The 144,179-nt window shown below is 46.9% G+C and overlaps 2 long non-coding RNA genes and 2 pseudogenes across 2 annotated transcripts; 1 reads left to right on the top strand and 3 right to left on the bottom strand.

Annotated features, from left to right (window-relative positions):
* Positions 1-52,991: 52,991 nt before the first annotated feature.
* LOC139998625 (kinesin-like protein KIF27) lies at positions 52,992-74,090 on the bottom strand (annotated as a pseudogene).
* A 637-nt stretch (positions 74,091-74,727) lies between these two features.
* LOC140003075 (uncharacterized) lies at positions 74,728-91,548 on the bottom strand. Its single transcript, XR_011811037.1, has 3 exons — positions 91,174-91,548; positions 80,819-80,982; positions 74,728-75,118 (listed from the first exon to the last, which is right to left on the bottom strand). It is a non-coding gene; the product is annotated as an uncharacterized lncRNA (long non-coding RNA).
* Positions 91,549-94,266: 2,718 nt separating this feature from the next.
* Positions 94,267-106,871, bottom strand: LOC140003028 (serine/threonine-protein kinase RIO2-like; annotated as a pseudogene).
* A 442-nt stretch (positions 106,872-107,313) lies between these two features.
* LOC140003027 (uncharacterized) lies at positions 107,314-113,299 on the top strand. The gene is made up of 4 exons (XR_011810953.1): positions 107,314-107,866; positions 111,191-111,253; positions 111,799-111,916; positions 112,098-113,299. It is a non-coding gene; the product is annotated as an uncharacterized lncRNA (long non-coding RNA).
* Positions 113,300-144,179: the final 30,880 nt, after the last annotated feature.

Genomic DNA, 144,179 nt, shown 5'->3' with positions numbered 1-144,179 from the left:
TGCCCCCAAAGGAAGGCTTTGCGTACAAGTGAACTCCCCAGGGGAGCCTTTACGCAGCCCCACATGCAACTGGACCCTCTGTGTTCGCTCTTTACAGGAACCCTAAATAAATCCCTGGCCCGCATGGAAGACGACTGAAAAATCGGGCCCCAGAAAACGTGCTACAAGCCCCATTCGACCATCCAAAAGTGCCCCCAAACGAAGGCTTTGGGTACAACTGAACTCCCCAGGGGAGCCTTTATGCAGGCCCATACGCAACTGGACCCCCCGTGTTCGCTGTTTACAAGCAACCCTAAATATAACACTAGCCAGCATGGCAGAAAACTGAAAACTCGGGACACAGAAAAAGCGTTTCAAGCCCCATTCACCCATCCAGAAGTGCCCCCAAAGGAAGGCTTTGGGTACAAGTGAACTCCCCAGGGGAGCCTTTATGCAGCCCCACATGCAACTGGACCCTCCGGGTTCACTCTTTCACAGCAACCCTAAATATAACCCTGGCCCGCCTGGCAGTCGACTGAAAACTCGGGCCCCAGAAAATGCGTTAAAAGCCTAATTCGCCCATCCAAAAGTGCCCCCGGACGAAGGCATTGAGTAAAACTGAACTCCCCAAGGGAAGCCTTTACGCAGCCCCACATGCAACTGGACCCTCCTTGTTTACTGTTTACAAGCAACCCTAAATATACCCCTAGCCACCATGGCAGAAGACTGAAAACTCGGGCTCCAGAAAATGCGTTTCAAGCCCCATTCACCCATCCAGAAGTGCCGCCAAAGGAAGGCTTTGGGTACAAGTGAACTCCCCAGGGGAGCCTTTATGCAGCCCCACATGCAACTGGACCCTCCGTGTTCGCTCTTTACAGCAACCCTAAATATAACCCTTGCCAGCATGGCAGAAGACTGAAAACTCGGGCCACAGAAAAAGCGTTTCAAGCCCCTTTCGCCCATCCAGAAGTGCCCCCAAAGGAAGGCTTTGGGTACAACTGAACTCCCCAGGGGAGCCTTTATGCAGCCCCACATGCAACTGGACTTTCCGTATTCGCTCTTTCACAGCAACCCTAAATATAACCCTGGCCCGCATGGCAGACGACTGAAAAATCGGGCCCCAGAAAACGTGCTACAAGCCCCAATCCACCATCCAAAAGTGCCCCCAAAGGAAGGCTTTGGGTACAACTGAACTCCCCAGGGGAGCCTTTATGCAGGCCCATACGCAACTGGACCCCCCGTGTTCGCACTTTCACAGCAACCCTAAATATAACAGTAGCCAGCATTGCAGAAAACTGAAAACTCGGGCCACAGAAACAGCGTTTCAAGCCCCATTCACCCATCCAGAAGTGCCCCCAAAGGAAGGCTTTGGGTACAAGTGAACTCCCCAGGGGAGCATTTATGCAGCCCCACATGCAACTGGACCCTCCGGGTTCACTCTTTCACAGCAACCCTAAATATAGCCCTGGCCCGCCTAGCAGTCGACTGAAAACTCGGGTCCCAGAAAATGCGTTAAAAGCCTAATTCGCCCATCCAAAAGTGCCCCCAGAGGAAGGCTTTGGGTACAAGTGAACTCCCCAGGGGAGCCTTTATGCAGCCCCACATGCAACTGGACCCTCCTTGTTTACTGTTTACGAGCAACCCTAAATATACCCCTAGCCACCATGGCAGAAGACTGAAAATTCGGGCTCCAGAAAATGCGTTTCAAGCCCCATTCACCCATCCAGAAGTGCCCCCAAAGGAAGGCTTTGGGTACAAGTGAACTCCCCAGGGGAGCCTTTATGCAGCCCCACATGCAACTGGACCCTCCGGGTTCACTCTTTCAACGCAAGCCTAAATATAGCCCTAGCACTCCTGGCAGTCGACTGAAAGCTCGGGCCACAGAAAAAGCGTTTCAAGCCCCATTCACCCATTCAGAAGTGCCCCCAAAGGAAGGCTTTGGGTACAAGTGAACTCCCCAGGGGAGCCTTTATGCAGCCCCACATGCAACTGGAACCTCCGGGTTCACTCTTTTACAGCAACCCTAAATATAACCCTGGCCCGCCTGGCAGTCGACTGAAAACTCGGGCCCCAGAAAATGCGTTAAAAGCCTAATTCGCCCATCCAAAAGTGCCCCCAGAGGAAGGCATTGAGTAAAACTGAACTCCCCAAGGGAAGCCTTTACGCAGCCCCACATGCAACTGGACCCTCCTTGTTTACTGTTTACAAGCAACCCTAAATATACCCCTAGCCAGCATGGCAGAAGACTGAAAACTCGGGCTCCAGAAAATGCGTTTCAAGCCCCATTCACCCATCCAGAAGTGCCCCCAAAGGAAGGCTTTGGGTACAAGTGAACTCCCCAGGGGAGCCTTTACGCAGCCCCACATGCAACTGGACCCTCCGTGTTCGCTCTTTACAGCAACCCTAAATATAACCCTTGCCAGCATGGCAGAAGACTGAAAACTCGGGCCACAGAAAAAGCGTTTCAAGCCCCTTTCGCCCATCCAGAAGTGCCCACAAAGGAAGGCTTTGGGTACAACTGAACTCCCCAGGGGAGCCTTTATGCAGCCCCACATGCAACTGGACCCTCCGGGTTCACTCTTTCACCGCAAGCCTAAATATAGCCCTAGCACACCTGGCAGTCGACTGAAAGCTCGGGGCACAGAAAATGTGTTACGAGCCCCATTCGCCCATCCAAAAGTGCCCCCAAAGGAAGGCTTTGCGTACAAGTGAACTCCCCAGGGGAGCCTTTACGCAGCCCCACATGCAACTGGACCCTCTGTGTTCGCTCTTTACAGGAACCCTAAATAAATCCCTGGCCCGCATGGAAGACGACTGAAAAATCGGGCCCCAGAAAACGTGCTACAAACCCCATTCGACCATCCAAAAGTGCCCCCAAAGGAAGGCTTTGGGTACAACTGAACTCCCCAGGGGAGCCTTTATGCAGGCCCATACGCAACTGGACCCCCCGTGTTCGCTGTTTACAAGCAACCCTAAATATAACACTAGCCAGCATGGCAGAAAACTGAAAACTCGGGACACAGAAAAAGCGTTTCAAGCCCCATTCACCCATCCAGAAGTGCCCCCAAAGGAAGGCTTTGGGTACAAGTGAACTCCCCAGGGGAGCCTTTATGCAGCCCCACATGCAACTGGACCCTCCGGGTTCACTCTTTCACCGCAAGCCTAAATATAGCCCTAGCACTCCTGGCAGTCGACTGAAAGCTCGGGCCACAGAAAATGTGTTACGAGCCCCATTCGCCCATCCAGAAGTGCCCCCAAAGGAAGGCTTTGGGTACAAGTGAACTCCCCAGGGGAGCCTTTATGCAGCCCCACATGCAACTGGACCCTCCGGGTTCACTCTTTCACCGCAAGCCTAAATATAGCCCTAGCACTCCTGGCAGTCGACTGAAAACTCGGGCCACAGAAAAAGTGTTTCAAGCCCCTTTCGCCCATCCAGAAGTGCCCCCAAAGGAAGGCTTTGGGTACAAGTGAACTCCCCAGGGGAGCCTTTATGCAGCCCCACATGCAACTGGACTTTCCGTATTCGCTCTTTCACAGCAACCCTAAATAAATCCCTGGCCCGCATGGAAGACGACTGAAAAATCGGGCCCCAGAAAACGTGCTACAAACCCCATTCGACCATCCAAAAGTGCCCCCAAAGGAAGGCTTTGGGTACAACTGAACTCCCCAGGGGAGCCTTTATGCAGGCCCATACGCAACTGGACCCCCCGTGTTCGCTGTTTACAAGCAACCCTAAATATAACAGTAGCCAGCATGGCAGAAAACTGAAAACTCGGGCCACAGAAACAGCGTTTCAAGCCCCATTCACCCATCCAGAAGTGCCCCCAAAGGAAGGCTTTGGGTACAAGTGAACTCCCCAGGGGAGCCTTTATGCAGCCCCACATGCAACTGGACCCTCCGGGTTCACTCTTTCACAGCAACCCTAAATATAGCCCTGGCCCGCCTAGCAGTCGACTGAAAACTCGGGTCCCAGAAAATGCGTTAAAAGCCTAATTCGCCCATCCAAAAGTGTCCCCAGAGGAAGGCTTTGGGTACAACTGAACTCCCCAGGGGAGCCTTTACGCAGCCCCACATGCAACTGGACCCTCCTTGTTCACTGTTTACGAGCAACCCTAAATATACCCCTAGCCACCATGGCAGAAGACTGAAAACTCGGGCTCCAGAAAATGCGTTTCAAGCCCCTTTCACCCATCCAGAAGTGCCCCCAAAGGAAGGCTTTGGGTACAAGTGAACTCCCCAGGTGAGCCTTTATGCAGCCCCACATGCAACTGGACCCTCCGGGTTCACTCTTTCACTGCAAATCTATATATAGCCCTAGCACGCCTGGCAGTCGACTGAAAGCTCGGGCCACAGAAAATGTGTTACGAGCCCCATTCGCCCCTCCAAAAGTGCCCCCAGAGGAAGGCTTTGGGTACAAGTGAACTCCCCAAAGGAGCCTTTATGCAGCCCCACATGCAACTGGACCCTCCGTGTTCGCTCTTTACAGCAACCCTAAATATAACCCTGGCCACCATGGCAGAAGACTGAAAACTCGGGCTCCAGAAAATGCGTTTCAAGCCCCTTGCGCCCATCCAAAAGTGCCCCCAAAGGAAGGCTTTGGGTACAAGTGAACTCCCCAGGGGAGCCTTTATGCAGCCCCAAATGCAACTGGACTTTCCGTATTCGCTCTTTCACAGCAACCCTAAATAAAACCCTGGCCCGCATGGCAGACGACTGAAAATTCGGGCCCCAGAAAACGTGCTACAAGCCCCATTCGACCATCCAGAAGTGCCCCCAAAGGAAGGCTTTGGGTACAAGTGAACTCCCCAGGGGAGCCTTTATGCAGCCCCACATGCAACTGGACCCTCCGGGTTCACTCTTTCACCGCAAGCCTAAATATAGCCCTAGCACTCCTGGCAGTCGACTGAAAGCTCGGGCCACAGAAAAAGCGTTTCAAGCCCCATTCACCCATCCAGAAGTGCCCCCAAAGGAAGGCTTTGGGTACAAGTGAACTCCCCAGGGGAGCCTTTATGCAGCCCCACATGCAACTGGACCCTCCGGGTTCACTCTTTTACAGCAACCCTAAATATAACCCTGGCCCGCCTGGCAGTCGACTGAAAACTCGGGCCCCAGAAAATGCGTTAAAAGCCTAATTCGCCCATCCAAAAGTGCCCCCAGAGGAAGGCATTGAGTAAAACTGAACTCCCCAAGGGAAGCCTTTACGCAGCCCCACATGCAACTGGACCCTCCTTGTTTACTGTTTACAAGCAACCCTAAATATACCCCTAGCCACCATGGCAGAAGACTGAAAACTCGGGCTCCAGAAAATGCGTTTCAAGCCCCATTCACCCATCCAGAAGTGCCGCCAAAGGAAGGCTTTGGGTACAAGTGAACTCCCCAGGGGAGCCTTTACGCAGCCCCACATGCAACTGGACCCTCCGTGTTCGCTCTTTACAGCAACCCTAAATATAACCCTTGCCAGCATGGCAGAAGACTGAAAACTCGGGCCACAGAAAAAGCGTTTCAAGCCCCTTTCGCCCATCCAGAAGTGCCCACAAAGGAAGGCTTTGGGTACAACTGAACTCCCCAGGGGAGCCTTTATGCAGCCCCACATGCAACTGGACCCTCCGGGTTCACTCTTTCACCGCAAGCCTAAATATAGCCCTAGCACGCCTGGCAGTCGACTGAAAGCTCGGGGCACAGAAAATGTGTTACGAGCCCCATTCGCCCATCCAAAAGTGCCCCCAAAGGAAGGCTTTGCGTACAAGTGAACTCCCCAGGGGAGCCTTTACGCAGCCCCACATGCAACTGGACCCTCTGTGTTCGCTCTTTACAGGAACCCTAAATAAATCCCTGGCCCGCATGGAAGACGACTGAAAAATCGGGCCCCAGAAAACGTGCTACAAGCCCCATTCGACCATCCAAAAGTGCCCCCAAACGAAGGCTTTGGGTACAACTGAACTCCCCAGGGGAGCCTTTATGCAGGCCCATACGCAACTGGACCCCCCGTGTTCGCTGTTTACAAGCAACCCTAAATATAACACTAGCCAGCATGGCAGAAAACTGAAAACTCGGGACACAGAAAAAGCGTTTCAAGCCCCATTCACCCATCCAGAAGTGCCCCCAAAGGAAGGCTTTGGGTACAAGTGAACTCCCCAGGGGAGCCTTTATGCAGCCCCACATGCAACTGGACCCTCCGGGTTCACTCTTTCACAGCAACCCTAAATATAACCCTGGCCCGCCTGGCAGTCGACTGAAAACTCGGGCCCCAGAAAATGCGTTAAAAGCCTAATTCGCCCATCCAAAAGTGCCCCCGGACGAAGGCATTGAGTAAAACTGAACTCCCCAAGGGAAGCCTTTACGCAGCCCCACATGCAACTGGACCCTCCTTGTTTACTGTTTACAAGCAACCCTAAATATACCCCTAGCCACCATGGCAGAAGACTGAAAACTCGGGCTCCAGAAAATGCGTTTCAAGCCCCATTCACCCATCCAGAAGTGCCGCCAAAGGAAGGCTTTGGGTACAAGTGAACTCCCCAGGGGAGCCTTTATGCAGCCCCACATGCAACTGGACCCTCCGTGTTCGCTCTTTACAGCAACCCTAAATATAACCCTTGCCAGCATGGCAGAAGACTGAAAACTCGGGCCACAGAAAAAGCGTTTCAAGCCCCTTTCGCCCATCCAGAAGTGCCCCCAAAGGAAGGCTTTGGGTACAACTGAACTCCCCAGGGGAGCCTTTATGCAGCCCCACATGCAACTGGACTTTCCGTATTCGCTCTTTCACAGCAACCCTAAATATAACCCTGGCCCGCATGGCAGACGACTGAAAAATCGGGCCCCAGAAAACGTGCTACAAGCCCCATTCCACCATCCAAAAGTGCCCCCAAAGGAAGGCTTTGGGTACAACTGAACTCCCCAGGGGAGCCTTTATGCAGGCCCATACGCAACTGGACCCCCCGTGTTCGCACTTTCACAGCAACCCTAAATATAACAGTAGCCAGCATTGCAGAAAACTGAAAACTCGGGCCACAGAAACAGCGTTTCAAGCCCCATTCACCCATCCAGAAGTGCCCCCAAAGGAAGGCTTTGGGTACAAGTGAACTCCCCAGGGGAGCATTTATGCAGCCCCACGTGCAACTGGACCCTCCGGGTTCACTCTTTCACAGCAACCCTAAATATAGCCCTGGCCCGCCTAGCAGTCGACTGAAAACTCGGGTCCCAGAAAATGCGTTAAAAGCCTAATTCGCCCATCCAAAAGTGCCCCCAGAGGAAGGCTTTGGGTACAAGTGAACTCCCCAGGGGAGCCTTTACGCAGCCCCACATGCAACTGGACCCTCCTTGTTTACTGTTTACGAGCAACCCTAAATATACCCCTAGCCACCATGGCAGAAGACTGAAAATTCGGGCTCCAGAAAATGCGTTTCAAGCCCCATTCACCCATCCAGAAGTGCCCCCAAAGGAAGGCTTTGGGTACAAGTGAACTCCCCAGGGGAGCCTTTATGCAGCCCCACATGCAACTGGACCCTCCGGGTTCACTCTTTCAACGCAAGCCTAAATATAGCCCTAGCACTCCTGGCAGTCGACTGAAAGCTCGGGCCACAGAAAAAGCGTTTCAAGCCCCATTCACCCATCCAGAAGTGCCCCCAAAGGAAGGCTTTGGGTACAAGTGAACTCCCCAGGGGAGCCTTTATGCAGCCCCACATGCAACTGGAACCTCCGGGTTCACTCTTTTACAGCAACCCTAAATATAACCCTGGCCCGCCTGGCAGTCGACTGAAAACTCGGGCCCCAGAAAATGCGTTAAAAGCCTAATTCGCCCATCCAAAAGTGCCCCCAGAGGAAGGCATTGAGTAAAACTGAACTCCCCAAGGGAAGCCTTTACGCAGCCCCACATGCAACTGGACCCTCCTTGTTTACTGTTTACAAGCAACCCTAAATATACCCCTAGCCAGCATGGCAGAAGACTGAAAACTCGGGCTCCAGAAAATGCGTTTCAAGCCCCATTCACCCATCCAGAAGTGCCCCCAAAGGAAGGCTTTGGGTACAAGTGAACTCCCCAGGGGAGCCTTTACGCAGCCCCACATGCAACTGGACCCTCCGTGTTCGCTCTTTACAGCAACCCTAAATATAACCCTTGCCAGCATGGCAGAAGACTGAAAACTCGGGCCACAGAAAAAGCGTTTCAAGCCCCTTTCGCCCATCCAGAAGTGCCCACAAAGGAAGGCTTTGGGTACAACTGAACTCCCCAGGGGAGCCTTTATGCAGCCCCACATGCAACTGGACCCTCCGGGTTCACTCTTTCACCGCAAGCCTAAATATAGCCCTAGCACACCTGGCAGTCGACTGAAAGCTCGGGGCACAGAAAATGTGTTACGAGCCCCATTCGCCCATCCAAAAGTGCCCCCAAAGGAAGGCTTTGCGTACAAGTGAACTCCCCAGGGGAGCCTTTACGCAGCCCCACATGCAACTGGACCCTCTGTGTTCGCTCTTTACAGGAACCCTAAATAAATCCCTGGCCCGCATGGAAGACGACTGAAAAATCGGGCCCCAGAAAACGTGCTACAAACCCCATTCGACCATCCAAAAGTGCCCCCAAAGGAAGGCTTTGGGTACAACTGAACTCCCCAGGGGAGCCTTTATGCAGGCCCATACGCAACTGGACCCCCCGTGTTCGCTGTTTACAAGCAACCCTAAATATAACACTAGCCAGCATGGCAGAAAACTGAAAACTCGGGACACAGAAAAAGCGTTTCAAGCCCCATTCACCCATCCAGAAGTGCCCCCAAAGGAAGGCTTTGGGTACAAGTGAACTCCCCAGGGGAGCCTTTATGCAGCCCCACATGCAACTGGACCCTCCGGGTTCACTCTTTCACCGCAAGCCTAAATATAGCCCTAGCACTCCTGGCAGTCGACTGAAAGCTCGGGCCACAGAAAATGTGTTACGAGCCCCATTCGCCCATCCAGAAGTGCCCCCAAAGGAAGGCTTTGGGTACAAGTGAACTCCCCAGGGGAGCCTTTATGCAGCCCCACATGCAACTGGACCCTCCGGGTTCACTCTTTCACCGCAAGCCTAAATATAGCCCTAGCACTCCTGGCAGTCGACTGAAAACTCGGGCCACAGAAAAAGTGTTTCAAGCCCCTTTCGCCCATCCAGAAGTGCCCCCAAAGGAAGGCTTTGGGTACAAGTGAACTCCCCAGGGGAGCCTTTATGCAGCCCCACATGCAACTGGACTTTCCGTATTCGCTCTTTCACAGCAACCCTAAATAAATCCCTGGCCCGCATGGAAGACGACTGAAAAATCGGGCCCCAGAAAACGTGCTACAAACCCCATTCGACCATCCAAAAGTGCCCCCAAAGGAAGGCTTTGGGTACAACTGAACTCCCCAGGGGAGCCTTTATGCAGGCCCATACGCAACTGGACCCCCCGTGTTCGCTGTTTACAAGCAACCCTAAATATAACAGTAGCCAGCATGGCAGAAAACTGAAAACTCGGGCCACAGAAACAGCGTTTCAAGCCCCATTCACCCATCCAGAAGTGCCCCCAAAGGAAGGCTTTGGGTACAAGTGAACTCCCCAGGGGAGCCTTTATGCAGCCCCACATGCAACTGGACCCTCCGGGTTCACTCTTTCACAGCAACCCTAAATATAGCCCTGGCCCGCCTAGCAGTCGACTGAAAACTCGGGTCCCAGAAAATGCGTTAAAAGCCTAATTCGCCCATCCAAAAGTGTCCCCAGAGGAAGGCTTTGGGTACAACTGAACTCCCCAGGGGAGCCTTTACGCAGCCCCACATGCAACTGGACCCTCCTTGTTCACTGTTTACGAGCAACCCTAAATATACCCCTAGCCACCATGGCAGAAGACTGAAAACTCGGGCTCCAGAAAATGCGTTTCAAGCCCCTTTCACCCATCCAGAAGTGCCCCCAAAGGAAGGCTTTGGGTACAAGTGAACTCCCCAGGTGAGCCTTTATGCAGCCCCACATGCAACTGGACCCTCCGGGTTCACTCTTTCACTGCAAATCTATATATAGCCCTAGCACGCCTGGCAGTCGACTGAAAGCTCGGGCCACAGAAAATGTGTTACGAGCCCCATTCGCCCCTCCAAAAGTGCCCCCAGAGGAAGGCTTTGGGTACAAGTGAACTCCCCAAAGGAGCCTTTATGCAGCCCCACATGCAACTGGACCCTCCGTGTTCGCTCTTTACAGCAACCCTAAATATAACCCTGGCCACCATGGCAGAAGACTGAAAACTCGGGCTCCAGAAAATGCGTTTCAAGCCCCTTGCGCCCATCCAAAAGTGCCCCCAAAGGAAGGCTTTGGGTACAAGTGAACTCCCCAGGGGAGCCTTTATGCAGCCCCAAATGCAACTGGACTTTCCGTATTCGCTCTTTCACAGCAACCCTAAATAAAACCCTGGCCCGCATGGCAGACGACTGAAAAATCGGGCCCCAGAAAACGTGCTACAAGCCCCATTCGACCATCCAAAAGTGCCCCCAAACGAAGGCTTTGGGTACAACTGAACTCCCCAGGGGAGCCTTTATGCAGGCCCATACGCAACTGGACCCCCCGTGTTCGCTGTTTACAAGCAAACCTAAATATAACAGTAGCCAGCATGGCAGAAAACTGAAAAGTCGGGCTCCAGAAAATGCGTTTCAAGCCCCATTCACCCATCCAGAAGTGCCCCCAAAGGAAGGCTTTGGGTACAAGTGAACTCCCCAGGGGAGCCTTTATGCAGCCCCACATGCAACTGGACCCTCCGGGTTCACTCTTTTACAGCAACCCTAAATATAACCCTGGCCCGCCTGGCAGTCGACTGAAAACTCGGGCCACAGAAAATGCGTTAAAAGCCTAATTCGCCCATCCAAAAGTGCCCCCAGAGGAAGGCATTGAGTAAAACTGAACTCCCCAAGGGAAGCCTTTACGCAGCCCCACATGCAACTGGACCCTCCTTGTTTACTGTTTACAAGCAACCCTAAATATACCCCTAGCCACCATGGCAGAAGACTGAAAACTCGGGCTCCAGAAAATGCGTTTCAAGCCCCATTCACCCATCCAGAAGTGCCGCCAAAGGAAGGCTTTGGGTACAAGTGAACTCCCCAGGGGAGCCTTTATGCAGCCCCACATGCAACTGGACCCTCCGTGTTCGCTCTTTACAGCAACCCTAAATATAACCCTTGCCACCATGGCAGAAGACTGAAAACTCGGGCTCCAGAAAATGCGTTTCAAGCCCCATTCACCCATCCAGAAGTGCCGCCAAAGGAAGGCTTTGGGTACAAGTGAACTCCCCAGGGGAGCCTTTACGCAGCCCCACATGCAACTGGACTCTCCGTGTTCGCTCTTTACAGCAACCCTAAATATAGCCCTTGCCAGCATGGCAGAAGACTGAAAACTCGGGCCACAGAAAAAGTGTTTCAAGCCCCTTTCGCCCATCCAGAAGTGCCCCCAAAGGAAGGCTTTGGGTACAAGTGAACTCCCCAGGGGAGCCTTTATGCAGCCCCACATGCAACTGGACTTTCCGTATTCGCTCTTTCACAGCAACCCTAAATAAATCCCTGGCCCGCATGGAAGACGACTGAAAAATCGGGCCCCAGAAAACGTGCTACAAACCCCATTCGACCATCCAAAAGTGCCCCCAAAGGAAGGCTTTGGGTACAACTGAACTCCCCAGGGGAGCCTTTATGCAGGCCCATACGCAACTGGACCCCCCGTGTTCGCTGTTTACAAGCAACCCTAAATATAACAGTAGCCAGCATGGCAGAAAACTGAAAACTCGGGCCACAGAAACAGCGTTTCAAGCCCCATTCACCCATCCAGAAGTGCCCCCAAAGGAAGGCTTTGGGTACAAGTGAACTCCCCAGGGGAGCCTTTATGCAGCCCCACATGCAACTGGACCCTCCGGGTTCACTCTTTCACAGCAACCCTAAATATAGCCCTGGCCCGCCTAGCAGTCGACTGAAAACTCGGGTCCCAGAAAATGCGTTAAAAGCCTAATTCGCCCATCCAAAAGTGTCCCCAGAGGAAGGCTTTGGGTACAACTGAACTCCCCAGGGGAGCCTTTACGCAGCCCCACATGCAACTGGACCCTCCTTGTTCACTGTTTACGAGCAACCCTAAATATACCCCTAGCCACCATGGCAGAAGACTGAAAACTCGGGCTCCAGAAAATGCGTTTCAAGCCCCTTTCACCCATCCAGAAGTGCCCCCAAAGGAAGGCTTTGGGTACAAGTGAACTCCCCAGGTGAGCCTTTATGCAGCCCCACATGCAACTGGACCCTCCGGGTTCACTCTTTCACTGCAAATCTATATATAGCCCTAGCACGCCTGGCAGTCGACTGAAAGCTCGGGCCACAGAAAATGTGTTACGAGCCCCATTCGCCCCTCCAAAAGTGCCCCCAAAGGAAGGCTTTGGGTACAAGTGAACTCCCCAAAGGAGCCTTTATGCAGCCCCACATGCAACTGGACCCTCCGTGTTCGCTCTTTACAGCAACCCTAAATATAACCCTAGCCACCATGGCAGAAGACTGAAAACTCGGGCTCCAGAAAATGCGTTTCAAGCCCCTTGCGCCCATCCAAAAGTGCCCCCAAAGGAAGGCTTTGGGTACAAGTGAACTCCCCAGGGGAGCCTTTATGCAGCCCCAAATGCAACTGGACTTTCCGTATTCGCTCTTTCACAGCAACCCTAAATAAAACCCTGGCCCGCATGGCAGACGACTGAAAAATCGGGCCCCAGAAAACGTGCTACAAGCCCCATTCCACCATCCAAAAGTGCCCCCAAACGAAGGCTTTGGGTACAACTGAACTCCCCAGGGGAGCCTTTATGCAGGCCCATACGCAACTGGACCCCCCGTGTTCGCTGTTTACAAGCAAACCTAAATATAACAGTAGCCAGCATGGCAGAAAACTGAAAAGTCGGGCTCCAGAAAATGCGTTTCAAGCCCCATTCACCCATCCAGAAGTGCCCCCAAAGGAAGGCTTTGGGTACAAGTGAACTCCCCAGGGGAGCCTTTATGCAGCCCCACATGCAACTGGACCCTCCGGGTTCACTCTTTTACAGCAACCCTAAATATAACCCTGGCCCGCCTGGCAGTCGACTGAAAACTCGGGCCACAGAAAATGCGTTAAAAGCCTAATTCGCCCATCCAAAAGTGCCCCCAGAGGAAGGCATTGAGTAAAACTGAACTCCCCAAGGGAAGCCTTTACGCAGCCCCACATGCAACTGGACCCTCCTTGTTTACTGTTTACAAGCAACCCTAAATATACCCCTAGCCACCATGGCAGAAGACTGAAAACTCGGGCTCCAGAAAATGCGTTTCAAGCCCCATTCACCCATCCAGAAGTGCCGCCAAAGGAAGGCTTTGGGTACAAGTGAACTCCCCAGGGGAGCCTTTATGCAGCCCCACATGCAACTGGACCCTCCGTGTTCGCTCTTTACAGCAACCCTAAATATAACCCTTGCCAGCATGGCAGAAGACTGAAAACTTGGGCCACAGAAAAAGCGTTTCAAGCCCCTTTCGCCCATCCAGAAGTGCCCCCAAAGGAAGGCTTTGGGTACAACTGAACTCCCCAGGGGAGCCTTTATGCAGCCCCACATGCAACTGGACTTTCCGTATTCGCTCTTTCACAGCAACCCTAAATATAACCCTGGCCCGCATGGCAGACGACTGAAAAATCGGGTCCCAGAAAACGTGCTACAAGCCCCATTCGACCATCCAAAAGTGCCCCCAAAGGAAGGCTTTGGGTACAACTGAACTCCCCAGGGGAGCCTTTATGCAGGCCCATACACAACTGGACCCCCCGTGTTCGCTGTTTACAAGCAACCCTAAATATAACAGTAGCCAGCATGGCAGATAACTGAAAACTCGGGCTCCAGAAAAAGCGTTTCAAGCCCCATTCACCCATCCAGAAGTGCCCCCAAAGGAAGGCTTTGGGTACAAGTGAACTCCCCAGGGGAGCCTTTATGCAGCCCCACATGCAACTGGACCCTCCGGGTTCACTCTTTCACCGCAAGCCTAAATATAGCACTGGCCCGCCCGGCAGTCGACTTAAAGCTCGGGCCCCAGAAAATGCGTTAAAAGCCTAATTCGCCCATCCAAAAGTGCCCCCAGAGGAAGGCTTTGGGTACAAGTGAACTCCCCAGGGGAGCCTTTACACAGCCCCACATGCAACTGGACCCTCCTTGTTTACTGTTTACGAGCAACCCTAAATATACCCCTAGCCACCATGGCAGAAGACTGAAAATTCGGGCTCCAGAAAATGCGTTTCAAGCCCCATTCACCCATCCAGAAGTGCCCCCAAAGGAAGGCTTTGGGTACAAGTGAACTCCCCAGGGGAGCCTTTATGCAGCCCCACATGCAACTGGACCCTCCGGGTTCACTCTTTCACCGCAAGCCTAAATATAGCCCTAGCACTCCTGGCAGTCGACTGAAAGCTCGGGCCACAGAAAAAGCGTTTCAAGCCCCATTCACCCATCCAGAAGTGCCCCCAAAGGAAGGCTTTGGGTACAAGTGAACTCCCCAGGGGAGCCTTTACGCAGCCCCACATGCAACTGGACCCTCCGGGTTCGCTCTTTACAGCAACCCTAAATATAACACTAGCCACCATGGCAGAAGACTGAAAACTCGGGCTCCAGAAAAAGCGTTTCAAGCCCCTTTCGCCCATCCAGAAGTGCCCCCAAAGGAAGGCTTTGGGTACAAGTGAACTCCCCAGGGGAGCCTTTATGCAGCCCCAAATGCAACTGGACTTTCCGTATTCGCTCTTTCACAGCAACCCTAAATAAAACCCTGGCCCGCATGGCAGACGACTGAAAAATCAGGCCCCAGAAAACGTGCTACAAGCCCCATTCGACCATCCAAAAGTGCCCCCAAAGGAAGGCTTTGGGTACAAGTGAACTCCCCAGGGGAGCCTTTATGCAGCCCCACATGCAACTGGACCCTCCGGGTTCACTCTTTCACAGCAACACTAAATATAGCCCTGGCCCGCCTGGCAGTCGACTGAAAACTCGGGCCACAGAAAATGCGTTAAAAGCCTAATTCGCCCATCCAAAAGTGCCCCCAGAGGAAGGCTTTGGGTACAAGTGAACTCCCCAGGGTAGCCTTTACGCAGCCCCACATGCAACTGGACCCTCCTTGTTCACTGTTTACGAGCAAACCTAAATATACCCCTAGCCACCATGGCAGAAGACTGAAAACTCGGGCTCCAGAAAATGCGTTTCAAGCCCCATTCACCCATCCAAAAGTGCCCCCAAAGGAAGGCTTTGGGTACAACTGAACTCCCCAGGGGAGCCTTTATGCAGCCCCACATGCAACTGGACCCTCCGGGTTCACTCTTTCACCGCAAGCCTAAATATAGCCCTAGCACGCCTGGAAGTCGACTGCAAGCTCGGGCCACAGAAAATGTGTTACGAGCCCCATTCGCCCATCCAAAAGTGCCCCCAAAGGAAGGCTTTGTGTACATCTGAACTCCCCAGGGGAGCCTTTACGCAGCCCCACATGCAACTGGACCCTCCGTGTTCGCTCTTTACAGCAACCCTAAATATAACCCTAGCCAGCATGGCAGAAGACTGAAAACTCGGGCCACAGAAAAAGCGTTTCAAGCCCCTTTCGCCCATCCAAAAGTGCCCCCAATGGAAGGCTTTGGGTACAAGTGAACTCCCCAGGGGAGCCTTTATGCAACCCCACATGCAACTGGACCCTCCTTGTTCTCTGTTTATGAGCAACCCTAAATATACACCTAGCCACCATGGCAGAAGACTGAAAACTCGGGCTCCAGAAAATGCGCTTCAAGCCCCATTCACCCATCCAGAAGTGCCCCCAAAGGAAGGCTTTGGGTACATCTGAACTCCCCAGGGGAGCCTTTATGCAGCCCCACATGCAACTGAACCCTCCGTTTTCGCTCTTTCACAGCAACACTAAATATAACCCTGGCCCGCATGGCAGACGACTGAAAGCTCGGGCCCCAGAAAACGTGCTACAAGCCCCATTCGACCATCCAAAAGTGCCCCCAAAGGAAGGCTTTGGGTACAAGTGAACTCCCCAGGGGAGCCTTTATGCAGGCCCATACGCAACTGGACCCCGCGTGTTCGCTGTTTACAAGCAACCCTAAATATAACACTAGCCAGCATGGCAGAAAACTGAAAACTCGGGCCACAGAAAAAGCGTTTCAAGCCCCATTCACCCATCCAGAAGTGCCCCCAGAGGAAGGCTTTGGGTACAACTGAACTCCCCAGGGGAGCCTTTATGCAGCCCCACATGCAACTGGACCCTCCGGGATCACTCTTTCACAGCAACCCTAAATATAGCCCTCGGCGCAATGGGAGAAGACTGAAAACTCGGGCCCCAGAAAATGCGTTAAAAGCCTAATTCGCCCATCCAAAAGTTCCCCCAGAGGAAGGCTTTGGGTACAACTGAACTCCCCAGGGGAGCCTTTACGCAGCCCCACATGCAACTGGACCCTCCTTGTTCACTGTTTACGAGCAACCCTAAATATACCCCTAGCCACCATGGCAGAAGACTGAAAACACGGGCTCCAGAAAATGCGTTTCAAGCCCCATTCACCCATCCAGAAGTGCCCCCAAAGGAAGGCTTTGGGTACAACTGAAGTCCCCAGGGGAGCCTTTATGCAGCCCCACATGCAACTGGACCCTCCGGGTTCACTCTTTCACTGCAAGCATAAATATAGCCCTAGCACGCCTGGCAGTCGACTGAAAGCTCTGGCCACAGAAAATGTTTTACAAGCCCCATTCGCCCATCCAAAAGTGCACCCAGAGAAAGGCTTTGGGTACAAGTGAACTCCCCAGGGGAGCCTTTACGCAGCCCCACATGCAACTGGACCCTCCTTGTTCACTCTTTACGAGCAACCCTAAATATACCCCTAGCCACCATGGCAGAAGACTGAAAACTCGGGCTCCAGAAAATGCGTTTCAAGCCCCATTCACCCATCCAGAAGTGCCCCCAAAAGAAGGCTTTGGGTACAACTGAACTCCCCAGGGGAGCCTTTATGCAGCCCCACATGCAACTGGACCCTCCGGGTTCACTCTTTCACCGCAAGCCTAAATATAGCCCTCGGCGCAATGGGAGAAGACTGAAAAAATGGGCCTCAGAAAACGCATTGCGATTCCCCTTGGACCATGCAAAAGTGCCCCCAGAGGAAGGCTTTGGGTAAAACTGAACTCCCCAGGGGAGCCTTAACGCAGCCCCACATGCAACTGGACCCTCCGTATTCGCTCTTTCACAGGAACCCTAAATATAACCCTGGCCCGCCTGGCAGTCGACTGAAAACTCGGGCCACAGAAAATGTGTTACGAGCCCCATTCGCCCATCCAAAAGTGCCCCCAGAGGAAGGCTTTGGGTACAAGTGAACTCCCCAGGGGAGCCTTTATGCAGCCCCACATGCAACTGGACCCTCCGTGTTCGCTCTTTACAGCAATCCTAAATATAACCCTAGCCAGCATGGCAGACGACTGAAAACTCGGGCCACAGAAAACGTGCTACAAGCACCATTCGACCATCCAAAAGTGCCCCCAAAGGAAGGCTTTGGGTACAACTGAACTCCCCAGGGGAGCCTTTATGCAGGCCCACATGCAACTGGACCCTCCGGGTTCACTCTTTCACCGCAAGCCTAAATATAGCCCTAGCACGCCTGGCAGTCGACTGAAAGCTCGGGCCACAGAAAATGTGTTACGAGCCCCATTCGCCCATCCAAAAGTGCCTCCAAAGGAAGGCTTTGGGTACATCTGAACTCCCCAGGGGAGCCTTTAGGCAGCCCCACATGCAAGTGGACCCTCCGTGTTCGCTCTTTACAGCAACCCTAAATATAACCCTAGCCAGCATGGCAGACGACTGAAAACTCGGGCCACAGAAAACGTGCTACAAGCCCCATTCGACCATCCAAAAGTGCCCCCAAAGGAAGGCTTTGGGTACAAGTGAACTCCCCAGGGGAGCCTTTATGCAGGCCCATACGCAACTGGACCCCGCGTGTTCGCTGTTTACAAGCAACCCTAAATATAACACTAGCCAGCATGGCAGAAAACTGAAAACTCGGGCCACAGAAAAAGCGTTTCAAGCCCCATTCACCCATCCAGAAGTGCCCCCAGAGGAAGGCTTTGGGTACAACTGAACTCCCCAGGGGAGCCTTTATGCAGCCCCACATGCAACTGGACCCTCCGGGATCACTCTTTCACAGCAACCCTAAATATAGCCCTCGGCGCAATGGGAGAAGACTGAAAACTCGGGCCCCAGAAAATGCGTTAAAAGCCTAATTCGCCCATCCAAAAGTTCCCCCAGAGGAAGGCTTTGGGTACAACTGAACTCCCCAGGGGAGCCTTTACGCAGCCCCACATGCAACTGGACCCTCCTTGTTCACTGTTTACGAGCAACCCTAAATATACCCCTAGCCACCATGGCAGAAGACTGAAAACACGGGCTCCAGAAAATGCGTTTCAAGCCCCATTCACCCATCCAGAAGTGCCCCCAAAGGAAGGCTTTGGGTACAACTGAAGTCCCCAGGGGAGCCTTTATGCAGCCCCACATGCAACTGGACCCTCCGGGTTCACTCTTTCACTGCAAGCATAAATATAGCCCTAGCACGCCTGGCAGTCGACTGAAAGCTCTGGCCACAGAAAATGTTTTACAAGCCCCATTCGCCCATCCAAAAGTGCACCCAGAGAAAGGCTTTGGGTACAAGTGAACTCCCCAGGGGAGCCTTTACGCAGCCCCACATGCAACTGGACCCTCCTTGTTCACTCTTTACGAGCAACCCTAAATATACCCCTAGCCACCATGGCAGAAGACTGAAAACTCGGGCTCCAGAAAATGCGTTTCAAGCCCCATTCACCCATCCAGAAGTGCCCCCAAAAGAAGGCTTTGGGTACAACTGAACTCCCCAGGGGAGCCTTTATGCAGCCCCACATGCAACTGGACCCTCCGGGTTCACTCTTTCACCGCAAGCCTAAATATAGCCCTCGGCGCAATGGGAGAAGACTGAAAAAATGGGCCTCAGAAAACGCATTGCGATTCCCCTTGGACCATGCAAAAGTGCCCCCAGAGGAAGGCTTTGGGTAAAACTGAACTCCCCAGGGGAGCCTTAACGCAGCCCCACATGCAACTGGACCCTCCGTATTCGCTCTTTCACAGGAACCCTAAATATAACCCTGGCCCGCCTGGCAGTCGACTGAAAACTCGGGCCACAGAAAATGTGTTACGAGCCCCATTCGCCCATCCAAAAGTGCCCCCAGAGGAAGGCTTTGGGTACAAGTGAACTCCCCAGGGGAGCCTTTATGCAGCCCCACATGCAACTGGACCCTCCGTGTTCGCTCTTTACAGCAATCCTAAATATAACCCTAGCCAGCATGGCAGACGACTGAAAACTCGGGCCACAGAAAACGTGCTACAAGCACCATTCGACCATCCAAAAGTGCCCCCAAAGGAAGGCTTTGGGTACAACTGAACTCCCCAGGGGAGCCTTTATGCAGGCCCACATGCAACTGGACCCTCCGGGTTCACTCTTTCACCGCAAGCCTAAATATAGCCCTAGCACGCCTGGCAGTCGACTGAAAGCTCGGGCCACAGAAAATGTGTTACGAGCCCCATTCGCCCATCCAAAAGTGCCTCCAAAGGAAGGCTTTGGGTACATCTGAACTCCCCAGGGGAGCCTTTAGGCAGCCCCACATGCAAGTGGACCCTCCGTGTTCGCTCTTTACAGCAACCCTAAATATAACCCTAGCCAGCATGGCAGACGACTGAAAACTCGGGCCACAGAAAATGTGCTACAAGCCCCATTTGACCATACAAAAGTGCCCCCAAAGGACGGCTTTGGGTACAAGTGACCTCCCCAGGGGAGCCTTTATGCAGCCCCACATGCAACTGGACCCTCCGATTTCGCTCTTTACAGCAACCCGAAATATAACCCTAGCCAGCATGGCAGAAGACTGAAAACTCGGGCCACAGAAAACGTGCTATAAGCCCCATTTGACCATCCAGACGTGCCCCCAAAGGAAGTCTTTGGGTACAAGTGAACTCCCCAGGGGAGCCTTTATGCAGCCCCACATGCAACTGGACCCTCCGTGTTCGCTCTTTACAGCAACCCTAAATATAACCCTAGCCAGCATGGCAGAAGACTGAAAACTCGGGCCACGGAAAAAGCGTTTCAAGCCCCTTTCGCCCATCCAGAAGTGCCCCCAAAGGAAGGCTTTGGGTACAAGTGAACTCCCCAGGGGAGCCTTTATGAAGCCCCACATGCAACTGGACCCTCCGGGTTCACTCTTTCACAGCAACCCTAAAGATAGCCCTGGCCCGCCTGGCAGTCGACTGAAAACTCGGGCCCCAGAAAATGCGTTAAAAGCCTAATTCGCCCATCCAAAGGTGCCCCCAATGGAAAGCTTTGGGTACAACAGAACTCCCCAGGGGAGCCTTAACGCAGCCCCACATGCAACTGGACCCTCCGTATTCTCTCTTTCACAGCAACCATAAATATAGCCCTGGCCCACCTGGCAGTCGACTGAAATCTCAGGCCCCAGAAAATGCTTTAAAAGCCTAATTCGCCCATCCAGAAGTGCCCCCAGAGGAAGGCTTTGGGTACAAGTGAACTCCCCAGGGGAGCCTTTATGCAGCCCCACATGCAACTGGACCCTCCGTGTTCGCTCTTTATAGCAACCCTATATATAACCCTAGCCACCATGGCAGAAGACTGAAAACTCGGGCCACAGAAAAAGCGTTTCAAGCCCCTTTCGCCCATCCAGAAGTGCCCCCAAAGGAAGGCTTTGGGTACAAGTGAACTCCCCAGGGGAGCCTTTATGCAGCCCCACATGCAACTGGAACCTCCGGGTTCACTCTTTCACCGCAAGCCTAAATATAGCCCTAGCACGCCTGGCAGTCGATTGAAAGCTCGGGCCACAGAAAATGTATTACGAGCCCCATTCGCCCATCCAAAATGCCCCCAAATGAAGGCTTTGGGTACATCTGAACTCCCCAGGGGAGCCTTTATGCAGCCCCACATGCAACTGGACCCTCCGTGTTCGCTCATTACAGCAACCCGAAATAGAGCCCTAGCCAGCATGGCAGAAGACTGAAAACTCGGGCCACAGAAAAAGCGTTTCAAGCCCCATTCACCCATCCAGAAGTGCCCCCAAAAGAAGGCTTTGGGTACAACTGAACTCCCCAGGGGAGCCTTTATGCAGCCCCACATGCAATTGGACCCTCCGGGTTCACTCTTTCACCGCAAGCCTAAATATAGCCCTCGGCGCAAAGGGAGAAGTCTGAAAAAGCGGGCCTCAGAAAACGCATTGCGATTCCCCTTGGACCATCCAGAAGTGCCCCAAAAGGAAGGCTTTGGGTACAAGTGAACTCCCCAGGGGAGCCTTAACGCAGCACCACATGCAACTGGACCCTCCGGGTTCACTCTTTCAAAGCAACCCTAAATATAACCCTGGCCCGCCTGGCAGTCGACTGAAAACTCGGGCCCCAGAAAATGCGTTAAAAGCCTAATTCGCCCATCCAAAAGTGCCCCCAGAGGAAGGCTTTGGGTACAACTGAACTCCCCAGGGGAGCCTTTACGCAGCCCCACATGCAACTGGACTCTCCTTGTTCACTGTTTACGAGCAACCCTAAATATACCCCTAGCCACCATGGCAGAAGACTGAAAACTCGGGCTCCAGAAAATGCGTTTCAAGCCCCATTCACCCATCCAGAAGTGCCCCCTAAGGAAGGCTTTGGGTACTACCGAACTCCCCAGGGGAGCCTTTATGCAGCCCCACATGCAACTGGACCCTCTGGGTTCACTCTTTCACCGCAAGCCTAAATATAGCCCTAGCACGCCTGGCAGACGACTGAAAGCTAGGGCCCCAGAAAATGTGTTACGAGCCCCATTCGCCCATCCAAAAGTGCCCCAAAAGGAAGGCTTTGGGTACATCTGAACTCCCCAGGGGAGCCTTTACGCAGCCCCACATGCAACTGGACCCTCCTTGTTCACTGTTTACGAGCAACCCTAAATATATCCCTAGCCACCATGGCAGAAGACTGAAAATTCGGGCTCCAGAAAATGCATTTCAAGCCCCATTCACCCATCCAGAAGTGCCCCCAAAGGAAGGCATTGGGTACAAGTGAACTCCCCAGGGGAGCCTTTATGCAGCCCCACATGCAACTGGACCCTCCGGGTTCACTCTTTCACAGCAACCCTAAATATAGCCCTGGCCCGCCTGGCAGTCGACTGAAAACTCAGGCCCCAGAAAATGCATTAAAATCCTAATTCGCCCATCCAAAAGTGCCCCCAAAGGAAGGCTTTGGGTACAAGTGAACTCCCCAGGGGAGCCTTTATGCAGCCCCACATGCAACTGGACCCTCCGTATTCGCTCTTTCACAGCAACCCTAAATATAACCCTGGCCCGCATGGCAGACGACTGAAAAATCGGGCCCCAGAAAATGCGTTAAAATCCTAATTCGCCCATCCAAAAGTGCCCCCTGAGGAAGGCTTTGGGTACAACTAAACTCCCCAGGGGAGCCTTTACGCAGCCCCACATGCAACTGGACCCTCCTTGTTCACTGTTTACGAGCAACCCTAAATATACCCCTAGCCACCATGGCAGAAGACTGAAAACACGGGCTCCAGAAAATGCGTTTCAAGCCCCATTCACCCATCCAGAAGTATCCCCAAAGGAAGGCTTTGGGTACAAGTGAACTCCCCAGGGGAGCCTTTATGCAGCCCCACATGCAACTGGACCCTCCGGGTTCACTCTTTCACCGCAAGCCTAAATATAGCCCTAGCACGCCTGGCAGTCGACTGAAAGCTCGGGCCACAGAAAATGTGTTACGAGCCCCATTCGCCCATCCAAAAGTGCCCCCAAAGGAAGGCTTTGGGTACAAGTGAACTCCCCAGGGGAGCCTTTATGCAGCCCCACATGCAACTGGACCCTCCGGGTTCACTCTTTCACCGCAAGCCTAAATATAGCCCTCGGCGCAATGGGAGAAGACTGAAAAAGCGGGCCTCAGAAAACGCATTGCGATTCCCCTTGGACCATCCCAAAGTGCCCCCAAAGGAAGGCTTTGGGTACAACTGAACTCCCCAGGGGAGCCTTAACGCAGCCCCACATGCAACTGGACCCTCCGTATTCGCTCTTTCACAGCAACCCTAAATATAGCCCTGGCCCGCCTGGCAGTCGACTGAAAACTCGGGCCCCAGAAAATGCGTTAAAAGCCTAATTCGCCCATCCAAAAGTGCCCCAAGAGGAAGGCTTTGGGTACAACTGAACTCCCCAGGGGAGCCTTTACGCAGCCCCACATGCAACTGGACCCTCCTTGTTCACTGTTTACGAGCAACCCTAAATATACCCCTAGCCACCATGGCAGAAGACTGAAAACTCGGGCTCCAGAAAATGCGTTTCAAGCCCCATTCACCCATCCAGAAGTGCCCCCAAAGGAAGGCTTTGGGTACAACTGAACTCCCCAGGGGAGCCTTTATGCAGCCCTACATGCAACTGGACACTCCGTGTTCGCTCTTTACAGCAACCCTAAATATATCCCTAGCTAGCATGGCAGAAGACTGAAAACTCGGGCTCCAGAAAAAGCGTTTCAAGCCCCTTTCGCCCATCCAGAATTGCCCCCAAAGGAAGGCTTTGGCTACAAGTGAACTCCCCAGGGGAGCCTTTATGCAGCCCCACATGCAACTGGACCCTCCGTATTCGCTCTTTCACAGCAACACTAAATATAACCCTGGCCCGCATGGCAGACGACTGAAAAATCGGGCCCCAGAAAATGCGTTAAAAGCCTATTTCGCCCATCCAAAAGTGCCCCCTGAGGAAGGCTTTGGGTACAACTAAACTCCCCAGGGGAGCCTTTACGCAGCCCCACATGCAACTGGACCCTCCTTGTTCACTGTTTACGAGCAACCCTAAATATACCCCTAGCCACCATGGCAGAAGACTGAAAACACGGGCTCCAGAAAATGCGTTTCAAGCCCCATTCACCCATCCAGAAGTATCCCCAAAGGAAGGCTTTGGGTACAAGTGAACTCCCCAGGGGAGCCTTTATGCAGCCCCACATGCAACTGGACCCTCCAGGTTCACTCTTTCACCGCAAGCCTAAATATAGCCCTAGCACGCCTGGCAGTCGACTGAAAGCTCGGGCCACAGAAAATGTGTTACGAGCCCCATTCGCCCATCCAAAAGTGCCCCCAAAGGAAGGCTTTGGGTACAAGTGAACTCCCCAGGGGAGCCTTTATGCAGCCCCACATGCAACTGGACCCTCCGGGTTCACTCTTTCACCGCAAGCCTAAATATAGCCCTCGGCGCAATGGGAGAAGACTGAAAAAGCGGGCCTCAGAAAACGCATTGCGATTCCCCTTGGACCATCCCAAAGTGCCCCCAAAGGAAGGCTTTGGGTACAACTGAACTCCCCAGGGGAGCCTTAACGCAGCCCCACATGCAACTGGACCCTCCGTATTCGCTCTTTCACAGCAACCCTAAATATAGCCCTGGCCCGCCTGGCAGTCGACTGAAAACTCGGGCCCCAGAAAATGCGTTAAAAGCCTAATTCGCCCATCCAAAAGTGCCCCAAGAGGAAGGCTTTGGGTACAACTGAACTCCCCAGGGGAGCCTTTACGCAGCCCCACATGCAACTGGACCCTCCTTGTTCACTGTTTACGAGCAACCCTAAATATACCCCTAGCCACCATGGCAGAAGACTGAAAACTCGGGCTCCAGAAAATGCGTTTCAAGCCCCATTCACACATCCAGAAGTGCCCCCAAAGGAAGGCTTTGGGTACAACTGAACTCCCCAGGGGAGCCTTTATGCAGCCCTACATGCAACTGGACACTCCGTGTTCGCTCTTTACAGCAACCCTAAATATATCCCTAGCTAGCATGGCAGAAGACTGAAAACTCGGGCTCCAGAAAAAGCGTTTCAAGCCCCTTTCGCCCATCCAGAATTGCCCCCAAAGGAAGGCTTTGGCTACAAGTGAACTCCCCAGGGGAGCCTTTATGCAGCCCCACATGCAACTGGACCCTCCGTATTCGCTCTTTCACAGCAACACTAAATATAACCCTGGCCCGCATGGCAGACGACTGAAAAATCGGGCCCCAGAAAATGCGTTAAAAGCCTAATTCGCCCATCCAAAAGTGCCCCCTGAGGAAGGCTTTGGGTACAACTAAACTCCCCAGGGGAGCCTTTACGCAGCCCCACATGCAACTGGACCCTCCTTGTTCACTGTTTACGAGCAACCCTAAATATACCCCTAGCCACCATGGCAGAAGACTGAAAACACGGGCTCCAGAAAATGCGTTTCAAGCCCCATTCACCCATCCAGAAGTATCCCCAAAGGAAGGCTTTGGGTACAAGTGAACTCCCCAGGGGAGCCTTTATGCAGCCCCACATGCAACTGGACCCACCGGGTTCACTCTTTCACCGCAAGCCTAAATATAGCCCTAGCACGCCTGGCAGTCGACTGAAAGCTCGGGCCACAGAAAATGTGTTACGAGCCCCATTCGCCCATCCAAAAGTGCCCCCAAAGGAAGGCTTTGGGTACAAGTGAACTCCCCAGGGGAGCCTTTATGCAGCCCCACATGCAACTGGACCCTCCGGGTTCACTCTTTCACCGCAAGCCTAAATATAGCCCTCGGCGCAATGGGAGAAGACTGAAAAAGCGGGCCTCAGAAAACGCATTGCGATTCCCCTTGGACCATCCCAAAGTACCCCCAAAGGAAGGCTTTGGGTACAACTGAACTCCCCAGGGGAGCCTTAACGCAGCCCCACATGCAACTGGACCCTCCGTATTCGCTCTTTCACAGCAACCCTAAATATAGCCCTGGCCCGCCTGGCAGTCGACTGAAAACTCGGGCCCCAGAAAATGCGTTAAAAGCCTAATTCGCCCATCCAAAAGTGCCCCAAGAGGAAGGCTTTGGGTACAACTGAACTCCCCAGGGGAGCCTTTACGCAGCCCCACATGCAACTGGACCCTCCTTGTTCACTGTTTACGAGCAACCCTAAATATACCCCTAGCCACCATGGCAGAAGACTGAAAACTCGGGCTCCAGAAAATGCGTTTCAAGCCCCATTCACACATCCAGAAGTGCCCCCAAAGGAAGGCTTTGGGTACAACTGAACTCCCCAGGGGAGCCTTTATGCAGCCCTACATGCAACTGGACACTCCGTGTTCGCTCTTTACAGCAACCCTAAATATATCCCTAGCTAGCATGGCAGAAGACTGAAAACTCGGGCTCCAGAAAAAGCGTTTCAAGCCCCTTTCGCCCATCCAGAATTGCCCCCAAAGGAAGGCTTTGGCTACAAGTGAACTCCCCAGGGGAGCCTTTATGCAGCCCCACATGCAACTGGACCCTCCGTATTCGCTCTTTCACAGCAACACTAAATATAACCCTGGCCCGCATGGCAGACGACTGAAAAATCGGGCCCCAGAAAATGCGTTAAAAGCCTAATTCGCCCATCCAAAAGTGCCCCCTGAGGAAGGCTTTGGGTACAACTAAACTCCCCAAGGGAGCCTTTACGCAGCCCCACATGCAACTGGACCCTCCTTGTTCACTGTTTACGAGCAACCCTAAATATACCCCTAGCCACCATGGCAGAAGACTGAAAACACGGGCTCCAGAAAATGCGTTTCAAGCCCCATTCACCCATCCAGAAGTATCCCCAAAGGAAGGCTTTGGGTACAAGTGAACTCCCCAGGGGAGCCTTTATGCAGCCCCACATGCAACTGGACCCACCGGGTTCACTCTTTCACCGCAAGCCTAAATATAGCCCTAGCACGCCTGGCAGTCGACTGAAAGCTCGGGCCACAGAAAATGTGTTACGAGCCCCATTCGCCCATCCAAAAGTGCCCCCAAAGGAAGGCTTTGGGTACAAGTGAACTCCCCAGGGGAGCCTTTATGCAGCCCCACATGCAACTGGACCCTCCGGGTTCACTCTTTCACCGCAAGCCTAAATATAGCCCTCGGCGCAATGGGAGAAGACTGAAAAAGCGGGCCTCAGAAAACGCATTGCGATTCCCCTTGGACCATCCCAAAGTGCCCCCAAAGGAAGGCTTTGGGTACAACTGAACTCCCCAGGGGAGCCTTAACGCAGCCCCACATGCAACTGGACCCTCCGTATTCGCTCTTTCACAGCAACCCTAAATATAGCCCTGGCCCGCCTGGCAGTCGACTGAAAACTCGGGCCCCAGAAAATGCGTTAAAAGCCTAATTCGCCCATCCAAAAGTGCCCCAAGAGGAAGGCTTTGGGTACAACTGAACTCCCCAGGGGAGCCTTTACGCAGCCCCACATGCAACTGGACCCTCCTTGTTCACTGTTTACGAGCAACCCTAAATATACCCCTAGCCACCATGGCAGAAGACTGAAAACTCGGGCTCCAGAAAATGCGTTTCAAGCCCCATTCACACATCCAGAAGTGCCCCCAAAGGAAGGCTTTGGGTACAACTGAACTCCCCAGGGGAGCCTTTATGCAGCCCTACATGCAACTGGACACTCCGTGTTCGCTCTTTACAGCAACCCTAAATATATCCCTAGCTAGCATGGCAGAAGACTGAAAACTCGGGCTCCAGAAAAAGCGTTTCAAGCCCCTTTCGCCCATCCAGAATTGCCCCCAAAGGAAGGCTTTGGCTACAAGTGAACTCCCCAGGGGAGCCTTTATGCAGCCCCACATGCAACTGGACCCTCCGTATTCGCTCTTTCACAGCAACACTAAATATAACCCTGGCCCGCATGGCAGACAACTGAAAAATCGGGCCCCAGAAAATGCGTTAAAAGCCTAATTCGCCCATCCAAAAGTGCCCCCTGAGGAAGGCTTTGGGTACAACTAAACTCCCCAGGGGAGCCTTTACGCAGCCCCACATGCAACTGGACCCTCCTTGTTCACTGTTTACGAGCAACCCTAAATATACCCCTAGCCACCATGGCAGAAGACTGAAAACACGGGCTCCAGAAAATGCGTTTCAAGCCCCATTCACCCATCCAGAAGTATCCCCAAAGGAAGGCTTTGGGTACAAGTGAACTCCCCAGGGGAGCCTTTATGCAGCCCCACATGCAACTGGACCCTCCGGGTTCACTCTTTCACCGCAAGCCTAAATATAGCCCTCGGCGCAATGGGAGAAGACTGAAAAAGCGGGCCTCAGAAAACGCATTGCGATTCCCCTTGGACCATCCCAAAGTGCCCCCAAAGGAAGGCTTTGGGTACAACTGAACTCCCCAGGGGAACCTTTATGCAGCCACAAATGCAACTGGACTTTCCGTATTCGCTCTTTCACAGCAACCCTAAATATAACCCTTTCCCGCATGGCAGACGACTGAAAAATCGGGCCACAGAAAACGTGCTACAAGCCCCATTCGACCATCCAAAAGTGCCCCCAAAGGAAGGCTTTGGGTACATCTGAACCCCCCAGGGGAGCCTTTATGCAGGCCCATACGCAACTGGACCCCCCGTGTTCGCTGTTTACAAGCAACCCTAAATATAACACTAGCCAGCATGGCAGAAAACTGAAAACTCGGGCCACAGAAAAAGCGTTTCAAGCCCCTTTCGCCCATCCAGAATGCCCCCAAAGGAAGGCTTTGGGTACAAGTGAACTCCCCAGGGGAGCCTTTATGCAGCCGCACATGCAACTAGGTCCTAGTGCGGCTAGCACACACGTCGCCCAGGAAAGGAGCGACGGTGCTCGGGACGGATGGCTGCCGCTCCGGGACGGATAGTTGCCGAGAGAACGGAACACAGCCTCCTGCTTCGCGGCAACGCTTGCAGCCACACCGCTTGTGGCCGGTTACCCGTGTCTTGCGATCACTTTCGTCGAGCCGCCCAAGTCGGGACCCGGACCCCGGCGCGGCTAGAACACACGTCGTGCAGGACCGGAGCCTAGGGGCTCGGGAAGCCGGACCCACGCAGCCCGTAGAGGGACACACGTTTCCTGCGATCGAAATAGCGGAGCCGACAGAGGTTCGACCGGGTCCTACTGCGGCTAGCACACACATCGCCCGGGACCGGAGCGTGGCTGTTCGGGAAGGACGGCCGCCGCTCCGGACAGGACAGAAGCTTTCGTCTCGGGGACAACCAGCCCCCGAGCCAGAGGATGACAGCCTCTTGTTTCACGACACGGCTGCTACGCATGCAGCTCGTGGCCGGACCACTGTGTCGTGGGATCTCCTTCCCCGATTCGCCCAAGACAGAACCCGGACCCCAGTGCGGCTAGCACACACGTCGCCCAGGACCGAAGCCCAGGGTCCATATCCGGACGCCTGCCGCTCTGGACTGTCTGAATCCCCGGTCCCCGGCACTGCGTAACTCCGAGCCGCTGAACGACAGCCTCCACTTCTCGACACGGCTGGCAGCCACAGCGCTTGTGGCCGCACAACCGTGTCTTGCGATCACTTTCGTTGAGCCGCCCAAGGCGGGACCCGGACCCCGGCGCGGCTAGCACACACGTCGCCCAGGAAAGGAGTGATGGTGCTCGGGACGGACAGCTGCCGCTCCGGGACGGATAGTTGCCGAGAGAACGGAACACAGCTTCCTGCTTCGCGGCAACGCTGGCAGCCACACCGCTTGTGGCCGTTCATCCCTGTCTTGCGATCACTTTCGTCGAGCCGCCCAAGGCGGGACCCGGACCCCGGTGCGGCTAGCACACACGTTGCCCAGGACCGAAGCCCGGGGTCCACATCCGGACGCCTGCCGCTCTGGACTGTCTGAATCCCCGGTCCCCGGCACTGCGTAACTCCAAGCCGCTGAACGACAGCCTCCACTTCTCGACACGGCTGGCAGCCACAGCGCTTGTGGCCGGACAACCGTGTCGTAGGATCTCCTTCCCCGAGGTGCCCCAAATGGGATCCGGATCCCAGTGCGGCGAGCAAACACGACACCCAGGATGGAGTCAAAGGGCTCGGGAAGCCGGACCCACGCTGCCCATGGAGGGACACTCGTGTCCTGCGATCGAAAGAGCGGAGCTGACCGAGGTCCCACCCGGACCCCAGTGCGGCTAGCACACACGTCGCCCAGGATAGGAGCGTGGGTGTTTGGGACGGACGGCTGCCGCTCCGGAGAGGACAGAACCCCTTGGCCCCGCGACTGCCAGCCCACGAGCCGGCGGTGGACAGCCGCACGCTTCGCGGCAAGTCTGGCTCCCATGCCGCTCGTGGCCGGACAACCGTGTCATGGGATCGTTGTCCCCAATCCGCCCGAAACGGGATTCTTACCCTTGCGCGGCTAGCATACACGTCTCCCAGGACCGGAGTCTTGGCGTTCGGGAAAGACGGCGGCCGCTCCGGGACGAATAGTTGCCGAGAGAACGGAACACAGCCTCCTGCTTCGCGGCAAGGCTGGCACCCACACCGCTTGTGGCCGGTTACCCGTGTCTTGCGATCACTTTCGTCGAGCCGCCCAAGGCGGGACCCGGACCCCGGTGCGCCTAGCACACACGTCGCGCAGGACCGGAGCCTAGGGGCTCGGGAAGCCGGACCCACGCAGCCCGTAGAGGGACACACGTTTCCTGCAATCAAAATAGCGGAGCCGACAGAGGTTCGACCGGGTCCTAGTGCAGCTAGCGCACACTTCGCCCAGGACCGGAGCGTGGCTGTTCGGGAAGGACGGCCGCTGCTCCGGACAGGACAGAAGGTTTGGTCTTGGTGATAGGCAGCCCCCGAGCCTGCGGATGACAACCTCCTGTTTCAGAACACGGCTGCTACGCATGCAGCTCATGGCCGCACAACCGTGTTGTGGGATTGCCTTTTCCGATCTGCTCGAGACGGGGCCCGGACCGTGGTGTGGCTAGCACACGCGTTGCCCACGACCTGAGTCCAGGGGCTCGGTAGGTCGGCTCACGCGCCTCCGAACGGATATAACCGGGAGCGTGGGATGGTCGTTCGCCGATCCGCATGGGATAGAACGGGAACGGCGAGTCCCAATAGCAGCGGACACCAGCCTCCCGCTTCACGGCACGGCCGGCCAACGTGCTGATCGAGGCCGGACACCCGGGACACGGGACAGTCTGCCGGCATGCCTCTCGACACAGTCCACAGATTTCGGAACAGCTGGTCCCCGAACGTCTCAACAGCAACAACCTCGTTCAACGCACGGCAAGCACCGCGCCGTATGTGGCCAAATACCTGTGCCATTGGATAGCCGTCTCTGAGACACCCGAGGTCGGCTCTGGACCCCGGTGCGGCTAGCACTATTGTCTCCCAAGACCGGAACCAAGGGGCTCGGGACGGTCTGCTTCCTCGCCACCGGACGGAGGCACCCGGGAGCTCGGGACGGCAAGCCTCCCATCCGCATGGGACTGAACCCCGGCACCGGGACGGCCACTACATTAACCCTTCCCGTTCCTATTCCCGTTCCCGTTACCCTTCTCCTTCCCCTTCCCCTTTCCATTCCCCTTCCTCTTCCCCTTCCTCTAACCTTTTAACACTTACCCTAACTCTAACCCTTACTCTTATCCAAAACTTAACCCTTAACCTTACGCTAAAAAAAAGTTACACTAAACCTAAAACTTACCCTTACACTAAACCTTATTCTCTAACCCTATCCATAAACCTAACCCTAATACTCTCACCCTAACCTAAACCTAACCAGAACCCGAAACATTAACATAAACCACTCACCATATCCTTAAATGAACGAGTTTTCTGGGGCCCAATTTTTCAGGCTGTGTGAAGGTCCCCTGGAGAGTTCAGTTGTACCCAAAGCCTTCCTTTGGGGGCACATTTGGATGGGAGAAAGGGGATTTGAACGAATTTTCTGGGGCCTTCTTTTGACTTCCTCTCCGAATCCGGGGAAGGATATTATTGGGGTTGCTCAGAAAGAGCGAACACAGAGGGTCCATTTGCATGTGGGGCTGTGTGAAGGCTCCCCTGAGGAGTTCAGTTGTACCCAAAGCCTTTCTAAGGGCGCACTTTTGGATGGGTAAAAGGGGCTTTGAACGCATTTTCTCGGGAAATATTTTGAATTCCTCTCCAATGCTGGGTAGGGACATGTTTCGTGTACTTCAGAAATAGGAAACAGAAAGGGTCCAGTTTCATGTGGGGCTGCGTGAAGGCTCCCCAGGGGAGTTCAGTTGTACCCAGAGCCTTCCTTTGGGGGCACTTTTGGTTGGGCGAAAGGGGCTCGGAATGCGTTTTCTAGGGCCCGAGTTTTCAGTGGTCTCCCATGCACTAGGTCTATATTTAGTGTTGCTCGGAAACAGCAAACCCGGAAGGTCCACTTTAATGTGGGGTTGCATAAAGGCTACCCTGGAGAGTTGATCTGCACGTAAGATGGGCTACGGTACAACGGAACTCCCCAGGGGAGCCGTTATGCAGCCCCACATGCAACTGGACCCTCTGTGTTCGATCTTTCCGAGTAACCTGAATTATAGCCCTATCGGTATGGGAGAGGAATTGAAGATACGGCCCCAGAAAACGCATTCAAAGACCCTTTCGCCCATCCAAAAGTGCCCCGAAAGGAAGGCTTTGGGTACAACTGAACTCCCCAGGGGAGCCTTTATGCAGCCCCACATGCAACTGAACCCTCCTTATTCGCTCTTTCTACGCAAGCCAAAATATAGCCCTAGCCGCAAAGGGAGAAGACTGAAAAAGCAGGCCTCAGAAAACGCATTGCGAGTCTCTTTCGCCCAGCCAAAAGTGCCCCCAAAGTAAGGCTTTGGGTACAAGTGAACTCCCCAGGGGAGCGTTTACGCAGTCCCACATGCAACTGGACCGTCCGTATTCGCTCTTTCACAGCAACCCTAAATATAACCATGGTCCGCCTGGCAATCGAGTGAAAAATCGGGCCCCAGAAAATGCGTTACAAGCCCCATTCACTCATCCAAAAGTGCCCGCAAAGGAAGGCTTTGGGTAAAAGTGAACTCCCCAGGGGAGCCTTTACGCAATCCCACATGCAACTGGACCCTCCGCGTTCAATCTTTCTACGCAAGCCTAAATATATCCCTAGCCGCAAAGGGAGAAGACTGAAAAAGTGGGCCTCAGAAAACGCATTGCGAGTCTCTTTCGACCATCCAAAAGTGCCCCCAAAGGAAGGCTTTGGGTACAACTGAACTCCCCAGGGGAGCGTTTACGCAGCCCCACATGCAACTGGACCCTCCGGGTTCGCTTTTTCCGAGCAACACTAAAGATAGCCTTAGCAAGCATGGGAGACGACTAAAAACTTGGGCCCCAGAAAACGCCTTACAAGACCCTTCCGCCCATCCAAAAGAGCCCCCAGAGTAATGCTTTGGGTACAAGTGAACTCCCCAGGGGACCCTCTACACCGGCCCACATGCAACTGGACCCTCCGTGTTCGCTGTTTATGAGCAACCCTAAATATAACACTAGCCAGCATGGCAGAAGACTGAAAATTCGGGCCACAGAAAACGCGCTACAGGCCTATATTCTCCCATCCAGAAGTGCCCCCAAAGAAAGACTTTGGGTACAACTGAACTCCCCAGGGGAGCCTTTATGCAGCCCCACATGGAAGTGGACCCTCCGTATTCGCTCTTTCACAGTATCCCTAAATATATCCCTGGCCCGCATGGCAGACGACTGAAAACTCGGGCCCCAGAAAACGCTTTCGGAGCCCGTTTCGCCCATCCAGAAGTGCCCCCAAAGGAAGGCTTTGGGTACAAGTGAACTACAAAGGGGATTCTTTATGCAGCCCCACATGCAACTGGACCCTCCTTGTTCGCTGATTAAGAGCAACACTAAAGATAGCCCTATCCGGCCTGGCAGACGACTGAAAACTCGGGCCACAGAAAACGCCTTACAAGACCCTTTCGCCCATCCAAAAGTGCCCCCAGAGTAATGCTTTGGGTACAAGTGAACTCCCCAGGGGACCCTCTACACCGCCCCACATGCAACTGGACCCTCCGTGTTCGCTGTTTATGAGCAACCCTAAATATAACACTAGCCAGCATGGCAGAAGACTGAAAAATCGGGCCCCAGAAAACGCGTTGCAAGCCCCATTCGCCCATCCAGAGGTGCCCACAAAGAAAGGCTTTGGGTACAATAGAGCTCCCCAGGGGAGCCTTTATGCAGCCCCACATGCAATTGGACCATCCGTATTCGCTCTTTCACAGCAACCCTCAATATAACCATGGCCCGCCTGTTAGACGAGTGAAAACTCGGGCCACAGAAAATGCATTTCAAGCCCCATTCGCCCATCCAAAAGTGCCCCCAGAGGAAGGCTTTGGGTACAAGTGAACTCGCCAGGGGAGACTTTATGCAGCCCTACATGCAACTGGGCCCTCCGCGTTCACTCTTTCACCGCAAGCCTAAATATAACCCTAGCCGCAAAGGGAGAAGACTGAAAAAGCGGGCCTCAGAAAAAGCATTGCGAGTCTCTTTCGACCATCCAAAAGTGCCCCTAAAGGAAGGCTTTGGGTACAACTGAACTCCCCAGGGGAGCCTTTATGCAGCCCCACATGCAACTGGACCCTCCGGGTTCGCTCTTTCCGAGCAACACTAAAGATAGCCCTGGCCGGCATGGGAGACGACTGAAAACTCGGGCCCAAGAAAACGCATTCCGAGCCCATTTCGCCCACCCAAAAGTGCCCCCAGAGAAAGGCTTTGGGTACAAGTGAACTCCCGAGGGGAGTCTTTACGCAGCCCCACATGCAACTGGACCCTCCGTATTCGCTCTTTCACAGCAACCCTAAATATAACCCTGGCCCGCATGGAAGACATCTGAAAACTCGGGCCCCAGAAACCGCATTCCGAGCCCCTTTCGCCCATCCAAAAGTGCCCCCAGAGGAAGGCTTTGGGTACAAGTGAACTCCCCAGGGGAGCCTTTATGCAGCCCCACATGCAACTGGACCCTCCACGTTCGCTGTTTACAAGCAACCCTAAATATAACACTAGCCAGCATGGCAGAAGACTGAAAACTCGGGCCACAGAAAAAGCCTTACACGCCCCATTCGCCAACCAAAAGTGCCCCTAAAGGAGGCTTTGGGTACAACTGAACTTCCCAGGAGAGCCTTTATGCAGCCCCACATGCAACTGGACCCTCCGGCTTCGCTCTTTCACAGCAAAACTAAATATAGCCCTGGCCCGCATGGCAGACGACTGAAAAATCGGGCCCCAGAAGACGCGTTACAAGCCCCATTCGCTCATCCAAAAGTGCCCCCAGAGGAAGGCTTTGGGTACAAGTGAACTCCCCAGGGGAGCCTTTATGCAGCCCCACATGCAACTGGACCCTCCGGGTTCACTCTTTCACAGCAAGCCTAAATATAGCCCTAGCCGGCATCGGAGATGACTGAAAAAGGGGGCATCAGAAACGGCATTGCGATTCCCCTTGGACCATCCAAAAGTGCCCCCAAAGGAAGGCTTTGGGTACAAGTGAACTGCCCAGGGGAGCCTTTATGCAGCCCCACATGCAACTGGACCCTCCAAGTTCGCTGTTTCCAAGCAACACTAAATATATCCCTAGCCGGCATTGGAGACGACTGAAAACTCAGTTCCCAGAAAATGCATTCCGAGCCCCTTTCGCCCATCCAAAAGTGCCCCCAGAGGAAGGCTTTGAGTACAAGTGAACTCCCTAGGGGAACCTTTATTTAGCCCCACATGCAACTGGACCATCCGGGTTCGCTCTTTCACAGCAAGCCTAAATATAGCCCTAGCCGGCATCGGAGATGACTGAAAATTCGGGCAAAAGAATACGCCATACAAGCCCCATTCGCCCATCCAAAAGTGCCCCCAAAGGAAGGCTTTGGGTACAACTGAACTCCCCAGGGGAGCCTTTATGCAGCCCCACATGCAACTGGACCCTCCGGGTTCGCTCTTTCCGAGCAACACTAAATGTATCCCTATCCGTCATGGCAGAAGACTGAAAACTCGGGCCCCATAAAACGCATTCCAAGCCCCTTTCGCCCATCCAAAAGCACTTCTGGATGGGCGAATGGGGCTTGAAACTCTTTTTCTGTGGCCCGAGTTTTCAGTCATCTGCCATGCGGGCCAGGGTTATATATAGGGTTGCTGAGAAAGAGCAAATACGGAGGGTCCAGTTGCATGTGGGGCTGCATAAAGGCTCCCCTGGGGAGTTCAGTTGTGCCCAAAGCCTTCCTTTGGGGGCACTTCTGGATGGGTGAATGGGGCTTGTAACACGTTTTCTGGGGCCCGATTTTTCAGTCATCTGCCATGCGGGCCAGGGCTATATTTAGGCTTTCGGTGAAGGAGTGAATACGGAGGGTCCAGTTGCATGTGGGGCTGCATAAAGGCTCCCCTGGGGAGTTCACTTGTACCCAAAGCCTTCCTTTGGGGGCACTTCTTGATGGGTGAATGGGACTTGAAACGCTTTTTCTGGAGCCCGAGTTTTCAGTCTTCTGCCATGCTGGCTAGTGTTATATTAGGGGTGCTCGGAAACAGCGAACCCGGAGGGTCCAGTTGCATGTGGGGCTGCATGAAGGCTCCCCTGGGGAGTTCACTTGTACCCAAAGCCTTCCTTTGGGGGCACTTTTGGGTGGTCCAAGGGGAATTGCAAAGCGTTTTCTGAGGCCCGCTTTTTCAGACTTCTCCCATTGCGCCGAGGGCTATATATAGGCTTGCGTTGAAAGAGTGAACCCGGAGGGTCCAGTTGCATGTGGGGCTGCATAAAGGCTCCCCTGGGGAGTTCAGTTGTACCCAAAGCCTTCCTCTGGGGACACTTCTGGATGGGCGAATGGAGCTTGTAATGCGTTTTCTGGGGCCCGATTTTTCAATCATCTGCCATGCGGGCCAGGGATATATTTAGAGTTGCTCGGAAAAAGCGAACCCGGAGGGTCCAGTTGCATGTGGGGCTGCATAAAGGCTCCCCTGGGGAGTTCAGATGTACCCAAAGCCTTCCTTTGGGGGCACTTCTGGATGGGTGAATGGGGCTTGAAACGATTTTTTTTTGAAGCCTGAGTTTTCAGTCGTCTCCCATGACGGCTAGGGATATGTTTAGTGTTGCTCGGAAAGAGCGAACCAGGAGGGTCCAGTTGCATGTGGGGCTGCATAAAGGCTCCCCTGGGGAGTTCAGATGTAGCCAAAGCCTTCCTTTGGGGGCACTTTTGGTTGGACGAATGGGGCTTCAAACGCTTTTCCTGAGGCCCAATTTTTCAGTCTTCTCCCTTTCCGCCTAGGGCTCTATTAAGTCTTGCGGTAAAAGAGTGAACCCGGAGGGTCCAATTGCATGTAGGGCTGCATAAAGGCTTCCCTGGGGCGTTCAGTTGTACCCAAAGCCTTCGTTTGGGCCACTTCTGGGTGGGCGAATGGGGCTTGCAACGCATTTTCTGGGGCCCGATTTTTGAGTCGTCTGCCATGCGGGCCAGGGATATATTTAGGGTTGCTGTGAAAGAGCGAATACGGAGGGTCCAGTTGCATGTGGGGCTGCGTAAAGGCTCCCCTGGGGATTTCAGTTGTACCCAAAGGCTTCCTTTGAAGACACTTTTGGATGGGCGAATGGGGCTCGGAATGCGTTTTCTGGGGCACGATTTTTCCGTTGTCTCCAATTACGGCTAGGGATATGTTTCGTGTTGCTCGGAAAGAGCGAACCCGGAGAGTACAGTTGCATGTGGGGCTGCATAAAGGCTCCCCTGGGGAGTTCACTTTTAACTAAACCTTCCTTTGGGGGCATTTTGCATGGTCCAAGGGGAATCGCAATGCGTATTCTGAGGCTCGCTTTTTCAGTCTTCCCCCGATGCGCCGAGGGCTATATTTAGGCTTGCGGTGAAAGAGTGAACCCGGAGGGTCCAGTTGCATGTGGGGCTGCATAAAGGCTCCCCTGGGGAGTTCACTTGTACCCAAAGCCTTCCTTTGGGGGCACTTTTGGATGGGCGAAAGGGGCTCGGAATGCATTTTCTGGGGCCAATGTTTTCAGTCGTCTCCCAATGCCGGTTTGGGTTATGTTTAGTGTTGCTCGGAAAGAGCAAACCCGGAGGGTCCAGTTGCACGTGGGGCTGCATAAAGGATCCCCTGGAGATTTCAGTTGTTCCCAAAGCCTTCCTTTGGGAGCAATTCTGGATGGGCGAATGGGGCTTGTAACGCGTTTTCTGGGGCCCGATTTTTCAGTCGTCTGCCATGCGGGCCAGGGTTATATTTAGGGTTGCTGTGAAAGAGCGAATACGGAGGGTCATGTTGCATGTGGGGCTGCATAAAGGCTCCCCTGGGGATTTCACTTCTAACTAAACCTTACTTTGGGGGCACTTCTGGATGGTCTAAGGTGAATCGCAATGCGTATTCTGAGCCCGCTTTTTCAGTCTTCTCCCATTGAGCCGAGGGATATATTTAGGCTTGCGGTGAAAGAGCGTAAAATGAGCGTCCAGTTGCACGTGGGGCTGCGTAAGGGCTCCCCTGGGGAGTTCACTTATACCCAAAGCCTTCCTTTAGGGGCACTTCTGGTTGGGCGAAAAGGGCTCGGAATACGTTTTCTGCGACCCCACTTTTCAATCGTCTCCAATGCCAGCTAGGGCTATGTTTAGTGTTGCTCGGAGAGAGCGAACCCAGCGGGTCCAGTTGCATGTAGGGCTGTATAAAGGCTCCCCTGGGGAGTTCACTTGTACCCAAAGACTTCCTTTGGGGGCACTTCTGGATGGGCGAATGGGGCTTGTAACGCGTTTTCTGGGGCCCTATTTTTCAGTTATATGCCATGCGGGCCAGGGATATATTTAGGGTTGCTTTTAAAGAGCGAACCCGGAGGGTCCAGTTGCATGTGGGGCTGCATAAAGGCTCCCCTGGGGAGTTCAGTTGTACCCAAAGTCTTCCTTTGGGGGAACTTTTGGATGGTCCAAGGGGAATCGCAATGCGTATTCTGAGGCCCGCTTTTTCAGTCTTCTCCCATTGCGCCGAGGGCTATATTTAGGCTTGCGGTGAAAGAGTGAACGCGGAGGGTCCAGTTCCATGTGGGGCTGCATAAAGGCTCCCCTGGGGAGTTCACTTCTAACCAATGCCTTCCTTTGGGGGCACTTCTGGATGGGCGAATGTGGCTTGTAACGCGTTTTCGGGGGCCCGATTTTTCAGTAGTCTGCCGTGCGGGCCAGGGCTATATTTCGGGTTGCTGTGAAAGAGCGAACACGGAGGGTCCAGTTGCATGTGGGGCTGCATAAAGGCTCCCCTGGGGAGTTCACTTCTTCCCAAAGCCTTCCTCTGGTGGCCCTTCTGGATGGTCCAAGGGGAATCGCAATGCGATTTCTGAGGCCCGCTTTTTCAGTTTTCTCCCATTGCGCCAAGGGCTATATTTAGGCTTGCGGTGAAAGAATGAACGCGGAGGGTCCAGTTGCATGTGGGGCTGCATAAAGGCTCTCCTGGGCAGTTCACTTGTACCCAAAGCCTTCCTTTGGGGGGAACTTTTGGATGAGCGAATGGGGCTTGTAACGCGTTTTCTGTGGCCTGATTTTTCAGTCGTCTGCCATGCGGGCCAGGGTTATATTTAGGGTTGCTGTGAAAGAGCGAATACGGAGGGTCCAGTTGCATGTGGGGCGGCATAAAGGCTCCCCTGGGGAGTTCACTTGTACTCAAAGCCTTCCTCTGGGGGCACTTTTGGATGGGCGAAAGGGGCTTGTAAGGCGTTTTCTTTGGCCCGATTTTTCAGTCATCTCCGATGCCAGCTAGGACTATATATAGGCTTGCTGTGAAAGAGCGAATAAGGAGGGTCCAGTTGCATGTGGGGCTGCATAAAGGCTCCCCTAGGGAGTTCACTTGTACTCAAAGCCTTCCTCTGGGGGCACTTTTGGATGGGCGAATGGGGCTCGGAATGAGTTTTCTGTGGCCCGAGTTTTCAGTCTTCTGCCATGCTGGCTAGTGTAATATTAAGGGTTGCTCGGAAACAGCGAACCCGGAGGGTCCAGTTGCCTGTGGGGCTGCGTAAAGGCTCCCCTGGGGAGTTCAGTTGTACCCAAAGCCGTCCTTTGGGGGCACTTGTGGATGGGCGAAATGGGCTTGGAATGAGTTTTCTGGGGCCCGAGTTTTCAGTCGTCTCCAATTCTGGCTAGGGATATATTTAGTGTTGCTCAGAAACAGCGCACCCAGAGCTTCCAGTTGCATATGGGGCAGCATAAAGGCTCCCCTGGGGAGTTCACTTGTACCCAAAGCCTTCCTTTGGGGGCACTTTTGGATTGGCGAAAGGGGCTCGGAATGCGTTTTCTGGGGCCCGAGTTTTCGGTTCTCTCCAATGCCGGCTACTCCTATATTTAGAGTTGCTCGAAAACAGTGAACCCGGAGGGTCCAGTTGCATGTGGGGCTGCGTAAAGGCTCCCCTGGGGAGTTCAGTTGTACCCAAAGCCTTCCTCTGGGGGTACTTTTGGATCTGCGAAAGGGGCTCGGAAAGCGTCTTCTGGGGCCTGAGTTTTCAGTCGTCTCCCATGCCGGCTAGGGCTATGTTTAGCGTTGCTCGGAAATAGCGAACCCTGAGGGTCCAGTTGCATGTGGGGCTGCATAAAGGCTCCCCTGGGGAGTTCAGTTGTACCCAAAGCCTTCCTTTAGGGGCCCTTTTGGATGGGCGAAAGGATCTTGTAAGGCCTTTTCTTGGGCCTGATTTTTCAGTCATCTCTGATGCCGGCTAGGTCTCTATTTGGGCTTGCTGTGAAAGAGCGAATAAGGAGTGTCCAGTTGCATGTGGGGCTGCATAAAGGCTCCCCTGGGGAGTTCACTCTTACTCAAACCCTTCCTCTGGGGGCACTTTTGGATGGGCGAATGGTGCTAGGAATGCGTTTTCTGGGGCCCGAGTTTTCAGTCCTCTCAGATGCCGGCTAGGGCTGTATATATTGTTGCTCGGAAAGGGCGAACCCGGAGGGTCCAATTGCATGTGGGGCTCCATAAAGGCTCCCATGGGGAGTTCAGTTGTACCCAAAGCCTTCCTCTGGGGGCACTTTTGGATGGGCGAAAGGGGCTCGGAAAGCGTTTTCTGTGGCCTGAGTTTTCAGTCTTCTCCCATGCCGGCTAGGGCTATATTTAGTGTTGCTCGGAAAGAGCGAACCCGGAGGGTCCAGTTGCATGTGGGGCTGCATAAAGGCTCCCCTGGGGAGTTCACTTGTACCCAAAGCCTTCCTCTGGGCTCACGTTTGGATGGGCGAAAGGGGCTCGGAAAGCGTTTTCTGGGGCCCGAGTTTTCAGTCGTCTCCCATGCCGGCTAGGTATATGTTTAGTGTTGCTCGGAAAGAGCGAACCCGGAGGGTCCAGTTGCATGTGGGGCTGCATAACGGCTCCCCTGGGGAGTTCACTTGTACCCAAAGCCTTCCTTTGTGGGCACTTTTGGATGGTCCAAGGGGAATCACATTGCGTTCTCTGAGGACCGCTTTTTCAGTCTTCTCCCATTGCGCCGAGGGCTATATTTAGGCTTGCGGTGAAAGAGTGAACGCGGAGGGTCCAGTTGCATGTGGGGCTGCATAAAGGCTCCCCTGGGGAGTTCAGTTGTACCCAAAGCCTTCCTTTGGGGGCACTTTTGGATGGGCGAAAGGGGCTCGGAATGCGTTTTCTGAGGCCCGAGTTTTCAGACGTCTCCAACGCCAGCTAGGGCTATATTTAGTGTTGCTCGGAAACAGCGACCCCGGAAAGTCCAGTTGCGTGTGGGGCTGCGTAAAGTCTCTCCTGGGGAGTTCAGTTGTACCCAAAACCTTCCTTTGGGGGCACATCTAGATGGGCGAAAGGGGCTTGGAATGAGTTTTCTGGGGCCCGCCTTTTCAGTCGTCTCCAATTACGGCTAGGGTTATATTTAGTCTTGCGGTGAAAGACCGAATAAGGAGGGTCCAGCTGCATGTGGCGGTGCATAAAGGCTCTCCTGCGGAGTTCACTTGTACCCAAAGCCTTCCTTTGGGGGCACGTCTGGATGGGCGAAAGGGTCTTGTAAGGCGTTTTCTTTGGCCCGATTTTTCAGTCATCTCCGATGCCGGCTAGGAATATATTTAGGCTTGCTGTGAAAGAGCGAATAAGGAGGGTCCAGTTGCATGTGGGGCTGCATAAAGGCTCCCCTGGGGAGTTCACTTGTACTCAGAGCCTTCCTCTGGGGGCACTTTTGGATGGGTGAATGGGGCTCGGAATGCGTTTTCTGGGGCCCGAGTTTTCAGTCGTCTCCCATGCTGGCTAGGGCTATATTTAGGGTTGCTCGGAAAGGGCGAACCCGGAGGGTCCAGTTGCATGTGGGGCTGCATATATGCTCCCCTGGGGAGTTCAGTTGTACCCAAAGCCTTCCTTTGGGGGCACTTCTGGATGGTCCAAGGGGATACGCAATGCGTTTTCTGACGCTCGCTTTTTCAGTCTTCTCCTATTGCGCCGAGGGCTATATTTAGGCTTGCGGTGAAAGAGTGAACCCGGAGGGTCCACTTGCATGTGGGGCTGCATAAAGGCTCCCCTGGGGCGTTCAGTTGTACCCAAAGCCTTCGTTTGGGCCACTTCTGGATGGGCGAATGGGGATTGTATTGCGTTTTCGGGGGCCCGATTTTTCAGTCGTCTGCCATGCGGGCCAGGGTTATATTTAGGGTTGCTGTGAAAGAGTGAATACGGATGGTCCAGTTGCATGTGGGGCTGCCTAAAGGCTCCCCTGGGGAGTTCTTTTGTACTCAAAGCCTTCCTCTGGGGGCACTTCTGGATGGGCGAAAGGGGCTCGGAAAGCGTTTTCTGAGGCCCGCTTTTTCTGTCTTCTCCCATTGCGCCGAGGGCTATATTTAGGCTTGCGGTGAAAGAGCGAATACGGAGGGTCCAGTTGCATGTGGGGCTGCATAAATGCTGGCCTGGGGAGTTCAGATATACCCAAAGCCTTCCTTTAGGGGCACTTCTGGATGGTCCAAGGGGAATCGCAATGCGTTTTCTGAGGCCCGCTTTTTCAGTCTTCTCCCATTGCGCCGAGGGATATATTTAGGCTTGCGGTGAAAGAGTGAACGCAGAGGGTCCAGTTGCATGTGGGGCTGCATAAATGCTCCCCTGGGGAGTTCATTGTACCCAAAGCCTTCCTTTGGGGGCACTTTTGGACGGACGAATGGGGCTCGGAATGAGTTTTCTGAGGCCCGAATTTTCAGTCGTTTCCAATGCCAGCTAGGGCTATATTTAGTGTTGCTCGGAAACAGCGAACCCGGAGGGTCCAGTTGCATGTGGGGCTGCGTAAAGGCTCCCATCGGGAGTTCAGTTGTTCCCAAAGCCTTCCTTTGGGGGCACTTCTGGATGGGCGAATGGTGCTCGGAATGCGTTTTCTGGGGCCCGAGTTTTCAGTCGTCTCACATGCCGGCTAGGACTATATTTATTGTTGCTCTGATAGAGCGAACCCGGAGGATCCAGTTGCATGTGGGGCTGCCTAAAGGCTCCCCTGGGGAGTTCACTTGTACCCAAAGCCTTCCTCTGGGGGCACTTTTGGATTGGCGAAAGGGCCTCGAAATGCGTTTTCTGGGGCCCGAGTTTTCGGTTCTCTCCAATGCCGGCTAGTGCTATATTTGGGCTTTCTGTGAAAGAGCGAATAAGGAGTGTCCAGTTGCATGTGGGGCTGCATAAAGGCTCCCCTGGGGAGTTCACTCTTACTCAAACCCTTCCTCTGGGGGCACTTTTGGTGGGCGAATGGTGCTAGGAATGCGTTTTCTGGGGCCCGAGTTTTCAGTCGTCTCAGATGCCGGCTAGGGCTGTATATATTGTTGCTCGGAAAGGGCGAACCCGGAGGGTCCAATTGCATGTGGGGCTGCATAAAGGCTCCCCTGGGGAGTTCAGTTGTACCCAAAGCCTTCCTCTGGGCTCACGTTTGGACGGGCGAAAGGGGCTCGGAAAGCGTTTTCTGGGGCCCGAGTTTTCAGTCGTCTCCCATGCCGGCTAGGGCTATCTTTAGTGTTGCTCGGAAAGAGCGAACCCGGAGGGTGCAGTTGCATGTGGGGCTGCGTAAAGGCTCCCCTGGGGAGTTCAGTTGTACCCAAAGCCTTCCTTTAGGGGCACTTCTGGATGGGCAAAATGGGCTTGGAACGGTTTTTCTGGGGCCCGAGTTTTCAGTCGTCTCCGATGCCGGCTAGGGCTGTATATATTGCTGCTCGGAAAGGGCGAACCCGGAGGGTCCAGTTGCATGTAGGGCTGCATAAAGGCTCCCCTGGGGAGTTCTGTTGCACTCAAAGCCTTCCTCTGGGGGCACTTTTTGATGGGCGAATGGTGCTCGGAATGCGTTTTCTGGGGCCCGAGTTTTCAGTCGTCTCCCATGCCGGCTAGGGTTATAATTAGTGGTGCTCGGAAACAGCGATCCCGGAGAGTCCAGTTGCATGTGGGGCTGCATAAAGGCTCCCCTTGGGAGCTCAGATGTACCCAAAGCCTTCCTTTGGGGGCACTTTTGGATGGTCCAAGGGGAATCGCAATGCGTTTTCTGAGGCCCGCTTTTTCAGTCTTCTCCCATTGTGCCGAGGGCTATATTGAGGCTTGCGGTGAAAGATTGAACCCGGAGGGTCCAGTTGCATGTGGGGCTGCATAAAGGCTCCCCTGGGGAGTTCACTTGTACCCAAAGCCTTCCTTTGTGGGCACGTCTGGATGGGCGAATGGTGCTCGGAATGCGTTTTCTGGGGCCCGAGTTTTCAGTCGTCTCACATGCCGGCTAGGACTATATTTATTGTTGCTCTGAAAGGGCGAACCCGGAGGGTCCAGTTGCATGTGGGGCTGCATAAAGGCTCCCCTGGGGAGTTCTGTTGTACCCAAAGCCTTCCTCTGGGGGAACTTTTGGATGGGCGAATGGTTCTCGGAATACGTTTTCTGGGGCCCGAGTTTTCAGTCGTCTCCCATGCCGGCTAGGGCTATCTTTAGTGTTGCTAGGAAAGAGCGAACCCGGAGGGTCCAGTTGCATGTGGGGCTGCATAAAAGCTCCCCTGGGGAGTTCAGATGTACCCAAAGCGTTCCTCTGGGGGCACTTCTGGATGGGCGAATGGGGCTTGGAATGCGTTTTCTGACGCCCGCTTTTTCAGTCTTCTCCCATTGCGCCGAGGGTTATATTTAGGCTTGCTCCTTATTATATTTAGGCTTATTATATTTAGGCTTGCTCCTTATTATATTTAGGCTTGCTCCTTTTTCACTCTTTAACAGCAAGCCTAAATATAGCTTTATCCGGCATCGGAGATGACTGAGAAATTGGGACAAATAAAATGCCTTACAAGACCCATTCGCCCATCCAAAAGTGCCCCCAAAGGAAGGCTTTGGGTACAAGTGAACTCCCCAGGGGAGCCTTTATGCAGCCCCACATGCAACTGGACCCTCCCGGTTCACTCTTTCACCGCAAGCCTAAATATATCCCTCGGCGCAATGGGAGAAGACTGAAAAAGCGGGCTTCAGAAAACGCATTGTGATTCCCCTTGGACCATCCAAAAGTGCCCCTAAAGGAAGGCTTTGGGTACAAGTGAACTCCCCAGGGGATCCTTTATGCAGCCCCACATGCAACTGGACCCTCCATGTTCGTAGTTTCCGAACAACCCTAAATATATCCGTAGCCGGCATCGGAGACGACTGAAAAATCGGGCCAAGGACAACGCGTTACAAGACCCTTTCGGCCATCCAATAGTGCCCCCAAAGGAAGGCTTTGGGTACATCAGAGCTCCCCAGGGGAGCCTTTACGCAGCCCCACATGCCACTCGACCCTCTTATTTTGCTATTTCTGAGCAACCTGAAACATAGCCCTTCCATGCATGGGAGATGAATTCAAAAGAGGGCCCGAGAAAATGCATTCAAATCCCCTTTCGCCCTTCAAATACTGCCCCCTTAGAAAGGCTATGGCTAAACTGAACTCCCCGTGGGAGCTTTCACACAGCCCCAAATGCAAATGTACCCTCTGACTTCGATCTTCCTGAGCAATCTGAAACACATCCCTACCCCGAATTTGAGACGATTGAAAAATTGGGCCCCAGAAAATACATTCAAAGCCCGTTTTGCCCATCCATAAGTTCCCCCAAAGGAAGGCTTTGGGTACAACTGAACTCCCCATGGGAGCCTTTACGCAGCCCCACATGTAACTGGACCCTCTGTGTTTGATCTTTCTGAACAACCAGAAACAGAGCCTTACCTTGAATATGAGACGAATCAAAGATCGAGCCCCAGGAAACACATTCAAAGCCCCTTTTGCCAATCCAATAGTGCTCCCTTTGAAAGACTTTGAGTACAAATAAACTCACCAGGGGAGCCTTCACGCAGCCCCACATGCCAATGGAGCCTCCTTATTCGCTCTTTCACTGCAAGCCCACGAGCCGGCGGATGACAGCCTGACGCTTCGCGGCACGTCTGGCTCCCATGCCGCTCGTGGCCGGACAACCGTGTCATGGGATCGTTGTCCCCAATCCACCCGAAACGGGATTCTTACCCTTGCGCGGCTAGCATACACGTCTCCCAGGACCGGAGTCTTGGTGTTCGGGAAGGACGGCCGCCGCTCCGGGACGGACGGTTCCCGAGCGAACAGAACACAGCCTCCTGCTTTGCGGCAAGGCTGGCAGCCACACCGCTTGTGGCCGGTCACCCGTGTCTTGCGATCACTTTTGTCGAGCCGCCCAAGGCGGGACCCGGACCCCGGCACGGCTAGCACACACGTCGCGCAGGACCGGAGCCCAGGGACCACATCCAGACGACTGCCGCTCTGGACTGACTGAATTCCCGGTCCCCGGCACTGCGTAACGCCGAGCCACAGAACGACAGCCTCCACTTCTCGACACGGCTGGCAGCCACAGCGCTTGTGGCCGGACAACCATGTCGTAGGATCTCCTTCCCCAAGGCGCCCGAAATGGGATCCAGACCCCGGTGCGGCGAGCAAACACGACACCCAGGATGGAGCCAAAGGGCTCGGGAAGCCGGACCCACGTTGCCCGTGGAGGGACACTCGTGTCCTGCGATCGAAATAGCGGAGCCGACCGAGGTCCCACCCGGACCCCAGTGTGGCTAGCACACACGTCGCCCAGGATAGGAGCGTGGTTGTTCGGGACGGACGGCTGCCACTCCGTAGAGGACAGAACCCCCATGTCCCCGCGACTGCCAGCCCACGAGCCGGCGGAGGACAGCCACACGCTTTGCGGCAAGGCTGGCACCCACACCGCTTGTGGCCGGTCACCCGTGTCTTGCGATCACTTTCGTCGAGCCGTCCAAGGCGGGACCCGGACCCCGGCACGGCTAGCACACACGTCACCCAGGACCGGAGCCCAGGGACCACATTCGGACGACTGCAGCTCTGGACTGTCTGAATCCCCGGTCCCCGGGACGGCGTAACTCCTAGCCAGTGAACGACAGCCTGACGCTTCGCGGCAAGTCTGGCTTTCATGCCGCTCATGGCCGGACAACCGTGTCTTGGGATCATTATCCCCAGTCCGCCCAAGGCGGGACCCGGACCCCGGTGCGGCTAGCACACACGTCGCGCAGGACCGGAGCCTAGGGGCTCGGGTAGCCGGACCCACGCAGCCCGTAGAGGGACACACGTTTCCTGCGATCGAAATAGCGGAGCCGACAGAGGTTCGACCGGGTCCTAGTGCGGCTAGCACACACATCGCCCGGGACTGGAGCGTGGCTGTTCGGGAAGGACGGCCGCCGCTCCGGACAGGACAGAAGCTTTCGTCTCGGGGACAGCCAGCCCCCGAGCCAGAGGATGACAGCCTCCTGTTTCACGACACGGCTGCTACGCCTGCAGCTCGTGGCCGGACCACTGTGTCGTGGGATCTCCTTCCCCGAGCCGCCCAAGACAGAACCCGGAACCCAGCGCGGCTAGCACACACGTCGCCCAGGACCGGAGCGTGGCTGTTCGGGAAGGACGGCTGCCGCTCCAGACAGGACAGAAGCTTTCGTCTCGGGGACAGCCAGCCCCGGAGCCAGAGGATGACAACCTCCTGTTTCATGACACAGCTGCTACGCATTCAGCTCGTGGCCGCACAACCGTGTCGTGGGATCACCTTTTCCGATCCGCCCGAGACGGGGCCCGGACCGTGGTGTGGCTAGCACACACGTTGCCCACTGCATCAAGGGACTCGGGACGGTCGGCTCCCGCGCCTCCGAATGGATATAACCGGGAGCGTGGGATGGTCGTTCGCCGATCCGCACAGGATAGAACGGGAACGGCGAGTCCCAATAGCAGCGGACACCAGCCTCCCGCTTCACGGCACGGCCGGCCAACGTGCTGATCGAGGCCGGACACCCGGGACACGGGACAGTCTGCCGGCATGCCGCCCGACACAGTCCACAGATTTCGGAACAGCCGGTCCCCGAACGTCTCAACAGCAACAACCTCGTTCAACGCACGGCAAGCACCGCACCGTATGTGGCCAGATACCTGTGCCATTGGATAGCCGTCTCTGAGACACCCGAGGTCGGCTCTGGACCCCGGTGCGGCTAGCACTATTGTCTCCCAAGACCGGAACCAAGGGGCTCGGGACGGTCTGCTTCCTCGCCTCCGGACGGAGGCACCCGGGAGCTCGGGACGGCAAGCCTCCCATCCGCATGGGACTGAACCCCGGCACCGGGACGGCCACTACATTAACCCTTCCCGTTCCTATTCCCGTTCCCGTTACCCTTCTCCTTCCCCTTCCGCTTTCCATTCCCCTTCCTCTTCCCCTTCCTCTAACCCTTTAACACTTACCCTAACTCTAACCCTTACTCTTATCCAAAACTTAACCCTTAAACTTACGCTAAAAAAAAGTTACACTAAACCTAAAACTTACCCTTACACTAAGCCTAATTTTTTAACCCTATCCCTAAACCTAATCCTAATACTCTCACCCTAACCTAAACCTAACCAGAACCCGAAACATTAACCTAACCCACTCACCATATCCTTAAATGAACGCGTTTTCTGGGGCCCAATTTTTCAGGCTGTGCGAAGGTCCCCTGGGGAGTTCACTTGTACCCAAAGCCTTCCTTTGGGGGCACTTTTGGATGGGTGAAAGGGGATTTGAACGAATTTTCTGGGGCCTTCTTTTGAATTCCTCTCCGAATCCGGGGAAGGATATTATTGGGGTTGCTCAAAAAGAGCGAACACAGAGGGTCCAGTTGCATGTGGGGCTGTGTGAAGGCTCCCCTGAGGAGTTCAGTTGTACCCAAAGCCTTTCTAAGGGCGCACTTTTGGATGGGTGAAAGGGGCTTTGAACGCATTTTCTCGGGAAATATTTTGAATTCCTCTCCAATGCCGGGTAGGGACATGTTTCGTGTAGTTCAGAAATAGGAAACAGAAAGGGTCCAGTTTCATGTGGGGCTGCGTGAAGGCTCCCCAGGGGAGTTCAGTTGTACCCAGAGCCTTCCTTTGGGAGCACTTTTGGATGGGCGAAAGGGGCTCGGAATGCGTTTTCTAGGGCCCGAGTTTTCAGTCGTCTACACTGCCGGCTAGGTCTATATTTAGGGTTCCTTGTAAAGAGCGAACACGGAGGGTCCAGTTGCATGTGGGGCTGCATAAAGTCTCCCCTGGGGAGTTCACTTGTACTCAAAGCCTTCCTTTGGGGGCACTTTTGGATGGGCGAAAGCGGCTCGGAATGCGTTTTCTAGGGCCCGAGTTTTCAGTCGTCTCCAATGCCGGCTAGGTCTATATTTAGTGTTGCTTGGAAACAGCGAACCCGGAAGGTCCAATTTAATGTGGGGTTGCATAAACGCTCCCCTGGAGAGTTGATCTGCACGTAAGATGGGCTATGGTACAACGGAAGTCCCCAGGGGAGCCTTTACGCAGCCCCACATGCAACTGGACCCTCCGGGTTCACTCTTTCACCGCAACACTAAATATAGGCCTACCCTGTATGGGAGACGAATGAAAAATCGGGACCCAGAAGATGCGTTCCGAGCCCCTTTCGCCCATCCAAAAGTGCCACCAAATGAAGGCTTTGGGTACAACTGAACTCCCCAGGGGAGCCTTTATTCAGCCCCACATGCAACTGGACCCTCCGGGTTCACCCTTTAACAGCAAGACTAAATATAGCCCTAGCCGCAAAGGGAGAAGACTGAAAACTCGGACACCAGAAAATGCCTTACAAGCCCCTTTCGCCCATCCAAAAGTGCCCCCAGAGGAAGGGTTTGAATACAAGTGAACTCCCCAGGGGAGCCTTTATGCAGCCCCACATGCAACTGGACCCTCCATATTCGCTCTTTCACAGTAACCCTAAATATAACCCTGGCCCGCATGGCAGTCGACTGAAAACTCGGGCCCCAGAAAATGCGTTACAAACCCCATTCGCTCATTCAAAAGTGCCCCCAAAGGAAGGCTTTGGGTACAAGTGAACTCCCCAGGGGAGCCTACACGAAGACCCACATGAAACTGGACCCTCTGTGTTCGATCTTTCCGAGCAACCCGAATCAGAGCCCTATCGGTCTGGGAGAGGAATTGAAAATAAGGCCCCAGAAAACGCATTCAAAGACCCTTTAGCCCATCCAATAGTGCCCCCAGAGGAAGGCTTTGGGTACAACTGAACTCCCCAGGGGATCCTTTATGCAGCCCCACATGCAACTGGACCCTCCGTGTTCGGTGTTTACGAGCAACCCTAAATATAACCCTAGCCAGCATGGCAGAAGACTGAAAAATAGGGCCCCAGAAAATGCATTCCGAGCCCAATTCGCCCATCCAGAAGTGTCCCCAAAAGAAGACGTTGGGTACAACTGAATTCCCCAGGGGATCCTTTATGCAGCCCCACATGCAACTGGACCCTCCGCGTTCACTCTTTCACAGCAAGCCTAAATATAGCCCTAGCCGCAAAGGGAGATGACTGAACAAGCGGACCTCAGAAAACGCATTGCGATTCCCCTTGGACCATCCAAATGTGCCCCCAAAGGAAGGCTTTGGGTACATCTGAACTCCCCAGGGGAGCCTTTATGCAGCCCCACATGCAACTGGACACTCCAGGTGCGCTGTTTCCGAGCAATACTAAGTAAACCCTTGCCGGCATTGGAGATGAATGAAAACTCGGGCCCCAGAAAACGCATTCCGAGCCCCTTTCGCCCATCCAAAAGTGCCCCCAGAGGAAGGCTTTAGGTACAAGTGAACTCCCCAGGGGAGCCTTTATGCAGCCCCACATGCAACTGGACCCTTCGGGTTCGCTCTTTCCGAGCAACACTAAAGATAACCCTAGCCGGCACTGGAGACGACTGAAAACTCGGGCCACAGAAAACGCTTTACAAGCCCGATTCGCCCATCCAAAAGTGCCCCCAAAGTAAGGCTTTGGGTACAACTGAACTCCCCAGGGGAGCCTTTATGCAGCCCCACATGCAACTGGACCCTCCGCATTAACTCTTTCTATGCAAGCCTAAATATATCCAGAGGCGCAAAGGGAGAAGACTGAAAAAGCGGGCCTCAGAAAACGCATTGCGAGTCTCTTTCGACAACCCAGAAGTGCCCCCAAAGGAAGACTTTCGGTACAACAGAACTGCCTAGGGGAGCCTTCATGCAGCCACACATGCAACTGGACCGTCCGTATTCGCTCTTTCACAGCAACCTTAAATATAACAGTAGCCAGCATGGCAGAAGACTGAAAACCCTGGCCACAGAAAAAGCGTTTAAAGCCGCATTCGCCCATACAGAAAAGCCCCCAAAGGAAATCTTTGGGTACAACTGAACTCCGCAGGGGAACCTTTATGCAGCCCAACATGCAAGTGGACCTTCCGTATTCGCTCTTTCATAGCAACCCTAAATATAGCCCTGGCCCGCCTGGAATTCGAGTGAAAACTCAGGACCCAGAAAATGCGTTACAAGCCCCATTCGCCCATCCAAAAGTGTCCCCAAAGGAAAACTTTGGGTACAAGTGAACTCCCCAGGGGAGCCTTTACGCAGCCCCACATGCAACTGGACCCTCCGCGTTCACTCTTTCTACGCAAGCCTAAATATAGCCCTAGCCGCAAAGGGATAAGACTGAAAAAGCGGGCCTCAAAAAACGCATTGCGAGTCTCTTTCGACCATCCAAAAGTGCCCCCAAAAGAAGGCTTTGGGTACAACTGAACTCCCCAGGGGAGCCTTTATGCAGCCCCACATGCAACTGGACCCTCCGGGTTCACTCTTTCACCGCAAGACTAAATATAACCCTGGCCCACCTGGAAGTCGAGTGAAAACTCGGGCCCCAGAAAATGCGTTTCGAGCCCCATTCGCCCATCCAGAAGTGCCCCCAGAGGAAGGCTTTGGGTACAAGTGAACTCCCCAGGGGAGCCTTTATGCAGCCCCACATGGAACTGGACCGTCCGTGTTCGCTCTTCACAGGCAACCCTAAATATAACCCTAGCAAGCATGGAGAAGACTGAAAACTCGGGCCACAGAAAAAGCGTTTCAAGCCCCATTCGCCCATCCAGAAGTGCCCCCAAAGGAAGGCTTTGGGCACAAGTGAACTCCCCAGGGGAGCCTTTACGCAGCCCCACATGCAACTGGACCCTCCGGGTTCACTCTTTCACCGCAAGACTAAATATAACCCTTGACACAATGGTAGAAGACTGAAAAAGCGGGCCTCAGAAAACGCATTTAGAGTCTCTTTCGCCCATCCAAAAGTTCCCCCAGAGGAAGGCTTTGGGTAGAAGTGAACTCCCCAGGGGAGCCTTTACGCAGCCCCACATGCAACTGGACCCTCCGGGTTCGCTGTTTACGAGCAACCCTAAATATATCCCTAGCCAGCATGGCAGAAGACTGAAAACTCGGGCCACAGAATATACATTTCAAGCCCCAATCGCCCATCCAGAAGTGCCCCCAGAGGAAGGCTTTGGGTACAACTGAACTCCCCAGGGGAGCCTTTATGCAGCCCCACATGCAACTGGACCCTCCGGGTTCACTCTTTCACCGCAAGACTGAATATAGCTATCGGCGCAATGGGAGAAGACTGAAAAAGTGGGCCTCAGAAAACGAAATGCGATTCCCTTTGGACCATCCGATAGTGCCCCTAAAGGAAGGCTTTGGGTACAAGTGAACTCCCCAGGGGAGCCTTTATGCACCCCCACATGGAAGTGGATCCTCCGGGTTCGCTCTTTCTGAGCAACACTAAAGATACCCCTACCCGGCATAGGAGACGACTGAAAACTCGGGCCATAGAAAACGCATTTCGAGCCCCTTTTGCCCATCCAAAAGTGCCCCCAGAGGAAGGCTTTGGGAAGAAGTGAACTCCCCAGGGGAGCCTTTATGCAGCCCCACATGCAACTGGACCTTCCATATTCGCTCTTTCACAGCAACCCTAATAATAACCCTGGCCCGCCTGGAAGTAGAGTGTAAACTCGGGCCCCAGAAAATGGGAGAGCTAAACCTCAATTCACTCTGGTAGCAACAGATGCATATGTGACCAGCATCTACGTGTTACAAAGACATGGCACTACCTCAAGTGTGACGAAATAGAACCATCAGTTAAGAGGAAGAATGAGTCACGCTGAGCCTTAAGACGAAACACGGGGCCAAGAAGGCTGCACTGTGCGTGTGAAGTGGTGGTGGTGGCAGTGTGAGGTGTAAGACAACCAAGATAATGACAATGATTAAACCATTTTTGCTTCTACACTAGAACTACTTCATTTTAAGTTTGAGTTGTGGTTAGTAGGACCTGGAACAATCAAAAAACCTTTTCATAGTTGTTTGTTGGTCCTTTTTTTTTTTTTTTTTTTTTTTTGGTCAAAGCATAGATCACATTAGGAAGCTTATCTTCTTACTACAAATATCTAGGTCTTTTAACCTTAATAAAGAATGATTTTAGTTAACTGGAAGTATGGACCTCCTCATTGACAATCTTCCAAGAAATAACTTCTATGAAATCAAGTGCTGGCAGCAAAATCAAGTTGATTGTTTAAAATACTGGCATCTAAAAGCATAGCATATTACACATTTGTTAATTATAATGCCATTCAGAGTCTTTCAGATCATAAAATACCGTTTTCTCAACCACAACAGTGTGAGACTGTAGCTTCTGAAATTATGCTCGAATCCACAGAAAACCAAACACAAATTTAGAACAGTGTTATACCACTGCCTCTATTACAAACTGATGTTGTCTCTCCTTTGCAAGTGTGGGGAGATGTAGTACCTTCCTGGATAAGAGTTAGTTCAGTAAAAATATGAGTTTTATGTCTATCTGATATACTTCTGTCTGTTTGCTACCCCTCAAATGATCTACTGACAAACACAAAAGCATTTTAAGATCATGTACTTACATTTAGTAGGTGCCATTAGTTGATGGGGTGACTCTCCAAAAAAGCCCTTCAATTTCTTCTTCAGCTCTCTGCTGGTTTTCTCTAGAATAAAAGAAGTCTTTTTCCAGTTGCTGGACTTTTACTTCATACTCTTTCAAGGTTTCTGCAATACCTTCACCACCTTGTTCTAGGGCAAGTAAAACTAGTATGAGAATCAAATCTTCACTTCACTTCTCTGTGCCAAAATCAAGATGCCCAGCTAGAGAATGTCCTGTATTTTGCTGACACTCTGCTTTCAGGGTGTACATTTAAACTAGTATGACAGAGGAGCAAAAAGCCCATGCCAACCCCAATTCTCCATTTTAATAGGAGCATTTAGAGGATAAAGATCAAGGGGATTGCTATCTTTCACCTTTCCAATGTCAACAAATTGAATATAAAAATGTGACAATTCTGACCGTTTTTTAAAAATGGTCAGCTTTTTTCTTTTATACAAGCACCTTGTGTCTGTTCATCAGCATCCTACACGACATCAGAATTAGTAACAGCCAAAATGTTATCTTTCTACCTCATATCTTCTATTTTCTTTCATATGAAACACAGTATTTCTCAACAGTGACTAAAGATAATATCTGCTGTACAATTCCCCTTGGAAAACAAACAAGCACCCTTGAAATGATGCAGTATCAACTGTATTTTTTTCTCATGTTCTCTGTGTTGTAGCGTCAGCTGCCTGTCACACTGCAACTTGATGTGCTCAAGTGCAGATTCCAATTCACGTATTATATTTTCCTGGTCTATGACCTTCATCTCCTGTTCTTCAGTCTGCAGTTGTAATTTACGTTCAGACTCTCGCAGGCCAACAATCTAAGACAATCTAATACACTTCTATCAAACCATTTCAACAAATGCTTTTACAGTTCTGCTTAACAGATGAATGGATACAAAAGCAATTGTCTGTATAAGCTGTAAGCTTATACTGGAAACAGATTTGCCTGCTGACACGAGTTCACACTTCAGAATTGAGCTCTGTAGATTTTGATCACATGGACTAGTGGATTTTTTAATGCCCTGTGCAGAACTTAAACTGATACAAGAGTTTTTTTCCTGTTTCTGGAAAACTGCCAATTTGTGTACCACAGACAACTTGTTCACAAAATCACCCAAGGTTCACCCATGGGCAAAGAGAGACACCAAGTCCTAATGCATTTCTTTTTTATGTTTCCAGGTGTCATTACGATTCTTCAGTATATGGTGGTAAGCGCTTGTTTGCAGAAAGATTTTATAATGGATTTGGAAAAAAGAAATACTATCCTGAGGTTAATAAAGACTGCAGGTGGGAAGAATTTCAATACGACACCACTGTTTAAATATGTTGCTACTTGAGAAGTTAGCAGCATAAAGCAGTGGAAAGGAGCAAGGAAATTTCCAGAGTTGCAACACCTTTTAAGCTAATGACACCAAAACAAGATACAAACAAGTAATAGAAAAGCATCCTTTTTTATGTTGATGTCAAGATGCAAAATATCCAAATTAACAACAGATGTGAGTAACCTAAGCAGGCTTTCAAGGAAAGTGGATTAAATTGACTTTACTTCTTGACACTATTTCCTTTAACTATTTAGCGCAATAACAGGTAATAGGCTAAAATATTGATCATTAGCCAAAGCAAACCTTGTTAAAGTATTTGAAGAGGATAGCTCTGAGCTCATCAGCAGACAAGGAAACTAGTTTTCCTATTGCATTATCCTCACTCTGTGAAAGGATCTGTGAAGAGGATCTAAGCAAGTACTGGCGACTCTGAATACTTTCATTCTTGTAATTAATAGCAGCCTCCAGGGCTTCAATTCCTTCTTCCAGCTGCAAAAGGACATGTTCTTCCTACACAGAAACACAGGAGTGAGATTGTAAAAAAAGTACAAAACAAACCTTTGTGTGCATAAGACATTAACTTCATTCTCAAAGGTGAATCTAAATTGAAGAGCAAGACTAACTAGTAGTAGTACAGAGAATGGAATGGGAAAAATAAGAGGAAGAGTACAAATCTAGAACCTGCTTGGAGCAAGCAGGAAATGTCTTGATATCCCTTCCACAGACCAGAGTTCAAACAAATGGTTCATCACCACAAAAGCCTACATTCTATTCTTCCTCCATTTTCCCCTCCCCACAATTTGATGACTTCTATTACTTTTTCAGTTGAACTAGTTTTCTAATTAGCGATTAATGAACCAATCAGATCTGTAAGCAGTTTGGTGACCATTATCTGTGCAGGAAGGTGGCAGAAATTCATGCCCTGAAGTATTGCAGAAGATTCTGTGGAGTGAAGCAAATAGGATTCTTTCTGGCATGCTATCAGCTCAGTAATAGGCCCCAACTGCTGCTTCTCAAGACCTAAAACAAATCTGTGTATTTTACATCAATTTATTCAATCTTCAACTTAATTATACCGATCAATTCAAGTGTGTAACATCCATAATATGGCTTATTTTCATTGTAACTATATGGAGGCCTTCAGGTGAGGTTTGGTCTTTCACAAAAGCCTATGAAAAAAAAAATCAAGGGACATCACTATTAGAGTACTTCACCTTGTTTTATGTCCTGATAGGAAAATAGCTGCCTAAGATAAATTGATGGACATCCTGTTTCATTATTTCTAATTATAGAATTGTTAGGCCAGCGACATTTGTCCGGACTCTAGCTAAAGTAAGTAAGTTCCTCTGAAAGTATATGTTGTTCCCTGTTATGGAAGTAGTGCCATTATAGCAGTACTTTCATGTCGGCTGTTAACAAAAACACCCAACTTCAGTTCCTTGATTCTCTACTGTCTAATACTGGGAGACATTTTAGGTCATGATTGGAATACTTTATTATACAACATATCCTAAAACTTTGATGTATCTCAGAGATAGTTACTTACTTCAGCTGACAACACTTTTCAGTTACCCTCTTTCAGTTTCTCATCCACACTATTTCTTCTCCTGAGTAGCTGATCCCTTTCCTTCTGAAGAACCTGAATTTTTTCCAGAATGTCTGTCTTATCTTCAGTAGTGCTGTCCTGAAGCTGCATACCTTTATCACACAATTCCTGGTCCAGCATACTTAAGCGAGTAGACAATTTCATACTATCTTTGTTTAAAGCCTTTAAAAAAAAAAAAAAAAAAAAAAAAAGAGAGAGAGAGAGAGAGAGAAAGAAATAAGAGGAAGAATGAAAGAAACCGTAAGTATAAAACTCCATCCCCATAAACATGTACATGAGACTGTCGCATCCTAAAGTGGAAGACCTGTCTACTTCTTGTAAAGGGACGCCATTTAGGCTAAGTAGACAGCTACCATAAAATTTACTATTTAATCAAAAGATGAAAGAAAACAAAGAAAAGCAATGTGCAGTTTTCTACATATCTTACATGAGTTAGTCATTACGGTGACAATGACATTTCAATTTCTGTTTCTCAGTAGCCAAAGTAAATAATACAGAATGTTTCTCTGCCATGTTCTCTACTTTGCAGGCACTGAGCAATTTTTTAGATATCGTTATTTAATGTGCTGCAATAACAGAACTTTGGAAGTCAGATTTTGTTTTGTTGTTAGAATTTCAGGGATATCATGTAAATAAAGGTTATTACATTCTATTATTCATGTTTAAAATGTTCATTTGATCAAGCCACACAATAATGTAATGGCAGCGCTAGAGATACAAGTTGCATCGCTTAAACCTCTTCTGTTATCCGGCTGCCCTCCTCCCATAGTCTTTTCAGGCAGCTCTACAATTGTGTTAAATTTCTTTCTTTCTTTCTTTTTTTTATTTCTTAAATCACCTGGCTAGATCTCAGTTTCTTGATTTCTAGGAGGCTCTTCTCTTGCAATAATGCTTCTTTTTTAGCTACAATGGCTTCTCTTTTCTTTAAATCTTCTTCTAGTTCCGCTAACTGTTGGTGCTGTTGAAGAATTCTTTCCATTTCTTCATCCAGCCATTTCTTTTGCTCTTCTAACTTCTACAATTTAAACAGAGATCCAGAGAGCATTAACGAGGACTATTTGGGTCAGAATTTTATGACTATGTTTTTCCTCTTTTAGAGTAACTGATAAAACGTGAGAAATCAACATTTCAATTCTTAACATTAAGTGTTCAACAGAATCCTGATTCAGGATAATACAGAAATAGGACTGACTTAAGGAGAGGCTCAGCAATGTTATATTACTACATCTTATGCAAACAATTTTATCAGATGCTTTTAAGGAAATGTATTATTTTCCTAAAAACAGTTATAGAAATAGATGTCATATATAGAATGACAACAACTAAGTTTGAAAGGTACCACAAGAAATCAGCTAGCCCATCCTCATTGCATGATTCTTGCCCAAGACCAAGATTTGTGGAAAAACACATCGTGATGAGAAACTCTGATGCTGAAAGAAAGAAAAAATGGGAGTTCTGATCCTGCTAGCAGAGTCTATTATAAGTCTCTTCTGAAGCAATGGTTTATCAGTGGGCATATTGCTGGTATGGCTAAGAAGTTGCTTTTATTTCGTTTTTTAAATTGATTTTCACCTCTAAAGACTTTGGTTAACTCATGAAACTCTCATGTTCCAATGTCTAGTTCTGAAATCATGCAGGTAGCACTGTTGCACAGGAAACCTACTATTCTAACACTGTCATGAACAACCAAAACCATAGCCATTTGTCATATTTGTCAGATGGGAAAAGAAATAAACAAACAAACCATGCAACATTTATAACAGAGCTCATCAGAATCACCTTCAAACCTACCAGACAACCAAACTCGTTGAATTTCCAGCTATCTGCATTACTACCTTTGACAAGTCATAGAAAAAACAAAGACATTACAGCCCTCTCCTTTCGTTCATTCAAAACCAGCTAAAGAGCTTCTTGACTTGTCTCAGTTTTTGCTACAACAAAAAAATAACAATTTAAAAAAAAAACAGGGGAGGGAGGACGGAATACTCTTCTTCCAAACGCTTTACAAAGATGACACGGGGTGAATAAAGACACCTTTCTTTTCAGTGTCCACACAGATTTGGAATAGATTAGCTACCTCTGATTTCTGTAAAGTCCACACCGAGTTATTTTTCTTCTTTTTAAATGCAGCAATCTCTCTGTCTTTAAGAATCTTCTGTTGCTGTTCCATCTTAAGCTGAAGTTCCTCTAAACAAAAACAAACAAAACTTTCTTTCTGCCTCAGTCAGTGTGTTTTTCAAACACATTTAATGACAGAATCTACACAATCATGAAATCAGAAATATTGAACTAATTTACATGCAAAATTGCAACTCAGGGCTAGACATCACATAATAACATTCAAAAAAATAGCTGAAGAGAAAGGAAGAATGAAGTTTTCTGTGAAAATACTTATACACAATTTCTTCAGTGTCAAGTAAGCAATTACTTAAAAGGACAAAATCTGGTAGTATAGTACATTGCCTTTGGGAAAACAAAGGTCAAACTGGTTGATCTTATTCTTTGTCATAAGGAAACAGAAAGAATCCTACTTTAATTTGTAGCTGGTCCCGCAGAAGCTCTGCTTCTAGTTGCTTCTTTTTTTTCACTCTCCTCACGCAGTCTTTTCTATAGCAGGGTCTGCTGATGCTTCATCTGAGCCACGTTCTGCTCAAGTTCTATCGCTCGTTTTTCACTTTGGTTAGATAGAGAAGCCAGATTCTTAGTGTCTTGCTTCTTCTTCTGTAAGGCCTGAATGTTCATGGAAAATTTCAGCTTAACAACAGGAAAACTTAAAACTAAAACCCGACTCAGGTTAATTCTCTATTTCACTGAGTTAGGACAGTGAGCAAGACTTGCTACATTTTGCCACAACAATCACACATTATCTCTAAGGTCTCTGAGCCTTCGTAAAATCATCAAAGACAGAACTATCTAACTACTTAGTTGTTAAATAGTAGTGGGTATAACTGTGTGAAGGTTCTCATTGGCTACTTCAATCCAACTAGCTTCAATTGTGTGAAGCTGGTGAGAGTTTCACAAGCAGAGTGTACGGATTTCAAAGGTGATGCTGAGACAGGAATTTGCAAATCCTAATGGTCATATTGGAAATACCTGCACTTTCAGCTTAGCTGCATCCATCTTCTTTCGGAACTCTCTTTGCAGCTTGGCTTTCTCAGCTCCTTATTCTCCAGCTCCTGAAGCTGCTTTTGAGTTTCGGCCAGTTCCATTTTGGCCTGCTCGGATTCTTGTTCCGGTTTAGTTATCTTCAAAGAATATTGCCTGCTTACACACTCTGCATCCTTACCTTAAAGACATCATATCCAAATAGTTTTAAAACAGCAAGCTAATAATTTGCAATGTATCACTTAAACCTGTAATTGAATCGTTACTTACTACATCCTGATTAAACCAAAAATTTCTGAGACATTTTCCAAACCTAAACAAACAGCTCCCTTATAACACTGAAATATAGATGAACAAAGGAATCTTAAATCTGAACTCTTCATAAATCATCTGATGTCACCAAAGAAAGTAACACCTGAGTGCCACATCAAGTGAAAATTTTCTGCCTACTGCAGTCCTTGACAAAATAGCTTGCCTGTATTATTATGTTTTTTGTTGTTTGTTTGTATGTTTGTTTGTTTGTTCCCCAGAAGAATATGCTACATATTTCTCAGCTTTCAACTTGGTAATCAGCAAAAAACTCTCGATTGTATTTCTACTGATTTGCCCTGTTCGGGCAATCTGATTTGCTCTGTTTGGGATTCCATGAGTACTGTTACTGGGGGCGCACAATGTTTCTCAATGCCAAAAGACTGCCTCAGGAGAATATGTACACACTAGAAGAGTGTGATTGAAACAGGTAAGCACAGATCTTTAGGGTCATCACAATGATAAGTTTCTGGCAAGCATATATATATCAGGACAGGTGTGTAATGATATAGGCTAACAGGGACACTGACCTTTTCCCTCATCTACTTCTGACTCCTGCTTCTCTACTGCTATGATGGCAATGAAAGCATTCCCAGCACAGTGTCGTATCTTCTCTCCTATCCCAGACACTGGGTGACAAACACATGTCCATGAAGAGATCAGTTGCACTAAGCATACATGAAAAATTACACTATAGGTGGATAAACACAATAAGCCACAAAACACAAAAAAATATTTAACAAACAAATCTGCAGATCACAGCTGAGTAGGACACAATAAAAATTTGCAGCCTTCAATGCACTCATAGCAAGTAATTCATAGAAGTTAGGAAACTGTAAGTTACCAGAAGTATTCCCGCAGAAGAAAATTACCCAAAAACTAAGATATGCAGGTCTTCAGAAGTTTTGTGTCTTTTTTCTTGCTTATTTCTGAATGTCTTCATTTCAATTTTTCAGTCACTTACCTGTTCTTACTAATTCCTTAATAAGTTCTTCTTTCATTTTGATGTTAAGTGCAAGTTCTCCCATTTTTTGCTTGGCCTCAGTGAGTCTCAACTCTGAATTCTTTAACTTCTGCATGTTAAAAACATGACTTTTCTGGAGGCAGTCGATTTCTTCACCTTGAAAGAAAACAAAGCAATGTGGAAACCAAAAAAAAAAGGAATAAAAATGGAATAAAAGGAATACACTCTTTAGCCAAAAGACAGTGATCTGAAATATAGTATGTATAGAATTCTTACAGATGAAGCGAAAGAGCCAAAAGGAGAGAGTATTGCAGAGTCTTTTCCCTGCCGTCTAAATACGGAAATGACAGCATGCATTAGCATTTAAAGAATGCTAATGAATGCTAATCTGAGAGAGAAAAAACATATTTAATTTAAGCATTTTCAGTGCATCTCTGATGAAATAATAGCATGTTTCCTTTTCTTGAACTAGTACTAGATTTGTAGGTCAAGTGCTTTCTCGATAGTAAGTAGTACTCAAACATTAAGGTCACTGATGTCAATTTCAGAAAAGGGAAAAGGAAAATAATTAAAAAATAAATTTATGTTGAGCTATCATGAAAAAAGTATTTGTAGCAAATAAAGACATTTTGATGAGAAAAATAATTACATGTGATAAAGACATTATTGCATATTCTAGTACTATATCTAACACAATTTACTCTCATGACTTCCATTTTACCTGTGGCTGTATCAGTCTGTGGCACAGATTTGTCACATAAGCTGGACTTGTCAACTTGACATTTCATGTCACTTTGCTCAAAGGGAAAGCACAGAGAAGCCTGTTTTCGTGTCCATTTTTGGTTTATTGAATGCCTAAGAAAGAATGGAAAACATGATACATTCTAAACACAAAGGGATTTTTTTTTCTTTTAACTTTATATAAAGTACATGATATTAAAGAGAAGAGTGCCAAACTGAGAAAGCTTACATAAGCATTTGCACCTTCTTCTTCCCATGCTTGATCTTGTTGGATGATGTCCCCAAAACAAAGATCATGCAATCTTTATCGCATCAAAAAAATGTGGTTTTTAAACTAGTTTCATAATATGCCTAGTTGGTCCTGCAAATTTATTTTAAGTAGTATCACAAATGGCCTCACATTACAGTAGGATTAGGCAGTAATATTGTATTTGCTATATATTTATCTGTAACAAAAGTTAAAGAAAAAATTACCTAAATGAGAAAAAAAATAAATAAATTACTTTTGACTGTCTGTATTTTCTTTCTCTTCATCACTCTGATAGAGAGGTGGCAGTGAAGGACTTCATCTTGATCTTCTATGTAGCTCAGTATCATCTGGCTACGAGCACGGAATCCTGCCATCATCCGAGCCAGGGAAAAAGCAGGGGGACTGGTATACACCTGCCAAAAAGCACCAAAAAAACACTTGGAATAGTTCAGTAATTCTTTATTGATATTCCAATAGTATTTCAGTTTAAAAGTCTTTCACTACCTGACCTTGTATGCAGAATTGCAGGTGTTTAAATAATATTTCTGAGTACCTGTGTACCAGAAGGTTTTGCAAGAGAAGGTTCTGCTTAGAACACTTGTCCCAAGTGCAAAAGAAGGTACTGTTACCAACTTATTACCCAAAATGTTCAGTTTATCAGTACAGAATAATCATTCATTTTGGTAATGCTTCCTATCTGAACTGTTAAACATTGCACAAAAAGATCACTAAAGACTACAGCTTTATGACTGTGATAAATTCTGTGTTTTAAGTCAATTTGTATGGGGCTTTGAGCAACCTGATCTAGTGAAAGGTGTCTCTGTCCATGGCAGAGTTGGACTAGATGATTTTTAAAGGTCCCTTCAAACTCCAGCCATTCTGGGATTCAAAATGTAAGCCCATAGATTTTGGACAACTGGGACATAGCGTGTGTTGCAAGACATTCAAAAGTACTTTTTCAGTCTTCAATGCTAAAATGCTTCAAAGCTAAACAGCAGCTGACAAGAGGTCACCATAATTTGTCACGCCCAATAGAACTATTGAACAATAACTGTTAAAAAAAATGTAATGCTTAGGTAGACCTTACCTTTCGTGTCTCTGTCCCCGAAGATGGGTAAAGCGAGTGTAGCAGACTCTTTGTGAGTGGGACACTGTATGGCCTTCTTGCAGATGCCATAACAGCAGGCCCATCTCCACAAGCACTTGAGAAGTCCCAAGTTTTCACAACCATAAACTTCTCTAATTTTTCTTTTAGCTGATCAATAAGGATTTGCTGTTCCACCATTTTTTCATTCTCATATGAAAAAAACAAAAACAAAAACGGTTGCTGATCATCAGGTTTGCATCATACCTTTCTAAATTCATTATAAAGGTCAGTCTTCTTGTATATCATTCACTAACTCTAAATTCTTCTGCAGTGCACAGGCAAATTCTGCAACAAACTGAAAATTCTCTGGCATGACAGGTAGAATCTTACCTCTCCCCAACCTCCAATCATTTTTTTGAGACATTTTTGTCTCTAAAGGACCTGTCCTATATAAATTATGTCAGCTAGATTTAGACATCTAGTGAGAAGTAGATGACATATTTATCAGCCCTTGCTTGCCTTATTTGTGTGTTCATGGATAAATAAAACGGTAATTCAAGAAAAATGTTCAAATGAAGCACATGGTCTGAGTTTAAAGAATGAAATGTACATACATGTAGGCTTCCTCTTCCTCTTGGAGTGGTCCAACTTGAAAGATTATTTTTATTAATTAACATTCATAAAATTGGACGTGACCCCAGGATCCCCTGTATCAACCGTTACTTTCTTTTCTACCCAGCCTCAAATTTGTCGGTAATGCTAGTTTGAAGAACTTACTTGCCTTTCCTACAGCAATCTCTGTGCATTGTTCAAAATTACATATCTTCACTGAACTGATTTATCCATAAGGCCAAGACCATACAATTTTCAGTCTTCTCTGTTCCTTTCAGAATACATCGAAAATCTTGCCTACCAACAGGAAATTTGAATAACAGCTAGAGATAGTTAACTAAAGTATGCATTCTCCTACTTTGAATCATATATTTTTTATTTATTCTTTTTTTCTCATCTTCTTAGACTGCAAGTCCTTTCCCCATACATAGACAATGCCCCACAAATTGACATTTTGTTGGAATACAATACATAATATTTCTGTGTCATAGCAAAAAGAATATATATGTCAATACCATACATTTTATGATTGTGGAAGTAGTAATGGGCAACTCCACCTTGCAACTTTTTTTTTTTTTAATCCCTATAAGACTCTGTCCCTTATGCCCTTGTACATACAACCCCATAGTGCATAACCTGTTACATAAATACATGGGTACAAACATTTACATGCTACTTTTACAGTTCTTATTCTATCATGTATCATTGAAACGACACTTTCCTGTGCATACAACTTTAAGCCATTTGACACAAGCATTTGATTTAATTATTATACTGATTTTTCTGTTTTTAAGTAAAAGTGAGAGCTGCGATCTTTTGCCTACAGTACAACTGTTTCTGTTCATATCATCTGCCTCGTATCCTCCATAAGATACAATTATAAGCATAATCATATATAAGCATCTATGGGTATTAGAAGCATGGATTGTTTCAGTCTAATAAGCTGACAATATGCAGTATGGGTTAAAAAAGGAAAACACACAAAAAAAGCCTATCCAGAGATGACAGAACAGAAAAAAAGTTACAGAGGGAAGGAAAAGATGGTGACCAGTGTACTTACCTTTCATTCATTGACTCTCCCCAAGCCATCAGCAAAGAAGAGGAAAAAGGAGAAAAAGGAGAAAAAGGAGAATAAGGAGAATAAGGAGAAGAGTACTAACTAGCCATGTTTATGCTGTTCCCTTTAAAAAAGGTCAGATCTATCATCCTATAAAGTCAGATCTATCAACTATCCTATATATGGTCTCCTGGATCTTGAAATGCTATTCACTTACTACCCATTACAATTTCATTAGCATATACAAGATCTAGAGAGGGAAGGAGGCAAGCAGTGTTTCCACTGTGTCACTCAGCTTCTTGTAATAGTAAACTCTCAGAATACTAGGATGAAATTCTGTCTTAAAAAGTCAAAAGGCAACAATACTTTACTCTCACACTGAATAAAGATATAACAAAGCATGTTTCTACACAGCCTTTCAATTAAAGCATTCTGTAGGAACTTGATGGTCTTTTTGAGATTCTAAACAATCTTTTAAAGCCTTTCAAGTCCTAAATCATGAATCGTCCTGAAACAACTTAGCAACAACACAGATCTGGAGGAAGGCAGGAAGCAAAGAGAGGGTGAATGAATCACTTAATATCATACAGGAAGGCTGTGGCACAGTTAGGCTGATACACAAACTTCAGGAATCACAGTACTGTGATTCACCCACTAGATGATCTCAGCTCATTAGGGAATACAGCTCTAATTCAAACAAGGTGCTTGTAAGACTGGTAGGTGTTTACATCCAAAAAAATTCTGAAGGATCTGTCTTGAAATCATGAGTACATTCCTATAGTGGACGGATGGTTTGATATAGATATATGTAATATATGCCAGAGGAAAAATACCTATAATCTATGTCTTTCTTCAGTCTTCTTTAAAGATTCCAGTTGCTCTTCATTTTCCTGTATTAATGTCTTTATCTGATTCTGCAATATCTTCAATTCATGATCCTTCTGGCTGAATACTTCTTCATCCATAGCTAGAGCCTGCTAGATAATAAAAGGAAAATTCAGCCAGTGGAAAAGCAGGCATTGTTATTCTTGAAGTTGGAAAATTAAATACATACATATATTTATTTGTTGTTCAAAGATGTGAGTGGAACTGCAAAGTTGTGACGTATATATGGCAAATTCTCCCACCATGGAATCACAGAACAGCTGAGGCTGGAAAGGACCTCTGGAGGTCACCTGGTTTAACCCCTGGCTCAAGCAAGGCCACCTTGAGCAGGTTGCCCAGGACCATGTCCAGGTGGCTTTTGCAGGTCTCAGAGGATGACTCCACTTCTTTGGGCAACTTGTTCCAGTGCACAGCCACGGCCACCACACAGTACACAAGTGCTTCCAGATGTTAGCCTAGAAGCTCTTGTGTTCCAGTATATGCCCACTGCCTTTTGTCCTGGCTGCACGTTCACTGCACCTTCCCTTCAGGTATTTGTAAGACATTGCTAAAATCCCCCACTGAGCCTCCTCTTCTCCAAACTGAACAGTCCCATCTCTCTCAGCCTTTCCTCATTGGAGAGGTGCTCCAGTCCCTTAAGCATCTTTGTGGCCCTCTGCTGCACTTTTTCCATTATGTCCCTGAATCTCTTGCATGGGGGAGCCCGGAACTGAACAGAATCAAGCAGAATGCAGTAGAGAAGTTGGAAAGGACCTACAAAGATCATCAAGTCCAACTGGCTGACCACTTCAGGACTAACCTAAAGTTACACCATGTTATTGCGGGCAGTGCCCAAACGCCTCCTGAATACTGACAGGCATGGGGCACCAAACAGCTCGCTAGGAAGCCGGTGCCAGTGTCTGACCATCCTCATGGTACAGAAATTTTCCCTGATGTCCAGCGTGAACTGGACATCCCCCACAGCTTTGTGCCATTCCCATGCATTCTTCCCTCAGTTACCAGCAGCACAGACCAGCACCTTCCCTCCTCAGCAAGTTGCTGAGAGCCATGAGGTCGCCTCTTGGCCTCCTATTCTTTAGACTGGACAACACAAGTGTTCTCAGTCTCTCCTCATAGGACCTGCCTTCCAGCCCTTCTACCAGCTTTGTTGCCTTCCTCTGCACACTTTCAATTATCTTCACATCCTTTTTCAACTGGGGTGCCCCTGAGCACACGATACTCAAGGTGAGGCCACATCAATGCTAAATATGGTGGGAGAATCACCTCTTTTGACTGGCTGCCTATGCTGTGTATAACGCACCACAAAATACAGTTTGCAACTGCAACTGGACACACTACTCCAGCTGTGGCCTCACTGAGCGGAAGGATCACATCTGTTGACCTGTTAGTGACACTTTGCCTAGTGCAGCCAACAAAACCACTAGCCTTCTTAGGAGGAAGGGCACATGGCTGACTCATGTTCAACTTGGTGGCCACCAGGACGCCCAGCTCCTTTTCTGCAGGGCTGCTTTCCAGCAGGGTGGCCCCCGGCATGCACTAGTGCCTGCAGTTGTTCCTCTTCAGGTGCAGGACTCTGAACTTGCCCTTGCTGAATTTCATGAGGTTCTTGTCAGCCCACCTTTCTAGGCTGTCAAGGTCCCTGTGGCTATGGCAGCATGGCCCTCTGGGGAATCAGCTGCTCCCTTCAAAAGTGGTTTCCACCAGTCGTTTCTTTACTTCTGTTTCTCATCTATTGATTTTGTTTTGACAAGTTTCTTTCTCCCAAAGGAAATAATGGACCCATAACCAACACTACCTTACAAAGTGGGTATTTAAATCCAATTACTTTCTTCGGTGTGCTGTGAGATTTGGCTGTAAAATCTCAGCATCAATCATAATATTAATACACTTCTCAAACAAAAAAATAAGGATGGCCCTCCTCATTTTTCATCTCAAAGAAGAGCCTAAAGATTAAAGAAATTATAATGTTATTTTTTTTCAGATGTTTTTCTGGGTAAGTGATCCAATAGTGATTGAAGGTTACTTCCAAATGTAGTTGGCCTTCCAGAAAACCTTTAGGAGCCAAATGCAAAGTATAGACACACTATGTCTTACCATTCTAAAGACAGATACTTCTGTACAACTCTATCTTTTCTGTACAACCTATATCTTTCAAGTAAATACAACTCTTAAGAGCTGCTCAAGAGCCTTTATTGCCCTGTTTATTTTAGCATCTCCCTAACCATCTCCTCCGAGCTGTGGATGGCATGCTTACCTGGGTATCTTTCCGTTTAAACCCAGCTCTTACACTGTTTTGAACCTGGGAAGCAGAGCTTTACAATAAGCCAGAGAAAAAAAAATGAAGAATAAATAACAGAGCTGTAATTTAGGATGATGAGAACCAAGAAAAGCCAGAATTTGTGTATGCGATTGCGAGGTAACAATCTACAGGCTTACCAGAATTCAGTGTGAAAAATGAAAATAGGTTGATTTTATAAAATTCTAACTTGTTGGAACTCTATCTCCTCCTCCTACAAGACAGACACATTAGCTTTCCTGATTTGTTCATAGGTACCTAAACAATCAACTTAGAATGAAATACCTGGCAGTTCTTTAGTTCTCTCCTCAGCTGAAGAATTGTGATATGATGGGGCTCTTGCATGGTGCCAGTTCCAGTGTCAATTTGCTGCACGGTGAGAGCTTCCTGCTTTTTAAGCTAACATCATCATTCAAATCAACCAGGAATGGGAAGGCTTCATCCAAACAGTTTCTGTAGCTGAAGCACTGAACTTGAAGCTGGGTGAGCTGTTCTTCTAGCAAACTGATTCAGGTTCTTTCTTGATTTAAGTCATGTCAACACTGATTACCAACTTGTTGGTTCTGCAAAGCTTCTCGGAGCAATCTGATTTCAAGTTCCATTTCATCAATCCGGTCTTGATCAGGGTTGTAGTTGACAACTGGTTTATTTCTAATGTTTTTGGCTCTGTTTGCATATTTGAGCGAATTTACAGATTCATCAAAGTCTGATGAGGATGGACTTATACATGTTATCATGACAGTCTTGGCGTTCCCTCCTAGGGAGTCTTTCAGAATGCGAGTGATTTTAGCATCCCTGTATGGAATATGTACGCTTTTCCTTTTTGGGTCTCCAAGAGCACTGATGACATTTCCCAAGGCCAACAAACCACTATTGATTTGAATTGATTCTTTGAATCCTTCACCGGTATTTCCAGTCTTTGTCACCCTCTCTGATCCTGCCAAATCCACAAAATGGAACTTTGAAGCAATCATCTGGACTGATTTCCAAGATGAATCCTGTGGATCACTATTTTTTTTGAGACTCTGCAGATTGTTTCTGACAAATACTGATAGTAAAAATGGCATGTGATCGACTAGAGTGTTCGTTCATTTGTGTTGTGCCTGCGTGACGAGCTGCATTGCCACTTTCCAACAGGCTCATCACTTCATCTGCACATTCTACTTGGAATTCCTTAGCACCAACAATCACTTCAAACACCAAAAGAAAATCAGAATAATTACATTAATTTTAAACTTTTCAGTAAAAGTTTACTGCAATTATGAAGAGTCAATCTATAAACACAAATCACAGAAGCATACAAGCCTGCATTATTATAAGGTCGTAGCACATAGCTAAATAAAATAAAACAGTATGTGGAAAGCATGAAGTATAGCACATCTGAAACCTGCAGAAATAGAATATATGGGTGTATTTTGTCACACCATTTGAAACAGTATTGTAAACAGAATACACAGAATACACTTAGGTGTTTACACATCGTCTTATGCAATTTGCAACCTAGTGCTATCTAGAAAAAAAGTATGAGCAAACCTAGCTCAAAGCTTACTTTGTCAGTTAAAAAAAAAAAAAGACAGAAATTTTGAAAGTTTGTAGTAAAAGTGACTCCCAGCCTATGTTAAGAACATAGTTCTTAGTGGAATGGAAGCAGATATTTACAGCATAAGTAGCTTAACAAATATAACTTTGAAGTGAGAAGCAAAGGCTTAATCTTAAAGCATTCATTCAACTGAATAATCATGCACAATTGTGTTTCTATGCTGAATTTGCAGAAACAGTAACAGTACTACCTTACCACCTGATGCTGCTTCTGGAGGAACATTGATATTGTTCATAGGAATCTCAAATGAAGGCTGCTTCAGATCAGCTAAACTGAACTGATATTTTGAAAACGTGACTTCGTCTAGTATTAGTCATCGGTAAGCTCTCTTTTCAAGAGGTGGAAACAATAATTTGTGCACACAACAGAAATCAAATGCACAAAGTTCTAGAGCTGAAATCCTACCTGTATTTCCCTTTTCATCTTCTCAGATATGTAAATCTTTCACAGAGGTCTCCAACTCCAATAAATCTCGAAGTTCTTCCTCGTAAACCTCTATATAAGATACCTTCACTCGGAAATTGATGTTATGGTTTTCAGAAATATGCTGAAATAACTCCTGAATAGCCCGTGGGATTATGCCTTTTTCATCCTCTGAAAATGATGCTAAAATATAAACACAGATGTCACAGATACTTGCAGTCATTCTGTCACACAAATTACAAAGACTAAAACTAAAGAGAAGTCTGCGAGGTTTATCACTCAATATAATAAGGAATAGGAAGAGCTCAGTTTTCCCAAGTTTTCATGTAAAGATTTGCTTTTCTGTTGATCAGAAATGCATGGAAATGATACAGAACTTTACTACTTTCTGCGGGTACGAGACTACAAGAAAATTAAATTAGTAAAAAATCACGCTAGAAGAAAAAAATATTTTGAACTTGCTAATGAATTAATGATAAAACTTCAAATCCTTTATGCAAAAAGAATGAATACATCATTTTCAGGGTTTCAAATTCAGAATCAAGGACCAAGAAAAATCCAGATAGTCTTCTAATTCCTGCTACTCCACTTCTTCTCTCTTCTTCAGCAGAACAGACAAACAAATTGTGACTTCTCGATACGGAAGGGAAGATAACCAGAGCTGGTGATACAGGATTTCAGGGAAAGTCAGAAAGCAAAACTGTATACATGCAGAAGCTGAAGAATTCTTCTGCGAACTAATACAGAAAAATAGTAGTTTCCAGTCTCAGGTGTTTGAGGAACACTGACTTGGAAATACCAAGTAAGTCGAATAGTAGAGTTTCAGATATCTGCCTTTAAAAAAGCAAAATTTGAATTCCACATAAAGTTCAACAAGACCAATATGCAAGGTTCTGCACTTGTGCTGGAACAGTTCCAAGCACAACTACAGTCTGGACAGAAAACAGATTGAGAGCAGCCTTGAGGAGAAGGACCTGGCGGTGTTGGATGATGAGAATCTCCACCTGAGCCAGCAATGTGTGCTTCCAGCCCAGAAAGCCAACCATATCCTGGGCTGCATCAAAAGCAGCATGGCCAGCAGGGGGTGGGAAGTGATTGTCCCCCTCTGCTCTGCTCTCGTGAGACCCCACCTGGAGCTCTGGGTCCCCCAGCACGAGGACGTGGAAGTATTTGAGAGAGTCCAGGAGGGCCACAGGGATACTTAGAGAGATGGAGCACCTCTCTTACGAAGACAGGCTGAGGGAGTTGGAGTTGTGCAGCCTGGAGAAGAGGCTTTAGGCACAGCAGCCTGCCAGTGCCTAAAGGGGGCCTACAGGAAAGCTGGGGAGGGACTCTGGAGGGACTCTTTGGCAGGTGGTGTAATGATAGGACAAGGAGGAATGGCTTTCCAACTAAAAGAGGGTTGATTTGGATTAGATATTCAGAAGAAATTCTTTACTCAGAGGGTGGCAAGGCACTGGCACAGGTTGCCCAAAGAAGCAGTGGATGCCCCATCCCCGGGGGTGTTCAAGGCCAGGCTGGATGGGGCCCTGGGCAACCTGGTCTAGTGGGTGACATCTTTGCCCGTGGCAGGGGGTTGCAACTGGGTGATCTTTAAGGTCCCTTCCAACCCAAACCATTCTAGGATTCTATTCCATGAAATTTATCTATGAAATCTCTTTGTCAGACTCTGAAAAAAGTCCAAGAGTGAGTTTGCTCCATACAATTACCTAAAGCAGATACTTTCTAAGTAGGATAAATGTAGCCAAAATTTCTAAAGCACTGTGTTTCAGAAAGTAGTGTAAGTTGCCTGTTAGAATAGAGAATGGGAAAGAGCACTTTAATTTTTTTTTATTTTTTTTTTTCTCTCATACTTTTGGTATAGCCTAACGGACACAGAATTTGTGTTTAGAACACAACCGTCACATAAACTTTGGAATATATATGTCTTTTTTTGCTATACATTTTTTCATTATCTCTTAAAAATTCTCAAGCATCATCTGTTATGTATTAAATACTTAATTTGCAGAACTACATTGTTCACACACACACAAAAAAAGACTTTTTACAACGTACCAATGTGACCACCTCCAATGGTGTAAGTCTTCCCAGAACCCGTCTGTCCGTATGCAAATACTGTAGCATTATATCCCTCAGCCAAAGACACTAGAAGAGGTTTAATGCAAACTGGATAAACTTCTTCTTGGGTTGAATTTTTGCCAAATACAACATCAAAAGTGAAGACACGGTCTTTCCCAATGATTATTCGCTGTGTATTTGGGACTAATCTCACGCATGCTTGGTGGTTATGAAGTACTTCCTTGGAAAGCAGAGGTCTGACCCTTACTGCAACTTTAACCAGGATCTCCTCCATGCCGGCCTCCATCTCTGTGCTCCCCACTCAGTATTCAGGAAGATCTGTTACAATTCCTCTGTTCACCTCATTTGCAATTTTCTGCACCTAAGAAAAAATGTTTTCCGAGTTAAAGAAGAAAGAATTAACTCCCTGCTGAAGCAGAATGTTGAAGAGTTTCCCAAAGTGTATTCTTATAAGCAACATTACACCCTGGAAAGGAACTGTGATAAAAAAGCAGATATGTTAACAACTGTTAAACCAGTGCAGAAACTAATTTTGCTTCTATTACCTTCTAAGCTAGCAGACTTAACCTTTGGTCTGAAAGTGGTCAGACTTTCTGTTTGGACGTTATACTGCCGGATGAAGCAACAATATTGTAAGATCTTGTTAATGAACTCTTGATAAAGCATAGACTTACAATGAACCTTATTTTCTCACTGCTACAGTACCGATGCATAGGCAACAGAAATTATTCAAAAAAACCTTTTTATCCGGAATGAATACCTATAGACACACACGTGCTTGAAAGCCATCTTCTGCTTACAAGGGCCAAGTATTTAGAATTTCAGAAGCACAGAAAGCTGTCGTGTTGCTTACATGGGGGGTATGATTTTAAATCGTTGTGATTACTACACACCAAGCATTCCTCTGATTTTAATCCGTCTCTTTATGCCCATATGGAACTATTTTTTATTAGTTATATATTTCAGCAACCATGGCTCCTTATACTGCCCCCCACGGATTAATTCTGAAGCACAAGAAGAAGCATCGAATAGGATTTCTTTACAAATGTCTACCAGAAACACTCCAAAGCCTCGATGGGTATCAAATGCTGCCGGATCCCAAACACATCTTCTGCTCTTGCTGATTCTCAGTCAAGGAGGCTTTGCCATGCAAAGGAAAGTTTGCTGAACTTCCTTCTTGCTCAACTCCCACGCAGCCTTTTTGCTGTTACCCAACTGGCAGAACTCACCAGCTAAGCACATCAAATTCAGCCTGCATGAAAATGCAACCAGATTGAAACACAAGTCTTCTGTGGTTGCAAAGAGAAGAGTTTTGGCATTTCACTCACACCCATTTGCATTGAGGGCTTGTCCATTCAGAGCTGAGAAACTTTGGAAGCTGACAAAAAGCCTTGTTGTACAGAACCGAGCAGAGGGAAGCCAAGAAAGAGAAGCAAGAGCCTGAAATCCTGCTCATTTCAGAAAGGGCACAGCAATCACGAGCACATACTGAAAACTTACTGACTCCCCCCCCTGCCCCCCCCTCCCAAAATGACACCCAAACCAGTCGCGGGAGGGGAGGGGCGGAGGAGGGGAGAGATCCCATTTCCTACTTCCTCAAACAAACACCAAGCAAAATGCCGGCTCAGCGGCGCTGTGGGGCGGCTCCCCCCAGCCCCAGCCCCGACCCCGGCCCCGTCGCTCCCCGCTCCAAACCTGCTCCGGGCGGCGGGAGGCAGCCTCCGGGCGGGCTGAGGGGCCGGCGGGCCGCGCCTGGGCCGCCCGCGCTGCTGGTGACAGCGCCTCGCTAGGCAACGGCCGCAACCTTCGGCGGCGCCGCCCCGCCGCGCACAGCGGCCCCCCGCGGCAGGAGGGCGCGGGCAGAGCGGGGGTTGAGGGGTGGGTGTGAGGGGACACCGGGGGGCAGCCCCCGGCCCCCAGGGACGCGCACAGCTCGCCCTCGAGTCCTGGGGAGGGTGGAGGGGGCCGTCTGCTTGTGGTCAAAGCAGGGGTGCGAAATGCGGCTTCCATCGCCGCGCTCGTCATGGAGGAGAGCGTCTCCTTACGGCTCCGGTGGAGCTCAGCAGTAAAGGCTGAGTTTTCCCTCAAACACAAGCGGTCTCCAAGTAGGCGAGCCACGCTCACAACTGCTCGCAGCTGCTGGCCCAGCAGCCGCCGGGAGTGCCCAGGCACACGTCCACACACAGACACATCTGTAGACACAATGCCGACAGAGCTCAAGGAGCAAAACGCGAACGGATTCTGTCAGATTTGTATATGAAAAACAACAGATAAGACCAAGTCGGTCCCATTCATGACATGGAACACTGCTTTAGCAATTTGTAAGTGCACAGAGCTTACTCCACCCTAAAGACTTGATAAACAAAGAGACATTTAGAAAGCTAAGCTGTGAAATGACTGAAACAAAAAGGTGTATTTCCAGCTTCAGTTCCCTAAAGCGTGTAAGTACTTCTCAGAAACATGAGACAGGACAATGTAAAGATGTAATCTGCGATTAAGTAGTTCTTCTTTCACAGGGAAAACCAAAACCAATGACTTTTCAGGGACAGCAAAAACTCTTGATGAGACAACAACCTTACTCACTGTTGAAAATATAATCCCTTTACATCATTGGCCTCACTCTGCTGCTGTTCTCTCCTTTTTCTTCTTTTCTCTCTTTTCTTCACATTTATAGATCTACACCCTGAAGCTAGAGATTTACCAGCACGTCGGCCACTTCTGCCTTTTCCAGGCTCTGAATCAGTATCACTTTCCAGTTGTAGTAAGGCAAAACGAGATGCAGTGGTAGGGACTGAACTGATTAGAGCAGATTCCATTGCCATGTCTGAAATTCTAGGGAGCTGGCTTCTTTTAATTATCAGTTTCCTGGGAAAGTAGCACAGAAGGTAGAATGAAAACATTGTTTGATCAAACAAGCAATAATTCATATCATTAAACCACAGAAGTGGTTTTTTTTGGCTCAGAAAGCATAAGACAGGGCTGGAATTGGGGGAATGAGGGAGAAATCAAAAAGATACAGTATAATTTATTTATATTTTAACCGACTACACTGTATTACCTTAGGTAACTAAAGAAGAATTACATTAAAACAACAAAAAAAAAAAAAAAAAAAAAAAAAAAAACAAAACCAAAAAAAAACCTGTCTACCAAACACATTTTAGGCTAATACATTTGCTCTTGAGAGATTTCGTGGAAAAAAGGTGGCTCTACAAGAAGCTGGTCTTCATGTTCTGGGTGGAAATGAATAGAATAGAATAGAATAGAATAGAATAGAATAGAATAGAATAGAATAGAATAGAATAGAATAGAATAGAATAATTTAGTGCTTAAAAACTATTTCAGATGCCATCCCCAGAGCCTGACAAACACAATTTAAAAATGAAGTAGATAATACACATACACAAGCTCCAGTTTGGGGTAAGCAGCCTTATCTCTTCTTTTACAAGAAGTTTAATTTTGTTTGCAATGCACTGGAGATTCAGCAAGCAGTTTTCTCCACAGGGAGGTGAGCCCAGCATTTCAGCTGGTACCGTCCACAAACATCAAGTTCACCTGTTCTTACAGCAAGACACAGAGGATACGTTGGGAGGAGACAGAACTAAGTAACACTTATGCCTTCTGTTGTTGCCTGTAGCTAAAAGCAACATGTACATCCCTGGGACACCATTCTAAAGATCAAATCATTTACCTAGCATTAAAGCTAGATCCTGGGTATATCTATGTTTGTCCAACTGCAGTTCTTCCATGCAGAGTTTGGTCAATTAGCAGAGTATTGAAAGTGATGATATCCATCTCTGATTACAAATTTCATAGAAAACAGACATCTAGATATGCTGACATATTATGACAGAGGTGTAGTGAGATAATACATACTTCTTGAAATTACTGTTCAAAAGGGATCTTTAGAGTTTGAAACAAGTTCTTGAGTTATCTGCTTAGATAACCTACAAATCTGTTCCTTATTAAGTACTATTACAAAAGAACATGAGACTCTGCAGAAGTTTCCACAGGCTCTCTTTACCACTTAACTCCAGAATTTCTCCAGTCCAAAATTGTATAGGTGCTCCATATATACTCAGGTATGTCAACATGCAACAATAGCATGGCAGAGACCATTCCCCAAAATAATGATTTAAAAGGAATATGTCATTTCACTTTTCAGAGATGAAAGAACCATGCTCTACTCTTAAGTTTACAGGAGACAAAAAGGTTACAGAAAAGAGCATTCTCGTCACACAAAGTTACTCAACTCCATTTCTCTCAAAAGAAGAGAAAATGAAGCTGGTCATCTTAGGAGAAAACGGCCATTGAGCTGTGAATCTACTTGATGCTGATATTCAGATTAGCTGATCAGACCACAACTATGTATCTAGAAAATACAGGTCAATCATATCTACATCATAAGTAATTCATATTAGTCACTCTTTAAATCACAGAATCACAGAATCACAGAATCTCTAGGTTGGAAGAGACCTCAAGATCATCGAGTCCAACCTCTAACCTAACACTAACAGTCCCCACTAAACCATATCCCTAAGCTCTACATCTAAACGTCTTTTGAAGACTTCCAGGGATGGTGACTCCACCACCTCCCTGGGCAGCCCGTTCCAGTGCCTCACAACCCTTTCAGTAAAGAAATTCTTCCTAACATCTAACCTAAAACTCCCCTGGCGTAACTTTAGCCCATTCCCCCTCGTCCTGTCACCAGGCACATGGGAGAACAGGCCAACCCCCACCTCGCTACAGCCTACTTTAATGTACTTATACAGAGCAATAAGGTCACCCCTGAGCCTCCTCTTCTCTAGGCTGAACAAGCCCAGCTCCTTCAGCCGCTCCTCATAGGACTTGCTCTCCAGGCCCCTCACCAGCTTCATCGCCCTTCTTTGGACCCACTCAAGCACCTCGATGTCCTTCTTGTAGCGAGGGGCCCAAAACTGAACACAGTACTCGAGGTGCGGCCTCACCAGAGCCGAGTACAGGGGGACGATCACCTCCCTAGCCCTGCTGGTCACGCTGTTTCTGATACAAGCCAGGATGCCGTTGGCCTTCTTGGCCACCTGAGCACACTGCTGGCTCATATTCAGCCGACTGTCCACCATCACTCCCAGGTCCTTCTCTGCCTGGCAGCTCTCCAACCATTCCTCTCCCAGCCTGTAGCTCTGCTTGGGGTTATTGCGCCCCAGGTGCAGGACCCGGCACTTGGCCTTGTTGAACTTCATACAGTTGACCTCAGCCCATCGGTGCAGCCTATCCAGATCCTCCTGCAGAGCCTTCCTACCCTCGAGCAGATCGACACACGCACCTAGCTTGGTGTCATCTGCAAACTTACTGAGGGTGCACTCAATGCCGTCATCCAGATCATTGATGAAGATGTTAAAGAGGACCGGCCCCAGCACCGAGCCCTGGGGGACGCCACTAGTGACTGGCCTCCAACTGGACTTGGCTCCATTTACCACAACTCTTTGGGCCCGGCTATCCAGCCAGTTTCTAACCCAACGAAGCGTGCGCCAGTCCAAGCCAAGAGCAGCCAGTTTCTTGAGGAGAATGCTGTGGGAGACGGTGTCAAAAGCCTTGCTGAAGTCAAGGTAGACCACATCCACAGCCTTTCCCTCGTCCACCCAGCGCGTCACTTTGTCGTAGAAGGAGATCAGGTTCGTCAAGCAGGAAGAAGGAGATCAGGTTCGTCAAGCAGGAGATCAGGTTCGTCAAGCAGGAGACGAAATGACAGAACAGGATACATTTGGATTTTTGTGCAGACAAGACTGTGCACATATGCACACGTGTGCATACATTGACAAATATTTTAATGCTAAATAACTATATAGTTAACCAGCTGAGGAAATTAGTTAAAGTTGAGAGACTTCATGCTCTTACTAGCTGGACACAAAATATGTTGAAACTTGAAGCTCAGAGAAAAGATTACAGGTGCATCTTTACAGCAAGAAAAAGCACCAGATAAAAGTGCTCAGTCATGTTCCACAAGAACTTATGATGCTGGATGTTGCTCTAAAGTAGACAACACTCAAAGTTTTGTCTGCAGACTCCCTGCTGTGCTTGGCTTAAGAAAAAAAAAAGAACTATAGTATGACTCTTCAGTAAAAGCTTGGAATTTCTAGTCTCTCTCTACTGTGGTGTATTTATAGTTAATGTAAACAGTACAACAGCACAACAGTCTTTATTTGTACAGTGGCAGCAGTGGCTAATGCTGCCAAATCCTTCTTTTTGCACATACAATCTGAAAACAATTACACATAGCTGAACCTCTACACAGGTACATAAAATGGCTGCAAACTCCCTTCTTTCGTCTATAAATACACCAATATAAATACACCAATAAGTATACCTTTGCTGTCTTATCGTAGTTGGCATGCAATTAAGAGGCAGGCAGCAGCAGTTCCCCTTTGGGCTGTGCAGGGAGAGGCCCCTGGTGGAGCAGGCTGTCCCCCTGCAGCCCATGGGTCCCCCATGGAGCAGATCTCCACGCTGCAGCCCCCCCATGGGTGGAGGAGCCCCCGGTGGAGCAGGTGGATGTGGCCTGGAGGAGGCTGCGGCCCATGGAGAGCCCCCGCAGGAGCAGGCCCCGGGCCGGAGCTGCAGCCCGTGGAGAGGAGCCCACGTGGAGCAGGGGCAGAGAGGGACCGAGAAGGAGTGGTGGAGATGAAGTGCTACAGACTGACCACAACCCCCAGTCCAGTCCCCCTGTTCCCCTGCGCTGCACGGGGGGAGGAGCTGGAAGAGCTCAGATGGGGGGAAGGAAGGTGTTTTTGGTTTCTTTCCTTTGGTTCTCACTTGTCTAGCCTGGTAGTAGTAGTAGTTAGGCAGGAAATCTTACTGTCTCCCTATGCTGAGTCTGCTTTGCCCATCACGATCCTTGTTGAGCGATCTCCCTGTCCTTGTCTCAACCCTTGAGCCCTTTGCATCGTATTTCCTCTCCCTTTCTCTTTGAGGAGGGGGAGGGAGAGAGTGGCCGTGATGGAGCTCGGCTGCCCACCCACCAAAAAGCACTGCAGCTGCAAAGTACTGGAAAAGTTTTCAGAAGCAACAAGGTGTTTAACAAGGAAATGTATGGTTTCCTTTTTCAGGCTTCCTAAATAATTGGGCTTATTTCATATTCCCAACTCGGAGGAGGAGAATTGTTGATTTCACCTTCTTTTTTCTTCCTTGGAAATCAAAGGTGAACAGCTCTAAAAGGAAGGGGAACGTATCAGAAGCAAGCTTTTTTTGGCTTGTAATCCTTTCTTAAGGAAAAGATTTCTCACACACCTTCCCCAGATGTAGGGGGGCAGAGAATAATTTTGGAACTACTCCAATTAAAGTCAGCTTGGGGAGAGTGGTACTTCTCTATTTGTTTCTATCACATTCGCATTAGCAACAGAGAGTGTTGTGTTGCCGCTGCCAGGGGCCTACGGTGATGACTTCAGAAACAGAATTGAATGATGTCACTGTGACACCTTGGTAACAGCGCCGCAGGAGGGCAGGAGGTGCTGCAGGCAGGCAGCAGCAGTTCCCCTTTGGGCTGTGCAGGGAGAGGCCCCTGGTGGAGCAGGCTGTCCCCCTGCAGCCCATGGGTCCCCCATGGAGCAGATCTCCACGCTGCAGCCCACCCATGGGTGGAGGAGCCCCCGGTGGAGCAGGTGGATGTGGCCTGGAGGAGGCTGCGGCCCATGGAGAGCATTGCTTTTTGAAAAAGCTAAGAATTGTTCATAACTTATTACAAAAATAAAGAAATTTAAGACGAGCTGGAGCTTCTGAAGGTTAGACTTACATGTAATTTGTGAGTAGCCCCCTGTAAGCTGTGCAAGGACAGCAGCTACCAGCAGCTGGTAGCACAAGCAACTGCCAGCTTAAGCAGCTCTGCAGCAAGGTGGAATGAACAACAGTGGGTGACAACCTTGTTTCAAGTTGTCCTTTCCAGTGGTCAAACCTCCTCAAAATTCCTCACAGTATATTTGGTTTAAAAGAAACGAAGCACAGAACCAGCAAGAAATTCAGTGTCATTCTACTTTACGGATGGCAAATCAGACCCTTGTTTTGAAGGAAAACATAATAAAATAAAATAAAATAAAATAAAATAAAATAAAATAAAATAAAATAAAATAAAATAAAATAAAATAAAATAAAATAAAATAAAATAAAATAAAATAAAATAAAATAAAATAAAATAAAATAAAATAAAATAAAATAAAATAAAATACTAAGCTATTTCTCCACCATAAAATATATTATTGTTTTCTGAAAGAAAGAAACTACAAACACCTTGGTCTTAGATTCAACTGACAGAAATGCTTGAGTTACTCATAATGTTTCACTTCATTGTAGATATGACTGGAAACCAGAGACAAGACTGGTAAAATCATTCCTAGAACTCTGTGTTGTTTTCCTTCAGGTACCTTGTCTCTCAAGTCAGTGAGGGCTGGGACAGAATGAGATTGGAAAAGTCAAGAGTAGTATTCATTGTTACAGAAGTAGTTGTCCTGTATCTTCTATGGCAAAAGAATTTTCCTGAATAAATATATAAATAAATAGATAAAATTCCCCTGGCAAAGATTGGAAGCTGACACTTACCTGAAAGTTACCAAAGCAACTACCTCCCGGCAAGGTAACATAGCTCACAAATGGTGGGCCCAGGGAGCTCAGTGATTCATACACAATGATGCCTTCGCTTGGGAATATGGCCTTCTGCTTCTGTTTGCTTTCCCAGAACTCCTGCAATATTGCTACAACATTCACTGTCAAAGACATAAAAATGCTGAATGTAGGATGCATACATGTCCTTGATCTTAGTGTTTTCTGTGTTACACAAGAAATGCAGACATATGAGCTTGATACATTTATTATTGATAATAAAATGTCTGTGATTATCTCTGCTGGTGTGAAAAATATGATTTTGTGGCAATTTTGGACTTTCTGGGATTGCAGGCTACTGTAGTACATAAATTGCAGGTCAGCAATATTGTACTATTAAGTCAATGTGTTGGAACTTTGATATCACAGCAGCCATTAAGCTGCTCACTTTCAAACATGAGAAAATGTTATACTCAGATTCCTCTTTTCCATTCTCAAAAAAAACAAAAACAAAAACAAAAACAAAAACACATGGTCATGCAAGGAAAGCAGCTGACTTTTAATGCAAAACTTTATGAAGTAGCTGGAAAAAAAGGTGTTGTATATTATGATGATAATAGTTGCAGGCTAATGTGAAAATAGAAATGTGAAAACCAGAAATCCAATTGACATCATGACTATTGAGCCAGTACTCCAAAGTTTTACGTTCTGTGTTGGGGTTTTCTCAACACTTTTCGGCTTGGACTCAAAAAGAATTTTAGTATAGTTTATCTAGACTCGTTTTACAGAGCCATGTGTAGCTTAGAGATAATTTTCTTTCTTTCTGGGCATCGTTCAACAGGTGGTGAGCAATTGCATTGTGCATCACTTGTTTTGTACACATTAGTGGTATTAATACTCTTATCATCATTATTATTATTTTCCTTTTTTTTCTTCTTCTTTTTTTTTTTTTTTTCCTCTCTCCAAATAAACTGTCTTTATCTCAACCTACAGGCTTTCTTTCCTTTTTTTTTTTTTTTTTTCTTTTTCCTGATTCTCTCCCCCATCCCACAGAGGGAGGGAGGAGGGTAAGCAAATGGCTGCGTGGTGCTTAGCTGCCTGATAGGTTAAACCACAACACTATGCAAAAACAAACAAATGAACAAACAAACAAAAAAAAAAAAACAGCTGTGCATGATGTTCATCATTTCTCACTTGAAAATTTAAATTCAGAAGGTAAGAAGTATGTTTCTTAATTTGGACCTTCCAGTGGAAGTATGGAAGCCCTAGGCAGCAGTATGGGTCCTTCAGAGTACTGATACTGGTTCAGTATCAAGTATTAGTGCATACAGGAATCAGTGGCAGAGATAATTTTCCTCATACATGTATAATTTTCCTCTTTCTTCATCTCGTCTGACCTTGTTAGTAGTGGAATAATGTAGAAGTGATCCATTTTGAGACAGTGTCACCCTGGTGGTAGCTCACATGCAATCTATGGACAGGGCATTGCTCTGTTTGCTGCAGGGTGAGCAATGTGAGCTCCAATATTGTCACCGCCTGTTTCCTGACTTCTGGCAGCTGCACTGCTCTCACAGACAACAGCTTTTCTTGGCATTTAGCCATGACAAGGGCAGACACACAGAGTGTGGTCATCACCAGTTCCCTTTTTGCTGTGCTCAAGCCATGAGGAAGTGCGGGTGACGTGGTCTGAGCTCTGGGGAGGCGAGGCAGGGTGTTTGGAGCACACTGCTGTCTGCCACTGGATGGTGTCACTGATGCAGCAGCAGTGTTGGCTCCTGCCAGTTCTGGCATTTTGGGCATTTAAAGCTGCAGAACTCTCATGGCATTGGAATATTGCTTCACCGTAAAGAAGAAAGCTATCTGAATAAATTTTGTATTTGTAACAGGAAACACTTTGGGATAACCACTGTCTCAGTGCAGCTGTGAGAAAAAACTGAAATATTGAGGAACTCTTAACCACAGAAACTGACTTCTGCTTTTCTAAATGATGATGAATGTGGGAGAAAAACTGGTCTACTAGCCAGGGAGACTGCTACCAGTACGGACTCCAAATGGTAATCCACCTTCAGAAACTGGTCTCTGGCTGAATACCTCACTGATGTAAACATCTGAGTGTTTTTTTTTTTCTTCTTTTTTTTTCTTTTTTATGAGACCTTCTGCTCCACAGAGCATGCACACATTGGGTAACAATCTAATTTTAAACCCATTAAGTGAAAACTGATATTTGAACATAAAATTCATGAATGTAAAATTTCCAAGTTTAAACATGACAATTCAGTAGGAGCTGTTGCTTCAGTGTGAGAATGGTATTGGTGACATTCAGTCCTTTACTGGTATTGAAATAGATAGCAACAGAAAGTATCAGCTTTAAGAATATCACTGATTTAGGATGTTTCCATAAAGTGCTTTGGTTTTTGAAACAACTGTTGTCCAAGAGTGCAGTCCTTAAAAACAATAATGCAAAGTCCACAGGAATAATGAATTTGGTGGTGTAGGTAACCCACAGTACTCTTTCTGGTCTCATCATTCAGCCTGTATGATACAACTTTTGGTAAAACAATAAATAAATACATTTTAATAAAGCTTGATTTCTCCCACATCATGATGAGATCGATTATTCTGTAGGTAATAAACTGCTGAGTCTTCTAAGAAGATGTACAATGCAATTGGCAAAGCTGCACAGGGAAATCCCAAGCATGATCATTTTTTGTCCAGTCCAAGTCCCTAGATTTTAGTATCCTATGCCCCTCATTGATGGAGGGGAAACTACCCATAAATATCATGCGTGCTTTTGCTTACCAAGAGGAAATTATACTGGTATAGTGGTCTATAAAAGAAACAGGTATTTAAACTGTTTAGTACCAATGATAGCAATAAGTGACCTAAATTGCTGTGTGTCTGATCCTTGCTTCTCTTCTGTTGTTAGTTTTACAGAAATTAAGAGTTCAGAGTGTAAAATTTCTGTTTTAATTTCCATTCTTGTTCATGAGTCCTTTCGATGGTAATTCAGCATTTAGACAGCCTGCATCTCTCACTTGGCTGAAAGTTTCCACTCTGAAAACTAATATTCAAAAGACTTTTTAGAGCTATAGAGAGGTATCTACTTTCACTGCAATACACCAACAGAAATATATTTCCCTTCTTTTCCTGAAATCCTGAAACATGCTTTAAGCTGTCTCAAATTTTACAGATAAAGCAATATTTTACCAGAGGACTAGTAAGCAGTGAGTAGCTGCTACAGATTAAACTAATACGTGTATGACTAACACAGAAACAGTAGCTGAGCAGCATCATTTTTATTCTGTTCAGAATTTCTGTCAAATGAAAGCTATGTGCCTATCCCACAGTGCAGCTGGATATCTCTGTAATTAAGTAATTAAAAGTGCCTGGGTTTGTACTGAATTGGATAAACATAAAACCTGGCTTAGCTGTGAGGATGGTAGCAGGAAATACTTGGTGGTATATATGTAGTGGCAGCATCAAATTATCACTGCAGTTTTTGCTGTGATTTTTTCAATCCTAGCCAAAACTAGCACCTCAAAACAGTGATGAACATGAAGATGCATCAGGTTAAACTACAGAATGCAGCCATGATATCAAAGCCTCAAACTTTTTTTTCCCCAAGAATTCTTTATGTTTTGATTTAATTAATTTTATTTTACTCAACTGCTTAGCTTGAATCAGTATGTTTATCATCATTAAATTAAAACAGCATATCAATTTCAAATATATAATTAAAACAATTTCAGCTAAACTTGTAAAAATTCGGTGTGTGTGAAAACAGTTCTCTACTAAAAAAAAAAAAAAAAAAAAGATTTTATTTATGCCTAACAGCCACTACAGCCACTATTATTTTTTTTTCCTTCATTATGTATCACATGGATTTGTAGTAGTTTAGGAAGATGTGAAAAATGTATACATATGATCAGATGCACAATCAAATATACTAAGTTACTATTCTAAGATAGTAACTAATGATTACTAATATGATGATTACTAATGTTGTATTAAGATCTCTCAATATTCATTTTTCCTGCAATCACATGCATTGTTTGCCTTCATTTCTAAACATTCCAGGCAGAATGTTGTTCAGTCTCTATGCTGTATATCAGTATTTGGCATCCAACTGGCTTAAGTCTAAAAATGCAGTATGGAAAACAATGAGGATTTTCAGAAGTACATAAATGAAACAACAAGATTCATGGTTTAATGCAGCAAAATACTGTAATTTACGTCTCATTTTGAAAGGACATTCTCATTGTAATTGACTTTCGTATTTTGAAAGATGCCTATGATGTGGTTGAGTTTTTAAGATAATGCTTATAGTATTTGTATGCAATGACAAACAATTTTCTTCAGGATTAAATCATCCATGCTTTAAAACAATTTATTTTGTACACTGTCAGATGCTGAATTAGTTAACAGTATTGATTTTGTTGTAGGCAATGCCAAGACCCCATTCAGACAATATTTTATCCACTTTATACCTCAGATCTTTCTCAGTTAGAGTTTCATAGTAGTACGTGCATCACCAAGTTCAAGAGCAAGAATTCCATATACCCTCCTTTAGTACTCTCCCATCTGTGAATATTAATGGTTCCACAACAGTCTATTTGATGCTGGCTGTAATGCCTAGTTACGAGGTGAGAAGATGATTTTTCTTCTCTACTTTGCTTTTTACTCAGCTGGAAAAGCCTCTTGCCCAGGGGCTGAGCATTGTACCAAATGAAGCTGTCCCCAAGTGCAAATCCTGGTAGAGTTCTTGAAGTTTTCCTAGACTCTAAGGACTTTTTATTATTTATTTATTTATTTATATATATATTTGAATTTAGGACAGGCTGCGAGTTCTGTGGAACAACAAATATGTGGGTTATACAGCTGCATTTACCCTAAGTGAACCCTGAGCTCTTTTGAGAGTTCAGAAATACAGTTTGATGTGAACTGTGTTTGAAAGAGGATTAAATGATAACACATTTATTATAACACAACATTGTTTTCCAGACAATTTCTCACCTTTCAGTAGCAACTGTCTTGCCTCTGCTCAAGGAAGTCTGTGAGTCAAATTAAATATCATTCTAAGTGGGAAACAGAACTCTCCAACTTGGATTATGTCAGTAAGTTTGCACTGCATTGATGCCAGAAAAAAAATAGCTCCAGGTTTCTGTGAATTACTGCTAAAAATACTGGCTAGGCATTCACCTCAACCAAGGCAAAAAAACAATGCCATAAACAGGAGGCTGGCCAACTGGGAGGGGGGTGTTTTGGCCAAGACTGGAAGGGCAAATCGGAGTGGGAGCCAAGTGACTCTGCCACTGAAGTGGAATGGAGTCATATACTTGACAACGTCTCACTGCCGAGAGAGTGGAGTATAAAGAACACACACACAAGATAACCACCTACTTTGTCATTTTAAAACTTAAAACAGCTGTTTCTAAAAGTCCTTTTAACTGCCTTTGTGGATTTAATTTAATACATGAATGCAGAAGAAAAATACAAGCTTTATGAATGAAAGAAATATGTAATATGAAATCTATTAAAGAAGATTCTTCAGTGAGAGGCTAGTAAAGTTCCCTTACATGTCTTAAATCAAGCCATGGCACATGATCAGTAAAACTATATCCTTTAAACAAAGTTCATAAGTTACAAGTGCACCCTTCCCCAGCTGCAGCCTATTAAGGCTTGTAACTTAATGCATACATCTTAGGGAAGCTGTTAAATTGGGCTCAGGCTAGCAAAGAGATACTGTTTAAATCTCTAGAAAAAAAAAAAAAAAAAAGGCAGCAACTGGAGTGGGATCCAGCTGTTTTGAGGGAAGGTTTTATTGCTTCTCTTTTGATTTATTTTGCATATTTTTAAACATATAAATAATAGCTTTAGGAAAAAAAAGGTACAAATGTGAGTAGGCAATATCAATTAATTTTCCCATGATCTTACTATGCATTTGTCATATATATTATGTTATGTATTAGCATGTTGGCAGTGATTTTGTTAGGATATTCTGGTCCATATGCTATACTATTCTGTTCTCCATGTATATGTACAAAAATAAAAAGCCCCATATCCTTACTAAACCTAATGAAATTAGGTATATTGTTAAATATATATAAAAACATTATCAAGTATCATGTACTGGGACACCAACAATATGCTGAGAGGACTTCAGGGGCATTTTTCCTTCTCCATGATGGATTTGGATGCTATATGAGTGAGCTGATCTAGCAGTGGACTATTAGGTGATTCTGTCTAAAACCCTTAAAAAGCACAAAAAGTAGCAAGATGTTGTTTCAGGAAAAGAAGATCTGATTGTGGCGTGAGATTCCACTTGTGAGAAGCAACATCTTTAATTGGCAATGACTACCTTAAATCCAGCACTGACTGACAGTTCCTAGACTTCAAGGATTTGGAAAAAGAACAAAATAAAATTAAATAAATGAACTGGATGGCCTCCTCAAGAGCCATTCTGAACGTGTTACCAAGTAAAGGAAGAAAGAAGAAGATGTTGGAGGCAAGCAGCTCAGAGAATGGTGTAGGCTTTGTGAACCATTGGTATGTTTGTAGTCACAGCAGATTTAGATGCAGCTAGGGAAAGGAAGGGTAGAGACTGGGAGGGTTTCACTGACACCACCGTTGGACTGAGGCAAAAAGTCAATCCCTGCAGCGTTATGAATTGAGTAAGCAGGTTATCACTTGGAACAGAATGAGTAGACATACTAAAGTCAGGTGTTTTTAAGCTGATAGTCTGAAGACAACTGTTAATCATTGCCGAACAGCTTGGCTTGGTCTACCTTCTTATGTAGCATTACATGGGAAAATGATAAGAACTTTGGTATAATTTCAGCATCTGAATATAGCAATAAAGATTTATAAATTGGTCAATCTCTTGTGATAATCAGAAGTATAACTGATTCGCACAGGAATAGTATAGTAATAATAACATTAATCTAGAAAGGAAAAGACTGTTTGTTTGATAAAACTTTTAATCTTGTAATATTTCTCCAAGGCAACTGACTTACTCTGGCTATAGTGCACTTCAATTTAAAAGCTTGTATCAGAGAGCTAGTATGGTACCCACTGACAAATCTATTTCAATGTTAAATGAAGAAAAGTGAGCTGGGCTGATTCTACCAAAAATTATGGGCAGATCCCCATAAGTTAACATACTTTCTTATTAAAAACTCTACAGTCTAACCTGTCCATCTATTGCTGACCTGAAATCTTTGCTGGCAAAACGTGCAAAGGAAAATGTGCGATTTGTTGCTACCAGTAAAAAGAAATGGAGACACAGTGCTGTTCAGCTGATGTAAAATCACTTTGCTAAATGTTCACAAACCAACCAAGCAGCAATCCAGCTAGGAACCATGAATTCAAGTCAGGGCTTAAAAAGACTTTCTGGAAGTACTTAGCTTTTTTCCAAGCTTTATCGTAACTCCTACCTGATACCATAATATTTTTTGATATGAAAACGAAGTCGTAATAAGGTCAGCATATGGATTAGACCAGTGCTGGGGTTAATTAGGTCTGCATGGTAGAAAGCATTATCTTTTTATCATGTTATCTGGGATGGAAGCTACATACAGCTCACAGTTCAGGGAAACACACACACCAAAAAGCAAACACAACTCTTGCAGTAGCATGAGTTGAGCACTGGGCTCCTTCTTCTTGCCTTCCTCCTCCATGTCTTTGCCTGTCCCATTCTTGCTGGAGCTGCCAGCCCCTCTGCAGCCCACTGTTCCCCATCCCCCATCGGTGGGCTGGTGACAGGCCTGCACCACGGGGCCTTGCTCAGACCCCTGCTCTCTGCCAAAGATTGTCTACCACTATAAGGATAAAGCATTCTCATGGCAGGGAGGAACTTGTGAGAAACAAATTATCCCTGCTGTCTTGTTGCCAGGGCACCCAGCCATGATCTTGCATCTTTCCCAAATCCCATCATCTCTGCCTCTGCTGGGCAGATGCTAGCCCAGCAGGCACAGCACCACTCACTGTATTTGCTCCTGCAAGCTGCACCCAGGAGGGCAGGGACTTTTGAACATCTGGTCTCTCCCTGCTGCTGTTGAAGAAAGCCCTCTGTGAGACATTCCCAACAGAACAAAGTGTTGGGACAGTGCAAGCCAAGACCTCTAGGTTGGAATGGGAACAAAAAGTGTATGTGGTGCTGAGCAGTGATGAGCAGACTTGCTCTGACATCTTGCCCTAGCAAAACTCAGTCCTGTTGACATACTGAGTCACACCACATTGTGAAAAGGGTAGATGCTGCTGCAACAAAGTAGATCCTGAATGGACTTCATTCTTACTTTGTTCTTTCCAATAAGGTCTGAAAGTAATGCGTTTGTAAGAGATGTGGACGTGGTCCCATGGGGAAACATGAGACACTATGTTCTTTCTAGTCTAATACTTGCTTGCTGTATTTAAATCTGATTAAAAGTCAGAGATGGACACCACCTAGATCTAAAGATGACTTTTTGCTGAAGATAAAAAGAATGCATGTAAATTCTCATCTGACTTACAGACAAAGCACTATGAATGTCTGTCACCAGTCAGAATTAGTGGCACACACTCACAGCAACTTCAAGCCTGTATAGGTTAAATTTATATTAGAATGCCTTCAAAATTCTTTTCATACCTCAGAAAATCTAAAGTAGAAAAAAAAAAAAAAAAAAACTACTCGAATCCACTCGCACTTTTGTTTCTATTTAATCATCTCTCCCTCCCTTAGATCTGTGGGTGGTCACAAATGCATTGTCCAAGCAGCTTGTACATACACTTTCAATAAAAGCCTTGTCAGTAGACCTGCAGGAACTGGTTACCAGTGGAAACTTATGAAAGGGAATGCCCCTCTCCTCGAGCCCACCCCCCACACTGCACCCCGATCAAATTCTTTGTTCCTGTGATGTGTGTACATTCACAGACTGCTCCACGAGGTCCCAAGACTGCAACAGTAATACAAACCTACCCAGCAGCATACAAACCTCCTGCAGGGTGGCTTGAGAAACAGATGTCAGACTCCTAAGCTCTGGGACAGATCCTTATGCTACATTCACACAAGAGTAGCATCCTTCTACAAGAGTAAATCCAACTTAGTCCCAGGGAACTACTGGGTCAGCCTCTGACTTTTCAGTGTGGCTATGAGCATAAGAATCTGGCAAGTGGAGTTGTTTAATGCAGATGTACATGGGTTTTTCCCCTAGGTCCATCACTAGCCATGTCTTTAAGTCTTTATTCCTTTTACAGCAAGTTTAGAAGGCAACAGTTGACTGTATGAGACTGATTTTATTAACTCTAACAGAGCTGTTGACAAAAGAATGAAGTGGAGATTAAATAAATGTCTCTGCAGTGTGCCTCAGGTCACACGGGAGATTACGATTAGAAGTGAATGTTAAATAAATAAATAAATAAAACTCCCTTCTAAAAATCTAACATTGTTCCAGCATTGTTTGCATGTTAAATGATTGACTAGGTGATTCAGACTGAAATGACACCCAGCAAAATACTAATTTTACAATCAAATTGTTTATGTAGGACCGGATTTGGGGGCATGACATCAAGAGATCTCATTCACCTGTGAAGAAAACTGAGAACAATGGAATTTAACTATTGTTTCATTTGATCTGTTGAAGAGGGTTTTTTCCATTGTATGAAATCTGTGGATGTATTTTCTAAGAAATTACTAATTAAATACCACTTTGTTCCATGCATAGCCCCACTCAAATCATAAATTCAAATTTAAATACTCTTATTTCCATGATGTGAGTTGCATTGAACTCTGTTTCAAGGGATGCATCAGGCCAGTTTATTATGTGCCATCTACTGAAAGGTACTTCAGAACATTTCACAAGGGATAGTTTGTAAAATGAGAGAGAAAGAGAGAATAAATAAGTGTTTTGGCCAGGTTTAAAAAGTGCATCCATAGTCAAGTCTGATATGGGGGGAGGGGAGGGAAATCACATTCCATATACTTGCAGGAAAACATCGTATGTTTTAAGATTGCAATATTTGATATTTTGCAGTACTACAGTCAAGAAAGGTAATTTATAGGACAAACTAACCACAGAAAGAGAGTTGGCATAAAGTTTTCCAAAATTGTCAAGCAGTAAAGTTTTTACCATGTTATTAGAATGTAGTTAAATATCCTAGGTAAAAGTTGTGAATCAGTTTTCTGAAATGCAAACTTAAAAAATAAGCAGCAACACTGCCTTCAAATAGGCAAGATAAAATAATGATAGTTTGTGGTATGCACACGAATACATGTACAAGCATGTTAATTACTTCTCTCTCTTAATTTGTTGGGTACAACAGACATTTGAATTAAATACACTCACTATCAGGGAAATAAAATCATTATCTTTGGTACTTACAGTCTTTAAAAACCAGGGCAGGGTCTCGAGGAGGCAGAACTTGGGCAATTACAAGTTGCAGAGACTCCAAGGTTCTGTCCATCTCTGCTCTGCTTTTCCAGAAAGCAGCCACAAGCTGCCCTCATGCCTGAGTCAGGCAAGTCCTGTACCAACTTTCCGCAGCTCATTGATGCGCTGGATTCCTGAGGAATCTCCCCACGTCTCCCAATCAGGCATTGCCTCAAACCCCACGACCCTCCGCAGGGTCCACCTCCCCGGACTGCTTATCTTTGCTGTATGCTGAGCTAATTAGCTGCAAAGGCAGGCTGACAGGCGCATTCCTACTCCTTCCTTCTGTTAAACACACCCACCTACAGGCCGGGGAGAGAAGCTAATCACCAGAAAGAAGTTTGTTTCATCGGTTTATTGGAGATGTGCTGAGGCAAAGACCTCTCTAGTTCATACCAAATGAATAAAGAGACTCTCTTGCTCACCCAAACCCTCAAATTATGGAAAAGATTGCAAATATAAGGAAATACTTATGTAAAGCTATACTAAACGTGATAGCCTGAAAGCAGCATGCAGGCTCTTGTTTAAAAACAACAAATTCGATAAAAAGTATGGTGTTTTTTTTTTTTCTTCCTGTAACTATGTAACTGGAGAAGAAGGATATTAATGGCAAATAGAAAATTAATCCGATTAGCAAAATTAAACTTGTGATATATTAGGTTAACCCAATTTGAATCTGGTTTCCTGAAAAGCAGTTTCCTTACTCCCTATACAATAAATGTATTAAAATACCAGTGAATTAAACTGTTTACATCTAAAAGGACCTGTGGGATATGCAGAGGTCTGAAGAGGCACTCCAATCAAGGCAAACACAGATGGAGTGGCAAAAGCTTGAAGCACGAATGTAAATGCATTGCTGTCACACACATTTGTGTAAGAGTCATAAACTGTACAAAATAGTTGCTTTGCTCAGCTTACTTTTATTTCAATTCCAGTAAAGTCTTCTTTGGGATTTGGAAAAAATCCCAAAGTAAGGATGTGTGTTCTTTAATTACTGTACAGTCTTTCCCAAAGAAAAATTATTTTTTTCTTTTTTTCTTTTTAAAGATGCAGCAGTGGAAAACTGCTGGGCAACCTTTTATCTCCATCACTTGCAAGTTTCAGTACATACTGTTTCATTTATAGAGTGTGCATTGCACAAGGTGTATCTACTCTTTATCTTCATGTTTTGTTTACAAATTAATGAACTAACATTGTGTTTGTTTACTAAAACATTTAAAACCCATTTTGTTATTACCCGCACATTCCTTGCTAGGTGAATTCGCTAAGATAATCAATAATGCTATTGTCTTAACCTCTGCATTTTCCCAAGTTCACTCTAAGAGAACTCTAAACTTCATCCCATGTGTAAACTTTGTGGCGACCTTTGATGACTTCAGATATTTCAGGAATTCTGCTGCTTTGAAAAAAAAAAAAAAAAAAAAAAAAAAAAAAAGGCTTAATAAAGATATATTAAGCTGTAACTCCCTCACTTACTCTACTCTCTGAAAAGTCTCATCTGGCAGAGTAAATGAAAATGATAACTTACAGCCATCCATTAGAATACCTTTAAAAGAGTTAATGGATGCTTTAAAGGAACATTTTGAAAATAAACAGCATGGATTTCCATCATTCCATCCTTTCTATTCTCATGGAGCACAATCAAACGGGACAGGCTTTGTATATTTTTGGAACCCATTACCAAGACAGACTTCAGGTCATGCACCAGAAAGAACTCACCCACTGTGAAAAGCTCTAAATTAGAAGCCAAAAAGTGTGTGCACATCTTATGCAAAGAGCTTCAACTGAAATCTCATTAAGCAGTCACTGAAACAACCCCTTAACAGATAAGAGTGTAGAAACATAAAAATATGTTTTTTCCCTTTACATTTAAAATGGAAATAAAATTAAATTCAATTAGGCTGCTTTTCTGCCCGTGCTAAAAAGAGCTATTTGCATCAGGAAACAGCCCTACATACCTTGATAACAATCACATTTAAGATTTAATTGGACTTCCTTACTTCTGTCACCAGACCTTCCTGCAGCTTTGATGCTAAAAGAAACACTTATCTATTACATCTCTGCTCCGGCCTGCCATGCTTTTAAGAATGTATACCGCTGCTAGCTAAGACTAGGTTTTTTATTGTAAGAGCAAAAAGACAGAAGTTGAAAACTTTCAAAGCAGAGCATGCTGCAAGACAGGACAGAGGCTGTAATTCTCAATAGACTAAAAGCTGATTTTCAGTTAGGGTAAAGTAGAATATAGATAGTATCAGGTGTGAGTAAAAAATCAACCTCAAATCCAAACTTCCTCATTTCCCCAGCCAAGTAAAAGATTTAAAACGTTGCAAACTATGGGTTGATGACAAACTTTACCATGTCATACGTCTCTAGGAAGGCTCTTCACCTAAATCACAGATACATCAAGATACTTGTTTTTCTAGGTCTTCAGAGACCCAAAATAACATAAAAAAAAACGTGGTAATATTTTTTAAAAAGAGAAGTTCAGAATGCTCACCACTTTATGTAAATTGTTAAATGAATTAGATTTATTGGTAACTGCACAGCCAAATTCAAAACCTGAGTGACTGCCAGATCTCTACAGCACTGATTTATTCCTTTTCTCTTATCTATAGATCTTTTCAAGATCTATACAAGATCCTGGAGTGAAAGGAAAAACAAGTAAGAATTGCTTGGTTCAAAGAACGTACATTATCATGTTGTTTGATGATCCTTGTACAGGTTCAAAAGAAATTTTAGTGTTAAAAGCTATCAGTTTTTATTTCCTTTTGATTTTTAATTAAATCAAACAAATATCTGTTTGTAACCTGAGGGCAGAATTTCACATTTAAATTTTATGTTGTAGGAACAAAGGAAAATTTTTAAAGAGGAATCCTCTGCACATCAGAAGATTCTTAATCTATACAAAAACAGTAAAATTGACCTAAAACAAGATACTGTTGGAAATACTGTACTTAAATGATCGTACCTAGTACTACTAATTTATTTTAAATCACAGTCGATATTTTTAACTAGGAACACAAAATAAAATCATGCAAACAAAACCAGAGGAACCAGCGTGATGTTTATTAGTTTCCAAAAATACACGGTATTGTTAAGAACTTTTTCCTCCACTGTATAAAAGGATGCTTGGTTATTAGGTAACTGTTTTAGCTGTATGTACTGTGAGTTTTCTCATGTTCAGTGGCAGCTATGATAAATTATCCCCAGAAACTAGCTGCATCCAAGCTTGACTTAATGTTGTGCATATTTTCTCGACTTTGTTTGGTATAAACGTTTGCCTCTCCTTTCTGTAGTCGTCGCCTCAGAGCAGACTTCTGCTGTTTTGTCAGCTGACGTTTTATCTTCCTTTTCACCAGTTCCTACAAATAAATAAACAATTCAGTATCACAAGTTTTTGAACATCATTTAGTACTAACATTACCATAATGATACTGTATTCTCAGTACTAACATGAACATGTGGTAGTGAACCTGTCGAGAAGACCACCATGCGCTGAGCAGCTGGTGATCCACACCAGGGTTAACTCGAGTTTGCCCAGGCCTGCCCTGTGCTGTGCTGCCCATACTGTGTGGCCCCAGAACCCCCTGTGGGGCTGCACAAATCCCTTGGCCTGGGGCAAACTCAGCCAGCTTCTTGGGACAGAGGAGCCTGCAGGCAGCTTCCGCCTGGTTCCAGTGATTACCACTGCTCTGTGGTCTTGCCTTTATCTAACAGAGCAGAAAGAAGTTATAAGAACTTCACCTCTTCTCAACAGCAGAAATTGAGCAAGCAGAGTTGTTTCTTTGTAAGAAAATCATGTAATTATCTCAACTGAGTGAAAGGGGAGAACCTCTGCTACAGACAAGGTCTACAGTATAGCTATGTGGTTTGGAGTCAGGGTCAGGGCTCTAGCATTTGAAGGGGTGTACGATCACCTGTGCTATTTTTTTTTTCTTTTAGCGTTAGCTCTAATAAAAAGCATCTTAGGTGATATCTTGCAGAGTTTAGGTGCCTTTCATTCAGGAATCATAATGAACCAGTACTTTTCAGTGCAAAACATATGCCTTCAGCAAAAATGATAATGTCCTGTGCTTGGAGATTTGACAAACATCTTGTAAGTAGAAAAAGGACCAAGAGAGTTTGCTCCAGCACAAGGAGAGATCTCCTTGTCCTTATCACAACCCATGAATATTTTTTACGTCATCATGTTTTCTCCCCCTTTTTCCACCTGAGGACAGGGCTAAGAGAAGCATGGAGGAGCTGAGGTACCTGCTGGTGCAAAATTACCCCACAATCTAGTAACATTTCTTTTGCATTTACCCCAATTTCTCTTGCCTTGTTTTTTGTTTATGATACTGTCAGCACATTAAGTAGTAAGTTGGTAGTTAAGTCAGGAACCAGAAAGTATTCTTTTGGCACTGTTTAAAAACTGCTGTGACTAATACAACTAAATTATGCAAATACAAGGTAGTAAATAAATCCAGGTACCCAATCCTGATTTCAGTAAGAATGCTGTAGTAATTACATAGTATTCACCTGAATAGTAGTTTCCTAAGCTTTACCACATGCAGGTTGACTATCAAAAATGTGAATAAAAAGAGTAGTATAAGATCTGTCTTTCTTTCCTCGGAAGCTTAGCAGAACTCAGTATTTAAACAAGAGCATTTTGGAAATTAAATCTGTGAATGCTCTTTAAAAATATTCCAGAAGAAATTCCTGAGGAAAGCTGGTAAGAACTAGTTTAAATTGGGCCACTGATGTTTTTCTTCTGTCAGTAAGACAATTGTCATCCTCTGCTTTTTATAGGCAGAGCTCTGAAGGAAGGCTTCTCTACTTCTCCCACTTCAGTGGACAGATGACTTCCTTCACAGTTCATACAAGGCTCGCTAGAAGAAACTTTGCAATACAAATACCAGATATTTTCACTATGCAAAAATGTAAATTCACAAAATACTACTGCTCAACCACAGCATGCAAGTCTCACTAGTCTCTCCATCATCCTAAGCCTGACTGTAAGCAAAATGAATAAACAAATCTATCATTTATTATTTAAACTTTTGCATAGTTTGCATTATTTCCTATAATTAAATTGCAGCAGTCCCTACAAAGATTTGTACAAGCACAACAAGACATTTTATTTTGTCTGGAATAGCTTATTGTCTGTAACTCATAAGGCTTTCTTTTTGGCACAGTCACCCAGCTATGACTGCACCTACTGCTATTACTGCTATTGTTTATACATGCCCATATGAATTCCTTCTGTGTGTTTAATCTGGAAACCTGCTTATGTTTTAATGTGTTTCTTCATTGAGAAAGCTATATAAACAACAGAGAAGTGCTAGAAGCAGTAACAGGCATTGGCTCTAAGCAGCTCAGTGGGTCTTACTGCAGTGCCTTTTGTGTTTTTCGTTTTGCAATCACGTTCTGATGTTACAAATAGCTCATCATGCATATCCTTTCTTTAGTTCTAGTATTCAAAAGTTCAAATAAGATTTAACAATGGGCAGAAACATTTTACTTAGCGTAAGAGCATATAAATGGAAAGATTACACAAAGTAAATTGACACAGGATGTTTATGTGGCTGAATCTCTTGAAAGCTGCTTCTGCTTTTATCTTTCTTTTAGAACAGAATATTAGGTACTTAAATGCCATTTGAATATTTTAACAAGTTTGATGTGTCTGCCTACAGAAAAAACGTGTTCGCTAAACAATCAGGAAGGTTTCTACAGTGAGTGACCACTGCTACCACCTACTGGTGTACAGAAATATAATTTCAAATAGGGATCTATAGGCGATTCCAAAAGAAATCCTACACATTTAGGTTAGCAAACTGAAAGGGAAAAAATATGTATCGCATGGATCAGAAGCCAGGCGATTCCTAGCATTTATCCTAGCATTTATCCTAGCTCTTCTTTACTTCATTTCATAATTCAAGGCTAATTCTTTTTCTCCTTAATAAGGCACAAGGCCATGTCCTACAGTAAGAACAGGGATGACTAACAAAAGTCTCTCTTTCCTTCACACGAAGTCCTGTAAAAGTCTTACACAACTTGCAAACATGCTGTTCCCTAACACATTTATTTATGCATAAAACTGGCCTTTCTTCCATTTAAAATTTAGACACACTCTTTAAAATGTGATAGAGGTAGCCATACTGGATAGTATACTGAGTAGGGATGAAGAAAGATGTAAAATTCTGCCACAAAGTATTGATTTATGTAATGCTGAAAGTCAAATTCATATTGCCAAAGACACCATGACTACAATGAATTCATATCTATGTTTCAGAAATGTGGTAAGAGATGTGTTAAAAAGACAGATGAAAAAAGGCCAAGTTAAATCTTTACTCACACATGCAAATTTAAAATACAAAAACATTAATTATGGGCAACAGAATTGATTTCTAGCAACAGAAATGAAATTAAAGTTGCTAATGCCGGAGTAGAGCTTTTGTGAAAGAGCAAAGAACAACACATGAAGTACAGCACTGGATATAATTCACTTGTAAACATGTAGAAAGCATCAGACCTATTTTCTGTGAACATGGAACTACAAACCAAAGATGTACATAGTAGTAATCAATTAAAGACAGTTACTGCTAACTAGGTATTTGTAAAAATATCTTCAACAGCTAAGTCCTAAGATGGTATCAGAGTAAACTAGACAGTAGCAGTAATAATTACCGGTGGAATGGTTGAACAGCTCCCAACACTGCTGGCTGACGTACTTTTAGTTCTTGTTCTGTGCTCCGCAATATGAACCATACTGTCTTCATTTCTAAAATATGTAAATTAATGTTTTATTCCATTCAGTGAGCATCATGTTTCAGTCATTTTTTTGATATACAATCAAAAGTGCTAGCAGAACATTTGAGCACTACAGAAAGAACATTTACATTTGAAATATTAACACTAGTTCAAAAAACACGTTTTATGACAGGAAGGATTATAGTGCAATAGCCACATACATACTACACAAAGTAGTGTAAGAAAAAGAAGCTTCAGAACACTAAAAAGATTAATTCAGATTCTGTACATTGCCTAGGCGTAGAATTTCATGAAAAAGGAAAAATTCAAAAAGAAAACAGGGTATATGAACTTTATATATGCATTCAGGTACATGGGGAGCTTGCAAACTAATAGTTTGAATTTTATATAAGAAGGGGTTAGCTTAAAGGTAAGAAGGAATTTCCAAGTGTGTCAGTAAAGGCATTAAAAGCCACATGGTATGACGTTCAGTAAAATATATTTGAATAATATATTCCAAAGAGCTTGTTCTTGCTAATTTCAGCCGAATGAGGGGCAGAGGCTGAGAAAGAGCACTCTAATTATAAACTCGCTTGTCAAAGCTACTTAGCAGCAGCAGCGTTTTAATATAAAAAAAAACTTTTACTCACATTATTACTAGAAATAAAGAAAAAAGAAGAAAATTTCACCACACCACTAGACAGTAAATATAAGTATTTACCTGTAAGGTCTCAATTCCTTATTTAAAGTTGACAAGTCAACCAGATCAGGGCATTCATCGTTGTCCTTATCACTGCTGCCCTCTGTCTGATTTTCAGCAGCATCGTCAGGTATTCTTTTGTGCTCAGAAAAACCAAGCGCACAACTCTCTGCATCTTCACTGGACTTCGAAAGCACAGGCTGCCCTTCAACCTTTTCTAAGGCTGAACTCAACTCTGACATACTCAGTCCTTGTGAATTTTCACTACTTTCTGTGGCTTCAGCATCTTCACTGTGATAACAAGTCTTCAGAGGTTCTGCTTTCAGAAACCACTTCATATATGAAGTCTGCATTGTTTTCTTTATCTTGGCTGAGGAAGTTGGCGTTACTTTCAGCATCTTCTACAAATTCCCTCTCCTCTGTTGTATGATCATCCTCATCAGAGCACTCCGGGAAAAGCAGCTCATCATCTTCCTGCATTTCCTTTGTATAACCACTGGCAGCAATCTCTATGTCAAGAGAACTCTCTCTCCTGAAAGAAATAGAAGTGAGCTTTCTTTTAATATATCAAATCATTATGCTGTATTTTGGATTAAAAATACTATCAAGTTAGACTATAATTACCATGCTATTAACAAAAAGAGTATACTCCATTGGAACATAGGTAACATATTACAGTGCAGGGCTTTGGGTAGTTAGCAGAATGTAGCCTGACAGAACCAGACTTTCATACAAGATGATTCCATCTTCATAATCAGCACTTACTGAAAGCAAACAATTTGATTTTAACAAATATAATACTTAAATTATGCTTGTGCAAACAGAACGATGAAGGACATGTTGACACACACACAGACAATTCCCCTTTGAGAAAGGGCTCAGAGTGATATAAAACCCTTTTAACTGAATCAGCTTTGCTCTTAAAATATGTGAGAAAATTGTTTGCTTTTCAAAAGGGACAAACTACAGTAGGAAAATTTTGAAGATAATATTTGAAGAGGCGGTCACCACATGTACTAGCATTTTGAAAATTAAATTTAAAATTAAAAACTAAGTTAATACTTGATCCCCCAGGACTGTTAAATATGGTTTTAAGAGTCAGAGAAACTAATTCTGCGTCACCGTAACATTTACGGCATTTGGATGTATCTCTTTCCCCTAGCTGCAAGAGGTAAGACAAAGGAGACAGCAGATTTTAAGACGTGCTTCAGTTTTTGGAAACCACTTTTAGTAACTGCCAGTGAAGACAGTATGGATCCTTTTTACTGTAAGAATGACAAAAATATTTCAAATTGGCTCTTTTTCCCCCTGTTCACTTCTAAAATCATCTCTCAGAGGCATCCATTTTTCTCAGAAAACCAACGTAACTACCATAACATGGGGGAATTACGAGTCAGCTGGCATTTTTTACCTGATATCTTGGAATGATGGGAAGAGCTCACTCTCATAGTTGAAGCGTTTCTTAAAAAACTCCTTAATGCAGTTAACATCCCTGTCAAAATACCTGTTTAAAAAATACAGAATTGTAAAAATGCAATAATCAAGGAAATTAAGTCTACTGGTATGACAAACTTTTACTCTACTTTCTTGCCTTTTATTTGAATATTAATAACCATCAGTGACTCGAAGTGAGAAAGTACTCGTGTAGGTATACATACATAAATGCAGATTATTTCTATTCATTTCTTAATTGAAAGAAATAATATTAACTGAGAAGCAATTAATTACACATTTATCCTAAGGAGATTTCTACTCATTCATGAAACAAATTGCATTTGTAATGTATGGTGAAAACAGTAGAAAAAGAATTTGAAGCAGGCTTATGAAAACAAATCATGGTTGACTATTTGTTGTTATCAGCACTTAACTGGTTTATTTTGCATACATCATTTGTACGTACCATTCAGCATTTGGATGTGATGTTGATATCATCTGAGGGAAATCAATCATAGTGACATGATCATCATTATCCAGTATGAGATTAAATTCATTGAAATCCCCATGAATCAAACCATGATTGCCAAGTTTTACAATTAGATCCATTAATTCACTGTAGACAGCAGCAGGGTCTTCGATGTGGTGTACTTGGCATCTGGAAAGTTAAATAAAAAAGAAAATATCCTGAACCCTGAAGGAATTAATTTAAAAATATAGACAAGACATATGAGTTACATCTGAGAGAATGACAGGGTCACAATTTGAGTCGTAAGGGATCTCCAGAGGTTACTAGTCCAATACTCTGCTCATAGCTATGTCAATTCTGAGATTAGATGAGACTAATCAGAGCTCTACCAATGCGGGCTTGAAAGTTTCCAGGGATGGAAAAATACTGTGCAATCTCCACCACACTGCCCTCATGGGGAGAAAGCTTCTCCTATCTCCAGGTTAAATCCCTCGTTTTAACTAAAGCCCTTTGTCTCTTGTACTCCTATCAAACACGATGGTTATGCTGCCTAATTTAAACAATGGATCAGCGAATTTTTATGTCTGGATTGTTTTAGGTAACTTAGGTCTTCTTGTATTCAAATGCCATTCAAATGTCTCACAAAAAAGTGTTTTCAAGACTAAGCTGGGGATAAGGCAAAGCCAAAAAAAAAAAAAAAAAAAAGCTTAAAGCACTCCAGAATATACTCCAGCATAAACTCCAGAATAAAAGCAAAGTATATGTTTTGCCCCAAAAGTGCGCAGAATAGACATCACCTTATTTTTACAAGCAGAAAAAATAGGCAGCTGTCTTATTATACCAGGAGCTGTCAAGAAGCCGTCATTTACAGCTAATTTGTGATATATTTTGGCCTGAATGCAACACTGTAGTGTTATGAGAACATATCAGTTGCACATACAAACAAAACACAATGGAATTCAAGCAGCTCTGTAATAGGCTGCTGTTGAATATTTTCATATTAACAGCAAAATTAATTGGTGACATTTCTTATAGCCAGAGGTCTGTATCATAAAATATATCATTTGTTCTTTGAATTTGGAAGTCATCTAAACTGGTATCTTCTGAGATGCTGATCACCTGAAATAATTTCTCATCTAGTACAGCATCTCCTTCAGGAAATGCTTAGTTAAAATTGCAGAACTGGGATAGCATGGTAAGCCTCACCTGCAATGCCCACATGTAACTTTAAAGCTTTCTGTCTACAGGACAGATGTGGAACTATTTAACAAAGGCGGGGAAACGGGATAGAATAAAGTCTTAAAAGGCACTTCTTCAATGTAACTCTTCAACTGTATACTTTGGGATTAATTACACTGAACCTTTGTTACTGTACATTATATAGAGTTATCAAATAGCTATTTTGCATTCTGCTATGGAAACAAAACAAGCCATTCATTCACATACAAAATTCAACATTTTTTCATGTTTCTGGATGTTGAAAAACTGAAGAAAAGTAATCTTCCTTGAGCAAAAAACAGCATTCAATGCACACAAATACATAAAATAAAAAATAAAACAAACAAAAAACAAACACCCCCCAAAAAAATCAACACAGAAGTTCTACAATGGCAACTGTACAAGTTGTAATCCTACCTGAATCTTTACCACAACATGGATCATGAACTGGAGCTCAGAACGTGGAGGATACACAACTCAATACTGAATATTTGATATACTGAATATATCAATATTGAATATCATTGAATAGATAACATATAGAACATAAAATTTCTGTGTAGAAAATGGTTGTAGCACTAACCTCTGTATCACATTGCTCCTCTGATGTATTCCGTACTTAAAAAAAAAAAAAAGTCTATTTCCACCAGTCTTTTTGGACAAAGAGAGTATGTTTTTAGTTTTCCTTCTCTCACCAATTTCTCCAAATATAATGAAGCAGAACCCTAGCTGTTCTGGGCCTGACTTTATTCATGCTTTATTCAGCATGATCAGAACTGACTCACACGATAAGGAAAAACGTCATCCCTGCTGTCTTACTGAACCTATCGTTGTTAGGGTTTCTGTAAAACAGACTTCAAGCTTCCAAACTTACAAAGGGTAGCCATCAAGGAGTTCCATAATAACTGCATGCCTGTTGTAGTCTACAGGTTTTGGAACAGGAAATCCTCTGTCATACAAAGCCTGGAAAGAGACAACATATTGAAAAAATAAAAGATAACCATTAAGAAAACATTACATACCTGACAAACTACAAATATAAGATAAGCAGTTAAGCACCATTGCGGAAGCAGCATCCTACACATTATTCAACTGCTAACTGTAAAAGTCAAATCATGTGCTTAAGGAGGAAGAGCAATCTGAACTTTCACTACTAACTATGCTTCTGTATTTTCCAGAGTTTAGTTATCCTGCAGGTGGCAGGAAAACACAACGGGATAGAAAAACAGCAGAATCGTATCTGGTCTGTTAGCTTAAGAAACCACCAGCAGATAATTGGGAATAGGGTGTTAGAAAAAGGTTCAACAGTTCTTGTAAATACAGTTTGGCCTGGTCAGGTAATCCACACTCAGTCTCAGTAAGGCAAAAGTTTCTTCTTAAATATTAATATCCAGTATTACACTACATTAAAGATTAACTAAAGGTAGGCCATAGTATTTTGTAGCTCTGTTAGCTTGCTCTAACCATATTTACCAAATCATTCACTTGATTCACAGAATGGCTCAGGTTGGAAGGAACCTTAAAGACCACCTGGTTCCACCCCTTCTGCCATGGGCAGGGACACCTCCACTAGACCAGGCTGCTGAAAGCCCCATCCATCCTGGCCTTGAACACCTCCAGGGATGGGGCATCCACAGCTTCTCTAGGCAGCCTATGCCAGTGCCTCACCATCTTGAGCACAGAATTTCCTCCTAGTATCTAATCTCAATCTACCATTATTTTAATTTAAAACTGTTACTCCTTGTCCTATCACAACACTCCCTGAAAGAGTCCCTCCCCAGCTTACCAGTAGGCCCCCTTAAGTACTGCAGGCTGCTATTAGCATTCCCTTAAGCCTTCTCTTCTCCAAGCTAAATAACCCTGACTCTCAGCTTTTCTTCACAGGAGAGGTGCTTCACCCCTCTGATCACCTTTGTGGTCCTCCTCTGGGCCCACTCTAACAGCTCCACATACTTCTTGTGCTGGGGGCCCCAAACCTGGATGCAGCACTCCAAGTGGGTCCTCACAAGGGCAGAGCAGAGGGAGACATTCACCTCTCTCCACCTGCTGGCCACTCCTCTGTTGATGCAGCTCAGGAGGCTGCTGGCCTTCAGGGATGCAAACAAATACTTCTGGCTTATGTCAAGCTTTTCATCCACCAGAACATCCAAGTCCTTCTCTGCAGGGCTGCTCTCAGTGTGCTCTCCTCCCAGTTTGAAACTCATCGCTTACAGACCTAACAAATACTCTGTAATTATGTTTGTGGAAGTGATCCAAATTGACAAGACTAAAATACTAGTAGATACTTCACGAATTTTCCCTAGCATATAGTCTTTCCTAAGACAAGGTTAAGTGAAATGGCGATAGTTTATTCACTGCCTTTATTAAGACTCAGATGACTGGACAGCTTCACCTGAAATTTTATGGAAATTGCTTCAGTTCCATACGACTCCATGGCAAAGTTTGATTTTGTCACTTGAAAGTATACAAAATGCATCAGCACTGTCATTCTCTGAAATGTATACTTTAAGTCCACTAAAAAAAACAAATAAAAAGCATACATCCTAACATATACTGCAAATATGAAGTGATGAGAAGATAATCTGAGAAGTACATTCCAGACTATTACATCGTTGTTAATATGGTGCAAACAACCACCTACCTTCATGTAGGCAAACTCTTTCATTGCTGCTAGCCGGGATAAATACAGCCATGACATTTTGTGCCTGTGCTTATGGTAGTCACGCTTATTTTTCAGGCTGCGAAAGGAAGTTCTTCCAAGCCTGTGCAATTTCATTGCAAACTGCTGCTCGTCTTCATTTGCAACAATATAAATATCTAGGAGAAAAAACAGCAGCACAGATCTGAGAAATAAATGGTATCTGACAGGTATATAATGCAACAGTGCAGTGAGAAATCGGTTGCTTGACTTCTTGTAACTGCTATTTCTGGAATAGCAAAGTCTACTACACTTCTTTTAACAGAAAAGACAACCAAATTTGTATATTATGTATTACAAATCTGAACAAGAAGAAGTCATTGGTGAAGAGATTATGCTGCTCCACTAGTAGAATATCATAGAATCATTACGGTTGGAAAAGACCTCCAAGATCATCTGGTTGAACCATCCATCTGATCTGAAACATATTTCAGACTAGGGGATAAGAAGTAACTTAATGGCACACTAGAAAAGACTTCTCTTGACTGGACAGAAAACTCAAGGTACCTCTTACTTTAAAACAGTGTTAGCAATTGGCTATGTTTCATTTTTACCATTTGTCCCCAATAATCCTCTTTTTTTTTTTCGTCATTTTTTAATGACAAAAGACATGCTGTGCCAAATTACAATCAACATATGAGCATGAGAAACCAAGATAGCACTCCAATAGTTTGGACTGTATATTACTTTTTTTTTTTTTTAGGTGGGATGAAACATTTGATGTTAATCTTTTTGACAGAAGGCTTCAAAATTCTTTGCAAGTCACAAGACAACTGTCACCTGTTTGCAAAATACCTTTTAAGGAACCATCCAAGAATTGTACAAAATGGTCAAAGTGGAACAACACTTGTGAAAAAAATCAGATGTAGTCAAGACTCACACAGAACTTGAAGTGACCATAAATTTTGGTGTTTGACAGATTAACTGATATGACTATCCAAAGGTAAATTCACCAAGTTTCCAACAAATTAACAAAAATACAGACCCATTTCTTCTAAAAAAAAAAATTATATACTGAAAACACTTTTTTAAATTACCTGATTCTTTGCCAACACCCATCTGGTTTCCAACAGAACTGATGACTTGCCGGGAAGACAGAGTTCTCAAGGCAAGGTAATCATATCCTGCATTAGTTAACCGATAGCCCTGGACAGCTAGGAAAAAATAAATTACACAACATTTCATTCCATATTATGCATGTATTTCTTTTAAAAGAAGTTTCATTTTGGTCTCTCTTTTATTTTTTTCCTGCTTATGGTACACAACACTCAAATAGTATTTTCACTGTTGGCTAGTATCAACCCAACTTGACAGTAAGTTTAAATTCGTGCAAGCCTTTTGAAAACTAACTGGATAAAAAGTAGACATTTTGTTAGCCCCTTGGTAACACAGGCAGTGACAATGGTTCAAATTGCATAGGATTACTTTGAAAGATGATTACTTAGGAGACACGGCAAGGATTCAGGATTGTTTCAAAGACCTAAACCAAACCTTAATGGTCTGAAAAACGGAGACAAAAAGGAGATGAATTTCATGAAGACTCCCACATTGTGCTTGCAAAGCCAGATGCAAGTGCAAGACTAAAGGAAATCCAACGCTACTAACAGAATGGGACAGAATAAATACTACTTTAGTGATCGTTCCTGACTGGCTGAAGGTATAAGGTTTTTGCAGTCCGCTCCAGTTTGTCTGCTGTAAGACTGTAACACATTTGGGCTGATCCCTATGTGAACTTAAATACTACCTTAGCTAACAATTATTTATTTTATCCACGAATTTGGACGAACGAATCCATGAATTTCAGAAATCACCAACACCATTTGTTGCTGAAGGAGTTCACATTCCCCAGCTAGCCCCAAGGCGAGACGGGGCTCACAAACGCCCCGGACACCCGAATGACCAAGCTACCGCACTTCTGTGGCGCTGAAGAACCGGGAGGAGGCTCCCAGCGCAGGCCCCACACTCACTTTTGGTCCGCTCGTAGGCCAGGAGCTTGTGCTTGGCCAGCTCCCGCAGCACCTTGTTGCAGCCGCCGTGCTTCAGGCTGGTGATGGGCGCCACCAGGCTGCCAGGCACGATCTCGTGGTTCTTCATGCCCATCTCCACCTGCCGGGGGGCGAGAGGGAACGGTCGGCGGCATCAGCGGGGAGGGGACGGGAGGGGAGGGGGGGGAGCTGCGCCTTCCCTTCCCTTCCCTTCCCTTCCCTTCCCTTCCCTTCCCTTCCCTTTTCCCTTCCCCTGTCCCCGTCCCGTCCCGTCTCACCGCGGTGAGCACCCTGAAGTGCTGCCCGCTGAGGTACCGCAGCACGGCCACGTTCAGCTTCCCCATGGCGGCCGCGCCCGCACCCCCCTCACAGGCCTGGCCGGCCTCACGCGGACGCACCGCGCATGCGCACGCCCCCCTCTCCCCTACCTCGCCCTACCGGCGGAGCCTGTTTTGGGTCCTGGCAGCTACATAGAGACGCGTGTCCTCCGATGTATCTTCGCATACCGAGCCGGTAGCAAAGTCACTTACAACTCAAAATAGAGAAAAAACAAGCCTCTACGAATCGAGACAGAATAAGCCTTAAGGTGATGGCTTAACCCCTCGCTCTACTCTAAAAGAGTTAATGGGGTTGCATGTGTATCTGCCCAGACCGATCCAGTGGGAACACCACCCACGGCACCAGACACCCAGAGCGCTGCCCCCGGCTTCAACTGTGCATGCGCGGCCACCGCCCACGGCCATGAGGGTGTGGGTGTGTGTGTGGGGGGGGGGGGGGGGGGGGGGGGGTGGAGGCTCCCAGTGCGCATGCGCCTGGCAGCCCCGCTCGGTGCGCACGCAGAGGGCAGTGGGGCGGGGCGGGGCGGTTCCAGACCCGGGGGTTGCGGGTTCGAGTCCCGGGGCGGACACGTTTCTTCGCCGTGACACCCCGTTATTGCCATAACTAATACCGGGGCCCAAAGAGGCAGAAATACAGCTGCAGCCATCCCATCCGTGTGTGGTTAGGTAGCAATACCTGGGAACAAATCATGTCTAACCTGCGGTGTGATGTTGCTCACGGAGGCTGGTTTTCCATTATATGTTATCACGGTTACCTCTGTCTGCACCGGTTAACGCGAAAACGCCCAGCAATGTTTCTCAGGCGCTCAAATTTTGCTCGAATTTTGCAAATTTTAGCTGACAGAGCTGCAGCTCGCGAACCGCTGCCTCTGGGGGGCGGCAGTGTTTTAGAGATGAAACTGAAGTGTTTTTTGGTGGTGGTTCCTTCCCCCTCCGTCCTGCAAGATGGCATGGCAGAGAAATTATTTTCTGGTTTCTCATGTAGGTCCTCGTGTAGTCCTTCTTACAAGCTGCCTATATGGACTAGTCTATAAAGTATTTCTGCTAGAAACATGAGGAATATGTGACTGCAACGTGAGTATCCAAATGAGGTAACTCCATGCAAAAAAAGGGGATGTTAACTCCCTGTATAATCAGCTAATTAAGAGGCTGGCTGTTTCAATATATGCATAATATAGTGGACAGTAAGGCTATCCAGAATTTAATTCTTGGCTCTTAAGGCATCTGGAAAGTTGAATTTGTGAAATCAGATCTTAAATTTCAGCATGAACAGACGAACAGTTCAAACAAACAAACAAAAAAGCAAAAAACAAAATGTGATCTTAAAGTCAGAAGTTTAACCATGAAACTTCTCTAGAAGTCTGTACTGATGTAACTGTTAATAAGCACTGTAAAAAATACTGTTATTTTTGACTGGTCAGTATACTTCTAAGGACCTGGCTGACATCATGAAGAATACACATAAGTACATTCAATTTTTTGTATTTTTAAGCATTATAGGTTTCACCCATTTTATATGCATGCATGTATATGTGTATGTACATGAATGATCATTGTGGTGTCAGAAAAAACTCAGTGTTTATAAAGTTTTTCTAATGAATAGCAGAATCCATGCCAAGTGTACAAATGCTGCACATTCTCTTCTGCAAGGAGTTTTATAAATCCCCAAAAGCTGTAGGTTAGTGTAAGGTTTGAACAGTGCAGTTCATATAGTGGGCTCTTTCATAGTAGTTTTAGGAAACTACTGTTCTCAAGATAGATATGAATGCTTAGCAGTTTTATTGCTTCAGGTGTTCCGTTTCAAATGAAAATTAGTAATAAACCTAAAGGGAATAGATTGTGGGAGCGTTAAAGTTTATAGTTTAGGTAATTGCTAAGGTGTCTGAATTAGTAAAAAAAAAAAAAAAAAAAAAAAAAGTAATTGCTGTATGTATAAAGAGCCCACAGTGGTGGCTCTATGTTACCTACATGTTTATATCTGGAATTTTAGATCAGCATTTGGCACTTGTCAAGGAAGTGTTTAGTCACTTCATGAGCCTTAGTTGGTGGTCAGACAGCTCCGTTTGCATTGGAGTTGAGGCTTGTCTGATACGTGTGAGGTCTAGCTGGGGTCTATTCCCCCATCGTAGCTGAAAACAGCCTCCAAAAGGCTGTAAAGCAGGGTAGTGGATATTTTTAGAGTGGATAACATGGGAACCTTTCAGCTTTAATTCAGTGATACAGAATATTTAACACTTAAGTCTTTCCTAAAATACTTACTAATTCAGCTTTTCAGATTCTTTTATTTGTTAAAAACTATAGGGCTTGCAAAGCACACCATTATTTTAATGCTCATGTTGAGCAGTATGTAAAGCTTAGTGCTCGTGCAGTACATTAGTGAGGTTTCTTTCCACACATGCAGGCTTCTCAGCTCTGCCTCATCGTGGTGGTACTGCTCTCAGTAGTAGGGATAAACATAAAGTCTGAAAGGTTGGCTCGTTTGCTAAGCTAGTTAAGTTTCTTATGTTTGGTGAGAGACTTCCAACAAGTTCTATAGACAGTAGTGTGTTTTTTAGACATTAAACATTTAACATTAAAGGCAGGTAACAGCCCCTTCCTGCAGACTGAGTGGTGCTAACTTAAGGTGTGTGGCAGTCAGACGTGGGTACAAGTTGATGCCATGTGGTAAAATTGTATACATGTATATGCCATTGGCAGTTCTTCTGACTGGTTACTAAGGTTCTGTAAGCCAAATTCTATAATCATCAATCATCTGTTGTTTGCATATGTCTTAAGGAGGGCAGTCATTTTTCTTTGTCATTGTGATAACTGCTTAGTTTTCAAAAAAGGAAGGAAAGACAGAGAGCTTTATTATTATTATTATTATTATTATTATTATTATTATTATTATTATTATTTGAATTTGAATTGCTGTCCAGCCAGAGACATGGGTGCAGAGGGAGTTTGTCTGTCAGATGCCATTTAGAGAGCTCTGGTACATAAATTAGAGTGGAGAGATCAGAATGAGCCTCGATACTACTTCATTTATTTGATCACAGTGTGGGGAGAATTGAGACTTTGAAGCCAGTTTCTATGTGTTCAGATGGAGAATAAAACCATGAGAAGAAAAAGAGTAGAGCTCTCTCCTGGGCATAGAAAACTGGCAGGCTGTGACAAAGCGAGAGCTCTCAAAACCTTCCTATCAAACCTCAAACTTGGACCTGTCATTTTCTGGATGGCCAGTTTCCTGCCAGCCCACCTATTAGGTCATTAGAGATTGGAGGTATGTCCCTTCTAGGCCCTGGGTAGACTACCAGAGGGGCAGTGTCTAGCATCAAATGAACGTAGCTGCTCATTTTTGAAGCAGTAAGGACCTAGTGTCAGAAACTGGTTTTGTTATTTGAGCCAGGTTCTACTGACTGCATATGATTGACTCCAAGCCTGGACAGATATTCTCTCCACTTGAATACGTCTTTTACCAGAGCATAACAATCACTTAACAATCAATTAACAATCGACCTCATCGCAGTCTACAACTTCCTAGTAAGGGGGTGTCGAGAGGCAGGAGACCTTTTCTCCATTAACACCAGCGACAGGACCCGCGGGAACGGGGTTAAGCTGAGGCAGGGGAAGTTTAGGCTTGACATCAGGAGGGGGTTCTTCACAGAGAGGGTGGTTGCACACTGGAACAGGCTCCCCAGGGAAGTGGTCACTGCACCGAGCCTGTCTGAATTTAAGAAGAGATTGGACTGTGCACTTAGTCACATGGGCTGAACTTTTGGGTAGACCTGTGCGGTGTCAAGAGTTGGACTTGATGATCCTTAAGGGTCCCTTCCAACTCAGGATATTCTATGATTCTATGAATTTATGCTGACATACTTCTCAATTTTTATGTTTTTCCACCTGTAGATTGCATCTCACTGTAGGTTGCATTTTAGTCTCCTAATTTATTCCCTGGTTTTTATTTTTATTTTTGTACCACCTCATTAGTGAATGTAGAAGAAAATGCATACTAGCTGGGCTGCATCCGGAAGTGCAAACCAAAGTGCTATAGATAGCATGAATGTAGGAAAAACACACTTTATTGTCTTAATGAAGAAAAATAAGCTTTAAACTGACTTTAAATATGTCATAAGACTTCATGGTATTAGAAAACATGCTAAAACAGGCTGAAAAAACTATTATGAATCTCTCGTTTTCCAATACATTCTTAGACCAAATCCTTTGAGATTCAGAGCTATTGTCCTCACTTTAATGTGACCTTCTTTAATGCAACCTTATAATACCTTGAATATACATCTCTATGAGCCTGTGATAATATTAAACAATCATAAAGTCAATTGTTTTATAACTATTACATTATGAATTCTTCGTGGTACACTGAAAATTTGTTCATTGATCTTTTGCTTAATTCTACAGATACTTTTCTTACTACAGCCTGCATACAGAATGTTCTTTAAATGAGCACAGAATGTGCTTCAGGTAATTTAAAGGCTTCCTGGCTATCTTAAAAATTATATTGATTTTCACCTTGAATATTCACCTGTCCTTTATTTTTAGAGATATACAGGGAATGTGGGAGGGGAAGTGCGCCTTTTCCCCTTTTTTTTTTTTGTCACTCAGCACAAGGACAGTTATTGCCCAGCAATAACAGTATGTTCCATTTAGAGTCCAAAGCACTAATATCATTACTTTTTCTCTAGCTTTGATGTAAAAAAGATCCTGATTGTGGTTACAGAATCATAATCCTTCAGTATTTATTTTGAGGAGCTGTGAAGCCAACTTTTAACTGCCTTTGTATTCTACAGCTTTTTGTTTACAGCCTTTCTTCCTCTCTTTTTTCAATCTTATTTTTAGAAAAAATATAATAATGTTGCTGATAAGAGAAATGTAGCAGTCTTTCAGGCAAGTAAGAATAACCAGTATTAAACAAAAGGTAGAAAATCAGAAAACTATTGGCTAAAAGCTGCTATCTTGAAATGAGACTTGTTTGTTTTCAATAAGTAATTTTCTTATTTCTCTTCAAGAATGAAAGATTCTCAGTGAAAGCTAGTAGTTAAAATTAATATCCACTTGATGTGAAAATGGAACAAACATCAGAAGGACCAAGCATTTTGCTTGGCTAAAGAAAGTGCAGTTCTCAAGGTAGGATAATAATTCTAAGTGAAAAATTTTCGTTTTTAAATACTTTTAATATTTCACTTTTAGAATTTGCATTTGCTTTCAAAAAGCAAATGTGGTTGGATTAGAAGGGTGTAAACTTGTACGTTCTAGTTTATTTTTAAAAGTGTTAACTTATGATTTTTTTATTTTTATTTTTTAACAGAGGAGGAATTTATCTACGTTGGGAATTTGTTAATAGATAATTGATGTATACAATGGATATGCATATACCATTTGGATTTTTTTTCTACTGTAGCTTCACGCAATTTTTGGCATTGTAATCTTTCAAGATGTCAATGCTTCTTTATACATTTCATGCGCTTATATGTAAAGTATGTTTAAATAAGCCACTGTTTTCAGTAGATCCTGCTTTTTCAGTGAAACTCGCGTTTTGAATATTGTGGTTGTCAGAATTCTGAAGCAGCAATGCAATAAAAGAAGTTGTATAAGATCTTTTATATACAGAAACCTAGATGTACACTTTGCATATATGTACAAGTGCTTTTCTCTGGTTACAGTGTTTGCAGTCTAGTGCTAGTAATCTTTACTATGAAAGGACTTTCTATTTTTAATCCTTTAGATAATTTTTCTTTATAAAGAAATATAATTAAAAGTGACTTTATTGCGAACAGTTTTGAAGTGCTGAAATTACACATGCTGCCTATTTTTCAAAGCCTGTTACTGCTAATGAGTTTTTTATCATTATTCTGCAAAGAATGGTGATGTTATGAATTGGTATGTTATATTGTCAACAAGCATTGTTTTTGAAGAAAAGGTTTGAAGATATTCAAAACTATCACTGTTGCAACAAATCTATTGCTTTCTTTTAAATAGTTGCGCCATCCATTACAGTCCTTTGAATTCTGACAGTAATTCAGGCAAACAGGAGGAACCAAAGACCAGATGATGCTTGTGTAGCAGGCATTTTTCTGTTCATTGCCAAGTGCACAGTTCACTGTTCGGTCACCTGTGTCGGCTGGTTTAGTGCCTTTAATGCAGTTCTCTGCATGCTCCCTATTCTATAAAGCTTACTTGGGGACTTCAGACATGGCCTGTCTTATTATTCCCTAAGGAAGGGTAAGGCCTTTACTGTCCAGCTGGAAGGATCACTAATTAGAGCCCTTGCTTTGGCACAGAGTGTGTCAAGCCTGCAAGCCTTCCTGCTGGGATCAATGGCATTCATGTTTGCTTTCATGAATGCACAATGGACAGGGATCTTGGCAAAGAACTGCCTATTCAGCTTGTGCTGAGAAGCTGAGTCTTCACAACATTTTAAAGTAATTGTAGAGGTAGAAAGGGAGCTATAAGAATACACCCTTATTATTCTGCTCAAAAAAAAAAAAAAAAAAAAAGAAGAAAAGTATTCTCTCTAACAAGAATCCAATCCGCAGTCAAAACCCAGCATATATTTTTGCCCACATAATGCTCGTAAAGAAATTTAGAGTCATTACTCCTCTATGCTTGCAACTTTCTGAGAATTTAGGATACATTTCTATTTTAACCATCTATAAAAATTTAAAACTTACCTTGCAGTAAATGCAAACTCTGTAAGCAATATGATTAATTCAGACTATGTGTGAGGTGTTGCCATTAATAAATAAATGAAGCATTTGCCCTGCCAATAACCATTAATTCTTTCTTTTTTTCCTCTTTCCCTTTAGAGACAGGTATGTTTCTGCAAAGGGGGTAAGATTTTTAAAATGAGCTTGTTTTGGCATGTATTTTTCATGGAAATACAGACCTGGGTCTGTATTCTGGAGTGTCTCTTCAGGGGTCACCCAAATACACCATGAATATTATTTACCAGTAAAACAGCTTGACCGTGGCAACTGCCAGGTGCCCACCTAGCCTCCTCCAGCCTCCCACACCCTGTCCTTGACAGGGCAGGGTGGAAAAGCTCCTAACCTGTGATAAGAACATGGAAATCACCAATTACCATCATGGCCAAAAAACCCTTGACTAGGGGAAATTTATTATAGTTTATTGTCAAGTAAAAATAGAGAAGCGTGGTGAGAAACAAAACAAAAACAGCTGCCCCTCACCTGCTCCTTCTTCCCAGGCTCAACTTCACTCCCAACTCTTCCACCTCAGCACCCTGAGCCCTGAATGGTGTGAGAGGCTGGCAGTGGAGGTTGTGGTCTCTTCGTAACAGGTAGCCTCTGTCACTCCTTCCTCCTAACAAGTTCCCCTTTCTCCCTGGCTGCCATTCTTCAAGAACGCTCCAGTGGGGTGCAGTCCTCCAGCAGCAGACTGCTCAGGCATGGGCCCAACTTGGGCCACAGTTCTGCCAAAAAAACACCTGTGTGGGCTCTCCATGGGCAGCAGCATTTTTCAGAGCACAACCAACTGCTGCAGGGGCCTCCGTAGGCTGCAGGAGGACTGCTTCACTGTGGTCTTCTCCACAGTCTGGAGGGCAATCTCTGCCAAAACCTTGCCTCATAAACCCAACACAGTGTGGTAGATACTGGATGCCTTCACTTTATGTTCTTTTATCATTAGAAATAATGGATTTTTTAAAATAAACTTTAGAATAAAAATTTGAGCATTATGTTAATATAATAAAGGATGCTAGCCCCAGTAAATGAAATGTTATCTAATTGTATTTCACAGAATCACAGAATTTCTAGGTTGGAAGAGACCTCAAGATCATCGAGTCCAACCTCTAACCTAACACTAACAGTCCCCACTAAACCATATCCCTAAGCTCTACATCTAAACGTCTTTTGAAGACTTCCAGGGATGGTGACTCCACCACCTCCCTGGGCAGCCCGTTCCAGTGCCTCACAACCCTTTCAGTAAAGAAATTCTTCCTAACATCTAACCTAAAACTCCCCTGGCGTAACTTTAGCCCATTCCCCCTCGTCCTGTCACCAGGCACATGGGAGAACAGGCCAACCCCCACCTCGCTACAGCCTCCTTTAATGTACTTATACAGAGCGATAAGGTCACCCCTGAGCCTCCTCTTCTCTAGGCTGAACAAGCCCAGCTCCTTCAGCCGCTCCTCATAGGACTTGCTCTCCAGGCCCCTCAACAGCTTCGTCGCCCTTCTTTGGACCCGCTCAAGCACCTCGATGTCCTTCTTGTAGCGAGGGGCCCAAAACTGAACACAGTACTCGAGGTGCGGCCTCACCAGAGCCGAGTACAGGGGGACGATCACCTCCCTAGCCCTGCTGGTCACAGTGTTTCTGATACAAGCCAGGATGCCGTTGGCCTTCTTGGCCACCTGAGCACACTGCTGGCTCATATTCAGCCGACTGTCCACCATCACTCCCAGGTCCTTCTCTGCCTGGCAGCTCTCCAACCATTCCTCTCCCAGCCTGTAGCTCTGCTTGGGGTTATTGCGCCCCAGGTGCAGGACCCGGCACTTGGCCTTGTTGAACTTCATACAGTTGACCTCAGCCCATCGGTGCAGCCTATCCAGATCCTCCTGCAGAGCCTTCCTACCCTCGAGCAGATCGACACACGCACCTAGCTTGGTGTCATCTGCAAACTTACTGAGGGTGCACTCAATGCCGTCATCCAGATCATTGATGAAGATGTTAAAGAGGACCGGCCCCAGCACCGAGCCCTGGGGGATGCCACTAGTGACTGGCCTCCAACTGGACTTGGCTCCATTTACCACAACTCTTTGGGCCCGGCTATCCAGCCAGTTTCTAACCCAACGAAGCGTGCGCCAGTCCAAGCCAAGAGCAGCCAGTTTCTTGAGGAGAATGCTGTGGGAGACGGTGTCAAAAGCCTTGCTGAAGTCAAGGTAGACCACATCCACAGCCTTTCCCTCATCCACCCAGCGCGTCACTTTGTCGTAGAAGGAGATCAGGTTCGTCAAGCAGGACCTGCCTTCCATAAACCCATGCTGGCTGGGCCTGATCGCCTGCTTGCCCTTCAAGTGCCGCATGATGACTCCCAAGAGGATCTGCTCCATGAGCTTCCCTGGTACTGAGGTCAAACTGACCGGCCTGTAGTTCCCCGGGTCTGCCCTCCGGCCCTTCTTGTAGATGGGCGTCACGTTTGCTAGTCGCCAGTCAGCTGGGACCTCCCCCGATAGCCAGGACTGCTGATAAATGATGGATAGGGGCTTGGCCAGCTCCTCTGCCAGTTCTCTCAGTACCCTTGGGTGGATCCCATCCGGCCCCATCGATTTGTGGACATCCAAGTGCCGTAGCAGGTCACCAACCAGTTCTTCGTGGATGGTGAGGGCCACATCCTGCTCCCTGTCCCCTTCCACCAGTTCTGGGTACTGGGTATCCAGAGAGCAACCAGTTTTGCCGCTAAAGACTGAGGCAAAGAAGGCATTGAGCACCTCCGCCTTTTCCTCATCTCTTGTAACTAAGTTTCCCCCTGCATCCAGTAAAGGATGGAGATTCTCCCTAGTCCTCCTTTTGGTGTTGATGTATTTATAAAAGCGTTTTTTGTTATCTTTAACAGCAGTAGCCAGATTGAGCTCCAGATGAGCTTTGGCCTTCCTAATCTTGTCCCTGCACAGCCTCGCTACATCCTTATAGTCCTCCTTAGTGGCCTGCCCAATTTTCCAAAGATTATAAACCCTCTTTTTTTTCCTAAGCTCAAGCCACAATTCTCTGTTGAGCCAGGCTGGTCTTCTTCCCCGCTGGCTCATCTTTGGGCGCATGGGAATAGACCGCTCCTGCGCCATTAGGATTTGCCTCTTAAAGAGCGCCCAGCCTTTCTGGACCCCTCTGCCCTTCAGAACCGCCTCCCATGGGACTCCACCGACTAGTGTCCTGAGCAGCCCAAAGTCAGCCCTCCGAAAGTCCAATACAGTGGTTTTACTGGTTCCCTTCCTGGCCCCGCCAAGAATAGTGAACTCCACCATTTCGTGGTCACTCTGCCCAAGACTGTTCCCGACAATCACATCCTCCACCAGTCCTTCTCTGTTTGTGAAGAGAAGGTCTAGCTGGGCACCACCCCTGGTAGGTTCACTAATCAGCTGCGTCAGGAAGCTATCTTCCACTTTCTCCAGAAACCTCCTAGACTGCTTCGTCTGGGCTGTGTTGTGCTTCCAGGATATGTCAGGGAAGTTGAAGTCCCCCACGAGTACAAGCGCCGACGATTTCACAACTTCTGTCAGCTGCCTGTAGAACTCCTCATCCGTCTCCTCATCCTGGTTCGGCGGTCTATAGCAGACCCCGACCAGGACACTAGCCTTGTTGTCCCTGCCGATCCTAACCCAAAGGGACTCGATCTTGTCATTCCTAGCCTCGAGTTCTACAACATCGAAAGACTCTCTGATATAGAGAGCCACACCGCCACCCCTTCTGTGCTGCCTGTCCCTTCTGAAGAGCCTATAGCCAGGCATCGCAGCACTCCAGTCATGAGACTGGTCCCACCACGTTTCCGTGATGGCAACCAAGTCGTAGCCTGCCCGCTGCACGATGGCTTCCAGCTCCTCCTGTTTGTTACCCATGCTGCGTGCATTGGTGTAGATGCACTTCAGCTGGGCCTTTACCTTATCCTCCGGCCTTGCCATTGCTCCCCCTGGCACAGCCCCAACAGTCCTTGCTTCAGCCCCATCCCCCTTCTTACCTAGTTTAAAGCCCTATCAATGAGCCCCGCCAGCTCCTGGCCCAGGATCCTTTTTCCCCTAAAAGGATAGGGACCCGTCTACGGCCATCAGACCAGGTGCTGAGTAAACTGCCCCATGGTCGAAAAACCCAAGATTTCTGCATAGGCACCAGCCCCGGAGCCACGTGTTTAACAGGTGGGCTTTCCTTGTCCTCTCCATACCCCTCCCTGTCAATGTAGGGATGGACGAAAATACTACCTGCACTCCTGCTCCGTCCACTAACCGTCCCAGCCCCCTAAAGTCTCTTTTGATAGCCTTCAGGCTTCTGTCATCAATGTCATCACTGCCCGCCTGGACTATCAGGAGAGAATAATAATCAGAGGGGCGTACCAGGTTGGGGAGCTTCCTGGCAACATCCCTGACTCTGGCCCCAGGGAGGCAGCAGACTTCCCTACGGGTAGGGTCAGGCCGACAAATAGGGCCCTCTGTCCCCCTAAGGATAGAGTCTCCCACGACAATCACCCTTCTTTCTTTCTTGGTGGAGGCAGTCCTGATGCGTGGAGTCGACCTCCTCGCCCTAGGCATCCTCCTGGGAACACTTTCTATCTCTTCCTCAGTTGCTGGTCTCTCAATCTCCAGGGCCTCAAACCTGTTTTGTAAGGGCACCTGGGAAGGTGGGGCCGGAAGGGGAGGGCATCGCCTGCCATGTCGCGCAGGGACCTGTCTCCACTCCTCCTCAACTCCCAGATCCCCTCCCTCTGCCCGACGGCGACAGGGCAGGGGGTCCACCCCCATTTGGGGTGTCTCACCCCGGTACCTCTCCTTGAGGCCCTGCAGGGAGTTGCTCCAGAAGTCTATCTCCCGCTCACATTCCCTGATGGCCCTCAGCCTCTCCACCTCCTCCTTGAGCTCCGCCACCATGCGGATCAGGTCATCCACTTGCTCACATCTCACGCACGCAGCGTCTCTGCCTCCCGCCGACGGCAGCAGCAGGCTCTGACACTCCCTGCATCCGGTGACCTGAACCGCTGCATTCTTTAACGGGCAGTCGGTCTGGGTGTGTACCGACCTCCTGCAGAGCGCTCCGTGCCTTGTGGAGACCATTATCGCCTAGCTAAAGACCGTCGTTAAGAGGCGTTCGTGTGGGCGGGGGTTGCTCTCCTCCCTTCCTGCTCGCCCTGCCTGCGCGACCTGTTTGATTTCACAGTGGAGAAGATTTTAAAAATGACTAATCTAAGAAGAACAAAAGGCAGGCTGCAGCAGGGAAAAGGTAAAGTTGCTTTTGTACTTTGCAAGATGTGGTAAAGTATCAGCCTTTTAAGGTCAATAATAATTCAATTCTCTGATTAAAAAATGAAAGAGGTGAGAGGAAATATGTGAATGAAAGGATTATGGATAATGTTGAGTTCTGCTGTGCTTCTGTTTTTAAAAGGCAACCAAAGTGCAATATCTTGTTACATTTCATGTGTGCTGGAAATGAAACAATACATTCTGGGATAGCTCAAGTTTCATATGAGAGAGAGATTTTTAATTTTAATTTTTATTATTATTATATATTTTTTGAGATAAAGGGGCTACATGAAACATTGTCAGGTTGTCAGGACTTGCATTTTAAAACAGAAGTGCATCAAGATTCTGTTCTGGGTCTTCTATGTTTTCTCTGAACTGTGAAGCGATAGACTAAGCAGTTCTCTTAATGCAGTAAAATTTAGTTTTGCATTGCATTTTGTGGATGCAAATGTAGTACTTTAGCACTGGCAGGTAATTGGTGAAAGAGACAGCTGCTGTCTTCCTCCTAACTTTGCTCTCCAATTTAAAATGCACTAGGTGAGTGGGTGAGTCATTTTTTTTTAAATAATTACTAACTTTTGACTCTGTTTTTAAAACCTTAAATATTCTCTCCTGTCTTTGGTAAGATTGTGGTTTTATTGTTGATATTGCTGATCATAGGACACCTGTGCTATTGCTACTATATGTTTTTGCTCCACTGTGATGAAATTCTTGTTTGTACACGAAAGTAGCGTGTGAAGAGTTCCTGTTTCACTTGTGTGTGTGTTAGCTCCCTGTCAGATTTAACCCCCCCGCCTTCCAAACCAGTAATTTGCCTTTCATGCCAAATGCTATGTGAAGTTACAGTGTTTGAGTGGTGATCACTCATGTGGGTAACATTGCCTGATTTTTCCTAATATGAGAAAATATCTGGATGCTATAATGTGCTGATTTTTGAAAGAGATACCAGAGAAGAGACCTTGTGCTCTGTATCTCTGTTGTGCTCTCATGCCATCATTGGGTGTGCACCCCTTCCCCCGTGTGCCCTCTGTTACGCACTCTCTTCATTTTACCTCTGGCTCACTTGCTGTCTCTCATTGTCTTGGCTCTTGCCCTTTCACTTGCTGTTCGTCAGTCTTCTGTATGCTCCTTTGTGTTCAGTCATGGGCACGTGCTCTCTTGCTCTGTCTTTCTCACACGTGCTTCTTCATGCTTAGTCTTGTGTGCTTGCCCAAGTCTTTTTCTTACACAGTCACATTGTCCCTCTTCATCTCTCATACCGTCTTGTGCTCTGGCTCACTCTACTTTATTGCTTCTTCCAAATTTCTCATTCACTTATACACTACGTACATCAGGTACAGAGGCATACACTACATCAGTTGTTTATTCTATATAGTGGATATGTTGAACCCTTCTTTGTAACATGTTGCATGTTTTATGGCTAATCTGATGATCCATCAGTGAATGACAAACTGCTCCATTAATTGGATCATTAATATTAATCCAATATTAATGCTTGGTTTTGTTTACTTCCACTACTTTATTAATATTATTCTCATTTTGTTTGAGAAACTCCAAGTGGAAAATAAAAAATCAAGTATTAGAGAATTTAAGGTCTTTGGGATTTGCTAAATTCAGTTAAGAACTGATTTCATTATTAATTCCAATGTCCAATAAAAATTGAATCTTACTGGGCAGGGTTTAAAATTCTGGCAAGGGTATTATCCATACAACAGCCTAGTCTGTCAGTGGCTAAGCATGTTGCAGTGGAAAAACTGAAGTCATAGCTTCAGGTAGTACTGTAGTCCAGCAGAAGGAATTAAAAAAAAAATAAAAATTAGGACTGTAGGCCTACTGCTAGCTAATATTTATCGACCCTAGCCTTGGTTAAATGATGCAAACACTAAGCAAATGTTTTCAGTAATATGGTCTATCAGAATTCATTGGAACTTAGAACTGAAACGTAATTAAAGTCAAATATAAATTATTGAGAGCAAGTAGTTTCAGGTTAAGGAGTTGAACAAAGATAAGTTAGTAACTACTTTCCTCCATGAGAAGGGATGATGTATGAAGAAATTACATATTTCCATTAACTTTTTGTGTGTTGCCTGCAGTCTGCTTTGGAGAACATACCAGTTCCTCAACCTGAACTTATATATCAAATTCCAGGTGTCAAACCAACAAGTAGATGTGTCAAAATGTTTGATTCCTGGGTTCTCAGTTAGAGGTTCTGAACCCTCTACAAAGAAAAATGGGCAGAAATAAATGGGTCATCTTGAAGTTGGGGGCTAATAATGATGGAGAAGAAAAAGAAATTTAAGTAAGCAGAAAATGTGACAAAAAGAAGTGGCTATCTCTGAGAGAAAAACAAAACAAAACAAACAAACAAAAAAACAGGAATCTGTAGGTGCTGCTAAAAGACTTCATGTAGACCTTCACTCAGCTTGATGCAGAAAGTGGGCTTGTCCTACACATGTATGGAAGACTGGTGACACTGACTGTGTAGCTTTGTGTCAAGGAAGCTGCAGCATAGTCCTGACTGTACGTGATCGTCTCTAGCACAGAACACAATTATCAGATTCAGTTCAAAGAGAAATTCCAGACTTTGGTCAAACATACATTGAAGGTCAGCTTATGATTTTTTAATTATGTATTTTGTTTCCTAGAGATCATTATCATTATAGATGAAATGGCAAAAATTTTTATCAGTTTACTGAAAGCACAAGTAATACAGTTGTAGAGGCTAGTAATAACGTGAAAGAACGCAAAATTATTACACAAGTTTATATTTCAAAGAATCATTCCTGATTCTGTTTCTTATACAGGAATATCAAAGAATGGCATTCATTCAATTGAAATGAGAGTGCACTATAGCAGTTTCCAAATATTAAGATTGCTGGAGGGAACTCCTGTAACAATAAGTATATATCTTCCAACATACTTAGGTATGCACAGCAGAAACCGATGCCATTTACAACAAAGTATATTGGTTCTTTTCTTTGTAATCGTCTGTCACTTCTTGTCTGGTAGTAACATGCATTATTCATTGATAATAATTTATATTTGTTATAGTTTTTGAATTTTATAGAGGTTTTCCTCATTATTGAAACATTATGTACACAGATTTTGTTAAACTCGGAACTTAGAAAATGGAAAGAAGTGGTTTCAAGTAGAGTATTTGGAAGATCATAAGAATGTGGATGAAGAACTTCATGCTTCTTGTCATCTTAAATGAATTTTATTATTTAAGTTCCTCTTTGGCTGTATATAATTGCTTTATAAATATTAAAGTGTCTAATAATCACTAATATTGAAACTGTGAAGGTTTACGGATATCTTCAAGGCAAAAATGGCAGGGAGAGTAACATTTTTAGCTAGACCAATACAGTTAAAAAAAAAACAGGCAAGCTTTTGGATATGAAGCCATTTTCTGGCACCTACGCAAAAAGACACTTAAATAAGGCATGAAATAAATTCTCTTATGTTCCTGCAAGATTGAGAACTGTTGCAAAACTTTCATAACGAGTTATAATGTAGTTCAGAAACATCTGTCAGTGCTGTTGGTCTAAATTTCTTGATACTTTTAACATCCATTAATAACTTTTTTTCCATTTAATAACTTTTTTTTTCTCTCTAGATTTATAGTTTAAAGAAAAAAAATAGCCTATCACACAGAAATATTTTCCTATTAAAACTTTATTAACAATATATCTTCTTATTAACAGTCTCTTATTTAAAGAAAAGCAAACAGACACTATATATGTTTATATATATGTTTATATATATATATATATAAACAGTAATGACAAAAGAGCCTCACAACATTTACATCCATATCTTTGTTTTTTTCTTCTTCCTCTTCTTCTGAATGTTTGTGTAGAGTCTGCTTCCAAAGAAAAAATGTTGATGGCTTTATTTCCTCTTTCACATAAAAGGAATATTTAATGCAAGAGGCTATCACTGAAAATTGCAAGTTCTGACCATCTCCTAAATTCCTGGTTTTATGCGTGTCTGAGTATTAAAAAGAGTAGCCACTGGGTGGCTGCTGTGGTTGAGAGAATAATGAAATTCTTTGTAATGGTTATAGCATGACATTCTCTTTCAGAGTAAAGAGTGCTGTAGTGGATGAAGATCTTCATTTTCTTCTGTTATGGATTGTCCTATCATATAAAAGAATGCATTTTATGTGATATAAAAGTATCTTTAAAAATGTATTGGAACTCTGAGAACCCACTTGCAAGAATCTAAATGATTTTCACTTCATTCTTGAACACGGCTAAGTGCTTTAGTTGTTATTACTGAATATGATTTCATCCTGTAATTAAGTAATTCAGTGTGAGGCTAATAAAAGTTGTGTTTTGCAATTTGTGCATAAGAACAACAGAAAATATCATGAGAATCACCTTGACTAATTTTAAATTAATGAAATAACATTATCTTTAATGTCTTGCTGAAAGCAATTTGCAAATTATGTTAAAAACAAACAAACAAACAAAAACATAATGGGAAAGAGTAGTTTGGGGGTTAAATAGTAATTAGTAAGATTAGAATAGTAAGACGGAAATAAAGGATCAGTGCCTTAAAAGATGTCAGGGTAAAAACTTCCATTCTAGAGAGAAGGACATTCTTTCACTTAAAAAGAAAATTTTGGGTGTCTAGTATGGAGGGGGACGGTAAGCTGGTAACAATGTCACTACTAGCAAAGACTGGTACTTGGAACAAATGACAATTATTTGCTCTAACGAGTAATTGCCCAAGATTAGGAAAGGTGCTGGGGCTATATGGGTGAAATTATTTTAATCCCCTTAATAAATAAATAAAAGTTAAAAAAGAAACAAAAATCACTTCAAGATTCATTTAGAATACCTGACTACAAGGTAACATTCAACGAAATCAAGCTCTTCATGATGGATAGATTCCACTGCAATAGTGTAATCTTCAAATTGAGAGTGGAAAAATAGTAAAAGAAAGTGTCAAAAATGAGACTTCGGAAGAAGTAATGAATTCTTTTAAACTAACTTAGTACTTAAGAAGAATTAAAAAAAGAAAATGGCAAATGTAGTAAAAATAGCAAAAGAGTAATAGGAGAAGTGGCAAGGGAAAAAGGAAGATATAAATACTGATAATAGGGATAACCAGATATGTAACTCCATTGAAGAATGGATTTGATTATTAATTAGTTGTGGTCAGCATGCCACTATAGAGGTGTTCGTGTGGAATGGGGGAAGTCTCATAGACATAGGAACATATGTCTAGACATAGGAACTTGATCTGCTTGAACCCCAGCTCTATAGGTTAACTAATGAAAGTAATTACAAAAATTAAGATGATGTTCAGAGAAAATAGAAAGGAAGCTAAGATGTGTGGTCAATAACATTGTTTCTTGAGTCAGTGAAGTCTGGAAGAGATACTAAGGAATTTCTGATGAGGTAGTTTTTGGAAACTGTAGATCTCTCTAACAGTATTAAAGGGAAAAAAGTAGATAGGAGTGTTCACTCTAGTCATATATGACATTTTAGCTTTCTAAATATGGATTATGGGGAAAAAAATGGTAGTAATAATCCAAGAGCCTAGGTACTGACATTCAACCAGTATCTTCATTGATTTCTTTGCCATGACAAATCTGATATTGAGGATTAAGAAAAAATTTAGGAAAAAACAAAAGAACTTTAGATCCTATGATTCTTCATTGATTTGCTTTAACTTAAATGGGTAAACAGGAAGAGATCTTTAATGCCCTTGGTTTTTAAAGGGCAAACTCAGAGAAATGAAATATTTACAAATACAACACTGAGGAGCCCAAATACTCAAAAGTGAGACATAAATTCAACATGAAAATTTGTTTTTGTTCCCAGAAATGTAAGTTGAAAGAGGGCCTGCAGCTGTCTGAAGAGTACTGACTTCCAAAAGGGTAGTAAGGAAAGAGGATGTGAGAATCCCAGAATCATAGAATGGTTTGGTTTGGAAGGTACCTTAAAGATAATTGAGTTCCAAGCCCCCTGACAAGGGCAGGGACACCTCCCTGGTGCCCAAGGACCAGGTTGCCCAAGGACCCATCCAGCCTGGCCTTGAATACTTCCAGGGGTGGGGAAGTGTTCCACATCTTCTCTGTGGGTAAGTGCATCCACAGCTTCTCTGGGCAACCTGTTGCTGTACCTCTCCACCCTCAGAGCAAATAATTTCTTCTTTATATCTAAACTAAGCCTCCCCTCTTTAGGTTACTCCTTGCCTGTAAAGCAATTCCGTGTTTCTCTTAGATAAACATTATTTTACCTAAAGTTACTTAGTAATGCACCAGGAATTTATTCAAAATAGTATATTGCTTTTTGTGTGTACTAATATTTCTAACTAATTTAAAATTTATGTACTTCCTTGCAGTAAACTTAGGTTTTGTCTTCTAATCTTTTCTAAATGAAACATATTTGGTAAGGTGTCACTCTCAGCTCTGTTTCCAAGCAAGTGTTGGAAATAGGTGGAGAATTCATTCAAAATTTTAGTAAACTGCACCAATTTTGTGATTCTGGAGATGAATGAGGTTAACATTATTTAAGAGAGAACATGGTGAAAGCAGTATTGGACCATTTGCATGGAATTGCTGAAGTGCCTAAATTCTCCATACAGATAAGAATGTTTGAAATTGAATGGTTTTCACACATGCCAAATAGTGTATGCATGACTTCCCTGCTTAAATGCTTTATGCTTCCTGAAATTTGGTGACTTGTTGCCTCTTCAGGTGTAGGTAGAATATGTGTTGTTCTAAGACATTAGAAAACAAGAAGAGAAATTATTTTTGTGCCCTTATTTCCTTTGTTGGGGAAAGGGGCATAGGCCAGTAAGATTCTGAACAACTGAAATGTTAAAGCTTGTGGGTGTTGCAAAAAAATGACTACATATATAAGTCTTTGCAACTGTTTGGAGCTGCTTTTATGAAAATGGTAATATACAATGAGAAGTAGTCCATGGAAACTAGTGCCTAGAACAAAAAGCCAATGTATTTTTTCTTTATTATATAATGTTCAATTATATGTGCCCGATAGCCATCCTGTGCAAAGAACATATCAAGAGCTTTAAACAAAATCTGATTATAGTTATATTCAAAGCTATTAGAATTGATTTCAGAAAAGCTCTCCATAACATTTACAGAGCCATTTGCAATTCTGGCTATAGCGGTGGGGGGGGGAGGGGACAAAGAGATTGTGGTCTCCTAGAGTACACAAACCTTTACAAAATCTTTTCTTACTCTTTGCTCCTATGAATCTCTGTGGTCAGTAATTCTGAGAAATTCCTTTGTTACCATTAAGATGGCCAATCCTTTCAGTTCTCTGAAGTACACTTGTCTAAAGCTAAACCCGTAAGTATAGACTATGTTAGAGGGAGGACTGCCATTTGTCTGGAAAATAGGAATTAAACCTGTGTTATCCTCATTGCGTTCTGTTAGGGTTTCTAGAAAAGATAGAAACTGCAAACAATTCAGCTTGATTTCCATATCTGTGTGGACATACAACAGGTCAGGTGCTTGGTAATTCCTTATTTTGTAGCTCAACCGTGCATACGAGAGAAACTGACTTCTTACCAAGAGACACAAATGCATGATGTATCTAACTTCAAAACTGCTCACTCAGAATTAATTTGCTGTTTGCTAAGAAATGTGCAGATGCATATGGAGTTCTTTGTCTTTCTTTTTTCCTTTCAGTGCCATGAGCACTAGGTTAATTGAGGTGCTGGGTACTATCATTTAAATGTTAAAATTGCATTGTGGTTATCTTCTTCAACAAAGATATGTGCCTTGATGTAATAAACTTGGCATGATATTTAATTGTTTGTAATAAGTGTGGTAAAATCACGGTCATTCATATTTTACAAAATCACAGAATCATCTAGGTTGGAAGAGGACTCCAGTATCACCTATTCCAACCTCTGACCTAACACTAACAAGTCCTCCACTAAACCATATCACTAAGCTCTACATCTAAACGTCATTTAAAGATTTGTTACAGAAAATGTCCAGTGCCGATCCATTAAAAAAAAAAAAGTAATAAAAAGGTGTGCTTGTATATATATGTATTTAATAGTGGAATTTTAATTTGCAAGTGTAATTATGCAAATACCCAAAATATATTTGAAGGCTTTAAACTTATGCTGGCTTCGTATTTTTATAGCAAACTTTAATCTGAAAATAGACACAGCTCACAGCCTGTTAATAAAAATATATCTTCATCAGTATTAATTTATCTTCAATCCATCCATGATTCTTTTTAATTTTATTGTCCACTTCCCATCCCACAGTTAGAAAGACATAGTCTAGAAATGAAAAATTGAAAACAAGTGGTCTGGAAATTAAAAGTTGTGCTTAGATTGATCATAGCAACTATTAAAGAAGTTTCCTATTATTGTTTTTAAGACGTTCATGAAAATTTTAACTTCCATGTTTAAGGTTTCCATGATTTGTCTACTGTAGCATGCAGTAGGCAAGCAAGCATATTGTCCTTATCATTCTGCTTTCTCCTGAATAGGCAGAAGGCACAGTACAAAAACATACCTGGTACAAAAGGCTTGACAAGCAGAGATAAAACAAGGCACTTACAAAGTTATAAGTTGAGAAAAGTGGTATTGCAGTAAACTGACTGCGCCACCTGATCCTCCTGTGCACATCGGATTACTTGCAAACTAGCTGGATGCAGACGTTCTGTGTCTGAAGAAACAGATTGTTCTACCATTTTCTGAATTTGTATTGACCATGTCTTTCATCTTCATTTTATGACGAGATCAGTTGACTGGACTTAAAAAGGTCTAGGAGCTAATGATTTACCTTGAAGGCTTTCCATCATAGCTGTTTTTTTCCTGGTGGCTACAGCCTGTTGCCTTTTTTTTTTTTTTTTTTTTTACTGCTCATAGTGAATTGAGCGTCCTGCCCTAGAAGTGAAGAATGGGAGATAGTTAGAGAAAGAATGAAGTGATAAACTGTTCCCTCCTTGTCACATTCATCCTGGTTTCCTAATAAGGGACTTTTTAAAATTGAGCCTTGCGCTACTGTGCATCAGGAAGAGATCTAAGCAACCAACAGGTGACATACATAGAAGTTTGCTGTGGTAAGTGGAAAGTTTAAATTCGTGATTTAAACTTTCTGGCTCAGCTCTGGCCAGCAGCCAGAACCTTTTGGAGCCGGCCGGAGCTAGCTCTGCTCTGACATGAGGCAGCTGCTGGGCTCTGCTCACCCCTGCAGCCAAACCTTTACCATGTGTACCCAGTACACAAAGCTTGGCTGGAATGCTACAGTACAGTTCCAACAATTCATAGAATCACAGAATGGTTTGGATTGGAAGGGCCCTTAAAACCACCTGGTTCCACCCCTTCTGCCATGGGCAGGGACACCTCCCACCAGACCAGGTTGCTCAAAGTCCCATCCAGCCTGGCCTTGGGCACTGCCAGGGATGGGGCACCCACAGCTCCTCTGGGCAGCCTGTGCCACTGCCTCACCACCCTCATAGTGGGTGAAATTTTTTTAATGCACTTCTTCACAGATTTAGTCTTAATTTCTGACTCTGGGATTAAAGCTACAGCTGCCTAGAGGAACCTGCTAAAAATTGATCAAGGGAACTGTCATCATCTTTCTTTTTCTCTTATGAAGTATGTATTTCTGTATGGACACCATTGGCACACAGAGATGAGGTAGTGTGTGAAACACTCCGTAGCCAATAACTTAGGCTCAGGCGAGGATCTCAGTGAAGTAGTAATTTATTCGCGATTGCAATGGCGGGCGCCCCACAAGCAGGAGAGAGCGCATCTACTAGTTCCAAAACACAGTTTATATACCTTTTGATGGCAGGACCCTCCCCTGTTTCCCCACTGAGTGGGTAATCCAGGTTCACAATCTATCTGATGCTTCACAAACAATGCATGGCCTTCAGTTGCCGGCCTGTTAAATTTCAAATTTCTTTTGACATTTTTACTGCTTGAAGTGGTAATGTTTCTTCACTTATCTGACTTGACTTGACACCGTGATTTTCACCTAATTGTCCTAAGGAGTCTGGTTGTCTGCATTTCACTAGGTCGCCTGCTAAACTTTCTTATCACTGTAAGCATATCTCAGTACTACATTCCCTCCTTCTAAACAATGTAACTCTGCAAAAACATTTCTATTCCCACAATTCCCCCCTTTTCTTTTTTTTATAAACTGTTGATTTTTGCAAAACCTTTCTCTAAGGTGTAATTTGATAGACTTCTTCTTCTTTGCTTTCTTTGCTTTCCATCTCCTCATTATCTCCTTATCTGAGTAAGGTGGTAGCTCCATGGTCATTTTTTTCAATAGTGCGGTTTCAGTTAACCACTGTACTAGTCCTCTTACACAGAGGATAATGCAGCAACCAATGGCTGTCAAAACTCCTACAACTACGATCAATGTTGCAAATATGCCTACTTTTTTTTTTTCCAATTCACTGGCAAGGGTGGTAAGCCCTTGCAATGCTCTTGTTACTGAGCCATCTGGGACACTGTTGTTGGGTATAAGAGTGCAACAATGGTTGCTCAGTATTACACACACAAACACACCTCCTTCCTCTGCGAGCATCATATCTAATGCTATCCTGTTTTCCCAAGCCATTTTGCTGATGGCATCTAGTTGTTCAGCGATTCCTCTCATCGCATCCTTGGTATAATTGATGAATCTCTGCTGATTATAATAGAAATAATTAATCCAATCCGCATTTTTATTGATTGTTACCCACCAGAACAGTGACTCAAACCCTGCAGCAATTTGATTTCTGGCTTTATGTTCATCTGGAACTCCTCTAGGAACACCAATAGAATCTATGTATACTCTATCATCAAATGATATTCCTAAGCCTCTTTTACTTCTTCTGGGTATTTGTGATGTTTCTCTTTCAAATGCCAGGGTGAAGGGTATAGCTAATTGAACAAGTGCACAAGTGCCTTCCCAATTAGATGGTAGGGTGGACCGTAAGATCTTCCCTCCACCATACCACCAGAGATCTGCCCTGGGGATCTCTAGTCTTGAGCAGTTTCCCATCAAGTCCTTGATAGCACAAGGCAAATTCTCCCAGATGCCAGGTAGCACTCACACCCTGCCGTGAGAGGCAAGCTGTATGGTTACCTATAGCTGTAGAGAATGCAGGGGGAACCGCGATATTGTTATCATGCAAGGAACAGCAAAGAGAGACTTAAAGGCCTCATTTCCCCAGGCAGTCTTTTCTTGGTACAATGCAATCATACATCGCATCCCTTGGGAGTCTTTGGTCCACCCCCATGGGAAGGGCATTATCTGGGCAATCAGTCATCCCGAGGCACAAGCATAGCAATAGCTACGGTTGAGACTCTGGACGGTATATTTGACCCATTCTATCCAGGCATTCACATCCCCATACCTTGTTTGAACTGCCACATTTCAGAGGGCTTCCTGTTTTCTCTCCTGTTTTCTCCTTGAGTTTCTCCCTTTCTCTGATGGCAGTAGAGGATTGTTTCCATACAGCTATTCTCAATCTGGCTGTTGGGTCTCTCCCAGTTATTTGTTCTCTCTGCTCAATTGTCGTTGGGCATTTAAATCTCCACAAGCTAACACCTCACAAACATCAAACGTGACAGAATGTGGTACATAACCCTCCGTCACAGTCACCCATATTTTGACGGGGTATCCCGTTTTTGCTATTATCTGGTCATGCCTTTTCCAAGTTGCCAATTGACCGAGGCCTTCTCTGAGGCCTAGAATCACTAAAAACAAAATTAGTAATCGATTTTTCCCTGTCATTATTTTTAAACCTTAGGTTTCCAAATAATTATCGATACAAAAAAAAAATAAGATGTACACTACTACTATAACAACCCCCCCTTGGGAGCACTGCAATTCGCTATAGGTCTGTTCTTTCTCTCAATCACAAGTCACAGACGTTAGTTACCTGTGAAAATAAAAGGTTAGTTTACAATTGTAAGCTCTTATCCTGCTCAGAGTCCACTATGAGATTTTTCTCTTCAATTTCAACTTCCAACAAGTCTTTTGTAGGAACAGCATCCCAGGTACTAGCGTCGACGGATGCCTTCACTCGAGTATAGTGAGTCCAACCTTTTTCCGCAGTTCTTACGGCTGTTTCAGTGGTTAGTAATTGTCCTTCCCATTCAGGCCGGAGTTGACTCTTTCCAGGTCCAAATCAGGACCCGGTTTCCTGGGTGATGGTGGTGAATGGGAAATTCCAAAGGTGGGGTTTGAGCCCACAACCCACAGGTCCTGAGAAATGACAAAGAACAGAACAACCCCAGAATACAGTTCTTAAGAAAACTCTCTTGTTTTGAATTGTGGTATCTCATCCCTTCTGCCCAGATAGGGCAATCTGAACAGCATCTCATATGGTGAAATTCCTATATCCTTTCTTGGTGCTGTTTAAACCTGTAGGAGTAAGCATTTTACCCAAGGAAGCTGGGTTTCTAACACTAGTTTAGTTAATTGCTTCTTTAATGTCTGATTCATTCGCTCCACCTTCCCAGAAGAGGAGGGGTGCCAGGGGCTGTGAAAATCCCACTCAATCGCTAAGGCCTGCTTTAACCCTTGCAGTAAAGCTTTACACCCATCCAGTCATGTGGTCAATTAGGACAAACAAGTAACTCAGTAAAATCTACCTGTATACTTTGGAAAGGTCAAATCCCTGGCTCCCGTCCCCCTCTAGATGGGTTACAGAAGACCTTTTTATTTACCTTTTGACATATAGTACATCCTCTGCATATGTGCTTCGCTAAAGTGTATATTCCAATACAGACATACTTTTTTAGCACAACATCACACGTTGCTTGCACCTCCCAATGACTCTTTTGATGTAAAACAGTTAATATTTGCCTCATTATCACTTTATTCAGCATTTCTCTCCCATCAGGGAGTATCCATTTTCCTTCAGACTTCATGGCTCCTGATTCCTTAGAAAAAATCTTTCTTTTAAAACTTTTTAGTTCTTTCTTAATTTTCAACAATTCCCTGAATCCTCTCTGCATTTATTCTTTGTTTTCCTTCAGACGTTAGATGCCTTAAATACCTGACTTCTCTTTCTCCATATTGTAATTTATTTATTTATTTATTTTTTTAATACTCCCAAGCCCTGCTTTCCCAGAAAGTTGAATAGCTTGTTAGTAGCTTTCTTCACAACTCTTTTCTCCTGTCCTGACAATAGAAAACGGTCCACATATTTGTTAACATTAATACCTCCTTGGGAGGTTGTAATTGCTCCAAAGTCTTTTTTTTTTTTTTTTTTTTTAGAACTTACCCAAATAGATAGGTGGCCCTGTATAGCCCTGAGGTAAAATTGTCCACCTATATTGTTGCTTCCGCCCCCATTTCAGGGTCTTTCCAGTCAGAGGTGAATATCCATGTATGTTTACTCTCAGGGCCAGAGAGCACTCCATTAATAACACTGTTATTCCAGTCTAACAATTTACTATTTGAATGCCCAATTTAATCATCAAATCCCTTTTCAACAAGTTAGTCCCTGCCTTGGGTACATACAATAATTACCCAGTGATCATTTTATCTCAGCTTGGTATCCCCCAAAAGTGGCACTGTTATCCCAGTCCCTTCTGCCTCCATCGCTTTTTAGGGTTTCATTAGTTAATTTAATCCCTGATACTTTACAAGTCAGTAATGACCTAGCTGTTCCCCAGTGTATTGGTTTTGATGGCAAGGTTCGGGGGCTGTGAGTGGGGGGCGTGGGAAACTGCAGTGGCAGCCCCCGTGAGAAAAACCCAAAAGCCTCCCCGTGGCAGGTAAGGGACAATTTCATCCGGCCCCTAAGGGGCTCACTGCTGCCCAGAGCCAAGCCATGAGCAATACAGTCCGTGCCTCTGTGAGAGCACATCCACGAAAACAAACAAAGAAACAAACAAAAGCCTGCTGCTCAACAGCAGTTGGGAGAGCGAGAAACCCGCCCGCAGGCACCAAAGTCAGTGCAGAAGGAGGGGGAGGAGGCGCTCCAGGCGCTGGAGCCGAAGCCCCCCTGCGGCCGCTGGAGAGGCCCCTGGTGGAGCAGGCTGTTCCCCCCCACCGTCCCCCTCCCCGATGTTTGGGAAACTGACCAAACACCACGGCAAATATACCAAAACTTCTAGACTGTTACTTAGATAATGCCTACATCACCTTTCCCTGCTCATTCAATTTCAAACAGCTCTGTTAAATACTACATGCCACACCTTTAACCCCTTCAGCAACACTTTTAACACTTCCTTTATCTTTCTCCAGCCTGTACTTTTCTAATACCAGCACCAAAGGCTCAGTCAGGGTCCAACTTAATTCCATACCTTTTCCCTCCAAGATAAACAACATACCAATATAGCATATTTCATCCTATTTTCCTTCTTTCCTCCTTCTTCCACTCCGGATATTCCTATTCGAAGTGGCCAGCCTGGCCACACTTAAAACATCTTATCAAAGCCTGTCTCTGCTAGGACTCAGGCCACAACGCAGGCAGCCTTCTTTGCCTGCCATTCCTTCATCTCTCTTCCTCTCCTTTTCATCCCGGCCCTGACTCCCCCTGAAGATTTTCTTCCTCTTTCTCCAACCCTCTGCCTCACTACCCGCTGCACTGTCAATACCATTAGTTTCACTCTTTTTTTTTTTTTTTTTTTTTTTTTTTTTCCTTCTTATCTCCCCTCCGGACACACACCTCCAGGGCCTCCCGCAGGAGGGTCCCCCAGTGACTGTTCACTACATCCCCCCACCTTCTGAAGCATTTTCTGCGTATTTTGCCAGGCTTTAATCACACAATGAACTTTCAAGAGCCCTTGGGATACTGGGTCCTCAGGTCTCATCCCCAAGTACTTTCTCATTCTGACCCCAAGTCTCTCATATGATTTCTGTGTTGCACACTATTATTATTCCAGCCAGGATTGGCAAGTGGGTATTTCTGCCCTGCCGGTATTACCCCTGGTCCTGGAGGATGAGCTCTTTCCCATTCTTGTATAGCAGCTCTCCTCCTGATCATTCCCGTTTCTTTCCCTGTAAACAACATACTTACAGACATAATTCCCTCCCCCAAGAGTATAAATCAGGTCGTAGGAACTGGTCTAATTGTTCAACTAGGCTGTTGGGGTCCTCGAATAAAGACTTCCTCTCCTTCTTAAAAGTCCTAACCTCTCTGCTGGTAAGGAGGGGGGGGTAGTTCACCTAAGAGGATACACAGTTATTGTTAGTACTGTTAGTAGTAGAAGGCAAAATTCTCAATATCTCTTCTACCTTGTTCTAATTCTTGCCAGAGCCTAGAGTACGATCCTTCTTTAGGGACAGTGTTAATTACAGTCCCTGTCTCCCTTCCCGGAGTGACTGCTGCTGCCACCAGTTCAATATTAAGATTATAGGGAGCATAACTTGGCTCCTTCTCTAAAAAAAGGAATCTTCTTGTTTACACATAAATTTAAAGCCTGAATTTTCATCAGACCCGTATTTTGGCCAAAATACTGCTGTTTCCTTAATTGGTTCTTTTGTCCAGACTGATACACAATATTTAACCTTTTTAAAATTATTTTTCTTTTACAATCCCTCTAATTTTGGGATTATGTTTCCAATTTCTTATCATTCTTCAGGAAGAACTATTAGTAGGCACTCCCCCAGGGATATCTCCCTGTCCCCTGGAACTCATATTTTCCCATTTTTCCTAACCCTCGCCAGTATGTGCTACAGAAATTTCCCTTCTGCAGTGTACCACACACCAACGTACTGAAAAATGGGGGTGTACCGCCAAGCACTTCCTCGTGCAAGCGTTACCGCACACCTATGAGTTTACCAGATTCCCTGGAACTCGTACTTCCCATCTTTCCTAACCCTCGCCAGTATGTGCTACAGAAATTTCCCTTCTGCAGTTTACCACACACTAACGTACTGAAAGATGGGGGTGTACCGCCAAGCACTTCCCCGTGCCAGCGTTACCGCACACCTGAGTTTACCAGATTCCCTGGTGTACTTCCAAGCACTTCCCCGTGCAAGGGCTTACCATACACCAGATACCCGACCCCCAAGGCAATACTTAATATTTCTTACCTTGGTCTGTGCACAGAGTTACCGGATCGATTCTTAAAAACCCGGAGTGCCTACCTTCTTCCTTTCCCCACTACTTCACGGATCCTGCCTCTTTAACCAGTCTCGGGCCCTCTGTCAGCTTTCCGCAGAACCGCCACCGTCGATGCACAGGACCGCTGAAATCAGCGGGGCATGCCTTCCTGCTGCTGCGGCGGTGGGGCTCCCCAGTAGGTGACTGGATCCCGGACGAGCCCCCAAATTGTGAGAAACACTCCGTAGCCAATAACTTAGGCTCAGGCGAGGATCTCAGTGAAGTAGTAATTTATTCGCGATTGCAATGGCGGGCGCCCCACAAGCAGGAGAGAGCGCATCTACTAGTTCCAAAACACAGTTTATATACCTTTTGATGGCAGGACCCTCCCCTGTTTCCCCACTGAGTGGGTAATCCAGGTTCACAATCTATCTGATGCTTCACAAACAATGCATAGTCTTCAGTTGCCGGCCTGTTAAATTTCAAATTTCTTTTGACATTTTTACTGCTTGAAGTGGTAATGTTTCTTCACTTATCTGACTTGACTTGACACCGTGATTTTCACCTAATTGTCCTAAGGAGACTGGTTGTCTGCATTTCACTAGGTCGCCTGCTAAACTTTCTTATCACTGTAAGCATATCTCAGTACCACATTCCCTCCTTCTAAACAATGTAACTCTGCAAAAACAACATTTCTATTCCCACACCTTCCAGCACAGCGCCGCAGGGCATGACCAACGGCCTCCTGCGCGCCTGCTTCTGCGGGGTCTTCCACCTCCCTGGCCACGAGGACGGGACAGACATGGACACATCTCTCTACGTCAGGGTATGCACGGGCTGGGCTCTGGGGATGCCACTGCTCCGTGTTCGGGCGCCCCGAGCCCTGTCCTCCTCTTTGCAGACCGTGGAAGCCCTGGACAGCCTGCTGCAGGCGCTGGTGAGCAGCGCCGGCGCCTGTGGCCTCCTGGAGCTGCAGAACATCTTGAAGGTGGGGCTGGGCAAAGGCTGGGCTTCAGCAGGACGGGGACACGGCCACCCGCCTGGCCAGCGCAGCGGGGGGACGACGGGAAGGAGCAGTGCCCTGTGCTGCGGGCACACCAGCAGCTTTTCTCCCCCCAGCTCCTGCTGCCCTTCACCCAGCAGCAGCCAGAGGCCGTGGAGGAGAGGGCCATGGCGCGGATCGCCGGGCTGGCCGCCTTCCTCAACACCTGCTCCTAGCCCCAGGTAGGGAGCCCCTGCTGCAGGCAGTCCCGGCGCCCCCGGCCTCGCTCCCCGGCCGCGGCTCTCCCCATCTCCAGGCTTGCGCAGAGCCGGGGCTGGGGCTGGGGCCCTGCCGCCCCGCTCAGCCGTGCTCCCGCGCTGCCTCTCTCCCCAGGTCAGCTCCTGCTTTGCAGGAGCCACAGTGCTGAGGCATCATCACCCCGAGAAGCACCGCTTCGCCTTGCTGGGGAGGCTGGTGGGGTACCTCCTCCTGTGCTGCACCTGCGAGAGCGAGGGAAAAAGCCACGAGGCAGCCAAGGCTGTGCGCCACCTCTGCCTCTTTGTCACACAGCAAAGAAGTGAGCGGAGCCGCGTCGGGCCGGGTCCCTCCAGACACGGGCACAGCCAGGCCAGCACCAGGCCGCCTGGGCCCCTCTCCTCAGCAGGAGAGACCCGAGCGAGCGAGCGAGCGAGCCTGGCTGCCTTGCCGCGGGCTGACGAGCCGTTCCCCCTGCCCTGAGCGCGAGAGCCCGGGCCCTCCCTGGCCGCGCTGCCCCCGGCTCTGCTCTGGCATGCCCCCTTCCTGCCAGGGAGGCTTGTGCCCGAGCCCCCGGCTGCCACTGCCAGCTCCCCAGGCCCCCCCGCCGACAGACACTGTGTCCGCTTTTTCTCCAGGCACAAGGCTGTGCGACCAGGATGCCGAGCAGCCGCAGGGCTGGCAGAGCTGGCGAGCTCGGCTGTCCTTGCGGCTCTCCGAAGACAGCAACAGCAACAGGATGTTCATGGTGAGAAGCGCCAGCCCCGAGCCCTGAGCCCTGAGCCCCGGAGGAGAGCCCGGCCCTGCGACGGCAGCAAGAGGACCGGCGCTGTCCTCTTGCAAGGACCACCCGCGCATCCTGGCCCTGGCCGTGAGTTCCTCGCTTGCCCGTCTGCGTCTCCGTCGGGCAGGGGCAGGGGCAGGGGCAGGGGCAGGGGCAGGGGCAGGGGCAGGGGCAGGGGCCCCGCTCCCCTCCCCTGGCCCCTGCCAGCCTTCTCCGCACCCTGGGGCACCAGCCTGGGGGGCTGCGTCCTCCTCTGTCCCTCCCTGCCCATGCCTCCGCCTCCGGCTGCTTCCTGCAGGCAGCAAGGCCCCTCCACGAGATCCTCCTGCTGCCTGCCAGCCGGGGGGAGGCGAAGGCCATTTTCCCCCATCTCTTCCTGGCCCTCCTCTTCCAAGTGTCCTTCACCACGGAGCTGAAGCTGCAGGAGGTGCAGGTCTTCTGGGAGAAGCACCAGCAGGACCTGCTCACTCCTGTCAGGTGCCACATCCCCGGCCCCTGCTGCTCAGAGGAGCCCAGGGCTGGGGCTCCCGGCGTGACCCGGGCCCTTCTCTGCCTGCAGGTCCACGGTGCAGGCTCTGAAAGCGCTGCTCCGCAGCGTGGGCCTGGGGAGCCAGGTGCTAGCCATCGAGGCGCAGGGTGGCTGGGCCGCGCTTCTCAGCGCCGAGAGCCACCTCTGGGGCGTGCAGGTGGTGGCCAGGTGAGAGCCCCTCGTCGGCACCATCCCAGCCCTGGAGGTGACAGGGGCTTCTCGGAGGAAGTGCTGCCACAGCATGGGTGCCCGTGGCCGCTGGGCTGGTGGCAAAAGAGAGCGCTGCAAAGCCAGGAGAGCTGGGCCCGCCCGGCTCGGGGCTGACGGCGCCTGCTTGCCGTTCTCCCTGCCAGGGAAATGAAGGAGTTGCCCAGGAGCCTGCGCGCCACCGTCATCCACCAGCTGGTTGAGCTGCTCCGCACGGAGGCCTCCTCCTGGCAGACGGTGGCCATGGTCATCCTCAGCAAGGTGAGCAGGGGCAGCAGGAGCAGCGAGCCCACGTGGGGCTCTGCACAAGCCCTGCTGCCTCGGGGCCAGGCTTGGCCGTGCCCTGGCATTCCTGCCCTGGCATTCTTGCTGCTGAGCCGGCACTGCGCCCCACGTCCTTTTCAGCTGCTGGAGTGCACAGAGCTTGGCGACGAGCTGGACTGCGTCGTGAGCCTCTTTGCCAGCTACCTGCGGAGCCCGTGCCTGGGCATGCAGAGCCTGGTGCTCAGGGCGATCCTGGGGCTCACCGAGAGGCCGACCACGGTGAGCGGGGGCAGCTGGCAACGCCAAGAGTGCCGTGGCTTGGGCTGGGCTGGCCCCGGGCTCTTGTGGCTTGGCACCTTGCCAGGCAGTGGGGAGGGGAAGGGGTGTTGGGCGGGCTGGGAGAGTGTTTTCGCCCAGGGGGCAGTCATTGCTTTCCCCAAAGGAAGGTGTTTTGTTCACACAGGCAAGGCAAACGCTCGTCCTGCTGCCGACAGCGACACCCACACTGTCGCTCTGCCCATGCTCAGCACCATGCTGTGGCTCCTGGAGGGGAGGACGCTCAGCCCCGCGGCTCTGGAGCTGGCCGGCAAGCTCCCAGCCCTCTTTGGCGACGTAAGGCTGCGTCCCCATGGCTGCGTCCCTGGGACAGCCCGCTGGGGGCTCTCCCTGCCCGCTTCCCAGCCCTGGGCGCTGCGAGCCCTTGGGCAGGCTCGTTTTGCAGCGCTTTTGGGGGCTCAGGGACTTTGCCCCCAGTGGGATCCATGTCCCCCTCTCGCCCTCCCCAGGACTCAAGTACGGTGCGGCTTCTCTCTATTCGCCTCTTCCTCGACACGCTGGGCTTTGTGGAGGGCAGCCAAGAGAAGCTGCAGCAGGTGGCACACAGGAGCCTGCTCCCGCTGTCCTTCCACCTGCACGACCAGGACGAGAGCGTGGCCGAGGTGGGCATTTTGCTCCTCGGGGGAGGGCGATGCTGACTGCCCTGCCCTGCCCTGCCTTGGGGGCCCCCGAGCACCAGGGGTGCTGCAGCTGCTGGCAGCGTTAGTCTCCACTGAGGCCCCCTCCCTGCGGAGGGGCTGCGGGGGGGGGAGCAGGGTCTTCTGCCCAGGCTCTGCTGCCATCTCAGCTGTTCTGCAGGCCTCCCGGGAAGCCCTCCTTGGTGTCGCGCGCTTCCTGCGCTGGAGGCAGCTGGCGCACCTGGCCGAGACGCTGCAGAGCTGGAAGATCAGCGAGTGCCTGGTACGCACAGTTCTGCACCCGGGGCCGGGGCCGGGGCCGCCCTGCGCTGAGCCCGCGCCCTTCCCTCTGCAGCTGGCCAGGAGGAGCAGCGCAGCAGAGGAGTACCTGGCCCAGAGCCTGCCCTACCTGCAGAGCCTGCAGGAGCCCCTGCGGCGGGAGGCTGTGAGGTTCACTGGTGAGCCGCGAGCCTGGGGTCCCCCGTCCCTGTGCCTTCGTGCTGCACCCCGGGGAGCAGCCGGGGGCGCTGACAGGCCGTGTGTCCCCAGGGCTCATGGGGAGGCACCTGCTGGATCAGCACCAGAGCAAGAGCCAGGACATCTGCCAAGGTGAGCCAGGGAGGGGGATGGCAGGAGCCTGTCCCCTGCTCCCTCCTGGCTGTGCGGAGAGCTGGGGGCAACATCTGCGGGGGGCCGGGCGCTCTGCGGGTACAGGGCCGTCACCTTGCCTCTCATTCTCTGTTCTCTCAGTCCTGCGAGGCTTGGCAAACGACCCCTGCGAGTCGGTCTCATCGCTGGCGATTCAGACGGGGCTGATCCTGCAAGCACCAAGGCCACGCTCGCACTTCAGCTTTTGGCAGCTGTGCTCCAGGCTGCAGAAGGCATGGAGGAGGCGACACTCTTCCCCGGCAGGCAGCTGAGCGTGCTGGAGAGCTCCCGGCATCTCCTCCTGCCTGCGGCGCAGCCCTGCTCCCCGGGCACGTTGCCTCCACTTCTCCGGCCTTCTGCGTGCCGGGGGCACGCCCGAAGCAGCTCCCGAAGCCCATGAACAACAGGGCTTCAGCCGGCGCCTCTCCAGCAGCGAGCCTGCTCCAAGACCCCCGCTTCGGCCTGGGACACTGCCAGGGATGGCACAGCCGCAGCTCCACTGGGCCACCCGCCCTCAGCGCGGAAAGTGGCCTCCTCCTCCTCCTTGTTGCCATCAGAGCTGGCCAGCAGCATCCTCAGCTACACGCAGGCTGTGCCTCCCCAGCCCCAGGGGCACTGTGCAGCCCTCCCTGGAGCGCAGCTCTGCGCACACGCCCCACGCCTGGGGGCCTCGCTCTTTTGCCCTCTCTCTGGCCTTTCGCACGGTCTCCCCCATTTTCTTTCCCTTGCCTTCCCTTGCCTTGCCTTGCCTTCCCTTGCCTTCCCTTGCCTTGCCTTGCCTTGCCTTGCCTTGCCTTCCCTTCCCTGCCCTGCCCTGCCCTGCCCTGCCCGTCCCTTCATTTTTTTCCTCCCTCTCCCTTTTCCCTTTAATTAAACTTTTTGTATCTCAAACCACAAGCTCCATGTGTCTGTCGTATTTTCTCCCCCTGCCTCTTGGAGGAGGGGCAGGGAGAGAGCGGCCATGCTGGAACTCGGCTGCCCACCTGAGGAAAACCAGCACCCTGTTGGGACAGCAGGGGCGTGCTGGAGTGCTGCCTTTCTCCACTTCACCATTTTCCCGGAGGAAGGATCTGCCCCCTCTGACTCTGGCCAGCACTGAGCGTCCTTTTGGGTTTCAGACCATGCAGCCCAGAGGCTTTGAGGGACCAAAGAAGCCTTTTAGGATCCAACACCATTTTTCTCTTTCTTTTTTCCTTTTCTGTTTTTATTTGTTTTCTATTTATTTATTTATGTATTTATTTTGAATTGTTCAGACCCAAGGCCTCTAGGACACTGAGGATGCTGCTGGCCAGCTCTGATGGCAACGAGGAGAAGGAGGAGGCCACTTTCCGCGCTGAGGGCGGGTGGCCCAGTGGAGCTGCGGCTGTGGCTGATGCCACGCAGCCCCAACCCATGCATGCAGCCCCTGTGCCAGCAGGGTGCGGCCATGAGGTTACAGCGCCGCGCTGTGACGCTGTGCCAGGCCACAGGCACTTCTCTGTGCCGGCCCCAACGGCGGCACTCACGCGGCGGTGGCAGCATGGGGCGGATGTGGGGGGCTGCGGCCCCCACCCGCCTCCTCCTCCTCCTCCTCGTGCTGTGTGCCCGGGATGCCTGGGCTATGCCAAGGCGAGCGCTGGGAGCAGGTGGGCACCAGCACCGGGGGCAGCGGCAGGGCCGGATGCGGGCGAGTCGCCGGAGGGGCTGGGGGCCGAAGCCTGGGCTGAGCCCCCCCGGGGCCCCTGTGAGCCGAGCCATGCGCCACGCTGCCCCAGCTCCAGCCTTCCCCTCCGTCGGGAGGTCCCTGAGCCCCGCCGCAGCCTCGGGCATCTCGCCCCGTGCCCCGGCCCCTCCGTCACTGCAGGGTGCTCGGGGGCACAGTGGGCAAGGGGAACGTGTCTGCTCTCTGCTTGCTTCCAGGTGACGATGTGCTCGGCAGCGCTTCCCCAGCTCCTCAGCTGGGTCCTGGAGTGGAGCTCCAGGGGCAGCCCAGCGGTAAGTTGTCACCGTCCCCTGCCTCCAAAGCAGCAGCACTGGTCCGCGGGCGACTGGAGGTCCTGCGCAGGCAGACCACCCCCTTCCGAGGGGTCGTCCGCTCCCTGGGGGGGCTTCCCGAGGGCAGACTTGGTTGTAGCACGCAGTGGAAGCCCTCCTCACCTGTCCTGGCCCCCATCTGTGCCCGCAGGCCGTGCTGTTCCAGCTGCGCCGTGGAATCCTGCTCCTGAGACTAGGTGGCACCCCACAGGTACGTGGGCTACGGTGTGGCTCTTGCTTTCCTTGGGGTTTGTTGGTGGCTTTCTGTGCCAGCTGAGCAGTGCTGCAGTCTCTCCCTGGCCAGTGGGCTCTTCTCCACAAGAAGCGGGGACGAGTGTTTTTCCGCCAGCTCGCCCTGCTCCTGGGCCCTGCGCCGTGCCCCGGCCCCTCTGTCAGCCACCGCAGGGCGCTGGGGCAGAAGGAGCTCCCAGCACGCACTGGCAACGGTTTTGCTCTGTGCCTGTAGGTGATTTGTCCGGGACGTCCCAGCATGGTCCTGTCCTCGTGCCCCAGGGCGATCCCCCAAGTAAGTCAGCGGGAGGGAGGAGCGAGCATTGCCCTTGTTGTTTGCTGCCCGCGTGCAATGGACCTTCAGCCTTCCTTGGCCTCAGCCGCGCAGGAGAGCAGAGAGGGAAGGGCTCAGGCTCGGTGACACGCCTGGGGCGCTTTGCCTTGCCAAGCTGTCTTTGCCAGCCGCTCTGCCCCCTGCAGAGCCAGCGGGCACGGTGGGCTTGAGTTTCGAGCCTGGGCTGAGCTCTGGGGAGGCCCTTCTCTGGGCAGCTGCACGCACGCTTCGTTCGTTTTGTCCCGGCACGCTGGCACTGCAGGCCCCTGCTGCCTGTTTGCAAGAGGCTCCTGGGCGGGAGGGAGATCCCAGGGTCGTGCAGCAATCCCCTGTGGGAGCTGCGCGATGGGAAGAAGCATCCCGCCCTGTTTGGTGGGAGCTGCTCTGTTCTGTGTTTGCTTGCAGGTGTGGCTGTAGGCGACGGCTCTCCAGCTTCCGCGCTGGGTCCTCAAAGAGCAAGGCATCAAGCGAGAAGAGGCCAAAGCTCCCAGAGGACCTCGGCAATCCTGCAGGAAATCCTGCAGGAACTGGAGGGAGCACAGGGTGGGTGTGCTGCACGGGGAAGCCTGAGGGGCTGGCTACAGCCGTGTGCATGCTGAGAAGCATTGCCTGCTGCAGCTAGAAGCATCCTCCTGCTGAGGAGCGGTCGCTCCCAGTGCAACTGTGCCGCTTTCTTGCCGAAGGGGCGGATGGAGAGGCTGTGCAGAAGGAGGCGCTTCCCAGGGGAAACACGCTGCCAGGCTCGGAGGGAGCGCCAGAGGCAGCGCCAGCGACCGTCCCGCCAGGTAATTGCCGTCCGGTGGCACGCTTAGCACAGAGCAGGTGCTGCCAAAGGAGCTTGGAAGCGCTCTGCAGGAGGGCTGTGGGCTCTGGCGCGCGGAGCTCAGCGCCAGCAGTGTGCCAGAGATGCTGGCGGGCCTCTGTGCCTGTGGGTGGGGATCGCCTGCCTCCCACCGCAGCCAGTTGCAGCCCGTGACCCGTACCAGAGCGTACCTCCCGCAGCACCTGAGCCCCGCAGCTTGCCCAAGTCCCCAGGGGCCCAAAGCAGCACCGCAGCAGCGAGTGGGACCCCTCCTGTGACCTGCGGCCCAGGGGGCTGCACGGACTCGCAGAGGGAGCCTCTCCATCCGCCCGTCTGTCCGCCCGTCCTTCGGCATCCTCTGTGCCTAAGCCATGCTGAGGCTTTCCCTTTCTCTCCTTCTTGGCAGTGCTCTCGGAGCCCGGAGAAGCCCGCCACACCGGGGTGTTCCAGTTTTTTCAAGAGAATCCAGGTACTGAGCAGCCCGTAAGCGGGAGCCGCGAGCATGGCGGCGGCGCCTTCTGCTGCAAGCAAGGCAGCTTCTTCCCGGAGAGGCTGGCAGCGGGAGAGCGACCGTCTCGGCACTGCCAGAGCTCCCGCAGGCTGCCCAGCAGCGCGAGGACGCGCTAAGGCCCAGAGCTGTTCCTCCACGTGCGGCTGGCGAGAGGAGCGCGAGTGCCTCGGCCGGTGCCGCCGTGCGCAAGCACTGCCTTGTGAGCGCGGCGGCAATCGTGGGCTCCCTGCTCTTCAGCACGCTTCTGTGCTGTGGGGTCATCCGGCTGCGCAGGAGAAGACAGCAGTGAGCGGCCGTCTCTCGCCCCAGCTCCCCGTCGGCCGGCTGCCGCTGGCCTTGCAGCACCGCCGGTGAGGTGCTGCGGCGCGGCCGCCGGGTGCTGCCCAGCCTCCTCTCTCCGCAGGCACCTCTCCGCAGCCTCAGAAGCCCGGGCACCGAGACGGGCCCAGCGCCAGCGGCCGCCACCCGGGCCTGGACGAGCGCACCCCAGCCGGCTGCAGCGCGACCGGCCCAGCGCCCTCCAGCCCCCGTGGATACCACCCCCCCGGCCCCCACCACCGTCCCGGCCCTCCTGCCAGGGCTGGGGGCGGCCCCCCCGGCGTGCGGGGCAGCGGGGGGGTGAGGACTGGCAGCCGTCCGGCAGCTTTTCTGAGTAAAGCTCTGCACCCGAATCGCCAGTGTCCAGGCTGTGCTTCGCCTCACGCTAAGTGGCCAGGGGAGGGAGAAGCTACAAGCAACCTGCAGACACCTTTCCCCCCTCTCCAGCCTCTTCTGCCGCTTGTCCCCGCTCTCTTGCCCTGCTCCAGCACGCAGGCCCTCCCATGGCATTGCAGGCCTTCCCAACGGGGTCCTGCATGGGCTTCCCTTTCTCTGCGAGACCAGGAAAGGGGAGGCACCGCCATAAACAGGCT

The sequence above is a fragment of the Anas platyrhynchos genome, chromosome 8, assembly GCF_047663525.1.
Source record: "Anas platyrhynchos isolate ZD024472 breed Pekin duck chromosome 8, IASCAAS_PekinDuck_T2T, whole genome shotgun sequence".
NCBI classification, from domain to species: domain Eukaryota; kingdom Metazoa; phylum Chordata; class Aves; order Anseriformes; family Anatidae; genus Anas; species Anas platyrhynchos.
The sequence above is the reverse complement of the archived record's forward strand: the minus strand, read 5'-3'. Positions and strand labels throughout refer to the sequence as shown.